Source organism: Diplotaxodon limnothrissa, linkage group LG10 (genome assembly GCF_057381915.1).
Source record: "Diplotaxodon limnothrissa isolate DT_005_m linkage group LG10, D_limnothrissa_male_GT1.1, whole genome shotgun sequence".
NCBI classification, from domain to species: Eukaryota; Metazoa; Chordata; class Actinopteri; order Cichliformes; family Cichlidae; genus Diplotaxodon; species Diplotaxodon limnothrissa.
This window is the reverse complement of record NC_140605.1, coordinates 15,034,287-15,166,809: the sequence shown is the minus strand read 5'-3', so window position 1 is coordinate 15,166,809 and position 132,523 is coordinate 15,034,287. Positions and strand designations below refer to the sequence as shown.

The following is a 132,523-nucleotide window of genomic DNA, read 5'->3' as shown; positions in this document are numbered from 1 at the left end:
TCTGGAGTCTGCATTTTGGGTCCAAATTCTTCACAACCATGAGATCCACGCCATGCATCTGAGGCCGTACTGCATCTTTCAGAAGGGATTCAATCTCACAAGTTTTTTATTTGTATACATGAACTATTTATTTGCTGTTTATTGCAGGGAAATTGCCTTGAAGTGGAAAAATGCCTGAAGGTAAAGACTTGACAGAAGACAAGGTATTGCGTTATTTCCCAACTTGGCAAGTGTAAAGAACTGCCTAAAAGCACCTCACCCATTTTCATTTATTGGTATCTGTCATGTTAGAACATTACCACAAATTCTACTCAACTTCAAAATAATTGGCATCACTGCTTGTGGCCAACTATTTTAACACAAATCATTTGACTTGATGTCCATATGCAGGTATATGAACATCGGGTGGGGGGGTGGTATTTGTTTTGTTTGTTTTATGGAGAGGGTGGTATTTTTCCCATAGGTGTGATGATAGAAACTCTAAAAGTGTCACGGTCTGGTGGAGGCAGACTGTATGGAGTGACGTAGAGGACCAAAAATGCAGACACAGAGAACGAGGAAGAAAACGTGAATATTCACAAAAAGCGAGCCATTTAATATGGCTGATTTAAAAAAAAAAAAAAAAACTAAAAGTACAAACATAAAACATAGAGGCACACAGGAAAGAACCTAAATAGAACTAAACTGGGAAAATTAACTACTGAACAAAGAACAAAACCTTGAACATGGAAAGGCCCTGGAAAGGTGGCATGGAACAACAGACGACCTGACAACGAATGAACAGAATACACACAAGGGTGATGAGGGGAAGTGGAAACACATGGGGAAACAGCTGACACTAACCTGACATAACAAGCTGACTATACTGACATAGGACATAGACCTTCAAAATAAAACAGGAAACATGAGACGCAGACATGACAACACAAACTTGACAACAAAAGACACTAGGCACGAAACACATGAAGGGAGAGGGAAACTTAAATACAGTGGTAGAAAACACAAAGGGGATCTAATAAACAAATAACCTTCGCCAACCTAATGAACTTAAACATACAATATAAACATTAAAATAAATTAAAACTCAAAACGCTGGGTCAAAAGACCCAGGCTCATGACAAAAAGGGAACATACCCTATTTAAAAACACTCATTTACCATAAATCATGATTTATATTTGAACATGTTGATCGCTTCAGAAATCCAGGACCTGAACTAAAAATGTGCAATATAGCCTATAGCTCAGACGTTAACACATCTGATAACAGAGCACTACTATTTATCCACATTTGAATCTCTTACATATCCCCAAGGATCTGGTGCCAATTTTATTTCCTTATACACGCTCTACATTAAAAGTATTATTCACAGTCATGGTGTCTTTTTCAATTTTAATGCTACCTTCTCTGGGTGTCATGTCATTTTCTACCACTGAACGTCCCTTGTGCAAATGGTAAAACAAACTCTGCTAATCAACAGCAAAGTTTGTGCAATCATTTTTTTATTATCTTAGCGAATTCTCAAAAAATACTAATAGTTTCTCTTTCAAAGACATAGAAATAGTTTTGAATCACCACACCTTGTTTACTCTAACAACATTTTCACCTACCTGAACCAAAAACAATTCAACACCGCTGCCAGGTTTTTGTCCAATGCCTGGAAGACAGTATAATCACATCAGTCCTGATTTAGCCTAGGATCCTTCAAGGGTTCTGTCCCAGCTTTCTTACCTCATAATACCCTATGCCCCAGTGTGTTTACGCTTACTTACTAGGCCAAAGGTCTTGGTCTTATCTAACGTTCTCATGCACATTCACGCTATGATGGATGCGTCAGGGGCAGCTCAGGGTTTAGTATATTGCCCAAGGATAATCTGACACATCCACCCACTGGGAGATCCATCTATCAACCTTCTGAGTGTTGGACAACCTTCAGTATGGCCCATAGGCCTTAAAGTATTGCATAATTACCAAAAGGTTGATTCTGTTCATCTGAACGTAGCATTTTCAGTGCAAGAAACATTTCGTCACTCATCCAAGTGACTTCTTCATTCTCAGCTGACTGAAGATTTCCCCTACCTTATAAAAACATTTGCACGATAACTGAAACTAGCACACTGAATGAACAATGAGCTGTGAGGTCAGTTTCTTGATAATTAATATGCAAATTGTCATGACCACTGATCAACAACCACTGATCAAGGGATTTTGATCAATGGCCATGAGTACCATTCGCAGAGAGTTGGGGAATAGCTGCAATCACAGCATTGTAAGATGGCAAAGGATGTGCCCTTAGGGCCCCTCCTAGATTCAGAGATGCTCTTTCCCTTTTCACGTAAATGGCCTCCTTGACTCCGCGCTCAAAACAGCGTTCCTCCCTGTCCAGGATGTGTACATCCTCATCATTGAAAGAGTGTCCACTGGCCTGTAGGTGTAAATAGACTGCAGGAGACATGGTGTTTAGAAAAAATGCATCTCAACTGTTCCGATACTCCTGACACTAAGGGTTTTCGCTTTGGCAGCAGTTGTCCTTCTCTTCTGGATCTGCTGGAGCTTTCTTTAGGCAACTTCCCAGCTTTGACAAATGTCCAGCTGGGATAATCACATTTACTCAGGGCCTTTTTGATGCGTGCCTCCCTGGCCGCTGTGTCTGTGGGGATGGTGTTCGCTCTGTGTTGTAGCGTCCTGATGACACCCAGTTTATGCTCCAGTGGATGATAAGAGTCAAACCTGCAGGCAGATGAGACTGAAGAAATGACGAAACGTTTCACTCGCTGAAAACACAACGTCCAGATGAACAGAATCAACCTTTTGGGATTTACTTACCTGGATGATTGAGCATGCATCAAGATATTGCATAATTACATTGATGGCTGTGGAAACACTGTTTATCCTTTTCTATAGAATATTCCAAAGTTTTGTTTGTTTGTTTTTTGTTTGTTTTTAATGGGCTTATATTATATCAAAAGGTGTCAGATGTCTGATGAAGACATGTGTTGTTACCTGGCTTGTGTACATATTGTCAGAGCCTTTCTTTATCCTTTGTTGTCTAGACCCTCATTGTTGTGTGTCCCCTTCATCTATGTTTCCTTGAAGATTCCATTTGGTTTCCTTGCTCCTTCCCACCTAATCTTTGGGGGATTTTTGTATTTTCTTTTTTTTTTGAGAGAGAGAGAGAGTCCTACATTAAAGCTTCATTTCGAGTTTATGTTTCAGTCTCCTGAGTCCTTCATTTAGGTCTCCATCCTGTTGTGCTATTTTCAAAGTCAAAGTCAATGTAAACTTTATTGTCATCTCTGCTATATCCAGTGCAGCATACAAACAGACAAGACGACAAAGCTCTGGTTACATCAGGGCAAAAAAGCTAATAAATAGTTATAAAAAGGAGTAAGAAAAATATCCACTTAAGTCATAGAGGATCAAGAGAAGTTGCGATTAGAATTTGCAATTTACAGTTTACAGTTTGGAGTGGTTTAAAGTGACCAATGTAGCAGCTTGTAAACCTGGAGTTAAAAAAATTGTCCATAGAGCAGTATTTTGTTTATTTTTATAAAATGTTACCAGATATTATAAAGTAACCACTCAAATGAAAGTGTTAAATATATTAAAGAGTTGCATGGTTTTGCTTGTATTTGTATTTAGCTTTCGATCACCTTTTGAGTCTGGAGCTGCCATTTTTCATCATGTGCCATTGAAAGCAAAAGAAATACTGAAAGGTAGGGCAACCAAGGAAGACCACCATGGTGGATTTCTTCGGTTTCCTCAGTTTCCTCAGTCCTTGGTCTTCCATGACATTAAAATTAAAGACCTGCTCTTCAGAAACAAGATGTGAAGACTCTATGAATAGCAATATAATACCATAAGTACCCTCACAGGTTTGGCCCTCAGAAAGCTGTCAGCATACCTCCTGCCTTTATTATCCCTGCATACTTAGTGGCTTCCACAATCAGCCCATACACGTTTACATGGTACTGACAATGCCCTTTAAGAGAGGTATGACATATGTAATTCATTTAAACAAGAAATGTGCAGAAAAAACAAAGTTTGAATCATTTCTTCAGTTATTTACCAAATTGCTGTTCAAATATATATAATTCAATATTAAACTTGATATTTTATCTATTATCTCTATTTTTTGGTGAAATTTATTCAATTTTCAAACATTTTGAGGTTCTGTAGTTGAGAGAAGATTTCCTGTAACAAATGTTCAACTATAAAAGAAAATGAAACGGCCAAAGAAAAACAAAATTAAGACTCAAAAGGGACTCTATACAGTGACAGGCTTATTGTTGAATACTGGGAGCTAGTGTATCGGGAATTCCTGCCAAATTCAACCCTGTTTTCCAGGGAAAAACACATGCAGTAACACATTAGTTTCTGCATGTATGTGCCTGTGTTTCAACTGTAAAAAAAATCGTACTAAATTCTAGATAAAAGGACCTAACGTTTCTTTGCAGTACAAAGTTCAAAAGTACAAATCTATGTCCCAAAGTGTCTGTGTTTGTGTGGAATTACATTTCCACGCATTATTTCCAATAAACAGCACAGCTTCAAAACTTAAAAACATCAGGATGCTGCAGAAAAATCTTACTTAAAGCAGAATGCAGTAATTTAAACCCCTGTTACACTGCAATGTGACTGTGGGCATAAATAATATTTAAGGCCATAAAATAATTTCTGGTTTATATTATCATTTAAAGACTAGCATATTGACTCAGAAACAGTCCTGGAACACTGTAACTGCATTTGATCCTCAAACGCAAGCCACTGTCATGCAAAGAAAGAAAAGGTCTAGCAACACTGGCGCCAATGCCAGGCTTGAGTTCATTTAAGAATCAGAATCAGAATCAGAATCAGAATGGGTTTATTGCCAGATGTTGAGGTTTACAACATTAGGAAATTGCTGCGGTGCTTCAGTGCAGACAATAAGAATTAAAGTGCTATGTAGAAAGAAAGATATGTGCATGAGATATACATGAGATATATACATGAGAATAAGAATTATGAGTGCTACGTAGAAAGATATATACATGAGTGCAGGTGGTGATCAGTGCCAAACATGAAATGATGCAGTGACACAGCGTAGGGTCATGTGTTAGTGGCGGGGACAAACATGTGGTTATTGTTCATGTGTCCAACAGCAGAGGGGAAGAAACTGTTCTTGTGGCGAGAGGTTCTGGTGCGAATGGACCGGAGCCTCCTGCCTGAGGGGAGCAGGTCAAACAGACTGTGTCCAGGGTGAGAAGGGTCAGCTGAGATCCGGGCTGCACGCCGCAGTGTCCTGGAGGTGTACAGGTCCTGCAGAGATGGGAGTCTGCAGCCAATCACCTTCTCAGCAGAGCGCACAACACGCTGCAGTCTCTGTTTGTCCCTGATAGTGGCTCCAGCGTACCACACGGTGATGGAGGAGGTGAGGATGGACTCGATGATTGCAGTGTAGAATTGCATCATCGTCCGTGTTGGCAGGTTGAATTTCTTCAGCTGCCTCAGGAAGTACATCCTCTGCTGGGCTTTCTTGATGACGGAGGTGATGGTGGGCTCCCACTTCAGGTCCTGGGTGATGGTGGTACCCAGGAAGCGGAATGAGTCCACAGAGGTGATGGGGGTGTCAGTCAGGATGATGGGGGGGAGTGGGGCTGTGTGCTTCCTGAAGTCCACAATAATCTCCACTGTCTTCTGGGCAGTCAGCACCAGGTTGTTGTGGCTGCACCAAGACACCAGACGTTCAACCTCCCTCCTGTAGGCAGACTCGTCCCCGTCCGAGATGAGCCCAATGACGGTGGTGTCATCTGCAAACTTGATTAGCTTGACAGACTGGTGGGTGGAGGTGCAGCAGTTGGTGTACAGGGAGAAGAGCAGAGGAGAAAGAACACAGCCCTGAGGGGAGCCGGTGCTGATGGTCCGGGACCGAGGCAAGAAGGAAACCATTGTGTGGTTTGACAAATAAAAAAAAATAAAAAAAAGTTAAAGTTAGCTTTCCAAGCTAAAGAAAAAAAGATATAATGTGACATATAAATGCATGGTTTAAAAGCTTCCATAAAGGTATGCAGGCACCATTAACATGAAATAAAGTATATACACATGTTGGAATGGGTAGTGCCACACAGACAACATTGTTTTTGAGGATTCTACAGCAACAGCAGCACGACTCTATAGTGAATGAAACCGGAGTGCTACTCAGAAACACGTAGTGCATTATGCACTGGAAAAATATAACAAAGTAAACCCACAGCTGCTGAGAAGTTGATAAGAAACAAGGAAGAATGGGAAACATTTTTGCTTTCACAACTACAGCAACTGACCTAATTTTCGTAATCACTTAAAATGTTGTTAAAGAACAGCAATTTGACATAAGTGCAAGTGTGTCTCTGACCGATTCTTATACATTTCTCCCAAACCAACATCTCTCAGATTGAACACTTGATATTTTGTCTTTTTAACATTGTTAATTAAATATGAGCGCATAAATGATTTGCAACCTGTTGTATACTGCCTTCATGTTAATTTTAAGCAAAGCCCAAACTATTTTTTTAGCAATTTTTCCCATTCCTACTATGGTAGTGTCTACTGTTCCTGTTTCACTTGCAGTTAAATAACTTTTGGTTATTTCCTGTTGTACTTTGAAAATGTCATTCTACAGTCAATCCTCTGTGTATATATAGTCCTTCCCAACCCTTTGTCCATATCCTGTCATCTGTTTTCCCTTTCGTGTGTAGTTTGGGGTTTTCCACCTTTTTGTTACGTAATATTGGATTTGGTTATCAGATTATTTGGTATTCCATTTAGCTTCAGTGTCTGCGTTTGGCTCCTATGTCAATTCAGTTTTATATATATATATATATATATATATATATATATATATATATATATATATATATATATATATATATACAGCCACTTGGGGGTGATGTTATGGGTACAGGACAAAGGAGAGACATATATGCTGCAACCAACAGTCAACTCAAGACGCTTTACACTGGAGATTAAAGACTTGGGAGAAATCCCAAATAATTAGTAGACACCCTTATGAACAAACAAGGATGAAAAATCCTTTTAAAAGGCATCTGGTGTGACTGATTGTGTGTGAGAGGAAAGAGAACAGAAGATGATATAAAAGATAGACTGATACAACGATAGCAGAGAGAGAGAAAACACAGGCTAAGGCAGGAAGAAGAAAATAATTTAATCACATGCTCCACTTGTAAACACGTGCAGAGTGATAAGAGCGTGTGGAGAAGAGTCACTCAGTTCATCACATCAAGTCCCACAGCAGCCAGAACTTATAGTGACACACCTGATCCAGCCCTAACAATAAGTGTACAAAAGGGTTAGGGTTGTGTATGGGATTTACTATGTCCCCTGAATGCACCATCGGGGTGCATGTCCGCAACTTTAGTTCAGAGACAAACGGCAGCCAAACAACGGACAGTGTGTGCGTTCATAAGACCGTAAGTTAATGTTTTACTTCACTCAGTTATGTTGGTGTTCAGCCATGAGTGTATTTGATGACTTACCAGCAGTTTCTGCTTCTGTTTAAGTGACGTTATGTACAAGTGGCAGTTCGCTAGCATAACAGATTTGTTTGCTAATTAGCTTCTAGCAGAGAGATTCGTTGTTATCGTGTTGTTGATTCTGTGCTCTGTGTAACAGATGATAAACCGATGTAAAGTTGCCTTCAGTGCATAGTTGTATGCGGTGTGTTAATGCATAATGTCTGACTTTAAGTTTATGTAACCAGGCTGAAGTATAATGTCAGCTTATTTAGCTATATACTGTACTTGAGTACACCTCAGTTGTATCTTTATGTTTATTATGTAATCTGATTCCTAATTGATTGTATTATTATGCTTTGTCTGCAGAAACCACACACACACACACACACACACACACACTCTCGCCCAGCTGCGGGCACATTCTCAATTGAAAATACAAAGAATGACAACTTTATTCCTGGACTCTGCCTGTTTGTTCCTCTCACATCTGAACATTTGCAAGTGTCCTGACCCGACACTCTGAAGTGATTGCTGCCAGCTCAGATTTCTTTAACCCTTCTGATCATTTGGTCCTTCGAGCCGGATGTGAGCAACTGCTTCAGCCTTATATGTTCAGAATGGAAGGCCGATACCCATACAGAGAGTCTGACCGTCCGCACAGACATAGCAAGCTGCCATCATACCTCCAGAACTATGAAGTGGATGACCTCACTAAGAACCGACTCTCACATGATGATCAGGGCAAGCATTCTACTCATCCTGAAATTCTCCAATATATTCATCATATGAAAGAGGAACACAATCAACTCCGACTAGATGTGCAACGCCTGACAGAATTTATCTCTAGCTCACTTGTACTAGCTCCACAGCATGCCACATCACGGTCTGAGGATGGGACGTCAACCACACCTGCCCACACTAGTAAGCTGGTGCCAATCAAAGGTCAGAAGAGCCCACATCAGCCTGAAAGTGCTCCACAGGTGCCATTTGGGGATGAGTCTCAACATCCAAAGGACAGCCAGCATGGCCTGATTGAGGAGCTCACCCACAGTCTAAATGACGCAGATCTTGACAGGGAGCGCAGCGCACAGTCACCATCACCTTCAGTCGACTCATGCCCTGAATCTCAAGATTTTCTTTCACCAATGACACCAGGTGAGAGGCCCTCTCCACTTCCAGCGTCAGCAGCAAGGGGACGATCACCGTATCATGCAGGCCAAAGAAGGGTTGACGAGGTGTATGCTCGTCGCCACAGGAACTGCAGTCAGCCTGCCACTCCTCCTAGATTGCCAAGGCTAGGGGCCTGCTATGAAGATGATCCATACTACAGACAAGATGACAGGCATCCTACCCCTGGTCACCCAAGCTGCCCTGACAGTCACTATCGTTCTCCTTATGGATATGGGTATCAGGATTCGAGTTATCCGTACAGGCGCTGTGGTAACTATCCAGATGACCGCCGACAGTGTCCAACCGATCGCCTGCAACCAGGTGGGTGCCCTCAGACACCACTCTCTCTCAGCAGAGCCCAACCGATAGAGACTTATCGTGGACCTCAACCAACGATCCCCGACCTTGTGCACGAGGACCCACGTGAGTTTGCAAGATTAAAGCTAGCTCTAGATAACATACTTCCACTTGATGCTCCTGAACACTTCAAGTTCCAAATCTTGACAGATCACCTTAAGTGTGAAGATGCACTACTTGTAGCTGACTCATACAGTAACAGTCCATTCCCATTTGCTGACACCATGAGAGCACTTACAGAAATGTATGGGCAACCTCAACATCTGGCCTTAAAAAGGATTACCAAACTGATGGATGGACCCAACATTAGGAGTGGTGACATCAGAGCCTTCAAGTCTTTTGCACTACAAGTCCGTGCGCTAGTCGGTATGTTACACCAGTTGGGAGAACAAGGTCGGACAGAGTTGAGGTGTGGCTCACACGTATCTCGCCTCTTAGCTAAGCTACCTTATGACCTAAGAGCAAATTTCCAGAGATTTGTCAATCCCATCAACACTCCTATACCAACACTGCTTCATCTTGCTGAATGGCTTGAGTATGAGGTGCGTGTCCAGGTAATTGGAGACCAATATTGCGGCCACTCTGACAGGGAGAGGCAAGTTTCACGAAAGGAAAGACGTCCTGAGCATAAGTTTCAGAAGGTTGCCACCATTCTCCATGGTAGTGAGCCCAGGAGAAAGATGGAAGGTGACATGTCAGCGGCACAAGAAAGGCCCAAGAAGTACTGTCCATTCTGTAATACAGTGCAGCATTACCTGAATCAGTGCAGTAACTTCAAACTCTTGTCGAAGGAGCAGAAGACAGAGTGGATCAAGGTGAATAAGAGGTGCTGGCGATGCGCCCGTGATCATCAAGCAGCTAAGTGTAACCTCAAAGCCAAGTGTAAACCATGTGGGCGCCGACATCTTGAAGTTCTTCATGATGTCAATACCAGCCCAGATGCTACAGCCTCTGATTCAACCAGTGCACCAGAGGAAAGCACATGCTTAGTAAGTTCCACCTCTGAGACACTGTACGTAGACCGGCAAACCAATAGCAGTCAGGTGTTACTCAAGCTAAGTCGTGTCATCATTAGGAGCAGTACAAAGATGGTTGAAACCTATGCTATACTGGATGATGGATCAGAGCGTACCATACTTCTGCACGAAGCGGCTGATTGCTTGGGGCTGCACGGGGAAGCTGAGGACCTAGCACTCCGCAGTGTCCGTCAAGATAGCTGTACCATCCATGGTGCTGCTGTGTCATTCTCCATTTCTCCTGCCTCACAGCCGAACAAGTCCTTCCAGATCCACCGAGCCTTCACAGCAAAGGAACTTGGCCTAGCACGCCATAGTTACCCGATAAAAGCATTACAGGAGCGGTACCGTCACCTTAAGCACCTGCCACTGCCAGACATAAAGGAGGTACAGCCCCTTCTGCTTATTGGGTCAGATAATCCACATCTTCTCACTCCTGTGGAGCCAGTACGTCTAGGTCCTCCAGGTGGACCTGCAGCTGTGCACACCCGACTTGGATGGACTTTACAGGGTCCATCGAGATTCCTACGTCAGCGGCTAACCCCACAGCAGTGTCTCTTCACCTCTGGGGCCTCACCAGAAGCTGAGCTCTTCAGCCATGTGGAGAGACTCTGGAAGATGGATACCTTGCCATACCGGAGTGAGCGGCTCATTACTAGGTCCCGACAAGACGCTGAGGCCATTCAGAGACTTGAGGAAAGGACAATGCGAGTAACAATTGATGGAGTAAATCGCTATGCCACCCCACTACTGTGGAAGAAGAATCTTCCCCCTCTTCGTGCTACACCAGAGGCAGTTTTGGCCCAGCTTCGTGGTACAGAGAAACGACTTGCCAGAGAACCACAGAAGGCAGCTGCCTACTCTCGGGAAATCCAAAAACTGCTGCAGGCTGGCTTCGTCACAGCTGTTGCACCGGAAGAGGCCGCAGTGAGTAACTGTTCGTGGTTTATCCCCCATCACATGGTGCACCACAACGGGAAGGACAGGATAGTGTTCAACTGTTCCTTCACCTACAAGGGTCAGAGCCTGAACGACTGCCTTCTTCCAGGGCCTACACTGGGAGCTAGCCTGTTGGGAGTCCTTCTCAGGTTCAGGGAACACCCAGTCGCCTTCAGCAGTGACATAAAGGGGATGTTCCATCAGGTCCGTCTGCTAGATGAGGACAAACCCTTTCTCTGTTTCCTGTGGCGAGACATGAAGGTAGACGAAAAACCCACCATCTACCAATGGCAGGTGCTTCCCTTTGGGACTACATGCAGTCCGTGCTGCGCCACCTTTGCACTTCAAGATCATGTCCAGAAACACACTGAGCCAGGAGAGGATGCTCGTCTGTCCATAGAACGTAATTTCTATGTTGACAACTGTTTGCAGAGCCTCCCATCAGAAGGCCAAGCCAAGGAGTTGGTGGATCGCCTGCAGTCTCTCCTCTTGGAGGGTGGATTTGAACTACGACAATGGGCTAGCAATGTCCACACGGTCATCAGCCACCTACCAGTTGAATCCCAGTCAGAGGGTAGCGTTCTCTGGCTCTCCCAGGAGTCAGCCGATCCGCAAGAGCGCACTCTAGGACTCGTATGGCACTGTAAGACTGATGCACTCCGGTACAAGCATCAGCAGAGTGTCAGTTCAGAGCCAACAATGCGCAACATTTATCGGCTGCTCGCCCAGCAGTATGATCCTCTCGGGTTTCTTATTCCATATACAACCAGAGCAAAGGTCATCGTGCAACACCTCTGGGACAAGAAAAGAGGATGGGATGATCCTCACTTACCTGAGAATCTGCTCCACGCCTGGCGTTTGTGGGAAAGTGAACTCAGCCAGCTCTCACAGATAACGCTGCCGAGATGCTACACTGACTCACGCTCGGATTGTAGTCACAGCCATCGAAGCCTTCATGTGTTCTGTGATGCCTCTGAGCGTGCCTATGGGTCTGTGGCATATCTACGGACCGACCAAGGAGAAGGAAAGGTCCAGGTGGCTTTCTTGGCTGCGAGGTCGAGAGTTGCACCCAAGAAGCAACTCTCAATTCCAAGGCTAGAGTTGTGTGGAGCCCTTACAGGAGCACAGCTGGCTTCTGTTCTGAAGAAAGAACTGACCCTTGACATCCAAGATGTGGTGTTCTGGACAGACTCGACCACAGTGCTTAACTGGCTCCATTCAGATTCATGCAGATATAAAGTCTTTGTGGGAACCAGAGTTGCAGAGGTACAAGAACTCTCTGCTGCAGCATCTTGGCGGTACGTGGACTCAGGAACCAATCCAGCAGACGATATCACAAGAGGGAAAACTGTGGCTCAGCTTGCTGGTGCGAATCGCTGGAGCCGGGGGCCACCATTTCTTCAGCTGCCACCCAGCCTTTGGCCACAAGCACCGGTGGGAGAAGCTAAGGAGGAAGTGGAGGAGCTGAAGAAGCCAGTGTTCTGTGGTCTGCTTACTGGATCCGCTAGTCCAGCGATACCTGACATCAAACAGTTCAGCACATATGAGGAACTCCTGAAAGCCACTGCTCGAGTGATGCACGGGGCGGCTAATGACACCAGTCACCCTGATGCTGATGACTTTAAAAGGGCAGAGCTGGCCCTGCTTAGACATTCTCAGATGGAGAGCTTCCCGAGAGAATTCACATTACTTAAATCAGAGAAGCTGATTCCATCCAGTAGCAGGCTAATTACCCTCACTCCTGAGTATGACAAGGCTTCTGACTTGATTAGAGTTGGAGGTCGACTCCGCAGATGCGAAGGCCTGAGCCCTGAGGTACTACACCCTGTACTTCTAGAGCCTGCTCACCCAGTTACGAAGCTTCTAATCCAGCGATGTGACAATAAGCTCAACCACCCGGGAGCTGAACGTGTTTTCGCTGAGTTGCGCCGGAAATACTGGATCTTAAGGGGGAGAGAAGCAGTCAGAAGACATCAGCATTACTGTCCCGAATGCAAGAAGTGGAGAGGTCAACCAGAGGTCCCGAAAATGGCAGATTTGCCGCCCTCAAGTTTGAGGCTCTTCCGACCTGCTTTCTATTCGACTGGAATGGACTGCTTCGGCCCTATGCTCATTAAAGTGGGTCGGCGCACAGAAAAGAGGTGGGGCATCCTTTTCAAGTGTCTTACTACTCGAGCAGTTCACCTGGATCTGCTGGTAAACATGGATGTTGACTCCTTCTTGATGTCACTCAGACGGTTCATAGCCCGTAGAGGGAAGCTGTTTGAACTCCGTTCGGACCAGGGTACTAACTTTCGAGGTGCAAGTAAGGAACTACAAGAAGCATTCATCGCCCTAACGCCAGATCTTAGACAGCAACTGGCAGCAGAACAGATCCGATTCTGTTTCAATCCCCCTAGTGCTCCACACTTTGGAGGGTCTTGGGAGAGAGAGGTGCGATCTGTGAAAACCGCTCTGCGCACCACGTTGGGAGCGCAGATAGTGTCAGAGGAAGTGCTGAGGACTGTCCTGCTTGAGGTGGAGAGTATACTCAACTCCAGGCCTTTGGGTTATGTTTCTTCAGACATCGCAGACCCAGATCCCATCACGCCCTACTCTTTGTTGATGGGGCGGCCAGATTGCTCTCTACCCCAAGTGTTCTATCCAGAATCCGAGCTGCTCAGTCGTAAGAGATGGAGACACACTCAAGTCCTGGCTGACCAATTCTGGAAGCACTTCATACGGCATTTTATGCCCACCTTGCAACCACGGCAGAAATGGCACAAGGACACAGACAACATTGCAGTTGGATCTGTGGTTCTCATTGTTGATCAGCAGACCCCACGAGCGCTCTGGCAAGTAGGAACTGTGAAAACTATCCTACCGGGGGCCGATGATCGTGTCAGAGCTGCAGTCGTTCGAGTAAAGGACCGAACTTACACTCGCCCGGTGGCCCGGCTCATCAGGTTGCCTGTTCTACCCCAGGATTCTGCTTAGGTGCAGAGGACATTCCATCAAGGTCAAATTTGTACACCAAATTTGGGGGCGGCTGTACAAAAGGGTTAGGGTTGTGTATGGGATTTACTATGTCCCCTGAATGCACCATCAGGGTGCATGTCCGCAACTTTAGTTCAGAGACAAACGGCAGCCAAACAACGGACAGTGTGTGCGTTCATAAGACCGTAAGTTAATGTTTTACTTCACTCAGTTATGTTGGTGTTCAGCCATGAGTGTATTTGATGACTTACCAGCAGTTTCTGCTTCTGTTTAAGTGACGTTATGTACAAGTGGCAGTTCGCTAGCATAACAGATTTGTTTGCTAATTAGCTTCTAGCAGAGAGATTCGTTGTTATCGTGTTGTTGATTCTGTGCTCTGTGTAACAGATGATAAACCGATGTAAAGTTGCCTTCAGTGCATAGTTGTATGCGGTGTGTTAATGCATAATGTCTGACTTTAAGTTTATGTAACCAGGCTGAAGTATAATGTCAGCTTATTTAGCTATATACTGTACTTGAGTACACCTCAGTTGTATCTTTATGTTTATTATGTAATCTGATTCCTAATTGATTGTATTATTATGCTTTGTCTGCAGAAACCACACACACACACACACACACACACACACACACACACACACACACACACACACACTCTCGCCCAGCTGCGGGCACATTCTCAATTGAAAATACAAAGAATGACAACTTTATTCCTGGACTCTGCCTGTTTGTTCCTCTCACATCTGAACATTTGCAAGTGTCCTGACCCGACACTCTGAAGTGATTGCTGCCAGCTCAGATTTCTTTAACCCTTCTGAACAATAAGCTTTATCAAGGTTTGGTTAAATCACGTCAAAGACTTGGGCAACAAATCTGAAGAAACCGGTTCCTATTAATTACTGCTGATGCAATCTGGCCCAGATAACATTACTTGAGAGTGTACATGTGCTCTACTGGTGAGTGAATGAAAGGAAAGCAATGAAGACAGCACAGACTGAGCTCCAAAGAATTTCACTTTATTTTTAGATTCAGCATGTTCGCTATAAGAAAACCTTGGAATTTACACAGATGATATGTACACAGGTTTAGCTTCAGTGATTTTGTAGTCTTGCATGCGTCAGACCAGTTTTAAATACAAAAAAACCAGATTATGTACATGAATTGTGAATTCTCTCGGCAGTGTAGCATTTAGACATAACTCACTATTTCACTGTTTTCTCCTAACGAGACGACACTTGTGAGACGTTAAATCATGGCGAGCGTAACCAATTAAACCAATAACAGATACTTAGGCACGGCAATGGATTTATCACATACAAAATTACAAAATAAAAATCAGCACCACTGTCTTTTCGTGTATGCATATGAATTCTACATATTGCAAGCTGTTCAGTAAGTATGCAGCAGACTTTCCCATTATTCCAAAACATCCTGTACATTGCTGTTCTATAGAAACACATAAACCTGCCCCCAGGCCTAATAAGAAACATTAAAAAAAAAAACAAAAAAAAAAACAGCGGATGGATCAGTTGCTGAGGTAACACAATGTTCACTAATGATGAGAGACATTCATCAAGCAATAGTTACAGAAAGAGACATTTTCACACTTCCAAACAGTGCAAAAAAGATCACGTTCACCTTTGTTAACACCTGCCTCTGAACACTATTCATATATGTCAAGATGCTTGCCCTGAAGAAATCCCTGCTAAAGTATTGGAGATTAGAGTCCTTAAGGTAGGGCCAAGCTAAAGGGCTAGAGGGATCGTGCGCTTCTTTCTCTAATCTTATGTTGCAGTGTCCTCTTTGTGTTCTTTACTCCTCTAACAAAAAGATACTGAACGATAAAGTGGAAATTTCACAAGAAAACTCGTATGTTGTTAGCCCACCGAAGCCTTATCTTTGGTTGAACTTGAGAAACTGTCAGAACAAGGATTACTTCATGGGCAGTACAAACAGGGGCGCAGATTACAACACACAGATTTACTTTCGAGACTTTTAAATAAAGATTTACTAACAACCGCTACACATACAATGTCACAGAACTGAATTCAGTCAAAATGAAAATCCATACACTGGGTACAGATGGGGGGGTTTAAGCTTCCGTCAAATGTCAGAAAATATCACATCTCTTTTGCAAATACCGAGGTGTAAATATGCTTTGCAGAAACACTTCGATGACAAGATGAATGAAAATGTAATGTGCCGTGTCTTTGCAGGGGCGCGAGCAGTGCGGTGATGACATAAGTATATTGCAGAAAGAGATAACAGAGGTCAAGCTGCTGCTCTCCCTTGCTTTCTACAACAACTTACAGAAGTTACACGCATCGTTAGAGTCCAACACCAGTTCAATTCAGCCTAAATCTGTACCACTTAAAACACCACTGAGGTTTTGTGTCCAATTGGATTTATTATAATTGCAGCCCTTAGGAAATGAGACACACCTGTTAATACAATATGTGTTACTATGGATATTAGAAATAGAAAAATACACAAGGGATAAGGCCTGCCTTGTGCTAATCTTGAGGACAAAGAACTCTGAGGGTGTGTGAGTGTTTTTTTCCAACTGGATTTATATGAAAGCGGTTTTTTCCACAAGGTGTGGTGAAAATTTAATTTGCTATTACTGAATATTTTATGACTTGTAGATGCACATATATTAGCAGAGGGTATTACTTGTATCACGTGGTTTAACCTCTTCTCCCCGCAGGAGAGAAAATTATCCTCTGTTTATATTCCTTCACCTGTATGAGTCACTATTATCTGAAGATCTCAGTCGAATTCCATGGAAACCACATCAGTAACCGGATAATAATGATTAAAGCCACAAAACATTGTCTATGCGGTGAGATATTCAACACACTATGTGTCCCAGTCCCAGGCAGTCTTCACGAGTGACAAAATCATGAAAATGTATTCTAGTTTGTTTACAAAATTCTATTTTTCCTTTCACTTTTCACACAAAGGACCTCAAATTTGAGAGCAACTGCATTATTTAAAACAACAGAATATGTGCAGCAATTTAAAAGACAGAGATGAGGCAACACATTCTTAGCTAAAGTTCTGCACCATTGTTAATATTTGTAACAGTATCTATAGGTAAGGTAAGTTCAGGTATCAAGTTATTCTTATTGTTTAAAGATAAGAAGTTAGAAAGCTACCATCAGATATACCCAAAAAGCTCCTGTCAGGCTACCACAGTGTAATATTATTATTTTACGTATTATTTTTTCAGTTGTTACATTTGATTGTGTTTCAGAATAAAGGATTCTGCACGGCAATACATTTGGTGAATGCATACAGTAGATACTTTAAAAGAGAGCTCACTGACTGCTGCTTGCTTTGCTTGTTAACTAGAGCCCTGCAGGAAAAAGAACAACTACCACATTCCAAATGACACACCAGGAAACATCACCCAGTGACCAACAGTACAGTCATTCATAAAGACTCAAAGTTATCTGCATAAGTAAAATGTTTGACCTGAGATTCTGTGATGGTTTATGCATATTTTACACTCAAGGTCTGATAAACTGGAAGCTTAATTTTTATCTGTGTGATATCTGTTCTCTGGAACATGACGCCATAGCATCAATAGGGGGGAAAATACAGGCTATTCAGAGGAAGCAGAGGTTCTCATGAACACCATTCAAATTCAGACACTGGGGTTATTAACGTGAGGTGAAAAGCAGTAACATGGAAACCAAGAATTTGGCACACACGCTCGTATCCTGGAATCAAACCAGAAGTGCAAGTCTCTATACTTCCTTTCATGAAGTTTGACCACTGCATCTGAGCAAATTCTCCACAAGTAAGATGGCCAATCGGAGATGCAGCTCATCGGCATAGAAGCAGTTTAAGTTAACAACAACATAAATTATCCTGTACAGAGAAGTTAACCTACAAGTGAACAAATAAATAAATAAAGCTATCCCTCCTCTGAGGCACAGTAGTTCTACATGTTCTGCTCCAGTCTCAAATGTTTTTTCACATTAGTTTTTAGCCTTTGGCTCGTTAAGCTAGTAAAGCTAAGACTCACCAAAAAAGGACAGGTTTGTGATCCGCCACATATTCACCAGACATCACTCTGCTCTAACCACCCTGTCAACTTGTTTCTGTGGTAAAAAGAGAGACCTTGTTAAAACACGAGACTGCCATAGCTGCGCTATCAAAGACTTCTCTGTCAGAAGTAATTTAACTGGTGTCATATCAGCATGCAAATTTAGAATCAATTAGCCTTCAGTGAAGTCTGTGGCTGTTGGCTGCATGAAAGCTATTGTGTGAGAATGGTGTGAACTAGGTCATCATACTTTGTTTCCAATGGCTGCGAGTGAAGAAACCCGAAGTTAGTGAAGTCAGTTACCGATCATTAACCAAGTTTTCTCTTTGTTTGTTCTGTCAGATTAGGGAACTGGGTATCCTGGCCCTATGAAGTGGTTAGGGATGTCGCGTTAGCCCATATTTAGTAGATCGTGTAGTCTTTTGCCAGTAATCTATTTAATGCAAATCCAATCATTAACCTCACTTTAGGTTTTAATTAAAACTGTGTTTTAAACACAGAGTGTATACACAGTCATTGTAAAATGACAGTACAACCCCTGTGTTGTACTAAGGTTTTGCACATTAGGACAAAATATATTAAATCTGTCCATCGCAGGTCTTAAAATGAGGTAAGCACATCTGGAGATGAACAATAACAGATAACATGATACACCATATCATTATTTATTTAACAAAAAGTAAGCCTTAATGTAGCAGAAGTAAGTCCTTGCTTATTATTCCTAAGCTCCTCTATAAAAGCAGATGCTTTGACAGTTTTCTGGTCTGGAGCACTCAGGTATGAACTGGTTCAATGCCAAGGAGACATCACCAAAGTGACAACAACTTTATGCCGCATATAAAGTTTGTTTAGAAGGCTTGCCAGAGGAAGCCCTCTGCTTTTAAAAGACCATGGCGGACAGCTTAGGTTTGCAAAGTTACATGTGTGCAACCCACAAGACTTCTTGAATGATGCCCTTTGAACAGATGAGACTAAAGTGGACCACATTTGGCAAAAAGAAAATACGATAAGATAAGATTAACTCAAATGTATCATACCTTAAACTGTTAAAAAGCACGGTGGAAGAGGAGTGATGACTTGGGCTTGTTTTGTTTGTATACCAAAGTACTCTAGAGTCAATTATGTGAGGTCACCTGTCCGACAGCTAAAGCTTGGCCAAAACCGGGTCATGCAACAGTAAGTGAATCTACAACAGAAATCCCAGACCTCAACCTGACTGAAATCCTGTGGCGTGTAAAGAAGAGTGGGCCAGAATTCCAAAGTGCCTCTGCACTCTGGCGTCCTTTTTGTTAAATAACATTGTATTATGTCATGTATTAATATGTCCTTAGGGTTATTTAACCCTGGAGAACCCATGGGGTCAAATTTGACCCCATGGGTTCCCTAGTAAACCCATGGGGTCGGATCTGACCCCATGGGTTCTCCAGGGTTAAGTTTTAGACCTGAAAAGAACTATACTTTTAAAATTACATCCTGGTATGATCCTGCTAACCATAGAAATGATAGATGATGAACTTCTTTTTAGCCATGGCTGCAAATCATGGTCTGAGAAATAAAGTTTAAAAATGTGTTTATATAAAAATAAAGAAAATTATTCTTCAGATCTCTTGATTAGTTTATGGTTTCAATTTCTGGTTTGTGTTTTGTCTGTTTTTGTCGTGTGTTTTCTCATGTGGCAGTGAACTGAACTCTCAGATCCACCATATGGAACAGATTAGTGCCAAAGTTAAAAGCTTTTAGTCATTTTCCATTTGCTGGAAAACATTAGATTAACATCTTCAGTTGCATGTGGGCAGATAGTGAGGACAGAGACACACAAATCAAAAATGTACACAGTTAAAACAAGTAAATAAATAGATAAATAATAGAATTTCCCTGAAATAAAGTGTATTAGAAACCACACTAAACAGGATGGCTTAGTGGGAAAATAAGACCATACCGTGCGTGGGAAGTTTGTAAGGGCACCCTGAACCATTTTCGGATCCAGGCACCCATCAGTCAGCCGTTCACAAACAATATTCACATAGAATATAAACAATACGGCAGATCTGTGCTGCTAATTTCACATAACTGGCAAGCATTAACTGGAAACAGCTGGAAGCAAAGTATCAAAAGCTTCAGAAAAGGTAAAATCGAGAATGGCCTAGAGTTTAAAAAAAAAAAACGCGGTGAAAAAATGCTACAGTACAAAACAAGATATCATGCTTTTGGCAAAAGCCAAGTTCGTATTATCACAGTGGTCAAATGTCAAGTCCCCTGGTGCATGCAGATGTGATTTATGGTCGAAAGGTGTTGAAACTGCACCAGAAAAACAGGCGGAAAGTCCTCTGTCTGCATGATAATAACATTAAATTCATTCCTAGATTACACCGGCTTTCAAAAAGCACTGTCTAAATGCATTACAAAAACAAAACAATTGATGAATCAGGCTTAGCTGCTCAAAACAGGATATCATCCTTGCATGCCTGATGAAGACTGTGTAAAACCATGAAAACAAAAATCAAGAAAAAATTCACTGAGAAAATAAATTTAACAAGTAAGAAGAGCAACTCAAGTGTAAGGACCCAATAAGGTCCCTCAGTACAGGCAGCCTAGTCCTTTCCAGTGAAAGAGTGAGTTATGTGTCTGTCATTTCCTCACTTCCACTTGGTCAGTGCTGACACTCGCAGACTCAGTGACTAGAAAGAAGGACGCACAAACCTTTAATGTCTTAGATTCATCGTCGTGTGTGCCTCTTCTGCAAGTTTTAGCTCAGCACCTTAGAAAACACACATCCAGGATGACCCCAGTAATAGGAACAGCATAAGAGTGAAAATGTGATGGAAGAGAGGTAAGTGGTAGCTGACATCATATGAAGAGACAGAAGCATTTAGACATCTTGTCTCCTGTTTCAGTCAGGCAAAAGTCAACTCCAAAAGACCCATGGGGCCACTGTGTCCTCGCCCCACTGGGATCTCTGGTCCCTGGTAATGAGGAAGAAGGTTTGGGCTTGGTAGAGAGGTGATCCTGCACGAGTGCAGGTCTGATGCAAAACTGAGGCTCGTGTCAAACAGTCGAGAGCTGCGTGGGCTTAGAAGTGGGGAGATCCAGCAGAGCCTGCACAGTCACACCCACTTTCACTAGGCCACGTTCTTCTAGGATGTGATGTGGCAGACACAGCTTGTCCTGAGTCAACAGAGAGATGTCTTTTTGTTAATTTTTCTCAGAGAAAAATAAAAAAAGAAAGGTGGGGTTTTCAGACAGTATTTAACTGTTATAAGCTTTTCTGACAGGCAGATTTGACCAGAGACAAATAGAATATATTTGTCTTTCATTATTTATGACAGCAATTCTTCATTTGGAGAAGGATCAAGGATAAAGGCAAAAACCAGACCAGTGAGTATGCATGATATAACTTGCAGAAACTGTATGGAACTTGTGCTTCAGAGCCCAACGGTGGATATCACCATGGAAGGTAATAAATCTTCACAGAATATATTGCAAAATAAATACAGGTTAAGTGGTGTTTGAAGTGAAGCGTGTATGAAATGCCTGAATGGTTAAATGGTTAATGTTAGTACCTGTGGGACACCCAGCTTCTTACAGGCATCCAAGAAGTTTTCCACATTTCTCCGGCATTTGGCCATGCTAAGCTTTGGCTGGAAGCCCAAATATCAATCATTTTAGTTAATTAAACTCACAGCGGAACAAAATCCACATAGCTAAGCAGACAAAAATTTTATAACCAATAAATTCATGAGAATTTCTAACTCTTGGCATTAACAATTTTTAAAAAAAAGACTCATTTTGAAGATGGGGTGTTCTCACCACTGCAGGAGATGGTACATGGATGCTGGCAACAGACCGAGGACAGATATGATTAGCTAAATGGCAAAGGACAACTCCGTCCATTAGAGCTGCTCCAACATCATCCGGAAGCAACACCTTGAGCCTGGACTCAATGTTCTGCAAACACACACACACAAAACGCACTAAGAGTAGAAAAGGTGTTTAATTTATTAACATTGAATCAATTACTCACAGCGGGTTCTCCATCCTCTCGCTTTCATTTCATTCTGTTAGTTTTAATTACTGTATTTAGCCAAACAGCTTCTTTGGACCAAAGGTTCACGAGAGTGTAATCAGTTAATGATCTGAGGTAAGTGCCTGAGAATTCTCAGGAGGAATAACATCACACAGAGACTGCTGGTGTCCTTCTACAGAGCCACCATTGAGAGTGTTCTAACTTACTGCATATGCATCTGGTACACTAGCTGCACAGGGGCTCAGAGGAAAGCACTCCAAGGGATCATTAACACCGCCCAAAAGATCACTGGCTGCCCTCTCCCCACACTGGAAGTTCTACACAACGCCCACTGTTTTAAAAAGGCCCAAAACATCATAAAAGACACCTCACATCCTGGCCACTCCCTGTTCGAACTGTTGCCCTCAGGCAGACGGTACAGGGCAATCAGAGCAAGGACTAATAGACTCAAACACAGCTGTTATCCAACTGCAATAACACATCTGAATACTACAAAAAAATGTCCATCACGCCACTCTTGTGTTAATCTATGCACGGTCTGAAGCATGTGTGTGGGAATGTATGTGAATGTTTTACTGTTATATCTTATTAGTATTTTAAGTATTCTATCTATTTTATTTATTGAACTTTATTGTTTTATTTATATTTTGATATTGCTAGGGATGATGCAATGATCGGGGACCATTCTTAATTTCGTTGTTCTCATGACAATGACAATAAAGTTTCTGATTCTGATTCTGATTCTGTAAGTGCCTGGGTGTGTACCACACGCAGCTTAATGAAAGTTAAGCAACTCTGAAAGATCATATTAAATCCTCCTTTTAATACTTGCTATCTACTAAGCTATATTATTTTTGCTTCCAGTACACCTGAGCATGTGCGTTCTGATAATCACTCCCTGTTAATCAGATGATCTGCAGAGTGTTATTTATGTCTTTATTAAATATCTCCCACATAACCAATTTGTTTGTTTTTGTATGAATGGGTGGGTTAGTACTGCTGCCAGAGAAGAGAGTTGGACAAAATCCAACAAATACTTCTTGGTATTCTTGGTTTATCTATTTGCTGTGAGTCAGGAGTGACAGAAGAATTAGATACTTGCCTCAGGTGGGAAATCAGAAGGAAAGTTACTGTTTATCATTGCAATATATCCAAAGCAGTTGAAGAAACTGGTAATGTTATTGAAGTCAATTGTCTACCATTGAATGTTTTTGTGCATGCTTTCGAACGTGTTTTTGATTTCCCATGAAGTTCATGAATAAGGCACTGTTCTGCTCCTGTGGTGTGATGCTTTGCTTTCTGTAACTTTTCTGAAGTCCATCTGTTTCCGTTTGACCTTTTGCTTGGACTGGAAAGCATTTCTAACCAGCGATGACAATGATTATGTTTTTAGAAATGAAAGTTCTCTTGGCTGCCCAAACAGTGAACTGCTCTGTCCACAGTCTAATTTAAGCTTTCACCCCAGCACGGACAAGCACACCCTGAAATGTCACTTCAGTCAGAGAAGAAGAAGCCACTTGTATGGGTTGAATCCAGCCGTGGAAACTGTTTCTTTCACTTATACAGGCGTCTCCATTAGGACAAATGACCACCTGGCTTAATTTTCAAATATTAGAATTTAAATACTTCCCTTATAACCAAACACGGAAGCTAATACCCAACACCAACATGTAAATCCAAGGGACATAATAAAATAAAGACAGGCTGTGTACTCTGTACTAGACTGTTAGGTAAGATCACAAACCCTTGCCAGAAAACAGGAATCTAACCGCATTACAAAGCAACTCTGGACAAGATTCAAGAACAAAACCTGAATTATTTATTGACCCATAACCTGGAGCTGATTGTCTCAGACTCCAAGACCGCCTACAAACACACGTTTCAACCACCCTGAAGGAGTAAACGGCACTTTGACAAAGACACTTCTGGTGAATCAAACACACTATTTGTTTATTGATACATTTCAGGTCAATCAGAAATTAATTAAAAGTACATTTCTGATTAGACTCTATGTGTTTATTATAATTTTCCCAGTAGTTTAGATCTATATGTGTAAATTGTGTATGAGCTCCTATCAATTAGGTGGAAGGTGTGACACTGCTCTATAAAATTATCCAAAGCTCTTCCATGTGTGGAAAAATGCCATCACTCCTGCTTAACAGACCACTGCCTGAGTTCAGAAGGCTCTTGCCTCAGATTAATCAGCCCTTCCTTACCATGGCTACATTGCTACAGCACGCAAAAACACTTCCAGTAACCTTCAGCTGTTATCAAAAAATTCCACCCACTGCAAAAATCCCAGTCAATTTTAAAATACCAACCAAGTTAGCAATTGCTGTCAGGTGGCTGTCTTCTTCTCTGCTTAATGTTCCCACTTATTCAAGTCATTTCATCTGCCTTCAATTTTTTATTCTCATCATCTGATCATTAACGAACAGATCAAATGTATCGTAGCTCGCGTCCTGAGACCACTTTGCTTCCGCAACTTTTCTTGGAAACGAGGCGAGAATCCTCTCGCTGACAACATCTTTAAAAAGAGGTTCACCTCAATGCTATGATGGCCTAACACCCAGTAGAGCCAGGCACGGGAACACTCCGAGTCTAAGGAGTGCTGTTTTTCTCAAAGTAATGTCTGTTCTTTTTCCATAACGGAAAGTGTCACCTACGCCTACTTTGTTTTCCTTTTGTTAAGGACTTTCATCTCAGTTTTGGAACACCCTTTTACTTTGTGCCCTTGTTTATTTTTTTTCTCCTTTTGTAAAGATGTTTTGGCAGGTTTGACAAAGAGTTCTTTTGTCTCGGGCAAACCTTATTTGGCAAAATGGTATGTAAGCGTCAGGTATTGTATAAAACATCTGTCGGTGTGTGATGCTATCACAAGTATGCTGTGCTGCGCTTCTTTTACCGGCCTGTATTTCTGTGACAAGTGATGACAGGTTGTTTTCTTCCCCCCTGTCATCTCATCACCTCATGAACCTGGCCTGATTAAGAAAATGAAAGCATTATTTTTCTTTAGCCTCTCCTGTAGAGACTTTGCATCTCTAATGCTTTTCATTAGAATTAGACTAGCCAGTCATTTTGATGTGTTTTGCTCTCTTCTAATGTTTATTATCATGCCAACGACACTGTGCATGCTTCGCATATTTTAGGTGTGTCTGACATTCTCCAACATGCTGACTGTTGGTTACACCTCTGGTTCTGTACAGATGGTTTGCAAGCAAATACGTTACTTCACTTTAGCACCATGGGACGCAGCAGGTTGCACGGGCATGTGTGCAACTACTAAACCACAATGTTAACCTGATCATTCGCTTTCCCCTGATACTTTCTTTGTCCCTTTCTTGCAGGGCTGCTTGAAAATGGCAAAAGTAAATAGGCAAACACATGCCACAGCTTGGCATTGAATGCCTCGTTAGCTGCAAGGATTCTCTGAGCTACATGTGAGTTGTACCTCTTGGGGTTTGTGCAGAATCTCTGATCATTGCTCAGTGTGACTTTGGGACCTTGTCCCATCATGTGTTAGAATGCCCGAATACTCCAGGCGAGAAGAATGCCAAAACGTTGACTTTCATTGAGGTGCTCAAATTTGGTGATGATGAATTAATCAAGTGCATTTGGTTAGCAGAACCCAGCTGCACACCTTCTTAATTCCTGTGGGAACAGTAAGAGTGTACTTACAAAGCCAGTTCGGAAAAATTGGAGACACTGTTTAAAACGTAAATCAAAAGATAATGCAATGATTTGCAGATCTCATAAACCTGTATTTTGTTCACAATGGAAGAAAAATATCAAACATTTAAATTGAGGCCCTTTACTATTTTATGAAAGATATTTTTTATTGAAGATTTAGAGCAGGGGTCCCCAACTCCAGGCCGGTGTCCTGCAGGTTTTAGATCTCACCCTGGGTTAACACACCTGAATCACATGATTAGTTCATTACCAGGCCTCTGGAAAACTGCAAGACATGTTGAGGAGGTAATTTAGCCATTTGAATCAGCTGTGTTGGATCACGGACACATTTGAAAACTGCAGGACATCAGCCCTCAAGGCCTGGAGTTGGGGACCCCTGATTTAGAGAATCTGGAGACATTTTTTTGCGCAGGCCAAAAGTCTGTACTGGATGTTGTTGATCTACATGCCCTCTGGTGGCACTCCATTTAAAACAGGCATGATTCTCTCATGGAAATCACTGAAGGGGCTCACGAATGCTTTCTAAAATTAACATCTGTGAACACAGTTTGCCATGCCACATCCACAAAAGCAGGTTAAAGCTCTATTATGCAAAGAACCGAAGCTCATTGGTTGAGGCAAAGTGGAGAAAATGTTCCGTGGTCGCACAAATCAACATTAGAAATTCTTTTCGGAAAACATGGATGCCACATTTTGTGGATGAAACAGGAGAGGGATGATGTGGGATTTTATTAGTGTTCAGTTAAGAAAACCTCCATCTCTGATGACAGCTTACACTTTTGGAAAGGCACCATCAGTGCTGAAAGATATACAGGCTTCAGAGCAACATACGCTCACTTCCAGATAACATATTTTTCTTTGTTTTTAACTTGCATATTTCAACAAGACAGTGCCAAATCACATACTGCATCTACTACAATCTGGGTGCTGAGTTGGCCTGCCTGGAGTCCAGCATTTGATGACCCAGGACTGTTGAGCAGCTTGAGTCCACTATTAGATAAGAACAGGAAAACATTCCCCTCCCAAAAGTCCTGCTGTTAAAAAAAGAAGAGCAGATGCTGCACAATGACAAACATGGCTCTGTCCCAACTTTGTTGACATGTGTTGCTCCCATTTAATTCAAAATGACAATTTTTTCTTCTTAAAATGATGTCGTGTCGCAGTTTAAACATTGTTTAACTGTCGTTTTCTGTGTTCTGTTGTGAATAAAATGTGGATTTATGAGTTTTGCAAATCACTGCATTCTGTTTTTATTTAAATTTCACACATCCTCCCAACTATGTTGGAATTAGTAGGTTGTAGGTCCAGCTAGGCATGCCCAGCCCACCCTGATTCCTAAATTATTTTTATAAGCAAAAACAAAAGTGTTTCAGCCCTCCACACCCATCCCTCCGTCGCTATAGCCCCAGCATAAATAGATGAGTCAATTTAGACTCAGCGTGTTTCTTAATTCCTTGGAAACCAAGTGAAGTCATGATGAATCTGTATTCCTAAGCAGGAAGGCTGGATAAGAAGCAATTGTCTAGCTCGAAGGCGTAAACACTGAAACAAAAGCAGGATCTATTGAGCTTTGGCCTCTGTATGACTCCATGACTCGTACAAACGCAAAGGCATAAATAAGCTGCAAGGCATCTGACCTGTCGTAACAGTCCTATCTGCTCCATTTCCTCTCTCAAGTGCTCCATCTTCCTTCTCATCGTGAAGCTCGGGTCTGTAGAGCTGATCTCCTGATGGCTTCCTCTGGTGAAGGCTAAAATTACAGATGGGGGTAACAATCCAAAGAACACACAAAGGAAATAAGAAGAACAGAAAAAAAAAGACCGGTACCGGTCCGTGAGTCGTTTGGTACCGTGCCGCGAGAGTTGAGGCTCAGGTGTGAAATGTGTAGTTTTCAGGGTTTTTATCGGTTTTCAGCGTTATTTTGTTATCGTTTTTATCGTTAACTCGGTTTTCCTGGGTCTTTTCACGTGTGTTATGAATAAATTTCCTTTTTTTCGGTACCGGTACTAGTTTTATTTTGTTGTATTTATCCGCGACACCTTAAAGGCCGGTCCGTGAAAATATTGTCGGGCATAAACCGGTCCGTGGCGCAAAAAAGGTTGGGGACCGCTGTTCTAAAACATTTAACTGTGACAAATATGTCAAAATACTTTTTCATGATACTCTGATCGGTGTTAAAGTTTGTATTTTGTTAGTAGTTAATTTGCAAACCATATATAGGCTAAAAAAAAGTATAACACTTTATGGATTAAACTACAGAAAATGCCTGCATATTTTAAATGAAATTATTTTAAATGAAACAGCCAACATGTGACTAAAGTGCAGACTTTCAGCTTTATCAAAAATGTTACATCAACTATTTAGGAAGTAGAGATATTTGATATTATGACATATTCCAGTTTTCAGAAGCTCAAAATGGACTGGACGATAGTCTGTTCATTGCCAAAAGAGGCCTCTTCCCTCGCTATACCATGACAAATTATGTAAATAAAACAATAGAAGAGTTTTGTCTTGGGGCTACTATTGCAAAAGCACTGTCTCCTTTCATTCCCAGCCTCACAGAAGCTGTGTTAATAATCCAGCAACAAATTCTAATAATCCAGACCTGATTAAAATCAAGGCATGAATAAGAACTTCCATTTCACAGCGTGACACAGTAGGACTCAACCTGGTAATAATTAAGTGATTTAGGGAAGAGCAAACATCAAAAGTTAACACTTAGCAAATGTGGCAAGCGACCAAGAGTTTCAATTATCTTAGGTAAAAATCTCTCAGGGTCACATACGAAAAGTCGTTTTCTCCTCTTCAATTTCAGAAGAACTGTCAGCCGACCAACCTTTAACAGAGTCTAAGCAACTATGCAAGATCTGTCGCTCAGAAACATCCTGGGGCTTAAAAGAGATAAATAACGTCTTTGAACGTTGTCAAAATGTGCTAAAGATGCAGGAGGTACAGCAACAGTAAAGCCTCCAAGACAGAACCTTGTAGTACACCATAATCAAGAAAAGTCGAAGACGACCTGAAGTTAAAAGCAGCCGAAAAGAAAGGAAAAGATCAGACAGATACGAGGCAGAAACCGCCCCAAGGCAGAACCTGAGACACACACTGAGTATCTCATTCAAGTAAAATGTGACGGTCAGAGGTCAAGCAACACCAGCAAAGCATTCTGCTTCAGCACTGTGCATCAAAGCTCATTGGAGACTTTTGTCCAAAACAGTTGTGAGCAGCTTAGCCATAACCTTTAAGCCTTTTAAATTTTTTAAAGACCTTTGCACAAGGCATTAGTACAACTTGGGCTTTCATGGTCACTTCTAACGTATTCCTTCGATGCACTTTATTTTGTAAAAATTTATGCTCCTTATTTTTTATTAGAATTCCAATAACTTTCTTAATTTTACTGATCAGTGTAAACCGCTGCGATTATTTTTGCTGTGCACTGGATAATAATAAAACTTCTTCTTCAATATGAGGCCCAAAGAGACACTGATGCAACTGAAGGAGACAAACAAAAGGTCGTTCTTAAAAAGAAAGACTTGTTAAGCCAGTTGAATTAAAGATGAAAGTCTGCACTTCAATCACATCTTGATCGTGTGACTTAAAATCGCCAGTGTACAGATGCAAGATTACAAAAATTGCGAACAGATTGTGGACATGCATTACAAAATGCTCAGCTGGCACTGCAGTCTACGCAAGGCAAGGATTAGCTCTTTGAGATTTATAGTCAGAGAGAACATGCAGTCAGGAGGTTGTCACATTAATCCTTATTGAAAACTGGCAGATGTGATTTTTCCCCCGACACTGTTTGTTTTTTTTGCTTTTGTTTTTTTTCAGTAGGTTAATTCACGATTTATTATCCTCCTGTCAACGTAAAACAAGTTTTATTTGTACATCCAGGAAGATTTCATGACTGTATCCAAAAGCTGGTTATGGGGATGCAGACCAGCAGTTCTTTAGAAAACCCTCCCTAATTCTTGTGAAAGAATGATGAGACTCCACCTTAAAAAAAAGTGACTCATTGTGAAAACAAGGCATTCTTAACATTGTCATTTCAACAAATATAGGCATCGACGATGTTTTCCGCGGTAACACATCCTTTAGACAGAGTTGCTTATTTTACCTATGATGTCTTTAGAAGGGTTTTTTTTAGTAAGTAAACACTATTGTTTTGTTTTTTGCTCAATGAAATTGGAACATATGAGAGAGATCTTTTTTCATATCCACACAACATGTAAAATGTAACGTACTTATATCACTTCAGCAGTTTGTTTTTTATTATCTTTTCAAATCGACGGGAAGGATGGGTTCTAACCGTCTGACTGACTTTATTTTTGTTACTATTTTTATGCCCAAGAAACCCCCGAGACAATCATTCCAGTGAAAAGGAAAAGCACTGAGCCAAACGATTCAGACAGTGTCATTTAAAGAACAAGGACATATGTGTTACCTGATCTTGGCTTAAGTCCAAACACTGTCAGGGTAGTGCTGAAATCAGTGTTGCGCAAACCCTCCTGAGGATAAAACATTCACATCCAATTCAGAATGGGACACAGCATTAACACTTACACGATCTTTTAAGATAACATTTTCATACCCACCTCAGAGTCAGCGTTGCCACTCGAGTTTTTGCGAGCACTTTGACATTTGTACTGTCAACAAAAGAGATAATTAGATCTTTGTTTCATGCTAATTGTTCATCTCCTGTTCTATTTATGGGAGCAAACCTGGTGCTACATGTTTGTTATTCATTTATCTAAACAGTGACACGCTTATTAAAAGAGTGATCGGCACATGTTTATACATTAAGTGGCTAGTGTGCCTCTAAATCGCACAAAAATAATGGAGCGAGTATCTTGCCCGTAGATACTGTGCTATGCAGACTGAAGGCTGGAAAAGCCAGGGATCAAACCGCCAACATGGCCATTAGTAGATGACCTGCACTACTATGCCGTTATTTTTGTCCCTCTATTCTAAATGCACGCAAAGTGCAAATGTTGCATTTTGGGGAGAAAATTATTTTAAGTGAAGAAAAGTTTAATTTGAGCCAACAAAATCCATTGCTGCATACAAGAAATGTATTTCAGTGTTTGCTATTATCCATATGCACACACAATAACAGCCCCTCTCGCTCAGTTGTTGGGATTTGTTCTTGCTCAGATCTCTACTCTGTCTGCTGACAGACACCTGCGGACCTGTTCTCAACATTTCTGCACCCTGCGCGCTCACCTCTTTCTGTACACCCTTATAAGTGTGCCACAAAACCAACCAATCACAGACTTTGATGCAAAAATACTGATTGGCTGTTAGGGTCTCCAATCAGCTCGCTAGCTACTGCATTCCGGAAACACGGTCCAGAATGTAGCTAAACCCATTTTCGGTTACTATGTTTAATTATTTTATTTTAAAATATATTATTTTTCAAGACCATTATGGTTTTAATCTAGTTTAAACCAAACCACTCCACTGGGTTTAGCTACATTCTGGACAGTGTTTCCGGAATGCAGTAGCTAGCGAGCTATTGGTGACCAAAACAGCCATGAGAATTTTTTGCATCCAAGTCTGTGATTGGTTGGTTTTGTGGCACACTTCTAAGCAGGGGTGCACATAAGTGGTCCGCAGGTGCGCATTCGCTGTCAAAATAAAAGACACGCACCAGATAAGAAGTTGCAACGCGGATTTGCGTACATATAAAAGGCAGTGTTTTTGTCCGCTAGAGTGGGATTTTCACGGCATATTCTGCACCACATCTCTGTGCGTTCATCATTTGTTTGAAGCCAGCTCACCTCCTGCAACCACTTTTCCGAGAATACGAGCTTCTTTTGTGGTTTGGACTCCTGACATTTCTTTGGAGGTGGAGGAACACCAAAGTAATTGCTTAAAGGAGCTTGCTTCTTCGACATCTTTAAGAGTTCTAAACAAATGCCTGTCCTCCTCCAGAAAATCTTATGTACGCAAACAATGCAACTTCTTATCTGGTGCGCCTCTTTTATTTTGACAGCGAATGCGCACCTGCAGACCACCTATGTGCACCCCTGCTTATAAGGGTGTACAGAAAGAGGTGAGCGCGCAGGGTGCAGAAATGTTGAGAGCAGGTCCGCAGATGTCTGTTAGCAGACAGAGTAGAGATCTGAGCAAGAACAAATCCCAACAACTGAGCGAGAGGGGCTGTTATTGTGTGTGCATATGGATAATAGCAAACACTGAAATACATTTCTTGCAGGCAGCAATGGATTTTGTTGGCTCAAATTAAACTTTTCTTCTCTTAAAATAATTTTCACTCAAAATAGAAGCCTTTGACTTCCGTGTTCACAATCAGTGCGACTCTAATCATTCTGATAAAGTCATGCATTATTGTACATTTGGAGATGGCTATCACAGAAAATCAGAGCATGCAATTCTGTCTGATAGCACAATGTATCCTGCAAGTTAGGGCTGTGCCATATGACCGATATAAGAATTCTATCGTCCGATAACGATATAAATGACAAAAATGTAACATTTTCTGTAAATTCTGTGAATCTCGGGCAGCTCGACTTGCGGGAAGTGTTTCCAACTGCGCGTCATGTAGCTGGAGTCGAGTGTTTTAACCGATGCATGAAACTATACATTTTTAGACAGCCGCCTTTTTCATTGTTTGTATTTATTACACAACGTGCTGCGGGGAAAAGCCTGTTCTAACGGTTGAGTCCAAGGTTTATTTTTTAGCACCTGGCGGCTCTTTTTAAATTCTCATCCGTAAATAATCTGCTCTTTCACGTGATTCAGTTTATTTTGAAAAGTCTCAACAGGATCTTGAGCTTTATTGTGAAAGGTTTATGTGGAACATAAACAAGCGGACACGCGATGCTGTTACCGTCGCTGTTGCTAACGACAATGCATAAAAACAAATGCTTGTCTGTCTGTAGTGTGGTTATATTAAATATAAGAGAAAGAGAGAACTTTAAGAAATTAATATAGCCACTACAGTGACCATCAAAACGATGAAAATTTTTTGCCGTAAACAGTTTATTTTGCGACACCACGAAACAAACGATAGCGTAAAAAGAAACATAGACGTTTTTAAATCGTCATCCGATATATATCGTTATATTGAACAGCCCTACTGCAAGTAGATGCAATCTAGAAAGTCCCTGGCCCATCTGCTCGCTCAGCATCTGGGAGCGACAGACATTGTTTTTTCTTTCCAGCAGTCTCCAGAAATCAGACCAAAAAGATTATGTTTTGGTCTGTTGGTAGTTGTTTATGAATACGTGTGTGAATGCATGCATTTTTTGTTTTGGTCATGTAGACACAACATTTTGTTCTTCACGGGGACTGTTTATCACCTGCATTCATCCAAAGCCTAAAGAAACGTGACGGATTTTGTACAAGTGCAAGCACAGAGTACAAGCAGACTACATGCAAGAGAACTTTTGGTGGCAGAAATTTCGTCTCTTGTCTGTAAATTCTACACATCCAAATCCAGAATGTGTTTCAAAGACATTACTAAATATGCAGTGAGAATCTGGGAATTTGCACAACCTTCAGATAATCTTTTCGTAGATACTTGTTCCGCCTGCGGTCTTCATTCTGATTGAGGACAGGTGGGATCTCAGGCCACTTTGGCTCTGAATCAGACTGATCTGTCTTCAGACAGCCATCAAAGGAGCAGGAGGAAGAGGGCTGTAAACACAAGCAGTTAAAATTAATCTAAAGAAAATCTCTATAAAACTCTGCACATCTTACAGAGAAGAATGGGAGGCACAATCAAGAAAAAAAACACAAGCCTGGAAAACCGGGCGTGAATGAAACACGGTATGTTTGCTTTAAAGAAAGTAAGTTGGTACCTGTCCACTCAGCACTGACGCTCCACTGCTTCCTTCATCTAAAGAGGCACTGATATAACAACACAATAACATCACAAGCTTTTGTTTGACATTCAAATACCATGAAGTTATGTTACATGCAACTAACAAAAGAGATTAGGGTCAACAAATATTTGGAGACAGGGAGACAAACTGTGCATGACTCACACCGCCAGTCACGTTTTGGAAAAGTTGATGCGTTCTAGAACAAATCTGGCTGCTCTGTGTTACTCACAAACAAATCTGTGTGCAAGACTCCTGTATATCTCACAGCTAAGTGTTACTGGAGAACACCACCGAGCTGCCCTGTGATTAACTTGAACAACACTTTGGAAGCTAGTAAATCACGTCTGCAGCAGTTTACTGGCCCCGGACATGTTGAGTTCAGCTTGAAAAATGTGAGAAGCAGCTGCCCATAAAGTGGCACGGTCTGACTTTGAGTACAGTTTGGGTGAAGACCCGTGAGGTGATCTTTGTGTGCAAGTTTCACTAAATCCTAAGCAACACTGTTGATTAGTGATTAGTGATTAGTGCTCCCCATTAGTGAGGAGTAGTGATTCTGGTGGACGCTGCCCAGACTGAGGACTCTATCGCTTAAGCTGCCAGATAAGACAAGAAGTCATAAAGATTTAAATGCAACAACACACAATTTTAAAATAAGCTAAATAATTAAAATTTTAAAAAAAATCAGTAGCGCAGGAGTAAAGCAGGTAACCCTGGGAGCAATCCAAAAATGGAATAAATAATGAATTTTTAAAAATACATTAAAAAAAAAATTAAAAGTAAGGTCACAATAAGTCTTTGAATGATAATGCCAGAAAAAGGAGGTGGGTTTAGATTGAAAGATTTTAGCGCTTTCAGATTCTCTCAGGGACACCAGCAGAAAATTCCATCAGCAGTCCATAAAAGCTAAAGGTTTCCTCCCCAAATGGCAGATTGGCACACAAGGAACGAGAGGGCACACTGCTTCGCACGCTTGTAAGCATGTGAAACGTACTGGAGTGACACCATGAAGTACTTTAAAAACAAGCAGAGAGGATTTAAGAATCAACACAAACTGACAGGTGCAGGGGTGGGTATTAATGTGCTTTCTTAGCAAACGTGAGTTATTTTATCTACAAAAGTTACATCTCTCTAGTTTTCTTTGGAAGCTGAAGACGCACTAGCACAGAACTCACCTGCGAGCGGTCTGAGGTGTGAGTCTCGGTTTGCTGCCGGAGCTTCCAGAGTGACTGAGGAATCTGCAGACGGACACATACGGCAAACAGACGAACACAAGAACTGTTCGAACAGGCTGAGATTACATTGCACATGCAGTGCATGAAATATTTTTTGACCATGTCACAAAAAAACCCCAAAACCTCAGTACACTGAGTCACCAAACACTGAGTCACAGGAAGTGAGTGCAAAGAATCAAAAATAGCTGCTACTTTATTCTCGTAAGACGCCTGTATGTATGAAATTAATTTGAAAAAGCAAACTGTAAACCATGACAAAAAAAAAATCGCTCTACCTGTGTGCCCGGCCGGTCACTCTCCTCCTGTGAATTAGACTTTCGGCTCTGCAAATTAAGGACCGTCGTCTAAGAAGCCACGCAAACAAGCAGTAGGCAAGTCGGGAGAACAGGAGAAGATCAGGAAATGGCAAAAGTGGAGAAGAAAAAGTCAGGTAAAGCTGATATGGGTCTGACTTGCAAAGACAAAAGCGGTAAAGTGCAGTAGGTAGAGATGTGGCGTAAAAGATTGGGCAGGAATGCTGACGCAGTGGATTTGTTCAATGAGTAAACCAAACTGTCCAGTTCACTGGAAATGTAGACTTCGATGCCTGTCTGTTTGCTCTGTCAAACCACTTACAGGACTATTACTTAAAATTTCTATACAGCGGGGCATGTATTAGTCACGGCACATTTTTTATGACTACTTTGCAAAACGCTGGCATCAAACTGATGAAGCTTAGGCAGTAATGCTGCTTTGTTTTAAAAGTCACGCTCAACGACTTTGGAAAGTTTTTAAAACAACTGTGTTTCTTTTAAAAGCTCATGATGTAAGCCTACTTTGTAACGCTTTCCTATACAGAAAATTGTTAGAAAGGAATAGATTAATGAGGACTTTAAGCGGATTTAGTAATGCTGTTGGTATTATAGGCTTGCAGGGAGAAATCGCTGTTAGGCTAACTGCAGAAAGATGTTACATGAACAACACGGATTTAAGCAGCTAAGCAAACGCTGATGTACCACACAGCTACTGTTATGTTACGAGAGTAGACGTGAGGGCCACACACCTGTTCTGCTGCTCCTGCTGCAGAAGCTGGACAGCAATCTTCCTCAGGTCAAGCACTTCCTTCAGCTCATCGTCCTCTTCCTCAGCTAGCTGCTCCTTATCAGAACTGGGAAAGGTGAGGAACAAAATTACTATCAAGTGATTAATTAGAGATATATCTAGGTGTGGGCACACATCCATTTATTATTTTCTTCATATCCAATTCAGCTTATCCCAGCTGCCACAGGGCAAAGTTTGCCCACCCCCTCCCAAGCCTGGTCATCAGTGTGTCGCAGGGCCAGCACATTTACAGACACGTGTGGAATCCCCAGTTAACCTATTATGTTTGTCTTTGGTTTCAGGCTGAGACATGCAGATGATTAAAGGGGGAAACCTGCTGGCACCACTCATCATCGAAGTCACTGATTGATGTGAATGTCAATGCAATTTGGTAGAAAACCATCAAACTGTGTCATCACCTAACGCGTCATTTCCAAAGAGATCTCCTTGGTAGTACATGCACAAAAAAAATAAATAATACAAAATGTCTTTTTGTGTGTGCTAAAAGCTCTGCCAAACCAAACACCAGTCTGGCCGCCACTTGCGATAAGAAACAAAGTGAAAGTTTTTTTTCTGTTCTCTCACGCCCCCTCGCTCTTTCTGCGCATGGTTTCCTCTGGTTCCTGTAAATTGCTGGAGTGGCACACCTGGTCTGTATTAACCACTCCTTGGCTCCAGTATAAATACCTAGGTCTTCCCACTCACTTCTCATTAGAGCGGGTGAGCAGTGTGGCAGTCACGCTAAGGCTAACCACTCCTGGTGTTTTCATGTCTTTTATTGGATATTTCTGATTCAGGTTTTTCTTTCAACCCGCTAGCCTTGGGGCACACTGAGCCCAACATCTTGGCTGTCCACTCTCCATATGCCTAACCTCATCTCCGGGCTTGCTTCCCGAAAACAAGTTTTGCTCTGTTGGTCTGTCTGGATCTGATTTGGGTAGCAATTAGCACAACCTGTGCCAGCTCACCTTCCAGCGAGCGGTTACGTTACCCTAAAAAGTCCAGGGGATGGTGGAAAGTAACAGCATTGCACACACAAAAAAAAACTCACCCTGACTCCTCTTTCCAGCTGTCTTTATCTTTGCTTTGGTGAGACATGTTAAGAACTTTCTCCAGTTCCTGGAACGCACACAGGGACATCACGTCACGTCACGGGACCAAGCACACAGAGATAGATATTCTCTCCCAACGTGTCTTCAAAAGATTTCCCACATTCTTCTCGGTTTTCTAGACTGATTGATGAATTCATACCTTTATACAAGACACATGACTGCTTTGCTGCCCATTGCACTCTGACAGAGCAGGATCCTCGTCCGGGTTGGGCTCTATAAAGTCATAGAGATCCTGATCTGATAGAGGGAGGAAGCATCCGCGTTCATCACATGAACTGTCACATTTTTAGGCACTTTATTCAACAACCCCGTGTCTCTGTTATTGCTTTCAAAGGGAATATGTGATACTTATTTTCGGTAACCTTTGCAAGAGTCCATTTTGGAGAGGAGTGACAGGGCGTCGGCACGGGCTGTCTCTGAAACTTGAGAGTGCAGGCTGACAGTGTCATCGTCTGAAGGCTGAAGGAGAGGAAAACAGAGGAATGGGAAGTCAAGTTTCAAATGCAATCAATTCACCTGAATTATTACTGTTGCTATTTTGGGTATTTAAATGGAAAAGGATTAAAAGGAAAAAAAACCACACCTGCAACACGTGACTGTAGCATTTGCCAAGTCACGTTTACAGCCTTACTAAGCAACTTTAATGAGCAGATATATTATGTATATATTCAGTTCCTCCATTAATGATCTTTTGAGTTGCATTTGTAGTTCTTTGCATGTATCCAGACATCCTTCTGAAAGTATCATTGTCTCTTATACTGGTTTGGGTCTCGTCGGTTATTCTCCTGTCACAACAATGAGCTCACACAGTGTTTTGCAATGCTATAGCTTACAGGCATAAGGGAGGCTACTCAAGTTTTGGAGGGAAGTCCTTTAAATATGTTATTCAGAGCTGCACATTTCCACCTTCTACTGTCACATCAGTATTTTTCCATTTGGATTTCTGCCACCTTCACAAAGCTTCACGTGTTGCTGCTGACAACCAACCTCCCTGCACATTTGCTTTCCATTATCCAACAGTGCCCTGCAGGTCACATCTTGCCACTTGGTCTAGTCAGATATTTATGTTGTTTTACCAAGTGTGCTAACATTTACTTCTGTCTGTATTTTTTTTTTAAACAACAGCCACCTATAAAAACAGCTCATATTATATCAAGAAAATGATACGGGTTACCCTTTCATAGTTATATATCTCAATATGTGCTCTTTCTTAAGTAGTAAAATGTATTTATTTTCTCACACAAGAGAAAATAAAATTGTATTCTACTTTCTGGGGCGTGGCTCACCTAGGAGTGACAACTCCCTAATATATAAGTCTGTTTAAGCTTTCAAATCCACCCATCACTGATGAGATCTGGTTTCAGAAAAATATAGCTCAGCTCGAGGCTCCAAAACAGGAAGGCACAAGTCAGTGAGTGATGTCACATGTGTGACACTTGTTTGGACTCTCACCTCTGTTGTAGACAGCCTCTTGTCACCATTGTCACTACCAATTCCAGAGTCAGGACCGTGGTTCTTACTTGGGTAAAAATCTTCCATGCTGAAATTGTGCAAAATGACATAAATTAGACAGCATTAAATGATTAGATAGCAGAAATGCAATGCATGGTGTTTTTAACAGAATAGAAGTGATAAATAGATGCATTATGATATAATGATATACTTGATGATGGTTGCAAGTAAGTTAGTAAATCTGTCAGCACCTATCTGTTAGTGGTTGCGGTAGGCAACGCTTGCCAAGAGAGGGGAGGTCCAGGGTGTCTGGTTTCTTATCCATCCTACAAGCCTGCATGTTCAGGTACTTAAATATGTGCACTTTGCCTTTAAGACAAATCTGAAATAGATAAACACAAAATGTGTTCTTGAAGTCACTCCAACCACTACAGAGGGAACTACAAGGAAATCCACGCGGGTGGATGGGTTAGATGTACAAAAACAACCACTATTTTTTTTTGAAAAAAATCCATAAACCTCCAATTGTTCTGTACATCTGTTCCCACATATGGGCAAAAGCACCACCATAAAGCAAATCCTCATACCTGTGCCGGTGGAGACTGCATAGGGTTGTTGTCTAGGATGATGTGCTGCAGTTGCCTCAGCTTCCTGTAGGCTGGAGGAATCTCTGTGATCTTATTGCAGGAGAAGTCAAGTCGGATGAGAGGCAGGTCAGCCAACTCTGAAAATACAAATAACAAGAAACTGATGTGCACTGCTTCGACTGCACAATCATCAGAAATTTGTATGTGCTGTTAGGGTAGATCTTATAAAAATAGTTTAACAACATCATTAAAACAGAGTCAAGTTCTTGTTTTTGGGCTCTTATCTTAACCCTGAAGCAACCACAATAATTCAGCAAATAAAAAAAGATCATATCTGGTCATATCTGTATCTATAAATATGTTATTACACATTTTTTTTCAATTGCTCTGTTTGTCATAATGTACTCTTTCCATCCATCTATGGCAGAGGTTCTAATGTTAAGCTTTTCAAAGGTACTTTAATGTAAAAAGGGGTTAACTTGACTTGTGATTAAAATGCATTTCATCCTTCAAAATTAATGGCAATATTTTGCTATGGTTCTTACTTTAAGGGCATGTAGAAATATGGGTAAAAGTATCTCTAACTGCTTTTAAGGGGATTTTTTTTAGTTCATTGTGTTGAACACGTGATTTTTTATACAGAATTTTATAAATATTATTAATCTGTTAGACCGGTTTATGTATATATTTTCACGGACCGGCCTTTAAGGTGTCGTGGATATATACAACAAAATAAAACCAGTACCGGTACAGATTTATTCATAACACACGGGAAAAGACCCACGGAAACCAAGTCAACAATAAAAACGATTAAAAAATAACGATAAAAAAATAATAAAAACCCTCAAAACCATAAATTTCACACCCAATCTTTAACTCTCCTGGCATGGTACTAAAAAAGCCACGGACCAGTACCGGTCCACGGCCCAGGGGTTGGGGACCGCTGTGTTAGACAACAGCACAGACTGCATGGATTCATGTGCTACACGTAGGAATTGCTCGAGTTGGGCTTGTCAATTCAGGTATCCTTAGTTATTCAGACATATATTACTATAATTTATTAAGTTGCCTTCTGCTATGTTTATCTGTGCCAACAGTAACAAGACAGGCAACACAAAACATAAAAAGCACAGTTGTATCTCTTGGCTCTGAAAGTCTGGCATAGATGCCAAAATGTCTCAGTGATGCGCAATCAATGCGTCTCAAGTGAAAGAAACACACAGAGAGCTTCATGAGTGATGGATTTACCATCAGGCAGCATGTGAAGACTATTCTTCCTGATGTTGAGTTCTCTCAAGGCTTGAAGCTTTCCAACTTGAGCAGGCAGCGCCTGGATCTCGTTTGAGCTCACGTCCTGAAATCCAACCCAGCAGGGGGAGGCAAAGAGTGAGAAACGGAATTATTAGCGTTCACTCTCTCACCTCTCACACACACATACATATAGAAAAATGGGAAATGGGTGCAGCAACTTACTGAGACATGCAAAGAACATAGAAATATAGCATAAAAGGCAAAGGCAGAGTTTGTACAAATCTATTGAGCTTGGAAGTCCATATTTAGTATGACCACCTTTATTCTTCACCACAGCCTGAACTCTCTTAAGGCAGCTTTTTTCTCATTTCTTTAAGCAGTCCTAAGGCATAGTTCTCCAGGCTTCTTGAAGGACAATAAAAGCTCTTCTTTAGGTTGGATCTTTTGTTCTCTTCTCTTTCATGATCATCTCGCACTGCTGCAGGTAGTCTTTCAGGCCTGTCACATTTTCTTTTGTCATCACTTTGTCCAGTTTTTAAGAACATACTGCACACCATGCTGAGATATGTCAAGTTCTTGGCTAATAGCTTATTGGGAATCACCTTGTTGGTGTAAAAATACAATTTTATGTCTATTGAACTGTGTTATCTGGCATTTTCTTATAGATTCAACTAAATGAATTGGAACAAACGGTTGTGTTTTTGTGACAGGCTGCTAGTTAAAAAGTGCCTAAAGACACAATTTAAAATTGATTCTTTGCTAAGTTTTCTGTTATGTGTAGACAGAACACTGGTGTATGTGCCTCAAGCTCTGTACTGTATACAAAGGCTGATGTATACAGGCTGCTCACCAGTTCCATTAAGTCTTTGGCCTTGCCAATCTCTTCAGGGATGGACACAAGCTTGTTGTTGCTCACAAGCAAAACCTTCAGGGGAAGGTTGAAAAGGTATTTCGGCAACACTGTCAGAAGATTTCGGCTGCAGAGAAAGACAAAACAATGACCTGCATTTAAAATAGCATACAGAAGCGTGTAACACTGAGACGATGGTGACTGGGAATTGAGTTGTAGCAAAAGAGGAAACATCTCTTTCGCATGAGCATTTTCACCCTGTAAGTAAGGTGAAAGGGGAACAGGCACTTTTTTGGCATATAACTGAATACCAACATTCACTCCTTTTGTATTCAATTAGAGTCTGAAACAATAATAAAAGTATAGTGTTAGCAATGGCTCACCTGATGTCCAGATAAGTCAGCATCTGCAGATTGATAATAGCTTCTGGGATGCACTTAATGCAGTTGTGGTAGAGGTTGAGTGACTCCAGGGGGGCAAACAGACACACTTCTGGGGGGATTTCTGTGAGACGATTCTTAGACAGATCTGCAAGGAGAAGAAACAGAATACTTGTGTGCATAAGCACACTGGTGACAAACTCATTATAACCCTTTAACATCAGTTATGTGTGCTTTTTGCACAAGAAGCCATTTCCAAAGCCTCGAAACACTGATCAATACATATCTGTGACAGAGCAGTAGGAAACGTAGCTCTTCATCGAACGTTGGTCTAATATTACACCAGAGTCTTGGGCTTTATAGGTTTGAGTGCTGCCGGCGGGGTCATACGTCAGTATTTCCAGCATCGATCTCACTGGGAGTGGCACGTTAATGGCTTTAGATTTGTATGAATGAGTGGAGAGTGTTGGAACTCATCCTACATCTGTCGTTTTTTTTTTTTGAAAGACAAGTTAACAACAAAATAAAATAACCATAATTTTTTTTCTGGGTTACTTTTTGAAGAGAAGAATCAGGTTTGCTGAGGCACAGAATAATTTATTTAGGATCCTTTATAGGATTTATCTCTTTTTATTAAAAGAACGGTCAAAAGTGAATGAGTTCTATGATTGCATTTAACTGAAATAAGTCTTTTTATACAAATTCAACATATTTGCAATCATTTTATGATATATAATAGAACAATACCAGAGTAAACAACCATACTATCAACTGTTAAGGCTATAATAGCATGGCAGCATATCACAATGGCTAAATTGTTTTTCACGTTTAAGAGCTTAGTTCACCTTCACTCATATTAAAACCCACGCCAACAGTTAAATGTTAAGAGTTTTGCATGCATTTCTTAGTTAAGATATCAACAAAGTTACAAGGAATTCGTCTTAGGAGTCACTATTGTCCCTTGCCAAGTTCAATGCCAACCCATCTCAATCCTGTCACGACGTGTCACCTACAGTAAAACACCCGGTGCCAACTTCAAGGTGTGGCTAGAAAGGAAAATGAGTATGAGTCACCTTCTGGTAACCACAAATGGCAATAACAACTGTTGACAGTACAGCTAATGTGACAAGTTCTCCTAAACTTGTCGAGCTGTCTGTTGTGTCGCCTGATAACACTGAAGTTAGCTTCTAAATTGGCAGAAGATGAATGTTTAGCACACAGATTTGATAAGTAGGACACTTTCGTGTTTGCCAAACATATCTGTACAAACAAATGAGGTCAATTTTACCATTTTTATGTCGACCGAATCAGACGAGGCCTTTCGTTCAAGATATTTTGTGTAAACGACAAAGCGACAGCAGAAGTAGCGGTTAAACACGCTCTGTTTAACCGCTGAAGGCAGTTTGCTAAAAAAAAAAATCATAGCCATGCATTAATGAGCTACATGCATGTGCTTTTGTTCTGCAACAGGAACATGAATGTAATCTCTGCTTCCACCCCCCATTTTTATCTGCCTGCTGTAATAAAATATTTAGAATTCATCCCAACAACGTCAAATAAAGGAAGCATACAGATACAGATGCTTAAGCTCATTATGCAGATATCTGTCCTCAGCCAGCATTCAGAATTTCCACATGTATTCCAAATACTTACTTTGGAAAGTCATATTAAATAATGTTTATCCTATATACTGCTGATGGTCTTTGAGGCTCAGTCTTCAACCTATGTTGCAAGAGGAAAACAGGAAGGTTCATCCACTGAAACATGACGATTAAATTTCACTGCTACCTGCCAACAAAATGTAAATATGCCCTGTGATCAATTGAAGCATAGCTTAACTCTTTATTTTCTTTTAAAGGTCTTTAGATCGTGCCCACATTTCCGCTTAAATAATCACTGACCCCGTGCACTTTAACCAGAAACACAAGGATACTTGTAAGGTTACCTTGCACTGCACTGAATTCCCCGTCAAACACTTATTGATTCAGTGTCTATAAATTATGTGTGTACGTGTCTGCGTGTGTGCTGTTGGTATTCTACTCGTGTTTCACTAACCTAAATCTGTTAACACAGTTACATTATGAGGATGTCTGCTACAAAGTAACATAAATCACTACCTACTAAGATTAATGCCTTTTTAAAGGTTGGGCAAATAGTAGTTTAGATCAGAGGAAATTGACAGTAAGTCAAGTTAATGTCCTTTAAATTCTTTGAGAATGTGGACACATTGGCACATCACTTTTCTAAAAGCACCTTACACCGCAACCTGAGTCTTACAACTCTGTTTTTCTACTGTACACATGCTCACATACGGATAATACACCAGGGTTCGGTGTAAGGGTTCAGTATCGTGGCAAGGACATTTCAACATGAGGAGAGTAGCAGGGGGTTAGTGAACAACCCGCTCTCCCTCCTGAGCCGTGCGTGTCTGTGTCCGTGTGCGTGTGTGTGCACGCGTGAACAATCTTGTCTTGTGAATTATCTCTGGGTGACAAGATAATTAGAGTGAGGAGCTGCTGCTGCAGAGCTCCAGATAAACAGAAGGCTTTCAATTATTCTGTCCCACATAACCAAAGTGCGCTATCCTTTGCTTGGGAAAACCAAACACTGCTGCGCCTCCATCCCCTCATATAGGCACCACTATTTATTAAACAACTGAGCTACAGTATAAAGGTTTTAATGAAACTAAATTCACTTACCTGCTATTAAATGTTACTGTTTAGTATGAAGGATATCGTATCTAGTATTTAAATATGGGAAGTAAGGCCTTTATTCATTCATCCCCAGTGCAATGTAACACCTTCTCTACTTTTACTGAAGGTTGTTATCAGCTATGAAAAGAAACTGACCCGAATTGTATTGAAATGGCCTGATTTACCTGCATTTTAACATTACATACTATATGTTGAACCTTTCGCCCCATTCGGTCAGATTACAAGATAGTTTGAGGAGAACAAAACCGCCTGAAGAATGAGACAAACTGAAGAATCAATAATAAACTAGATATTTGTTCCATATCCTTTATATCAGATGTCAGTGTCCTCCGTGATCTTAGTCATTATCACTACTTGTCGGACATTTGATTGCAGCAGTTATTGTCTGGAGGGATAATTCTTGTTTTTGTTGTTTGTTAATTAATACCAGGGAAAAGAGAAAGTTGCATTTATTACATACATGCCACTAATACATGAAAGCAGATTAGCTTTCTGGTGCTACTAGTCTGATTCCTAATATGGCTTCTCACAATAGCATTTAAACAAAAGTGCCACTAGTTGCAGCAAAACTAGTGACTAGTCAAACTAAAACTAGTCAGTTAAAATGACCAAACGTCCAGACAGTGGTTATAGAAAACTAAGGTCAGATAATATGGATTTAAAGCTCAAGCAGGTTTCCACAGATAGGCTCTGACTGTGTAGTTGTCTATGGGCTCTGACAGCAGTCAGTAAGCAGAAGTGAGAAGCAGACTATGACACAGTCAGCAGCACAAAGGGAAAAGAAGCCAAAGGGTTAAGGGAAGCAGAAATTACCACATGGGGAAAGACTAATGCTGAGGTCACAAGGTATGCACGCTTTCCATTAAGACTAAACTCTGCCTCTCCCTCAGGCTTGGACCTTGATGCTGTAACCCAGCTGCATATAGTCAATTCCCCCATCTCCCTCCACACCCTAATCTGGTCCCACAACTGGGTATTCTGTGTTAGTAGCTGAATCATCTGGGTGATGGGGGAGCTGGGGGGTAGGTGGAGACAGGCTTTATATGCCTGTCTATCTTTTCCCACTTTTCCCTCCTCCAACCTAGGCCACGCACCATCTGCAGCGCACAGTGGGTCTTTAATCCACCTGCTTGCAGCCTCAAGCTCCCACAGAACAAGGCCCACCAGGCAGAGAAGCACTCCACCAAGGCTCCACGGCACCATCAATCTATTCATTTGTGTTCGTAGTGCAGATGCTGCTTGGATATGTCCTTCCATGACACAGCAAAATGAATACTAATTGCTTTCTTCTGGAGCAAACAGTGAGTCTCTGATCAGCAAGAGACTGATTTTGAAGAGAGGATAAAAATAGCTTTAAGTTGCTATTTAGAAATTCAGCTTGTTATCACTAAGTTATTTGTCTCTAAGCTGCAGGAAAATGAGCCCATCATACTCTATTTACTGTATTCTGTCAATAATGCCGCAGGATTCAGTTTAATGAAAACATGGAAGGTGCATGTCAAGGTGTCAAGGAGATGATTAATTGGGGTTAATTAATTTTCACCCTGCAGCAGATGTGCCACAGCCACTATGGCTGTCAGGATTTGGGTGTGGTCCGGTGCTGCGGGTTGGACCGTGCAGAGTGCTCTTTGTGAGATTTGGCCTTAGAGATCGGGTAGTCTCTTGATCAGCTGCGTTTGTTCAGCTACTGTGCAGGGGTTGTCCGTGAGAGCTTGTAATCACCGTCAGGCACTAACGCAGTCCAATTGATCCATGAACCGCATCCTTTGATCTCTGCCCAATCCAGATGCTTCAGGATTGGGCAGAGACATGCTTCAGCAGCACCCGGTGTTGACAGACACACAGACACATTAATATGCGAAAACATTAATATAGATATAGATGCTATAGATGTGCAGAAACGGCTTCTTTCCCTGGACCATTTGGTCTGTAAACAAACACTATCCACCTACACCGCATCCCTGTCCACCCACCTACCAATCTGAGCCATGGTCTTAGTAACCCTCATCACTCAGGCCACTCACAAGGACTCTACTCAGACCAAGTCCTTTGCAACCTGATCTGTAATGTGTGCCTTTCCCTTGTTTTGTATATATTTCTCCTGTTTGTTAGTTATTCCTGCTGCCTTACTATTTTTATTTACAGTAAAGGGCTATTCTATTCTATGATAATAGGCTTTTCAGACGTATTTGATTTTTGTTCAAACTATTTATTATACATTTAGCGCCTAAGATATTAACCCCAACATTAATTTTTCACTGAGTCTATTACACCAGAAATTAATTGAATGAAATTAAATCACATGTCAAGCATTTGATTCATGTTCCTATTTTTAAATGAAGAAGCAGACACTCTGGTTGTGTCACACTACACAAATTTGGACACTACAAATGTCTGATTGGAAAATTCAGACATGCCACATTGTTCCTGTTAAATTCTAACACATCCTACTTTGAGACGACACTAAAATAGTCACACTCTGTTATATGACACACACATTTCTAATTTACTGTGGTTATACCTTCATTTGTTGAGCTTTTTGTCACGCACGTACGCCACGCAGATAAAGCCTAGCTGCGAACTAAAAGAAAAATTCTGTGAACATGTCCTTGGTGCCTTTTTAAAATGTGAATGTTACTTCTGTTGAACGTGTTTGTAACTCCAGTGCTTTTTAAGCTGTTGCTTCACAGAAAAGAATCAATTAGAGACCACCGTTTCATTTTCTGATCATTTTACATTCAAGTCTAAATGTTTAACAGTGGCATCATTAATATACAGGCCTGCGTCTATAACCCAGTCTAGGCGTGGGTGAGTAAAGGCCTTTATCTCTGATATTTTTCAAAGACTACCTTCAACTAAAGGAAACTAACAATTTTCTCAAAAAGGGATTTAAAGGAAAATTTTATGTTGTGTCTCATATATAAGACATAATTATGGGACGACTCTGTTGCCCGAAGCGCTTGCTGTTCTGCACAGGCTTTCAGGAGAGACAGAGGATGTTTGATTTAACAGAGCACAGAGAATGAGCAGCACTTTTAAAGCCTTTGGGGGGCGTCAGCCTGCTTGAACTTTAATGAGCTGTGGCGCTTTCAGTATTTACACTGGTTGATTATTAAGGCAGAGAATGTTTGCTTGATACTTGTGTCCTTGTGGAGGCCGTCCTTGAAGAGTTTAACTTATAAGGAATGCAGCAGCACCTTGTGAGATTTACTGTGCACACAAAGTCCCACAAAATCGAATAAAGAATGCCCAAGTTGCATTTTGGCCCCCTGTTTCAAGGACTTCCAGTATCTTAGTGGGCTTTTTGGTTTGTTCTTGGCTGTCAAATTATCTCTTTTTGTGACAAAAACTGCATTACACGCCTTTTTTCACTTACCTCTTCATTTTGGCCATTAAATATTAGATCAAACTATTAGTGGATGACGGAGTAATTAGCCAGACAGTGACGTGTTTATAGTGTGATGACAGATTAGGTGCGATCTTCAATTCTGGCACAGCCATTAAAAATGGAAGATAAAACCACACACTAAATCTAATGCAAGTATTGTTGATTAAACCATAAATGAGTCATCATGGTCTCCAAGAAATCCCAATTTGAAATGTCTTTATTAGCATTTTTCCTGAGAAGTCACAGAAACAGCTGGTGTAAACTTGGCTGAATATCTGACAATAACGCACACCTGTGAAGGTACGGTGAAGGCACCTCGCGGCGGTGGGGTAATGGCAGGTAGAGGCATGCTGGGGTTATGAACCAGATAGATGCACTAACCCGCATGCACTTCTACACAAGTTCGGGGCAGCATTCTCAGCGCTTTCCCTGTGGGAAAACAACCCGACTGGAGACAAACTAGCAGCAGCACACTGCAAACGGACACCCTCGTGTGATGTCCACTCCCTTTTTGGTTGCTGCTTAGCCGTCAGATGAATCCGTTCGCTTTCTAAGAGCAGCAACGCAATGTTATCGAAATAGCTTATCACGAGACATATCAAGAGCCACTTCTTTTTTTAAACGCCTTTCAGTTTTCAGGTGTAACAAATAATGTAGCTTAACAAGCTGGGTCTTAGTTTACAGAGCTGGCACTGTTCAGTGAGGACTGAAAGCTGCAGCAAAGACTTATAAGAAAAGATGCATTAAAATTAACTTTAAATTGCATCTGATTTTGACTGAGCCAGCAAAAATGACACCGTTTCTATTTGCAGCAGAGATTGCAATTGATGTAAAGGGTAGCGCCGTGAGGTGTTGATCTCTCTTCGCACATCTGAAAGTGACACTTCCCTTCTGGCACACCTTTAATTTGACAGAGTGAAATGAAGGCGTGAGATACAAGCGCGAGGCGTGCAGCATTTACAGCACCTGAATTGCACTGGCACAGAAATATAAACCTTCCCACCTCTTCGAGTTATCATCGCTGTTATAATGAGCACTCCAGATAATAGAAGCTGTTTCTAAATTTAAAACGCAAATAAATAAATAAATAAAACTCTTGGCAGATGTTTTGACTGAAGTTCAATGGAGCAAAGCTGACTAGTAGAAGAGCAGATCATTACAAAGACGGCCTAACAGTCTGTAAATAGTTCACCCCAAACTTCCTGTTTTGCGGTTTGTCACGAAACATGACTGGCAATCTGTGTAAAACAAAAAGGCCCTGAGCTCCTCTGGGTTATTAATGGTGTGTATTGTTATAAGTCCTGTTTATTCTGGAGAATTAGCACATATGACTATCAAATGAGCAAATTTCCATAGATCTGGGTGGACAAGCCCACTCACAAAACGATTACTAACGACTAAGAACAGCAGAGCAGCATGTAAGAAAATAGTTGGATTATAGCTTAGTACTGGAAGACATGTCTGCTTGTTCAGCAAACCTTTCACCTCCTACCAAGCCCACAACTGATTTTCAGTGGCTGGAGCCCTGTGCATATCGTGCTTTTTGCTTTATTTTTGATTCAGTAATTAAACAAGTCACTTTCAGGTGTGCTCAAAGAAGACTGTCTAGATGTGAAGAGGTTCTGAAATCTTGGAGTAGAAAATTTTAACACCCTGGGGGTACGGGTAAGGGTAAGAGCTGCACATGATGACAGATTAACACCAGATGGTCTATGGACACATCAGAGGAGGAGACTATCATTTCTGAGATTTGGCATCTTCCACATGCTCATGTTAATGCTTGGAAATGATAAATAGCAAGCCAGTATTACCAAAATTACCAAATGTGTGCAAAAAGATGAATATATGTATGTCTACCCTAATTAAACGCACAGCCACTGAAGTCAGGCCATTCCCAATAAAACTTATGTATGTATGACCTCACACTGATAACACAGACTGCTGAAAAACGTGACACTAATACTGACCCACTAACTACGGTTAAGGGTGACCCAGAAAAAGATCGCCCAATAAAGACATGGGTTAAAACAGGAATCAGCCTACACGTGAAACCAAAAGTAAACCCGTGTCTTCCTCCTGTCTGGTACATTACAAGCTACACTATATGGGCATATACAGCCAAGCAACCAAAGGGGCGTGAGGCTGCCAGCAAGTACCCTGCATCTTTTGTCTGATTGTGCCGAATATGAAAAAAGCCGCGCGCGTGTGTGTGCCACATGTTCATCACAAATGATATTCATTGAGCAAGAATCACACTCTTCGTTGCCGCAGTCTTCATTCGTGTAGTGCTCCAGCTGCCCCGTGCCGAATCAGCTGCAGCTTGGTGTGCAAACCACTGCACAGCACCTACTTGGGTGCGCCTGCCGTCTCATTCATGTGTCTCGGGGGGGGGGGACTGAAAGCTACTGGCGTCGACCAACACAACAGCGCACTAAACTACAGATATACGAGCCCCGGTGGACAGTAATTACAAGCAGGATGTAGCAAATGTGCATTTACAGAAGTCCGCGGAGTACACGGTATACTCCTATAAATAATGTCACGTTATCATAATCCTACACGTTATTGCGCCTTTATCCACAAAATCGAGATAAAATCCATGCACAATGCGGACATGCTGCATTCATCCACGAGTACGTGTTTTCTGTTGGTTTACGTTTTGTTTCCTGTAGTCCTCACGCGTGCACACCAACCCACCTGCTTGTGTTGTATCGGTGAGATCGTAGCTCATCCCCGGGTACTCCCTCAGCTTCCTGCCGCTCAGGTTCAGTATCCCCGAGCACACGGCATCCTCCAGAGCCCGGTCCAGGCTTCGGGCCGTGTGGTGCTGCTGCTGGAACGGTGTGATGCCCGGGCTCCAGTGAGGTCCGGTGGGATAGTGATGGCTTTGTAGAGCGGTGACAGCTCCCACGCCTCCCTGACTGGACGCCATTTTTTAAAAGAAAAAGAAAAAAAGAAAAGAAAAAGAAAAAAAAGAAATTACTCTTACAATAATAACAGCGCACAGCGGCAGCTTCTCCGCCCATGCGCATACACGGTACATTCCCAGCACGGACGCTAGGGGATGGGCTTCTGAGGTATTGGTGCTGCTGCTGCTACTACTGCTGCTGCTGGTGATGATGATGATGATGAGGGGATATGGTGGCCATTTTGGGCTTTTAACCCTTTTTTCTCTCCATCTGGTAATAAACACCTTTTAACAGGAGACCCAGAATGACACAGGGGGCACAAGCATAGCACATTAATTGGTGCACTGTAGATAGTTATTTAAAAAATGTTTAGCGTATAAAGGTTTATTATAACATTGAAATAAAACATATATAATCTAAAATGTTTCTATAGTACAGCTCTCATCACATTCACTGGATATCACTAATCATTTACTGCTTTACTGCTCCTGGTTGTCTGAACAGTGAGTCAAATAATTATCCTCTTCAGTCATTGTGAAAACTTCTCCACCATCATACCCGGGTCCTAATGGGGCATTCCACTATCCCAGTAATGTCACAGAATGGTGCTAAAGTAAACTGAAGGTTATCCAAAACAACCCTCATGTGCCATCTATCTATCTATCTATCTATCTATCTATCTATCTATCTATCTATCTATCTATCTATCTATCTATGGCAAAATGTGTCTCACCATACGTTGTTGTTGTTGCACTGTTTGCAGTTTGAGCATGGCACATTGTACCATACGTTTTTCTTTTAAACTTTGGATCTTGAAACTGTATATTATCAATATATTTATATATGTATTTATCATAGCAACAAGATATCATAGGTTGAATGTAGTTCTTTTAATCTGCCCTGTTCTAATGAGGCTAGTAGTCTCTCTAAAACCTAATTAGCTATTGCAGACATAATACTTTTAAAATGACCAAAACAAGCAGAAGTGGTGTTAGCTAATGACAACAGGAAAACAGAAAGATGTGTATTTTAATAAAAGTTTCCACTTTTTGTATGTTGACATGCAGCTCATGAAGGCAGCGGATTATGACCTGAAACTTTTTAATCTAAGGTAGAGATAGGAAATAGACGACAGCAGGTGTGTGTGGACATTTACTATACTGCTTCATTTTCCATTTAATATCACATAAGGTTTCAGTTAAACTGTGTATTGTGATGTTCATTAATCAAAACTATTCTCTATACATGTACCACGTGTGTAAAACTAGTGGCCTTACAGCTGCAGCCTTTTTTTCAAATACAATATTTTTGAGGTGTTTCAGTCAAGTTTTTAAAGTACTTTTGAATTTTTTTTAAATTATTATTATTTCTTCAAACCACTGGCTTTGGGGACTCTGTTATACTTGTGCTTTTAGATCTCACAGTAGCCTTTGACACTTTAGATCATAACATTTAACATCATGTTGGCAGAGGTCCTGCCTTTACTGGTTCAAGTCATACCTACCTGACAGATATTTTTCTGTCTCACTTGGTAAGTTTTGTTCATCTCCCTCCCATGTGGTGTACCTCAAGGATCCATCCTTGGACCCCTTTCTTTTATTTATTTGATGTGCTCTCATTTAACAAACACAATGTCTCATTTCATTTTTATGTAGATGACTGTCAGATTCACGAACCAGTTTTTACCGACCTTGGGGTAAAAATATGCATAAATCTTAAAATTGACAAAATAAATACAGTTTTCATCTCAGGCAATTCTCTAAACTTGTGTCTTTTATCACTTTTGTGAGTTAGAGAGTTTTACACGTATTTGTGACCACTCACCTTGATTACCGTAATGCACTTTTTGTTGGTATTGATCAGGCCTCATTATTGTGCCTACTAATAGTCCAAAAACCCAGCTTGTCTGCTGACAGGGACACCTAAACATGAACATATTTCCTTGGGTCTTGCCTCTTTACGTTGATTGTCTGTCCATTTAAGAATTAATTAAAAAAATATTTAGCTGCCTAGCTCCTTCCTACCTGGCAGACCTTCAACACATATACACTCCTCAAAGTGGACAACAAGGACCAGTCACTCCTTGTCTGAAAAAACACCAGGGGGACAAGCTTTTGCTGGTGTGGCTCCCAAATTGCCACGACAGCAACGTTGCCCCTCCATATTAGGCTGGACCTAACACTTTAAAAACACACACTTTCTTCAAGGCATTTTAGGAGTAGTATCAGAGTTGGCTTCTAATCAGTTTTAGTCAGTTATTTGATTAGTTTTAATTTTTTTTAATGTATTTTTAATTTTAATTTATTGTACATCTTTTCTTTGTAGTTTGTAGTATGTTTTATTTATTTTTCCTTTTTGTTTAATATGTGGTTATTGTTTTTTATGGCTATCCTTTGGTAACTATGTTTTAAAGTCTATAAATAAAGTTGGATTGGACTGGATAATAATGGGTACAAATGATCATGAAAACAAGTAAGCCAAGGTCCACCAATTGCTTTGCAGCTTGATGATCGGGGCACGTTTTGAATTTATTATAATTATTTTATATACCTTAATATTTTCCATCACACGTGTCACATATAATCAGTAATTGATTCGGACTGTCTTTTGTCCACTGGTGTTCAAAAGTGCTTTAAATCAGCCTCTTGCACTTTAATAAATAAAGGGGTCTCTCTCTCTCTCTCTTTGTTTAAACCCCAAACTGACATTTATGAGATTTATGAAAACCCCACAGCCGGTGACCACCACAAACCTGGACGTGAGGAGGCAAAACTGTAGCAGCAGGTAGATGAAAGAAAGAGAAGTCTCCGTAATGAGTGGAGTATGAGCGCACAGAGATACGGACTCCTTTAATTAAGCTGCGGACCGAGCAGAGAAGAGCAGGCGTCCTCTCACAGGAGCTCCACTCGTTTCGTGCTAGCACGATGTGATAAAAAACCACTTGTCAGTCGCAAACAAATGGTGAAGCAATAGCTTAACACACGTTGTAAGTTGCGGTTATATCGGGTTGTGTGCATGCACTGTGGTTTAAACGCTGTCCTGCGCGGTCAGTCGGCGCTTTTGCGGCGTTTCAGAACAACATAAAGAGACAGTTATGTTAGCTAGCTAAGAGTGTCTGAGCTCTGTGTGAGTGTTAGCACTGAGGGAGGTGTTTGCGATTATGAAAGATGCAAATGTGTCCGAGTTACTGAATTGTTGGGGTCATAGGTTGACAGAGGAAATATAAGCTCTAGCATTATTCATGTGAAGGTTAAGGGTGGGCTAGCTCTTTATTCGTTAGCTAACATTAGCAAAGTGGAATGGTAGCCTGTGTGTTGTCCAGGCCTTTTAAACACGTTTATTTGCTCCAGATGGACCTGACCAGCTTCTCTGTTTAAGTAGTGCATGTTTATTGTTCAAAAAGCCTCTTAGTTTAATGCACTTCATCTTCTTGGCTTTAACTATCAAACTTAAGGGTTGTAAACACTCCAGTGTCCACCCCCCTGGTACCATAGGTTAGCACTGTGTGTGGTTATTGATGAGTAGCACTAGTTTTTTCTAAGCCTGTGTGTTGTTTATTTTATTTGGCGATTAATACTCTGTGTTTTTCTCCTTTAATAGTCTGTATCCAATATCTTACCAAAGAAAGGATGCCATAAGTGACACTAAATCGGTAAGATGACTCAACAGAAGACAGAGATTTCTATTGCTTTGCCCTTCAGTGCATGTCTGCTGCTGTGGGCTCTTCCTCCCACTGGATCAGGGAGCTCTCTTTAAGATTTACTGTTATTATCAAAGCATGAAAATGCTACAAGAAAGTGCTAGCTCTACAATTGCTTCTGTGCTACCAATTGAAAGGCATTTTAACATGAACTTTTCCACCCTTGTGTATTATTATGTACTGCTTGCAGCTTGAGCATGGCAGATAGAAAGGGGAAACCAGCAGCTCCACTGAAAACACTCACAAAGAAGGAACAAGAGGAGCTCAAAAAAAAGGTGCAGGGGGTTTGCGATGTAACATTTAGATACGATGGAGAGTGTTTTTTGAATGTTTGGCGGAAATAAAACCTTATTAAGATCATATGGTAATGAATTAATACAAATAGTGTTTCCTTGTATGTCTAGGAGGAAGAAAAAGCAGCAGAGGTGTTTGAAGAATTTCTGGCTTCATTTGAGACCAGCGAGAAAAGCAGAGTGAAAACTTTTGTCCGTGGAGGTATTGTGAATGCGACTAAAGGTGAGCAGCGAGGGTTTTCACAAGCATCATGATGTGATTTAGCGACATTGCAGTTATGTTCCTTTTGTTCAGCAGTGGGATGTCAGGACCAAGCCTGATTTCAAGTTGCATGTTTAAAATACTAATAATAATAATAATGAACTGAGTGCCTGACTCAGCAGTGAAATAGTTCACCATCTTCATTTTTAAGGGCCACATGTTTGTGATGGTTTAATAAAATTCAGAGACTCTGTGAACTCTGGGAGAACTGGACTATAGGATTACTTATAGTTGAACATAGTTGCTCAACGTATTGTTATATGAACAGACATCTCATTTAGTTCACTTGTGAGTGAGTTTATATGAATTGTTTTTGGAACCAGTGCCACTTTCTGTCCGAATGGTGTTCAGGGTCAAGTCATAACAATGAAAGCGTTTACATAAATAAGCCGGATCAGTATTCGAGGGTTGTCTTAATCTTTGCAGAGGAGGAAGCAGCAGAGGTCAAGAAAAGTAAGCTCTACCAACCTGCTACCAAGTTTGTCCACGTGTCCCAGCATGTCTCACCGTCAGCTGAAAGCAAAAAGTCTGTAAGTTTATTCATTTTTTTTATTTTGGATCAAATGCATAATATCTGATTAAGTATTAATGTAAAAATACGGTCCTATTAGCCTTAGCTTTCAGTGTTTGAACGTTTTTAATAACCAGCTGTTTGTTTGTTTGATAGACCTTTAAAAAAAAGGCAGAAGAGAAAAAGAAGAGTAATCTCGAACTATTCAAGGAAGAACTTAAGCTGTAAGTTGATTTTGTTTTTTAATTTATTTTTCAAAAATGTGCTAGAAATCATGTTTCTGTGAAATATGTTTATCTTCTTGGGACATGTAAATCTGTTTTCATGTGTGGGGATACAGAATACAAGAAGAGCGTGAGGAGAGACATAAAAGGAAGAAAACTGACTCCGGTGGAGGACATTATGGAGATCTGGACACGCCTTTATCAGGACGATCAAGTAAAACCCCTCCTTTGATATTACTGTTGTTGTTAGTTGAATCAATTTGGTAACCTTTAAATTGACCTAACATCAAGCCCTTTTTCACCCTACAGCGTTATATGATGACCTGACAGTGCCAACCACCACTAATCTCTACATTAACTGCATAAGTCCAAAGGTAAAGGTCCACACAGACTTGCATAGGTTCAACATATTGCTCACGTACGACCCTCGCTTTAAATTTCTACTACTTTTCAGATGAATGAAGAAATGCTCTGTAAAGAGTTTTGCAAGTATGGTCCCCTGGCCAGTGTGAAGATTATGTGGCCCCGAACAGACGAGGAGCGCTGCAGAACCTCTAACAGAGCATTCGTGGCCTTCATGACACGGAAAGATGCGGAGAGAGCCTTGGCTGCACTAGATGGTACAGGTGACTCTTAAAAATACCCCTGTTACATATCACAGCTGTTTTTCTCACAGCACAATGAAATATGGTTTGCTTTGTAGGTAAAGTGATTATGGGGTTTGAGATGAAGCTGGGATGGGGCAAACCAGCTCGCATCCCACCTCAGCCACTCTACACGCCGGTGGGAGTGAGAGTCACACCGCCGCCGCCGTCCGGCCTGCCTTTCAATGCTCAGCCCAGGGATCGCTTCCGCAATGACTTCACCAAGCCGCTGGGCATGTCTAAAAAAGAGCTTGACAAGGTAAAATCTCATCCACAAGTAATTGGTGTTAACTGCATTTGTATGGTGATGTAATGAATTAGGAATAAGAGTGTGACAATTAAAGGAAAACTGTTTCTTTAAAGACCTGCAGATTTATCAGTATTACTATTATTATTATTATTTTATTATTATTATTATTATTTACTTATTTATTGTGGAAAGGCCTGCTGTTGATCTAAGTTTGGAAACTATAGCTAGTGACCAAGTCAGGGTAAATGTGTGCTTTGAAAAGTTATTTGTCACAGTTATTTACTCGAATCAGCTCAGCTTGTATAGATTGTGTAGTATTTTACAATAGTTCATTGGAGTCCTACAGCTGTGTCACCCTCTCTTTTCACTGACCGTTAATACTGTCACCGTTTTCTATGCTGTATGTATCCTGCAGTGTTTCATCTGTACAAGTGCTCACGTTTTAACGTTTTCACTATTTGGTTTGACTTCACAAACAGACTCTGTCCGAAGCCGTAGTCAAAGTGGTTATCCCAACCGAAAGGTATACACACTCTTCTTACTATGACTGCCCAGCTGTTGTAACACAAGTGTTATAAGCGAGAGGCTGTGGTGCACTGTTCTTTTATCCAGATGTGTTGTTTGTGGCAGGAAGTCTCAGGTCTTAGGGCTGTTAGAAATACACTTGGCATCCCACAGTTGTTTTACAGTTGCTGTAAGTGGGTGGATACTTTGACATCTGCAACTTGTTGGAGGTGTGATTCTGCCCGTGATGATAAAAATCTAAATTTGGTCACCTTCCCCTCTCCTTGGGAAGCAGTAAACCATTTCCAGCAGAGCTGCTGTTTTTAGAAGGCTACATGCTCAGGCGTGCTCTGACCATTTGCAGTTAGTGAAGACTGTTGTTGTGGCCAAAAAACACAGTTGCCTCATCAGTGCGCTGCACAGTTCCCCCCCCGGCCCCCCCGCCTTCTGTAGATTGAGCGACACTGGAAGCAGTCCAGAGCTACAGAGCAACCTCGAAAGGGGTAGATGGGCCAATTTTACATTAAGCCTGGTGTTTGCTTTTTAAGGGCAGAGTTGCAGAACTTTTGGATAATTCCTCACACATGTCAAATGTCATGGCTTGAGGTTTACATGCAATTCTTGTTTCAGTTTATTAAAAATCCATCAAAACTCATCTTGTTCCCACCATGTCATTCAGTTGTCAGCTATTTTTCTGTTAAATACTTAATTGCAATTGTTGTAAATATCCGTTGGTATCTGTATTTTAAACCCTGGATTTCCCATGGGTAGGCTGAGACACTGCAGACGATACAGCTAGAAGGCATGTTGATTTTTCTCAAGTCAGATGTCAGTAGAGTAGTACTTTTGTCATAAATCAAGCCAGCAGCTCCTTCAGGTCATAGTAGAGTAATATGTGAGTGTAACTATAGTGGCAGACATAACTGCATGAACACAGTCTACACTGATCAAGTTCAAACAGGTTTCAGGTCTGCAGCCCCAATCCAAAGTAACCACTGGATACATCTTTTTCAGACATTTTAGACAGCAAGATTTTTACAGGATGTCATAAATTTGGCAACCCTGACAACTAAAACACAGTAATAAATTACTGTTTTTTTCTTCTCAAAGCCTTGCATGAGTCAAATATAGCAAGACCTCAGGATTCTTGCATATTTGGCATCTTGAAGCTTCATGATTAATGTTAAACTTTGGATTGGGGCTTTGCAACGTGAGCCATGAAAAGTTATTGTGATTGTGTCATTTCTTCTCCATTCTTACATTCAGTTATCGGGAAAAAAGACAGGCCCACACGTGTGGTTTTCCTATTATATTTGGGCATGCATAAGCACAGTATATCTTGATTATTTAGTCTGCCAATAATATTCATGGGCCTTTTACTGTTAGAGATGCTTGAGTGTGCATTATGAGTTTTAATCTTAAACCTGGCTCTGATGCGCCTCTCTGTCCCCACAGGAATCTGTTATTCCTTATTCACAGGATGATAGAGTTTGTGGTGCGTGAAGGTCCAGTGTTTGAAGCCATAATCATGAATAAAGAGAAAAACAACCCACATTACAGGTATGTTTGCAGCACTTGGGCCCGTGTTGGTGTTAAGTTGAGAGAAAATTGCATCGTGTTTGATTTATCTGTTATTGTCTCAGATTCCTTTTTGACAACAAAAGCCAAGATCATGTGTACTATCGCTGGAAGCTTTTCTCCATTCTTCAGGTATTCTGTTTCTGCAAAACCTTGTTTCTGAACAGTTACCGGAAGTAACGGGGTCATGTGGATTTAAATCATCTTTTCTTTTTTTTTAAAATTTGTCTGGTTTTCATCCGTACCTCAGGGAGAGTCCCCAACAGAGTGGAGGACGACAGATTTTCGCATGTTCCGCGGAGGCTCTTTGTGGAGACCACCTTCTTTAAACAGCTACTCTCAGAGAAGTGAAGAAAGGCAAGAGGAAGAAGATGATGTTTCCCATGAGGAGGAGGTGAAGAAAGGGCAACTCCGAGCCGAGTAAGTCATCTAGCGGTCACGGCGACATTTATTTACGCTTGTAACTTCAGTTAAACTGAACGAACATGACTCTTCTGTAAACATCTTTCAGGCACAGACAGAGGCTGGAGATGTTGCTTAAGGAGCTCGCTGCTGGGAGAGAAGACATTGCCAATGCCATGATGTTCTGTCTTGACCGAGCGGACGCAGCAGAGGAAGTAGTGGGACATGTCTCCGATTCCTTCTCCTCGCTCCAGACGTCCCTTCAGAAGAAGGCAGTTTGCTTCCATATATCTTTATATAAAACACGTGTTACACAGAAGCTCTGTAAAGCTACAATAACCAGGTCATATTGAACTTTTCTGTCCACTTCAATCTCACAGATCGCCAGATTGTACCTTGTGTCAGACATCTTGCACAATTCATGTGCCAAAGTAGCCGGTGCCTCGTATTACCGGAAATAGTAAGAGACTTTCCCTAAGTTTGGCCTGAGCACTCTGATCGCATTTTATTTCAGCTTTGTCTGACCATCTTAAAGTTTTCCCCTCATCTTTCCAGTTTTGAAGCAAAGCTGCCACAGATCTTTGGAGATCTTAACGCAGCGCACAAAAACATACAAGCCAGGCTGCAGGCTGAGCTGTTTAAGGTAATCATGGAATCCGCTTGCTTTTCGCACAAGGACATTTACTAAAAATAGGACAACAAAACATTTTCATGTGCATATTATCTCTTTCTCTCCACAGCAAAAGGTCATGAGTTGTTTTCGAGCTTGGGAGGACTGGGCCATTTACCCACAGCCTTATCTAATCCACCTTCAGAATATCTTTCTCGGCTTTGCCAAAGCAGGGGAGGAGCTAGCAGAGATGGCAGAGGTTAGCTGAATTACTCCCCTTATTACTGCCTGTTGGTGATGCCATTTCAACAATATAGGCTCCCCTTCTTGTTGAAAAGTAAATGAACCTCGACATAAATGCATTTCCATGTCTCTTCGTAGGAAGTATCCTGTGATATTGACGGTGCACCAATGGACAGCACACCTATAGATGGCATACCTTTGGACAGAGCTCCTGTGGATGACTTGGATGGCTGCCCTATGGGCTGGGACCCTCTGGATGGAGTCCCTGTTGATGACATAGACGGTGTTCCCTTAGGGGTCACCGCTGATGACATTGATGGGATGCCTTGTGAGTCCACAGCATATTAATAGTGTTCTTTTTTTTTTTTTTTAAACCAAAAAAGTCAATAATCCACCCAGCTCATACATCAAAACACTGACGTCCTGAGTAACGAGTGTGCATCTCGATCTCAGCAGGAACAGATTTGTGCTGTATTTCTCAGTCATTAAAGAGCAAAGTCACTGTTATCACGATCTAACTGGAAGCCTTTCAAGGATGACCTGTCCTCGTCCTAACCTTGTGGCTGTTTTATCTCCCCAGTGGATGAAGGCAGTGTTCCTGTCTCAAGTGTGCCTTTATCTAAGTGGGAGAAGACTACTGATACTGGGGTGTTTTCTCAAGGTAAGACTTGTCAGGATGTTACTGTATCATCAATCTGCCCAGATCATCGTGCTTATTGTTCTCTTATCTCTCATAGCAAAGACTGAATCTAAGTGGGACACTGTGGTGGAGCGAGACAGCGGCGATGAAGCAAACGTGAGGTAAGGCCCGAGTGTCTCGCCTCCTGTGTACATTTATTTAAAAAAAAGAGACTGCAGTCAAATGGATCTCATGCCTGTCAACAGTGGCAACTCGCAAGAGGAAGACTCGGAGAGTGACAGCAGTGCCGATTCCTCCAGTCTATCAAACTATGACAGTGCGGTTTTTCAAAGCTCGCTCAGAAGTTTTCAGATGTCTGAGAGCAAAAGGAAAAGGCTGAGAGAGCTAGAGGCAAGTGAAAAGTTGTTCAAAAGCATCTTTGTATGAGTTAGATTTGCTGAAAACTGTGTACCTTTAGTTCTTATTTAAAAAAAAAAACAAAAAAACATGCCTGATGGTGGTACTCACCATCAGGCATGTTGGACAATAAGTCAGATTGTAGTTGGTAAATGTTCAGAACTGATTTGCTTTCTCACTATAACACAGGTAAAGGTTATGAAGATCCAAGATGAGCTGGAGTCTGGCAAAAGGCAGAGGAAGTCTGGAATGAGCTTACAGCAACAAGTGGAGCACTACAGAAACAAACTGCTACAAAAGGTGGGTTGATGAGCCACTTGAATTAGTATAGCTTTAAAATTACATTGCACTGTGTTTTACCTGTGGAGGAATAAAAGGTGCTCAGATTTTCTCCCCAAGAGCCCCACTTTAAGCAAAATACAAGTCACTCATGTATAATAGAAGCACATCCTCTAATAATGAACAGTGTAGTGGGAAAAAAAAGAAACAAAATTAGTTCAAATTGGTCAGTACAGTTAAAATAATGATTTAGTGGCAGAGTTGTAAATGTTTGTCAATATTGCACCATCTACTGGTAAGGAACTGTAGCTGCAGTTTATTTTAACCTAGGTGCTGTTGGTTCTTGTTTGTGCACAATTTGCTTTGTGTGGCACGGTTCATATTCACTACTAGAAATGTTGCTCTGTTGGGTATGTTATGTGTGGAGATCTCAAGAGGGGGGGAAAAAAAAACTAGCAGAATTTGCTGGACTTGTGTTCTAATGTAGCAGCTTCATTGCATTTAAATAATTCTGCATTTTATTGCTTTTGCCCATGGACCAAAAAAGATGACAAAGAGGTTTAAAAAAAAAAAAAAAAAAATTACTTTCCTTGTTATAGAACCTGCTAGAAAGAAACTCCCATTAAACCTGACTGAGCTGATTAGGGAATTGGATAACTACAAATTAACAGGGATGTTTTTACTGTCCTGTAGGAGTTTGAAAAAGATGAAGAGAAGAATGAGAGATCAACATCAAAATCCAAGGAGAGGTCCAAGGACGACAGGAGGAGCAAAGAAAGGAGCAGAAAAAATGACGATGGGGATAGAAGACGTAGTAATGACCCTGGACACCAGGCCCGAAAATCAAGGAGCATCTCTCCTTTAAAGTAAGTCAACTGATGCTTTTGCAGTAGCATCCATCCTGAGTGTTATCTTTAAAGTCAGTATTTTATCTTCTGTTTTGTTCAGGTCTCCCAAACGGTCCAAACGTTCCCGATCACCATCTCCGGACCACAAGGCAGGCAAATCCAGGTCACGGTCACCCCGTGGCTCACACAAGAAAGCAAAGAAGAGCAAACATTGACTCAGCTCTGCAGTGCGTGCTCCTGTCCACAAAGTAACACAGTGCACTTCTGCAGCGCTCTTTCAAACAGACCAACCCGTCTGCTCTGTCATAACTAAAACACTCCATGCAAGATTCAGTACACTTTTATATGATGAAGAATGAACACTGTAATTATATTTATTTTTGTTTTAATGTTTGGTTTAAAACAAACAAAAGTCGCTGTAAAGTTCGGACACTAAATAAATCACCTTTGGTGATGGAAGCGTGCGTGTGTGTGTGTAAGATGATTCGTGAGAAAAAGCATCAAAATGTTAAGTTAATGACTTGTCGACAAGCACTCTTTTAGTTTGTGTGGATTTTTATTGAGGAAAGTAATAGAGCATTTGTTTACAAAAGCATTAAGTATGCAATGTTACACAGTAAATTTACACAACTGTTTTATAGAATGAAATGTGCTTTCATTGAACAAAGAAATGTATCAAAAGTACTTGACCCAATACTGGTTCTGAAACACAGATTTAAGATGCCCAGCCCCGATCATTAGTAGCCACACATCTCCTGCACTGAAATGTTTGTTATCTGCTGAAATATTTGATAAAGTGAGAGGAAAGCTTTAGAAGTGTAATTTAGAAAGCAATCTAGACTCTGTAGGCACGAATATTTTGTAAATGACATTACAGTCCAGCTTTAGACACCTTGAGACAAATGCGTCTTAACACAAGACATGAAAATCTGCCCAACATCAGGGCCTTGCTTCTCTAAATTTCTTCTGAAATGTGGTAGCCAAAGAAAGCATAAGGTGCCCCATACTGTTACAGGTAGTCTTCTAGCTATATTCAGCCCTGACCATACCGCCTGAAATGTACACGTGCGTATCTGAACATATTTAGTTTCTGTTCACGCTTGACATGTCCAGATCTTTCGTTCAGACCAAACTGTTCACAGTTGTCTGGTATCAAAGATTTAAAAACAAAAAGTGGTAAGGAACCTCACTTTGTCCATTTACAGTCTATTTATTCCACCTAGTCCCTGTTTACCAAAAACCGCTACTACAGACAACTTTGTCTCAGTACCATTAGGTACTTAGTGACCTTACAAGGCTCTGAGACAAGTTGTCCTCAACCTTTAGGACTGATCACTGATAGACGGGCCTGAACCTGAAGAGCCAAGAGCCTCTAAAATGCTCAGTATTTTTTTACATTGATAAAAACCTTGATGGCTCCAGTGAAGTCAGCGGAGAGAAGAACTTCTGTGTGATCTGTCTTTAATGCTCCTGCAAAGAGAGAAAATGGCATTGCAAGTTTACGACACTGAACTGTGATGTTTTAAGAAATCTTGAGTCATATGCAAATTAAAGGGGGCATACCTGAGGGTATCGTTTCAGAGTCTGTGGAGTCCAGGCTCTTACACTCTGCTTCTGGCTTCTCTGCACCACTCTCCTGTGGGACAATAAGGCCTGGGTGGGGTGCGAAAATGGCTGACGTAACCACAGCGTTGTGTGCTGAAAGAGAAAAACTCTTTAGTGGCAGCCCCATGGCTGCTTACATTAAACGGTGTTTGCCACTTAGCATAACCACAGTTACCTTTAATCCCTTCCCAGAAGTCATTGCGGTCCCGCCGTACAGATGTGAATTTACTCAAGTCATGGTAAGTGCTCCAGATGTATATGTACTTGTCCTCTGAGCCGCTTACAATGAAGGAGTAGTCGTGACTACAGAAAAAAGGCCAAACAGGTTTACTGCAACATACTGTGTCAATACAACAACAACAACAGAAAGAGCTTTTGTCCATGCTTAAGGTTAGAAACTGACAAAAAACAAACAAACTAGAAGCAATGTACACCCTTACCTGAAGCTGGCCTTAATCTGGCTGCTACTGTTGACATAACCCTTGTACTTCATTGATAGAGACAAGTCCCTCAGGTCATAAAGGCGAATGCGGGAATCATTTGATGTCACCAAAATCTATGGGCAAAGGGTACAGTTCAACATTTGGCATTTCACAAGTCTTACAGACACGACTTGTTACACTGACGACTAGGGCTGCAGCTGTCGATTATTTTAGTAATCAAGTATTCCATCGATTAGTTCAATGAACCAGCGCCTATCAGCATTCTGAAGTTTGCCCTGGACTTCGACTCAAAATTTTGTGCTGTTAAAAACAAGACTTTAATTATTAACATCTACACCATCATAATGTTAACAGCAATTCAGCAAAACCCAACAGCTCCAGGTCAGTCCCTCAAAGTTTTACTGACCAATATCTTTAAATATTAAGATTATATTTTATTTCTCTTTATATATTTTTTTTATTCTCTTTAAATCTGAAAAATTAAGCTATGAAAGCCTTGAAATAAAGATGGTCTAGTAAACCGCAGTTTACCAAGCCCTATTGACGACCCACCGCAGACGTATTTGTAGGGATGGCCAGCTGTTACCTTATTTTCTCCAGGCAGAGGTTCAATGCCAGTGATCTTGCGTCCCACTTTGTTCCTTCCTCTGGTGGACCGCACATGAATTTGCGTGTGGTATTTCAGACGCTAAAAACAAGGTGCAAACAGAAAAATGCATTTGCTTCATATTTGAATGGATGTGTTCATGAAAAAAAGTACTATAAAGAAATAATTAAACCATGTATTGGCTGGATGAAGCAATGTATGTGTATACCTCTGTGTCATAGAAGATACATCGACCATCATAGGTGCCAATCACTGCATATTTCCCATTTTGGCAGAAGTTGGCAGCGGTGATGAGCCGGGTTTGGCCATCCACCTCATTCCACAAAGCCACCTTCTTATCTGGAATGTTCCAGAGCCGTAGTTTTCCATCTAGAGAGCCGCTTAAAAAGTACCTGTCATCCTGGGTAAGAAGAAAAAAAAAAGTACTATGAATGGAGTCTGTGAGACAAAATAATAGATGTATGATTTGCGCTGAGAGCAGTAATGCAAGGTGACTTAACGTACCCTGGGATGGAAAGCAATGGCTGTGACAAAATCAATGTGCTGAAAGCAGCAGAGACACTCTCGCCTGGATATGTGCCATAACCTGACTGTTTTATCCATGGAAGAGGAGAGCAGGAAAAAGTTCTAGACAAAAAATTTTTTGGAAAAGATGAGACAAGAGAGAAGAAAATGTGTGGGGGTAGAAAAACTTAACAGGGTGCTTTAATCACCTTTGACCAGGATAAGTCCAACAGATCAGCCGTGTGACCCTTGTACTTGCAGAAAGGGACTTGACGGAAAGGGGCATTTCTATCTTCCGTGTCTGGGTCCTCTGGAATACAACTCGCCTACAATAAAAATGTCACTTAGGTACACATCTGGAACAAAAATGGCTTAAAAATGTCTGATTTTTGTGTTAGTGTCATCACTCACCCCAGTCTCAGTGTCAGATTTAGAAGAACATAAACTTTCCTGAGAAGGAGAAGGTGACACTCGACCTGGAGAAGAAAAAACAAAGGAAGGTTTCTCTAACAAGAACTTGAACATCTTCTGGAACAGTCTTGAGTCTTAATTTCTTTATATTTGGCTAGGAAAATGTTAAATAGGTGTAACAAACTATTTACTAAAGCATGTGTAAACATACATCAGATGCAGTATATAGGGCAAAACAGAGTTGGCAGCTTGAGAAGCTTTCTGCTCATTTCTTTAAGTAGTCTTCAGGAATGGTTCTGCAGGCCTCTTGAAGGACATTCAAAGCTGACTGATAGTGTTTCACTCCGTTCTTCTATCCAGGTATGCCTTGTTACACTGACTGCCACATGTTCAGAAATATATGTCAAAATCTGATTTTTCTGCATTCAAAATTTCTTCATTTTTGATCTCCAGTAGCACTGGAGATCCTCGTTGTGCAACCCCTTTCCTGATCCCTTCCATATATGCACTGACAACTTAAACCAGAAATGCCAAATTTGGATCCATCACTCCATGAGACCTGCTGTCACTGATTTTCAGCCCAGTTTCTGTGTAACTTGGCTTACCTCAGGCTTTTCTCCCTATTCTCCTTCCTTAAGAATGGCTTCTTGAAAGCCAACCTTTCATTGAGACCATTTCTGATGAGGCTTCAGTGATCAGGTGATGGACCAGCACAAGGTCCTGCATCTTTCAGGTCCTTTGCTTGACCTTTTCCTATGTCTTACTGGGGATTTATGCTTCAGTGGGAAATCTATGCCATAGCTACATTGTAACCACAAACCCCTCTGAAAGCCTAAGGTGTAACCTGACGTGCACCTCCCTAGAAATGTAGCTACATATCAGGTAAACACAGTCTGTTTAGAGTCCCTGTATGCATTTCCAGCTACCTTTTTGCCAGGGCTTTTGAATTTATCACTGAGAATACCAATCACCATGTCAGTATAATAAAAAAATAATCATAGCATCAATATACAGGGAGTGCAGAATTATTAGGCAAATGAGTATTTTGTCCACATCATCCTCTTCATGCATGTTGTCTTACTCCAAGCTGTATAGGCTCGAAAGCCTACTACCAATTAAGCATATTAGGTGATGTGCATCTCTGTAATGAGAAGGGGTGTGGTCTAATGACATCAACACCCTATATCAGGTGTGCATAATTATTAGGCAACGTCGTTTCCTTTGGCAAAATGGGTCAAAAGAAGGACTTGACGGGCTCAGAAAAGTCAAAAATAGTGAGATATCTTGCAGAGGGATGCAGCAGTCTCAAAATTGCAAAGCTTCTGAAGCGTGATCATCGAACAATCAAGCGTTTCATTCAAAATAGTCAACAGGGTCGCAAGAAGCGTGTGGAAAAGCCAAGGCGCCAAATAACTGCCCATGAACTGAGAAAAGTCAAGCGTGCAGCTGCCAAGATGCCACTTGCCACCAGTTTGGCCATATTTCAGAGCTGCAACATCACTGGAGTGCCCAAAAGCACAAGGTGTGCAATACTCAGAGACATGGCCAAGGTAAGAAAGGCTGAAAGACGACCACCACTGAACAAGACACACAAGCTGAAACGTCAAGACTGGGCCAAGAAATATCTCAAGACTGGTTTTTCTAAGGTTTTATGGACTGATGAAATGAGAGTGAGTCTTGATGGGCCAGATGGATGGGCCCGTGGCTGGATTGGTAAAGGGCAGAGAGCTCCAGTCCGACTCAGACGCCAGCAAGGTGGAGGTGGAGTACTGGTTTGGGCTGGTATCATCAAAGATGAGCTTGTGGGGCCTTTTCGGGTTGAGGATGGAGTCAAGCTCAACTCCCAGTCCTACTGCCAGTTTCTGGAAGACACCTTCTTCAAGCAGCGGTACAGGAAGAAGTCTGCATCCTTCAAGAAAAACATGATTTTCATGCAGGACAATGCTCCATCACACGCGTCCAAGTACTCCACAGCGTGGCTGGCAAGAAAGGGTATAAAAGAAGAAAAACTAATGACATGGCCACCTTGTTCACCTGATCTGAACCCCATTGAGAACCTGTGGTCTAGGGCTGCACGATTTTGCATAAAATGAGAATCACGATTTTTTTGGCTTAGAATTGAGATCACGATTCTCTCACGATTTTCTTTTCCAGTATAAATATTTATTGCACTTATTAACTGCACATCAACTTCGTTGAAACTGAACATAAAAACAATAAACAAACATAAAAACAACAATTGTCTCATGTTTTGTTGTTGCCGCAAAATGTTGTACTGCTTGAAATTCCGTCTCCACTGTTGCTCGACACTGCGTGTATAGAGCAGGTAGTGCAACAATAGAAAAATAACACAGCACTGTGTAGCGTTTGTCTAGGGTGTTGATCATTTTCCTAAATCCCTCGTTTTGCACAGTGTTGATGGGAGCCATATCTTTGGTCAGGTGATAAGTAATAACCTCCGTAATTTCTTTGTGCCTGCGGGAGTTTGACGGGTATAGGGAAGCGCTGTATAAGATTCCCGTTATTGATGTTTGGGTGGTTGACCGGGACAGATTTTCTCCTGTCACTGACGTGCTCACCGTTGTTTTTTCCCCTGCTAATACCCTCACGTGGTATAAGGCTCCGCCCTTGTCATTTGTTGAGCAGGAAGAGTGAGCGCTTGTTTTCATGCAGATTACGTCCCGGATCAGATTGCGGTACAATCGTCGTCGTCTTTTTTTTTTTTTTTTTCTTTTAAATCGTTGTCATTTGGAAATGAGATCGCACATAAGTATGAATCGAGATCGCGATTTTCTAACGATTAATCGTGCAGCCCTACTGTGGTCCATCATCAAATGTGAGATTTACAAGGAGGGAAAACAGTACACCTCTCTGAACAGTGTCTGGGAGGCTGTGGTTGCTGCTGCACGCAATGTTGATGGTGAACAGATCAAAACACTGACAGAATCCATGGATGGCAGGCTTTTGAGTGTCCTTGCAAAGAAAGGTGGCTATATTGGTCGCTGATTTGTTTTTGTTTTGTTTTTGTCAGAAATGTCAGAAATGTATATTTGTGAATTTGGAAATGTTATATTGGTTTCACTGGTAAAAATAAATAATTGAAATGGGTATATATTTGTTTTTTGTTAAATTGCCTAATAATTATGCACAGTAATAGTCACCTGCACACACAGATATCCCCCTAAAATAGCTAAAACTAAAAACAAACTAAAAACTACTTCCAAAAACATTCAGCTTTGATATTAATGAGTTTTTTGGGTTCATTGAGAACATGGTTGTTGTTCAATAATAACATTATTCCTCAAAAATACAACTTGCCTAATAATTCTGCACTCCCTATAATAAACACTCACAAATGTCAGCAGATTCCTGGAGGGAGATTGCTGAAACTATCGGTTCCATACTATAAATTTAAAATCGTTTCTTTGTTATGTTGTCTGTAATAGTTCAGAGAGACTCAAGACGACTTAAAAAAAAAAAAAAAGGCTCCTTCAAAGCAAAATGACAGGCAGCTGAATTCTTTTTCCCCCCAAATAATCAATTATCATACAAATAAAAAAGAAATCAAATATGTTGCTAATGCGCTTACCTTCAGTATTGTACTTTAATCTCATATTATTGAAGTAATCAAACGCTGTTTTCAGGACCCAAATGCGAACCACGTTATCTTGGCCCGCAGTTGCCAGCAGCCTCCCGCAGTGAGAAAACTTCATTGTCCAAACGGCCCCCTTAAAAAAAAAAAAACACAAGCAAACAAAGATCTCTTAATACAAGCATGTAGTAGCACACAGTGTGTCAGTGCATAAAATAACATGGTACAATAATCCCACCATGTGCTCTCCACTGAGGTCCTGCACAACCTTAATCTGGTCAAAGTCAAAGGGACCCTTGAAGCTATGCGCTGCCTTGAACTTGGCCTGCCTGGTGTAAGGCATACCCTCATCGTCGCTCGATGATGGATCATCCTGATCTGTATGGAAGACTGAGCGTAGGATAAACAAAAAGAAGAAGTGTATCAGGGTTATTTCACAAGCCTGTGTTGGCATTTGGGATATTCTTAAAGTCAGACCCATTATGCTCATTACCAGGTCCATATTTCTGCACTCTTGGACTCATAAGGGTTCTGTGATAATAGTCAGAGCTCTAATAGTGAACACGTACAACTGAGACAGAGTCAAAGACTATTTATTTTCTTGTGTTCAAGAAAACTGTATTTTTAATGCATTTTTTTTCTTTATGGTGCTTAAAAAAAGCACACACTAAAAACGGTGTGTGCACACAACTTGTTATACCGACAACTAGGGTTGTAGTTGGACAGGACACTTTCTTGTAATGTTTAGTAAGTTATCCACAGGAACATGAATATAGGCTGTATGGTTTTTAAAAAAAAATACAACTGCCTCTGCACAACATCCTTTCACTTCCTTCTCTTTTTTTTTTTTACCTTCATCACGAACACTTTTCACTTTGTTGACTGCCTTCTCTCCATACTCCTCAGCCAGATGCTTGGCCTTCTTCACCGACTTGCCGAGGAATTTTTTAAACTGGGTCCTGGTCAGAAATACCAACAAACCATTAATATACTTTAAATTAGATGATGTTGTGAAAGAGGGAAATACACTAAGTTTCAGCAAAAGGCAACCAAAAACCACTAGTCCTTACGTTCTCTGTTTTAGTTTTCCACCGTCTGTGTCTGTCATTGGAGTCTGAGTCTTCTCATCATCATCTGACTGTGCTGCATCATTCCTGCAAAGCCAAAAATATATCAGCGTCGTCTCGAAACTTTACCAGGTTCTTGTTTTAGATGATAAAGCTTAACCATGTTTTCCATGGGAAACTTATGTGAGCAATATCAGTGCAACCCATTGTAATCAACTTATTCCCTCAACAGGGAAAACCTTTTCTGAGAATCTGATCTGAAGGTCAAGTGTTTGGCTTCACCCTAATCTTTCCCTCATTGACTTGTTTAATAAGCTGTGATTTGAACAGTTTTAAATTGAATTTGACAACAGCAACACGAGCTAACCCACGTAAATAATGTTCTGCTTACGTGATGTACTCCTTGGTCCTCCTCATAATGTGCAGAGTGAGAGGGTTGATCCCAGCAGGAAGTTTCTCCTCCGCCTGAATTAGAGGAATTTCTTCCCCAGTGTCTAAATTCTTGATCATCACACTGGCCAAGATTTCCTGTTTTAAGATGCCCACAAGCATATTTTTGTTGCAATGACGACCGGTGCCAGGAATGTGTCGATTTTAGGTTGTGGCTTGGACTCAAGCACACACAAAAACTGACTCTTACTTCATCTGTCAGTTCTCTGCCAGAATTTGACCGAGGACGTTGAGGGCCTGGGGTCTGTCCTCCGCTCTGAGATGAGGTCTGTTCATCTTCATTTTCCTAAAAATAAATAATAAAAATAATAAATAAATAAAATAGAAATTACTGCACAATATTTAAATTCCTTTTTTAGCACCAAAAAGAGGTCTGAGCCTCACTCACCTGTGCCGTCACCACCTTGTCTCCACTGGTAGCACTGGCCAGATCCAAGGAATGCTGCAGCTCTTTGGTTAGACTCCTCACAGTGCTGCCAGGAGACAGGAGGCCTGATGGCTCCAGAGAATCACTGCAGACCACACTGACAGCAGACACTGGAAAAAAATCACGCAACACAACAAAAAAAACTTTATAAGAAAAACCGTCTTCTTTTTCTGTCTGCTTTATGTTAGTGTGATTCATATGATGTGGCAGATAAGTACATAGACATACATAAAAGATAAAGACATTTTAACACTTGTTTAGTAAAAGGTAACAGTTTAAAATCCCACACTGGATTGATGCAACACATTTGACATTGAGACCCATTAAAATCGCACTGTATTGCCTACCTTCCAGCCCACTTGGCCTAACACACTCCTGTGACTTCTTGGTAGGTAATTTCGGCCGAGATGGTGGCGGAGGTCTTGCAGGAGGACCCCCGCTTGGAGGGGGTGGGCGTGAGGGAGGAGGCTTCTTTGTGCTAGCTACAATGTCTGGCTCCACTGTGAACTGCTGAGGTTTTAAAGACCCAGAGGAGTCCGAGTCAGCTGGCCTGTCAGTCAAGGGAACCTGGTCTAAGATGTCAGCCGGTCTTGGCTCCTGACCACCTTCTGCAACCGCAACAGACAGGCTGGGCTGACTCTGTCCTATGGTGCTGGTGATGTCTGGAGGCTGAACATGTTCTTGTGAGCCAGCTGATGGCCCTGGGAGACCTGTGGGCTCGAGAGCAGGTATAGAGCACTCGCCGTTTGATACTATGCTATTCCGTTGTTCCTCTGGCCTCTCGACAAGCTGGGGTTCAACAGCTGGCACAGCCAGCTCCCCAGGGAGCCTGTCACCATTATTCTGCTCATTTGGCTCGGCTGCTACATCAACATGCAGCTGATCTAACAGCTGAGCCACCTCACCTACGTCTCCCTTTTGACTCTCTTCGATGATACTATCAATGATCTAAAAGAAGAGAAAACACAGTCGATTTAGCAATACAACATCTATTTTTTTACGTTATAGCTCATCTCTAAGAAAATGTGTTTCTCTTTGCACAGAACTTAAAACAAAACTCTAAACAAGGATGAGACTAGAGAAACATACCTGTAACGAATCATCTTGCTGAGTCTCAGAAGTGGCACAGCTCAAATCTTGCGCAACGTTTACTGAATTGTGCAAAAGCTGTTTCGAAAAAACAAACAAACATATAGACCATTTACCAACATGTACTTACAATACACACACACACAGGAGAAATATCAACAGTAACATGACAGCTAAATTACAGTTATTCAGGCGTATCCACACAAATGGAAACCTAGAGATGAATTGTTTATCTATCTTATGATATTCATCAACACAGTCTTGGAGGTTATGTTATGTAATAATTCTTTGTTGACCTTTATATTAATTCCTTGTGTAACTGCCAGCTTATGATATAACAAATGGCTTTTCTAGATTGAAAGTAATGTCTACATCTTGTTACCACTCAAAATGTGTATACCGCTCTCCTATTTTGGTCCCATTTCCTGCATGGAGTGAGGTCAGGCGATTGTTGTCTTTAACGTTTGCATCACCTTGCAATAGCATATATATTATTTTTGTTTTTCCTTGCAATTATTTGTGCATTTCATTGCAGTAACTTGTTTTCTCTGACAGCCTGCTTTGCATTCCTGATGATCCATTTGAAAAGTTCGGTTGTTTGTTGGCCCAGATCAGGTCTTCAGTGACAAATGTGTCATACTACCAACATACAGTAGCATTAAACTCTTATCCTGGACAGCTATCAGCATCATCTAACATGTAACTAACATCATAACAATGTTGGTTCAGAATCAAAATTGCAAATGACACACACACACAAAACCACTGTGAATAATCAATGTTGCACCACTAAAACTTGTCACAGCCATAACTGTAAAAAACAAGTCTTGACAGCAACGATCTCTAACCCAACTCTGCAGTCATAAGTACATATACAGCTGAGGGTGTCCTGACTCTCACTGCTGTCACAACCAGCAGCAGTCTAGAATACCACATGACACCACATCATAAAACAGTAAAGCCTTTTACGATGAGTCAGATGAAATGCAAACTTTTTTTGCGAGGTCATGCAAAAAAAACAAACAACAAAAAAAAAAAACATGCAAAGTAATGCAAATTTCACTGAGAGTTAACATAAAGGTAGTTGTCAAAAAAACATTACATCGCCATGAGCTTGGAGGGGACCTTGTACAATTAGTACACAAAGGTGTTTAGGAACGGTATTGCTCATAGCCGTTTACACACGATCACCAAGGTACAGGTAAAAATCTGCACCTTTCATAGGGATAAACATGGATAAAGCAAGATTAATAAACATAACTGGAAAATGCATAGATCTCTATGTTTTTTGTTTTTTTTTACTGTAGTCACCCCTTCCCAAAGGTCATTCAGAGACAGGAAAACTATAGACAAGCTACAAACTAATAGTGTTTTATGTGTGTGTCCGTGCGCATATATATATGAATTTGAAAAATCAAAAAGTCACTATTTTGTTGCCATATTACTTTGAACTATAGAGTAATCATTCCAAGAGCAACTCAGCACAACCCGTGACACCTTGTTTCAACAGTGCCTAGATTTAAATAAACATACCTGAGGTGAAGGAATGACGAACTTTGCGGGAGACCTAAGAAACACAAAACACGTGGTTTAAAACTGATATAGGCTAAACTTATAAAGCAGAGAAAAAAACCCAAATACAACACAAAAATCTAACTTTTTATAATTTTACCTGTCACCTAAGCAGTTGAGACAATGAATTAAATAACTTTTACCCCATATATAACTTTTGATCAGAAGAAATAATAGAAGCAACAGAGCACACACTTTAAACATTTACAGAGTGGTTCAGTAACCGCTTGCTTTTAAGCAGACACAAAATGCACCTTTAAAAGTTACATTACATTATTAATCTCTAATCGAGCTGTCATACAGCGGATCATACAAAAATACTGTTTTGTAAGCTACTGCTACCTTCAGTCGGGTTTTTTTTTTATTCCAACAAGCTATGTTTTGGATGAAAACTGTAAATTTGCATTGTGGTTTCAGCTTTGATAAGAAACCTGTTCCTTCAGTCCAAATCCTACTGTCATCATGTGACTTGTGAGTGTTTTGAGGGTTAGACTCTCCTGTACCTGCACTGAATAGCTGGTGAACATAAGCACTGTATGACAGCATATAATTAATATTCGGCATCTAAATACAAAACAGACTGGGTCGTATTTTGCACACGGCACATGACCTGGCTTTGAAGCAGCTTGAGTTCATGCTTTTCATGAAAGAATGGCCATTTTGCAAATCTAACGTTAGCTGTCAATACTACGCTAGCTAGATATATATGAGACAAGAAAAAAACAAGCAATTTAACACCGTTTTCAAAAGTAATATTGGCAAAACGTCTTTTCTTACACTTGTGGAGACGGAGTAAAATTGGGGTCCTCTGGAGCATCATAGAATTCCTCCGTGTCACTTGTATCTGACGCCATGCTAACGTCAATGTAGTTCGCTAGCTAGCCTAGTTTCCAGGCAGCTGTGTATAAGCCTAACCTGCCAATGACTGAAAGGTATTACATATGCGCTTGTAACGTCCTCTATGTTAACACTGATATTCCATTGCCCGAGCCCGGGAGTCGTCAAATAACAACTTTCCGGTCCAACATTACGCTGCAGCTAACAAATGTAATCCTGTCGAACGACTAAGCAGCACTTAATGCTAACTAACCCTGACCCTCTTTTAGATCTATCTTGCACAAAGCACAGTATCGACCGAAAAAAACGCCACAAGCGAGTTTTTTGTTATGCTTTTTCACAACATTACACACTTGATAAGCTGTCAAGCTAACAGAACCAGAGAACCGCGTCATAAACAAACCAGCTACACAAAAAAATACATCCTAACGAAGCAAGGGAGGGGCACAGGCGCCCTCTTGTTTCTTCTTCTTTTTCAATGGCGGTTGGAGAACAGCTTTTACGGCTAATACTGCCACCTTCTGGACTGGAATCTGAATGGAACAACTTGGTTGCTAAATCCTTTTTTTCAATCTTTTAACTCTCACTCATTTTACTTCACTAATATGAGTGCCGTTTTATAAAATTACTGTATACATTACAATACTCACTGAACAACCAAGAGAATAACAGCCACTGATCAGGTGGAGTAGAGTGTATTAGTTGGTCTAGCAGCAAGGTGTAGTTTTTGGTTCCTAAATAATCCACTCAGGATGATATGATCATGATTAGAGCAACAGTTTGTTTAACCCATATTTGAGAAATTATTATTATTATTAGTGTATCTGGCAGATGACTCTCTGACAGACATTTTTGAATTATAGAGGCAGGTAGCATTTGGTCTGAGAGATTTCTTATATCTGTCCTTGTGGCAGTGGAGCCGAAACAGTCTGTTGGAAAAGGTGATCCGCTGCCTGTCAGTGGTGCAGAGGGGGACAGGATTATCCATGGAGTTTAAAGTTTGCTCACTGACACCACATCTTCACCACAGTTTCAAAAGTGACCAGTTTGCTGGCATTTGCAGAGTTAGCCTTTTCAGTGATTCTGTTCATGTCACCAGCTCCCAAAGCAGACCACAGGTAAGTACACTGGGCTTGCAACGCCTAATTGACAGAAAATCTCATCATTTTGCCGTTTCTTCACAGAACACGCCACACAATCATCCACTGGTGCTCTGTACTCTTCCTGCCTATCACTAATAAATTCACTGCCACTGCAGAACTGTCAGAGTATTTCTGTAGGTCGCATGCATTGAAAGTCTGTGGAGCTTCTGTGCTGCACATCACCAAATCAGACATAGCACTGACTAATCTCTGTCAGTAACCCATGAGATGGTATACATGTTTACTGACATTTCTTATCGCTTTTCTCTCAGCAGAGAGAAGAGCTGGATCATTTTAATTTGAGAAATCAAAGGAAGTGATCCTCTGCATGCAGCCATTTTTTTTTAGATGGGAGTTAGCTCTCTGCAGCATGTATAGTTGCATCATGGCAGATTTGGTTTGTATGCAAACTGCATGTGACTTTTCCACTAATGAGCAGTTTAGAGCCTTGCTGACATTTGGTTGTTTTAAGCAGACACACAGACATAATAATTATATCTTAATTATTAGTTAGAATAACATTATTATATGTAAGGTCACCAGAAAAACGGCTAAATAAATGTGACCAGGATACAGTGATGGAAATAATTATTTTGATCTTCACTTACAAAGAAATTAACAGTCTCCAAATTTGATGGCAGTTTTATTTTAACCGAGAGAGAAAGGATAGAGGAGGATTTTAATAAAGAACCCAGAAAGAAAACATTACATAAAAATTATAAGATGATTTGCATATCATTCAGTGAAGTAAGTATTTGAGCCCCAATCAAAACATGATTTAGTACTTGCTGGAGAAACCCTTGTTAGCAAGCATGGTGGTAAGAAGTTTTTTTGTAGTTGGTCACCAGGTTTGTGCACATCTGAGGAGGGATTTCGGCCCGCTCCTCTTTACAGAAACTTTTTTAGGTTTCTTGGCTGCAACTTGGAAACTCAAAGGTTCAGCTCCCTCCACCAATTTTCTATAGGACTGAGAGAGTTTGGAGAGTGGCTAAGCTACTCCATAATCTTAATGTGCTTCTTTGTTGCCTTGGTTTTGGCTACTGCCATGCTGGAAAAGTCATCCTTGACCCATCTTTAGTGTTCTGGGTGAGCAAACAAGGGTATTGTCCAAGATTTTATTGTACATGGTCCTGCTCATTGGTCCCTCAATGTGGTGAAGTCGTCCTGTACCTTTAGCAGAAAAATAACCAAAAGCATAATGTTTTCACCTCTGTGCTTGAATGTAGGAATGGTGCTCTTTTGATCATACTCAGCATTTCTCAAACAATCATTTCCCCCACTCTATACACGGTTACTGATCAGTAATTAGTGCAGGGGTATTGTTAAGTATACTAGAAAGTGTAATTAAATTGTAGTGCTTAATAAATCCATTGAAAAACTCATTTAAGTTACACGCTCATATGTTAGCCGCTCTATGCCCCGCTCATTCTTTCTCACATGCTGCGACAGGCACAGTGAATGAGGTACGGAAAAATCACCACAGACTGAAGTGTTTTCATTTGCAATCAAAGCGCTCTTTGTTCCAGATCAATGCATCAGCTGATTGATAATAAGACTACAATCTAATGGATTATTCAAGAGTATGAAAAGGTGGAGGTTGCAGAAAGGTGATTATTGGAGAATCTGAGTGCATTTTAATGAATGCATACATTATTTTTACACATTTTGTCATTGTAGACTGTAGCTGTTAACTCAAATAACCACCCATTACAACCAAGGCATGCAGAAGAGGATCTCTGAGTCACAAGACAAAGTCACAAGACTCATCAAAGACTCAAAGTTTTTTTGTACTTTAAAAAAAGTACAAAAAAACCAAACATATTTTACAGGTAGCCTGTCATTCAAAAATGCATTTATGTCTTTTAAAATGATTTACATACTGTGAACAAATGTGGCTATTGTTTGTCTATTTGGTCATTTTCATTGCAGAATTGATCCATCTTTTACTTTTTTCAATAGTAAAAACTAATTAAAAATATTTTTTATGTATTGTTGTTATATTTTATTTAATTTTATTTAACATATTTATTTGTTTTTTTCTAGTTAACTTTACATGGTGTAAAAAAAGAAATTCCTGACCTTTGGGATAAATGAGGTATGTGTTGTCTTATTTATTTGTCAGAGTCCTTTTAATTTTTGCTGTTTGAGCTGGAATGTCATTGGGCAGCAGGAACACCGATCTCTGCTGTACCTGTGAAAAAACAAATCACTTCCATATTTCAACAACATTAGCCTCTCACATTAGCTCATCTTGAAATTTCCACTTGATTTACCACAATATTCAAACTCCAAATTCAGACTTCTGCTTTTGTAAACTAAATAAATAAATAAATAACCAACCTAATTATCATACTTTATGTGCGTCCCTGTCTCACTAATTTCCAACATGTGATACTTTTCATTATGAATATAGCTCACGAATGTTTTTAAATGGAAGGCTATGGTTCACCTCACAAAGTATTATCCAGGCATTTCAGTGTCCAGGTGCTTCAAATAAAAAAAGCTGTCTTAAAACCATTATTTAGTAACGGAAGTTTTAAGCCAATGAGAGAAGATTGCCATACTCTTCCGCCAATGGAAAGTGTGGATACTCCGGCTTTCCTAGTAAGCTACAACTGCATTGGATAAAACTAGGAAGGAGGATTCAGGGGTATAAGTGGATTTGAGGGCTTGGAAGGAAAACAAGGACGCAAGGTAACGCTATATCGTTGTGGAAGGTATGGAATATGCTTTATAAAACTTTGCAGAGTATAGTTAAACTGCCTACATTAATGAATATGTTATACGTAGTATATTAAGCTCAACACATACCGGGTTGTCAGTTAGCCATAGGCATCTGTTGGTGGTGGTAGATCAACCAACCAACCAGACCAACTAATAACTAAACCAACTAACTTATATTAGGACCACAGTCCTTTGCGCCGTCACTGGTTAAGCTAATGTCGCTATGGGAAGATTGCTTAAGAGAAACTTACGCGACAACCACAAAGTCGACTGTCGTGATTTGATGTTATTTTAAGCTAGCAAATGTTAACGATAGGGTTAGCCTAGCTAGTTAGCATTAGCCTGTTCCCACCGGAGGTGTACCGACAGTATGGAGTCAAACATGGCCAGAAAATGAGCAAAGCTCCCATTTGGTTGCCTTGTCTGTTAAGTCTGAACAGCTGTCGCAGTCCGGCTAATGGAGACAGACGTGTTTAAAGATAGGAGCCTGAAGCCTTTGCTAGGAACAAAGTCAGTTTTAGTTTCTCTCCCATACATCACGATATCAAACCTTGAGCTTTAAAAGGACTAACCTCACCTTCTCCACACGTCTCTCCGACAGCTCGGCACTTTGTGGTGACAAACGTTCGTCCCAAATTAAACCCTGTCACTAAATTAATTCTTAAACAGAGGGAATCAAAGTTTTAGGAAAACTTCTCAAATATCAAAAACTTTTGAGCTAAGCTTTTGAAACAATCGCGATGACAGTTTGCTCATCTTTTCTTATTTTAAAGGTGATGCTGCTGTATTTTAAACGAGCACGAAGATTGTTCTCTCAAGTAACATAGACAGGAGCTATATTTAGCATTAATTAGCCTAGTTCAGTGTAAAGCAACAAGTTGTGATGTAACTGTAACATTTTAGCAGCGGATGGGGTCAAAGAAACACCCATTCACCCTTCTGTCAATCTATTTCAGCTTTCAGCTACAAAGTAACATGCATGCACACGCACTTTGTTACTACCAATTATTTAAGATGTTAATGTAAGTTTAATATCGTCTAAGGTGAAACTATATGAGGGATTTGTGTGTGTGTGGTACATCTCAGTTGAGGAGAATAAGCGTTCAGATGGTGCATTGCCATGTAACTGAATGTTTGTGTCAGCTGACATGGGGTAAAGTGGATTAAGAAAAGATCAATGCCTTGCTGGAGAAGCTTTCTTAAACTGGCTCGTTAAAGTGTGCAAACTTTAAAACATGATAACGTAAGTTCAGTTTAAAAATGCTGTTAATACTGTCAAAACTTTCCTAAAAGTGCTGAATTAAAAATCACCTAATTAAAAAAAGTATTATGGAGTTCAGAAAATGCCATAATGTGTGTGCTTCTTGGAGAAGGGTTTTAACACAAATATTTTGCTTTTGAGGTGTGGTTTTTGGCGAGGGTATGGAGCACCCTATACACAGAGGGGAGACGATGCCCGTCGGACTGCACGATAGGTATGGTAATGCGGCCTCATCTTGCATTTTTGTTTTTATTAATATGCCTATGAATTTTATATTTTGCTCACAAAACTTACCAAAAATTAAGGAATGTTTAACATACGGTGTAAGCAATGTTTAAGATTTTCTTTTCCTTCTCTTAGAATAATATTAAATGTAACCAGCCAAAATTAGTCGTTTTTAAAAAAAGCATCTTCCAATAGAGAATTGATGGTGGGCCATTTTTAAACTGTAGGTAATGCTTGGTTTAAATTCTGGATAGGAATGGCTTCTACCTGGTGTTAATTAAGTAGTATTTATTACATGTTAAGGAATTAAAGTATTAATGCATTAGTATACATAGGCCAGGACTGAAAAATACTGCTAAAACCCCTGAGCCTCTCCAGTGACTCTAATATATTATTTTGTTCTCCAGTACTTTACCTTTTACATCTTGCCTGAGTAGCCTGTGTGTAATAGTGGCTTATTTCTCACTAAACAAGCAGTATTTTCACATACTCATAGTTATTTCATACTTTTCTATATATACTCAAATTGGATTTTAATGGTATTTATAACTGGACTTGGTAATAATTGAAAACAAGCAGTTTCTTTGTTTTGTTTTGTCTTTGTTTTTTGTTTTTGTTTTTTACCCCCATCAAGTTGAGTCAAATGACTCATCAAGCTGAGTCATTTGACTCAACTTGATGTGACCTAATATGGACCAACACTGGGTATAACTGTGGTGGATGGTGCCCTCTGTTTTCGGTTCCTGGCGGGACTTAAAGTTAGAGACGGGCATAACTATTTTTAAAATCAATAGTGACACTCATGCATGCAGAGATGACAGAATTAGTCTTTTGTCCTCATTTTAGCTTCTTCCACTGTTGTTGGATTAAGACGGCACAATACCTACTGATTTGAATGGATAGGTGTTAAAGAGATTTATATAAGAAGTCGGAGCTTTTTGTAGATTTACTGTTCATCTTTTGCCTTTGTAGCTTATAACTTTCATTTTAAGCAAAAGCGATAGATGAAGAGATAAGGAAGTCAAACTGTGCACCAAAACTGTTGGTATTTGTGTTGCGGTTTCACTCTCGGTTTCATAACTGCTACAGCTCTTTGATGTGGTACTAATAGAATTAAGATGTGCACGTTTCTGTTGAGATCACTGATAGAAGACAACAATTTCATAGCAGGTATAGAAGAAGAAGGTACTTTCAGCTGGTCCCTTATTTCCCGAGGGTTCACCACACCACATGTTTGATTTGGCACACATTTTAGGCTGGATGCTCTGCCTGATCTGATTCAATTCAACTCAATTTCAGTTAAAGTCAATGAAATTTTTTTTTATATAGCGCCAAATCATAACATCAGGCGCTTTATATTGCAAGTTAAAGACCCTACAATAATACAACCTAAGTATTATTAAGGTAGTGACCACTTTTATTGAACTTGAAAATTGATCATCTTTGGTGTCTTAGCACCAGCATTTCACTATCGATAAAAGTAACTTATCCAGGCAAAATAGGGAGTAATTTTAACTTCCTGAATAATGCATGCTACAAAAACAAAGTTTAAGTGAGCCAACTGAGTCATGGTAATTTCAGTTCTATCTCTAAAAAGCTTCAGAGCTGCTTATTTTCCAGGTAACAGATGTTTGCATTTAAAGGCCTGATTAACTGGTCAACCACTTTTACCAAAAAATATTTTGATGTGTAGATAGAGAGCATCTAGTCTTTTTAATAGAGCATCTAAACCCTTTGTCTTTCCAAAACATCAATGACAATATTGATTCTCTGGAGAGGGAACATTTTCCTTTGCCTCGTTGTTTTTTATTCTAGCCTGTAGCAAACAATTTCAGATGTATTTTATTGTTCCTAAGGCCTTCGTTTAGCACTGAAGAAGCTTTGAATACTTGTTGAGATTGTGAAAGATTTGTAAGCATGCTTATATTTGATCTTTAATTGCTTTCAAGACTGTTTAACATTGGCAGGGTCGCACCTGAAAGAAAAGGGTGAAGTAGTCGTACATGCCATAAGATTGCATCTAAGCAACACAAAATTTAAATGGAACACATAATTATAGTTCTAATCAGATATGCTTTGCTTTAATAATGGGGCGGTGATGCTGATGCCTATTAATTTACACAGCAGACATTTTTCCCCAGCCTTCCTCCTTGGCTTTGGCTGCAGCCTTGGTGTTACTTTTAGCTGGAATTAGATTAATTTAATTCCTCATATTTATTTGAGGTTGTTTATTTTTTTAATCCTGCCAGTTCAGACAGCCAGTTTCTCAACCGTGACTTCTTTGATTAAAATTTAGTTAAATTTGAGTAGGTTAAACTCCCTTTGGACAGCTATGGTCTGTAAAAGGCGCTCGAGAACAGAACTGAGACTGTGTGGAGGTGGATGAGACACACCACCAAATGGATGGGCAGTTGGAGAACACAGTTGTGAGTGTAAAGTTAAGGCGGACTGCTGACTGTCTCTCCACAGCATAAGCTATCAGTAACACATTTAGAAAAGCCTGTTTAATAAATGAAAGAAGCTTAAAAACACCATGACTTCACTTCTCCTATGGTTAATTGCTTTTGGATAATAATCAAATTGTATTTAGCATAGAAACCTTGCTGTTCACAGTTCATTCATGTAAAATAAAATCTTTACACTGGTGTGGAATTATTGTATTGCTGCCATTTGACATGGACAGCTCTATTATGTGGGGGTTTGCAGTTGTTGGAGGAGAGTGATAGAATAGGACTGTGAATAATGGGTGTAGCACTGAGCCTTCAGGCTTTGACAGAAGCGGCACGATGACTGCTGCCCTTGGTTAAGACGCAAGGTCATTCTGCCAGTTACAGCGTAAGGTGTGGTGATGGGGGTTGTAATACAGATGGCACCGCCAGTTGAGGAGAAGAAGAGAGGGGGAAAAGGGTCATGACCGTTATATGTATTTCAGAATGCAAGAGGAGAGAAGACTATTTAAAGATGTTATTGTTTGGCTAGTGCTGGGTTTGTATGTCATATGCAGGAATATCCACTACAGAGGGGGTGCTTGCACACACATGCAGCGTAGCTGAAATTTGACACAAGAACAGATTAAGTGGACAAATATTCATCTTTTCTGAGAGGGACTTTGTCACAAAATCAGCCACCAGAAAGAATTTATGCTTGAACACTTCACATGAAGCCTTTCCTGTAATAGCGGGACAGTGCACTCTTGGCCACTTGAAACTGCAGCAGTCTGATGGTGAGTTGAGGTTAGACAAAAATAACACAGAGAAGAAAGATTTATTTTGAAATGCTGCTACTGTTGTATTTTTAAAGAAGTAGATATTACATACATAGACATATTACGTTTTAATATTTTTTTTTTTGCAATGATCCAAGAAGTCTATCTGATATAACCGATTTGCAGTTTAATTAACACACAAAAACACTGTTTTGGAATTGGCCTCTGGTTGGCTCTCGGTGCTTTTCGCAGTCTCTGGCAAATAAAAAGTTAGAAGAATCACAAAATGTAATGCTAAGTGTTTTGAATTCTCCATATTCATATATGGCAAAGGTAGCATCTTAGGTGGACGTCTCACTCAGACCTCAGATACGCAGAGAGTGGTGAAGGATTTAAGACTAATTATGACTTGTGCGAGTCGAATCTGTGGAGAGCCTATTTTGTAGTCCACGCACAGGGCTGGTGACGTTGCCAAAATTTATGCTTGTGCTGTTGTGTCTCTGTTGTACTGCAGCTTTGCCTCCAAAACACTGGTTTGCAATCAAGTTTCTGTTTAAGTTGATCTAGTCCATTCAAAAAAAAAAAAAAATAAGGGCAGAAACAGGAGTTGGAAGAAATAAGAAGAAAGGATTATACTGATGAGGTCAATCACAGTCATGTAGTTACATTTCCAGGGGGAGACAAGGGTGTGCGGTTACCCAGTAACTATGGTGTAGATGAAAATACAGGTGTACATTTTCACTGTTAGTTTGCCACAAGCAGGGAACATAAGTGGCCAAGTAAATGTGGCTCCATGGTGGAGTGGTTTACAAATTCACCTACCAAGTAAAACATATCCAGTTAAATCCCAGGGGCAGATGTGTATCCCTTTGGGGTTGTGTCAGAAAGCTACCTTCTGTGGTGACCCTTTTGAATTAGGGAGCAGGTGAATGTAGCTGAAGTGGACAAAAATATCAGCTGAACAGCTGAGGGTGAGCAGGTGTTAAGTCATTTTATGTCTTTTTTTCAACTTTTTAAAACTACTTTCCCCCCCCAAAAATCTTTTAGTTTGTTATTATGTGTACCATTTAAAAAACCAAAAAAAACCAAAAACTAAGACAGGCAATAACAGTACGATAAAAAAAATACATGAAAAAACTTGAGGGCTGGTTTTTTTTTTTGTTTTTTTTTTTGTTTTTTTTTTTTTTTTTGTCTGAACCACAGCTGTTAAATACAAAATTTTCAGATTGCTCCGGCTCCGTAGGGGATAAGCTTACGCCTGGAATAATTTCTAAAACAGTCGTATGATAATAATGGTAGAAAGATGAAACCCCATCTTGGCTCCAGATAATGATTTACATTCTGACTCCTGTTTGGTAAAATAGATTTTTGTCAGCAGACATCAAATCGTGGAGCCTTAACTGGCTAGATACTGAATAGAGAACAGGATGATGATCAAAGCTTCGTGGACCTAAGCCCCCTGCTGGTTTGATTATTTCCCATTTGCATGTTGAGCAAACGATTAATCTTCCATGTTTTGCCACAGCAGACCTCGCAAAGGGTGTCGAATGTCCATTCTTTTTAATAGAAGCAAATTATTATTTATTTATATATATATATTTTTTGTAATATGTGGTAATGTAGGGCTTGTAAATGGCATGTTTATGTTGAAGTACATGTACCTGTTCAGGTTAGTTCTATTGTTTGACCACTTGTGGACATAATGTGCACATATAATGTGTGCAGCTATTTAAAATATTTGTGTGTGTTTTTCAAATAAGAGTGACTTTTGGTCAGTTTTCCTAGTTTTCACAGCCCTTGTTGTCAGGTAGATAAATAATTGATTTGAGTTGGGGAATGTTAATCAAATTAGATATGTTCATTAAATGCTTCATTAAATGAAGTGTTAACTTTCAAGGGCAGCCCTGTTGCATATGTATAACTGTGCATAGCCTTTAGATGGATCTGCCCTTTCTGACTGTGGAAGCGGACATTGCATAAACTGTGGTTGCATTTATCAGCCAATCTGTGGCGCTAAGGATATGTCTCGCTGTGCTGTAACTACTCTGCACTGTTTCTATGACCTCCCAGCCAAGAAAGCGTAGGTAAGACAAATGACTTACCCACGCAGCACAAGAGTTCAGAACCTGCAGTATGCACAGCCATTTCAGTTCGCAGCAGAAACCAATGTGTCAAAGCCTTTTAATCATGCCCGTGTCCAAAGCACAGCCATGGCCACAGCCACAATCACAGTGACAACTCTGTCGTCCCGTGACCACAGTCTGACTCGTACAGCCTGAGCAGCAGTTTTTAGGCTCCTCTAGTTAATTGCAGAGGTAGAAAATTATGCTATAGCTAAAAAGCTGGCTGTAGTCCGTAACGTAATATTCTATAACATCAGTGTAAATCTCAGCTGTCGATGTGTTCGATCATCTGATCTATTAATCAGATGGATTGTAAAAGGTGTTGCATTGTATCTCAAAGGTATTGTGACCTAAAGCAAAGCCTACTGGGACTCCTTACAGCAAATCCTTTGCAGTTAATGACTGTCTGAAGTCTTGAGTCAGAGCATCTTACCAAATGATGTTTCTTCCTGTGGAATGCATTGCCCTGCCTTCACTGCATCTAGCACCAGTACCTGCTTGTTTGTGGGTCTTGTTTGTGCCTTCCGTTTTATTTCTTTCAGTAAGGGAAAGGTGGGCTTAGTTGGTTTGAAGTTAGATGATTGGCTTGTCCATTTAAGAGCATTCCACTCCTTTGCCTTAATAAGCTCTTGGGTTGCTTCCATGGTTTTAGGTCATTATCCAACTGCACCACCAATCGCCTTCCAATCAGTTTTGTGTGGGGGATAATTTAAGAGGAAGAGAACATCAACTTGCAGTTGACTCCAAATCCCTACATGCTTAGGTTTGGTAAAGTGGAACAGTTCAGGTAGTGTAGTTAAAATTTTGATCAATTTGCGCTCTTTCTGTACTGTTAATTTAAAAGGCAATGGGAATATGAATATAGTGGCCCATGTCCAGTACTTAGTATATAGAACTATATAGTTTAATCAGTGACATGCCCATCTCTTGAGACTGGATCCTTTGGTTGTTTTTTTGTTTGTTTGTTTTTTAATTGACTTGTATATAGGGCTGGGCCATATTATACCGTTCACGGTAATACCGGTATAATGTTAGGCAACGATAGGAAAATGAAATATCGCGATAGAATGGGAGTAAAACGCGCATGCGCAGTGCCTTTGTTTTCATACGCACATGGCCGATTGTTGAGTGAAACAGATGAACCAGAATTGGTTTGTAAAAATGGTGCAACTTCCGTGATGTGGAACTGGTTTGGTGTTTGTCCGTCAGATACACAACAAAGCACATTTTTTTTGCAGAACATGCAAGCGGCCGTTGTTATTGTCGTATTTGTCGGACTAAGATGCTCTTAAATCTGGGAGTAATCTGGGTCCTAAACTCCGTATGCTTCAGGTCAAACAACACTGCAGCATCACTTAGAGTTAAAAACTGTCTAAATTCTTTCATCTTTAATAAAACGATCAGCATTGCTGCTTTACCAGGTGTAACTATAAAGTTTAACTTCCAGGCATCCATGAAAACAAAAGTTATTACATTTAACGGAGTTAGAAGTTAGCAGGAAGCTAGCGGAAGTTAGCTCGCTAGTTTCGCTAGTTACCTAAGCATGATATTGCATGTTCTGACTGAGAGATTTCTGAAAAAAATCAAACGTACAGCTCTGCTATCACTTCCAACATAAATGAAGACAGGAAACTAAACAGCAGTGACGTTTGTAGGGTTACTGAAGTTGGGCTAGCTGGTATATAATGATGTGCTACGTGATCGCTAGCGACACAGCTATGTTAGCATAACATAAACAGTGAAGCTGGAGGACGAACACTAACACTTTTCCACTTATAAAAGTTAACGTGAAGGTTCTTCATGGTTAGAGACAAATGCAATCGCATGGCAGGATGCTGTAAACGGACCAAACTTCAGTCAGGAGAACAACTGAGATAATCCATCCACAATACGAGGTTAGTCATTAATATACTGCAACAACATGGGAATAGAGCAGCTGCCAGAGAATTCAACATTAATGAATCAATGGTACAGAAGTGGAGGAAGCAAGAAGAATGAGTTTAATAAAGTTTGATTTATCTGACTGCTTTGTTTCGCTTAATGTGCCTTATAATCCCGTGCACCTTATGGTCCGAAAAATGCGTACTGCACACTGCAGTTTAATGTTGCAAAGCACCTCTTTTTAACTTCAGTGGATATTATACATGGTTATGCTCAGGATATGTCAGCCCATTTCTACTGGAAATGCCTTTTGGTTAAACTTTCAGCAAGGAATTTGCATTTGCACTGTTACATTTTTATAAAGCTTTAATGTACATAAAAACCAGCTTCTTGTTTAAGTGAAAATAAATGGAAGGTTGTCTTTTTGCGCTAGTAATGTTGTGGAGTTGTATTTTGTCTCGCATCAATTATATCGTCGGTTATATCGTTATCGCAAATTTTCAAATATATATCGTGATAAATATTTTTGGCCATATCGCCCTGCTCTACTTGTATATATATTTTTCTTAATCTACCATCCTTGTATTTGCACCGAAAGCCAAGAGCTGTAATCACAGCTCATCTAACAAGGTGGCACTGTTGCTTAGCTACTGGGCTATTCACTACCCTGAAAGGGTGATGAGAAGGCAGGGCTTCTTCCCCCTCCTACCACGAGACAACTGTGAATGCAGCAGGGCAAGTAGTCGTGGTGGATGCAATCTATTGGCTTCTCAGTGCTGCCGCTAAAGTCACAACCCCGACTGTAGCCCGCACTGCCTTTACCAGTGTATTTCTGTAGCTGCTGGTGCCGCTGCTGCTCTCCCTCCCCCTTAAATGGTGTGGGCAGAGTGGGATGGAAGACTGCATTGGAAACCTTTTCATGGAAATGGTCTTTGCTGTTGGTATTGCTGTAGCACCATTCTGGTGACAACAACATGCCGTTGAAATGGAAAAGCGGTTCTCCTGTCAGCTGGAAATTCCCAGTGCCAGTTCTTAAGACATCCAGGTCCTCACCCCTTTCGCCTGCTTACATGTGAGTAAGAGCTGAATAGCATTCAAGATATACAATTGCAGCAGCGCATATGGAGATGCAGTTATTTGCTTCTCAGTTTCTAATATTTTATTTTATGTTATTTTTTTTAAATGAGTGTGACACCGTTGTTTTTGTTGCAGCCCTAATTATGCGATTAAGCCTTGTAGTGTGTCAAGAGATTTCCCTTGTCCAAGATGAATTTTATGGTTTGCTGGGAGAGTGCCTTGCTCTCGGGCAAAAGGACTCATTTTGCTGCTTGTCTGGACACAGCATGCTCCACATCCCCGACTCTTGCCCTCTCCCTGTGGCTGTGTTTATTTGGGAACCGGGGACTCAGCAGCTTGGGAGGAGCCTGCCTTTGTCAGGATGTCTGGCGTGCCCTGGTTTAGAAGCTATTGTCATCTGCTACTGTTCAGGAAGGAGGAAGGGGGAAGGGTAGATCTGGAGTGGTTCACACAGTCCCTGCCATCATCTCTCTTTACATTTTTTTTTTCTACCTGTAAGTGTCTTGTTTGACTTTCTGAACGGTAACGGGGTTGGTTTACAGATGGTAAGAACAATTTTGGAAGTGACAGTTTTCAAGACAACCTTGGCTAACTGAAAAGCCTAAAGGGAATTTCAGAGGCTAACTGGGCTTACTTAGAGGGATTTCTGCAAAATTGGATTCATGCAGTTCCCAGTAATCATGTATCTTTATAAGCTTAGGAGATTATTTTTGATGGTTTTACTCAAATATTTATTTTTGTATTAGTGCAGCACAGTAAGAGAAAGCCATGCTTTTACTTCTCTTATGTCAGGCTCCCCTTTAAATATCCTCAGTAGAACTGTTCATACTCAAAACACAGCTATGAACAAGCAAATGTACGAAATACATTTTTATTGTGTAGCATAAACCTAAACTGGATAGTATGTCCTGAATCCTGGAGAGGACTAAATTGTGAGATCTTGTATGTATAAAAGTTCACTAATGACACTATTGACTTGTTAATTATAGATTTAATCTAGATTTCATCAGGCTAGTTTAGGTTACATCCTGCCCGGCAGTCACAGTTATTGGCAATTGAGCATCTCCAGCAGAGCAGTTGGGTGTTAAAGGCCTTGTTCAAGGGCATCTCAGTGATGGTAGCAACCGAGAGGAAAAGGCGCTTCCTCATTTCCTGACAGCCTGTAGCTCAAACTACTGACCTTCTTGTTAATTTAATTTCTTTGAAACGGCGACACAGACCCCATAAAAGCAGTTGTCGTAAATTGGCTGTAAATGGTTAATTGTAAATAAGAAGTTAAAGTTAATTAAGTGGAAAAAGTTATTAACAGAGAAAAGTGAATGAGCATTTAAAAAAAAAAAAAAAATTCAGTCTGTAGATATGCTGAATTTGTGCGTCACTGTTGGAAAAAGGAAAACCTGCTGTGTCAGTGCGTTAAAAGTGACTTTTCTGCATTCTGGTTGAATGCCGGTAACGCCTTTTTGCCATAGCATTAATCAAGACCTTGTCAGAGATTGTAAGCATTGAAGCTTAACTATTCACATTATTTTCAAGGCTTGACATTGTGCAAATTCGAGAGGAGGATCTTCTCACCAGCACGTCAGCATGCCGTTTGGAGGAAAAGCACATCAAGTGTACTTAAGTGGCTGCAGACATCGTTTGGGTTCTGTTCATGGGAGATAATGTGGACACGCTGACAAGTGAAGCATATTCAGGCCTTGAGAATCCACCTCATCCTGCCAAGTGTGGCCCTGCCCCACCACAACACGTCTATTTTAAAAAAGTGTAAATAGTAAGCTGTGTTTTTAGGCGCGCTGATATTGGGCCCCCAATTATAGGTTACACTATGGGCAGGGAGAAGTCACTCTTTATAGGCCCTCCCTCTGTTTGACTCCAGACACATTTCTAATTCCATCTGCTGCAAGAGTCATCTCTGTATATGTATCCCGAGCAGGGTGGATACAGGAGAGTGAGCTTTTAGAGTATACAGTGCTCATCATGTATAAAGAAACGAGATGTATTTGCACAATGTGCTCACCTCTTTTGAAACCTCCCTAATCTATATATGGACTAGTGAACTGCCTGTGGTGCAGATTTCATGCCAGAAAAGAATAGTTAAGGTTCACTGGCAGCATGGTGTGTGGACTAATCTCGAGCTCAGTGAAGAAAAAGCACTGGGTTTATCTTTCCTCCACAAAAAGTCCTTGAAATGAATGTCATCCCTCATCTTACGGTGATTCAGTAGTAAGCACTTAATATATGTGACTGCTGTCTTTTGTAATCTCCTCTCAGAGGCATCACGGTGAGCCAGCAGCCTTAACTGCACCAACACCTGTTTGATTCCTGCCAGGGACCTTTAACACGTCATTACCCTTTCTCCCTGTCCCCACATTCCCGTCACTCTTTGTCAGTATAATGCAATTAAGGGAAAATGCTGGAAAGTCTGGAAAACAAATTGCTTCTTAATATTTACCCTCAAAGAGTCTGTAAGTGATCGCTGTTGCTTTTTTCCATGACAGAAATGGACCATAAAATCCAGCACTCACAGAACGCGATGTCTGTTCATTAAAAGGTTTATTTTTATAGACAAGATGATTTTTCTATGTATATTTTTTTAAATTGTATTGCGGCTGTAGCAGTGTAAGTGGTGTGACCGCATTAGATTCCATACAGATTGAACAGCTTTACATAAAATGAAAGCCCCGAGAATCTGTTTAACAGATTTTTGCAAATCAAGATGCTTCACATGTCTCGTGTGGCTCTAAAAGCCTTCTGCTGCTGCTGAAATCCCCAGTGCCACTGCTATGAAATGAATTTTGCTGTCTCTGAGGTAAATAGCCCTTTAGTTATCACCATTTTTGTGAATTTTGTCCAACCTTGAGGGGTTTTTTTCCTGTCAGTCTTTGTTTTGTTTAGTTCTGGGGTTTTTTTAATCAAAATTTTATCTATATTCAAATATTCTGAAAATAATCACATGTTTGATTTGACAGCTGACAAACTAAATAAGAGATGTAGATTTTCATTTGCTTTGACTTTGAATTTCAGCTCCCTCTGATCGCAGGCATTTTTTATGGTTAAAAATACATAAATCAAGAGTGGCGGTATTCTCAAGAGTTTCACCAGATATATCACACTGTGATTTATGTGTTAATTGGACTCAGTCAGGTCTGACTGAGTTTAACTTCTGTGACAGCAGAAAAGTTGAAAGTGCTGTTTTTAGCTAATGCTGAAAACCTCTTTAAAAGTGCAACTAAATTTGGAGATCAGTGAGAAATCATTAATATACTGGCTTGGCTCATGTTCTGTCTACCCCCTCTAAACCGTGTCTTCTGCGATAATCTTTGCAGCAGGAAATTCCCTTGCTCTTATTTTGAAAGTTTAGTCATTGCTAACCAGAGCTTTTGTATTTTTTGCCTTTTTTCCCTACCAGCAGGCTGGCAGGTCACAGTTTGGCAGTTCTTGATATCATTCAGCTGCTGCTTGAGAGTTTGTTGTCCTGCAGTTTAAACAATTTTGGTCTGCTGCTGGTGACGGCTTTTTAAAAAAAATAAAATTAAAAAAAAGTACTGCAACTTAAAGCTTGGCAAGGCTGCAGAACAGAACAAAGACTTCCTTAGCTAACTGCTGTCCAAGACATTGGCAATGGGAATCTGAACAAGACAAGAGACTCGCTCAAGAGGCGGTTAATTATTGCTCTGTTTATTTGTCACAAAGTGGGCCAAGTTATTTTTGCCGAGGAGCACATTTAATATTTTAGAAGTTGATAATTCTTTTAAAAAAGCACTGGTGTGCCTCCCTTCATGTCAAGCAATGCTACGGCGCACTCCCAGCTTCCTGCACAAATTGAATGGCTTGCTAATAGTTTGCTTGAAAAAGCTTATAGTATTGAACCCCGTCATCACGGCATCAACATCTGCCGCTACTTTTAAACAAGGCCAGCCTTGGATCACGGCTTTGATATTCATCTGTATGCATCTACCTGCACACACAAAGAAGCTTAACGTCTGCTGTGCTGGTGGATAAATTAAGAACTTTAGAAAATTGTCTCTGAGCTTTTAATTTCCCTTCCCTTTGGAGCGGACATTAAGTTCCCGCTGACTTGTGGCCATTTTGTAGAAAAAGAAACAGCCACCCAGGGATCATTTATTTTCATTGAAAGGCCAGAGGAGAGGCACAGGCAGTCTGGCTGGCAGAGCATCAACTGAGTTCAGTCAGGTGAAACTGTCATATCTGCGCTCATCTAACACACACACACACACACACACACATGCACACACGCATACATGCACACACCTACTCAAAGATAAGATGAAGTTGGGTGTACTTTCACCAAACAGTTCACCTCTAAGTAGGTATCTAATCTGGCAAGAATAAAAAAAAAAAATGCATTGCAGTAACCAAATTGAACTCCCTTATTAGGTGGATAACATCAGACTCACAGTGCTACTGTCTGTCAGAACACAGTGCAGCGAGAGAGGAAAATCTTTTTATAATCCCAAAACTAAAACAGTGACTTGTAAAATGAAGAATAGTACAGTTGCCTTAAAGACTGGGGAGGACGACTAGAAAAATCAGAACAGCTGTCGAGCCCAGAGAGAACATTTGGGCAAAAAAGAAAGTGTTATTTCAGGTTTAAGGACTGGATTGGAAAGCAAATCCAGCAGAGCCAACAATAGATTCCCGAAAGAAAAATCTGATTCTTGACTCTTGTCAGAGGGTCAGTCAGAGCTACCTTACTCTTTGTCACTATATTTGCACCTTTGTTTCTTTTCTTTTTCCATAAGAGCTGCAAGTTTTCTCCATTCACTCCCAGAAAAAACTCCCTCCCAAGTACATTCTGTTCTACTTGGATAGTTTTCACATTGAAAGAATATAATTGGTTTAATGGAAGAGAGACGATACCACATTGGGACAGTCAGGGGAATTAAAAATAGAAATAAACATTGCTGACCTATACAATTGTGGCAGGATCTACAATTAATCATGCGTCCCTTTCTGGATATTGAAAGATTAAACCCCTTTGTATGCAAAGTTATGCCTCTGCTTAATTACTGCTCTACCCAGGGCAAGTTAGTGCCCCGGGTAGAGCACTGTAGTTGTTCTTTTGACTTACATACAGCAGGCCTTGCTGGGTCATGTTACCTCTAACAACGTCCTTCGGGTTGATTTAACATTTGTTACATGCTGACAGATTGTTCCACCTATGAGCAAACACCGTGGGAAGCTTTCTTGACTTAGCGATTTGCGGTGTAGGCTGAAACTTTTTTTCTTCTTTTTCTTTTTTTCCTGAAATTCAGTTAAAGTTCAGTTTCAGTTGTATTCATGGAACTTTGACCTCAAAGTGCTCTTTGATTTTAAGGTGTAATTGCAGGCTCATTAAAGCATATGGAGACTGATTATTAGCTGCGATTCGGGCAATTATCTGGAGATCATGGATAGTTTGTCCTAGACAGAGAGAGCCCCAACCATGCACTTAAAATATCAGCGGGCCCAAAGCCTAATATTTTCCTTTGCATTCATTAGTTTTTCTGTTTTTAATTAAAACCAACAGGTTAATTACATACTATTTTAAATAAGGCTTCCATTTGTGATTGCCAGCAATTAAAAGGATAACTGTGTGACCAGTGCATTGTGAATATTGATTCAGAAGGCTTCGTTTTAATTAGGGAAGTGCCAATTTTCATCTGAATCAACAGAGCAAATGCAATTTGTCTGACACATCTAGACACAGGTATCTGAAAAGAACTGAGTGATCTCTTCCTTTTTTAGGGTAACTCTTGACCAAAAAGGGGTGGAAAATTGTCTGCACAATAACTTCATTAAAATCTCTGTTTTCACTGTGAACACATTTTCTTATTGCAGTCTATCCAACAGACCCGCTGTCACACTTTGGATGCACCGAGGTCTGTTTGATGGAAAGAGATGGTATGAGAGGAGAATTTTAAAGACTGTAACACTTCCTCCTTTTCTCTTCCCCACTGTTTCTTGTTTTGCGGGTCTGTGTGTGTGTGGTGCAGGAAGCGAAACAAAAGCTGCACCTAGAGTTTTCAGGTTAGTTGAAGAAGAAAGCGTGTTTTTGCTGAGGGAAACATAGAGATGCTGAGAAATGTGCAGCAGCTAAATTGAAGCACGCGTGTGTGCGGGGATTAAGACATTCATATGTCTAGGCTGATGCTGTAGGTTGGGTTGCATTTTCCCAGCTACAGGGCTTTTTTTTTTTTAGCTGCGGCAGCACGGTGGCTTGGTGGTTAGCACTGTTGCCTCACACCAAGAAGGTTCTGAGTTGGAATTCAGTTGTCTGTCTCTCTGTGTTAGCCCTGCATCAGATTGCCGACCTGTCCGGAGTGTAATTCATGTCTCGCCCTAAGGTAGCTAGGATAGCCCCCCCCCCCATATGACCTTGATAAGGATGAGTGGGAGAGAATGGATGGATAAAGGCCAAATCTGTTGAGTCTGTAAACTTGTGGTGTTTTCTCTTGATGATGATTGATGTGATGTAGTGTTTGATCGTTGTACTGTACTCTTTATTTTTTTTCATGAATAGGAGCTGCTCAGGACATAGCATTATTGCATTGCTATTCTCAGTGATTGAGAGTGACGCTTCACTATAGGTGTCTGTTTACTAAAGACAAATGGATTTTCCTCCTGACTCCACTCACTTAGCTTCAGAGGTGCTCACCCAGTCGTCCCTGTTTTGTTTCTCTCCGTGCACTTTGTCACCTTGTCTTGTGCCTTTCTATTTTCACAAGCGCTTTGGATTCAGCTGCTAGAGAGTGTATTGTGAGGGCACCAGCCAGACTGTAGGAGTCTTGTGATCTTTTTGTTGAGTACACACACACACACACACACACACACACACACACACACACACACACACTCAAAGCACAGTGGATTCAGAAGGTATGTGAGCTCCTTCACTTTGACACATTTTTATCTTGTAGATTTAATCTTGAATGGATGAAATTGCAATTTTCTGCCCATCGGGCACGGCTTTAAAAATGGAAAAACTGAAGTCTTTCATTTTCATAATTATTTAGGCCTTTTTAATTTGGTACTTTTGGAAGTCCCTTTGGCAGCATTTAAAGCTTTGGGCTCTTGGGTAAGTCTCTACAAGCTTTGCAAACATGAACAATTTATCCCCTTCTTCCTTATAGATCCTCTCAAGCTCTGTCAGATTGGAAGGGCAGCATCTCTCAACTGCCATCGTCAAGTCTTTCCACAGATGATGCATGAGCCGTGTTTGCCACGGATGTGTCCTTGGAGGGAAGGAGGGGGGATATCTTTTCGGTTTCTCTTTCTCTCTCGCACTTAATAGTAATTATTTTCTCTTGTCTTAAAATAAGAGAGCTTCATTGTTAATTACAACATTACAGATGGATCAAAGCCCCTCCTCGTACTTGTCAGGACATTTCAAGCAGAGCTTCTTGCAATCTCATCCATAGGTGCCAGGATCAGCATTTCTGTACACTCTGGAGCAGGTTTTGTGTATCTATTTGACAGTTTTCACGCAGCTCCTCGGTCACTACACTCCTGCAGTAGGATGCAGCCACCCCAAGCTTTAGTAGCTTGTGATGGAAGACTTCAGTTTTTCCATGAAACCCGAAGCTTTTCTCTCATGTTCTTGGAGTCCTTGAAAATGCCGTTTGACAAATTCCAATTGGGCTGTCAGATGTCTTTTTTTCCTCGAGTGGCTTCTGTCTAGCCACTTTACCTTAAAAGCCTGATTGATGAAGTGCCATCGGCATGGCCATCCTTCCAGCAGGTATCTCTTCAGAGGACCTATGAATCTCACTCTGACTGACCACTGAGTTAGACTGCCAACTTTATGACGAGCCGAGGTGCTCCCAAACTTCTTCAATTTCATAATTATTGAGGCTGGTGTGCTCCAAGTTTTAGAAATGGCTTTTCTAAAACTCTCTGACTGAGAGTTACTTGGACTTCATGGTGTCTTCTTTTTCACTGACAGTAAGTTTGGATTTTGAGACCTGTGTTTCAGAAGAGATGTTTGTAGTAAACTGTCACGTTTCAGTAGGTCTACATTATTTACAAATCATTACATTATCCTTTATTTCACATAGTTGTTCTAAACTATTTACAGCCACTTTAGTTTGTCAGAGGTGGACTCACACAGGCCTGGAGACTAAACACTAACCCCCAGGTAATCTCCAGGGAAAAATGTGTGTATTCCTTGACAGGTTGGTGAGTGGTTGCTGGCTGTTGCTAGGTGAAATTTTTTTGCAAAAAGGGTGCTACACTCAAAACCTCTTTGTGATTGCTTTGATCTTTTGGACAATGTTCTTGTCGTTTGTGATTTGCATAGATTGTACTATTTACTTTCTGAGTTGTAATGAAACTTGAAAATGTGTGATGCAAACCAGAAATCGAGAGTGCTCACCTTCAGGGTAAAAGTTTTTTTGATCTGTGTTGTACTTGTACAATTTCAGTACTGCTGGGTGAGTAGCTTGCAAGTGTTTGCAGTAAGGTTGTTGCCTTCCACACAAACTACATCTACATGTAACTGTGGCAACCTGCTAGCTAACAAAGCAATCACAAAGAGGTTTTTGGTGCAGTATCCTCTTTGCAACCACTTTCACGCTAACGTTTTCCTTCGACCACTCACAAACAGGTCTGAGAATGAACTTCTTTCTTCTTTCTTTTCTTTCCCTTGTAACCTCTGTTTGCCAGATGATCACTGACCAGTCATCAGGTATGTGTGACTGAGACCTAAAGTAAACAGGATGCAGTTAAGTACAGTTTAAGGTGGCACAGAAAAACTTCCACTTACTTTTAAGAGGTTTCAGCTTTTACCACTGTTGTCAGTAATTAATGCATTTTAGGCGTCAGACTGACGGACTTGTTATTATTATTTACATATCGGTATCAGATATTAACGTTTTTGTATCTCTTTGTACAAGAGATAGGCTCACCCCAAAGCATGATCATTTAGATTATGATGCTGTTTTTTTTTCTCACCAATTTTATCTATGATTCTTTCTTTTTGCTTCTCCAACCTAAGAATAGAGATCTCTCCTTTTTTTTTCTCTCTTCTTTTTTTGTGAGTCTGCAAAGTGTGGGCAGGTATCACAGACACATCCCAATAAATCAAGTGCCTGCGGAATCGAAAAATCCCAAGTTCAGACTTTTCAAAAGACTTTTGATCCCCTCCCTGCTAGACGATATAGATGTTTCACAACTTCAAAACTGAACCTGCACTGGTAATTCCAGTCTCCAGTGTGAAAGCAGGGAATGAGTTCAGCATTCAATAAAAAATGAAATCAGACATGAAAAGCCGTCTGTCGGAGGCAAAGACGTGAAACAGAATGCCTTTGATTATGCTTGAACGCACCAGCCTGTTTAGCTCTTTTATTTTTTCCTGTTTAGACACAATGGCTGCGCTATTTTAGTGCCCTCCACTGCCATTATGATTGGTGTCTCCGTTTTTTCTCTCCATGTCCTCATAAAGACACACTCTATTCTGTGTATTAGTTATTGATGTAATCAAGTTGTGTGGCCTCCATGATTACATTTATACAGTAGGATTCAAAATAATGTCAACAGCCAAACAAATGGGGAAATAAATGCATCTGACAATAAATCTGACACGAGCACCGAGGACTGCAATGCTAACTTAGCCTTTACCCTGGTTACTTTGCACCGGGGTCCAGAAACTGACACAGGAAAGCCTTTTCTGATGGCACGTGTAGACACCAAGTTTTTTTGTTAACATTTATATATATAACATGCAATGCTGAATAAAAAGAAAAAGTGATCTGTTTTTGTTTTTATTACGTGTGAAAAGAATTTCTGGTGCATTACAAATTTAAAAGCATCTGTCTCCAGAAAATGTGATGTTGGTCCCACAAATGTCAAAGAACCTAAAACAGATGAGATTAATAAAGTTCCTATCGATGCAAGGCTAAACATGACGAGGCAGTAAAGCCATACTCATTAATCTTTTAAGACCCTTCTGCTGTCATTCCAGGAGAAAGCCAAGTTGACTTTAGCTTCCTGAACTGTCAGTGGTGTAAGGATGTGTTTAAGCTTTCCACTGACATGAAGGGACTGGATAGGCTGCCACCCTTTCCCTTATTACTTCTTTTCAACCCTTCAGCTTCCTCCTCCGGCTCGCTGAAAATTAAGGCAACATTCCTGTTCATGCAAATCTCACTGATATTAAAATGGATTGTATAGCATCACATATTTTGCACTTGTCGTTGTAGTTAGAAGTACATTTTCTAGTGGTTGAGGAAAGACCTGAACAAAGGCTTTCATCTGTACCACCATTATACAGATTCTTTAACTGAATTGTTATCAATGTGCCAATGTAGTTGCTAAGGTAACTGCATTTCAAGGTACTACCTGATAGTAATTTTAACAACTTTGTCTATGCATAAAATCTAGGATAGATCTCTTTATTGACTTTAAAAGAGGGATTTATATCATCTGTAATCTATTACTTCACACTCAGCTTGTGAAGTGGTCAGTATTATGCATGTATTAAAATGTTTTAAAGTCAAATGAAATAAAATGGTTTTCTTAGAATATATTAAGGCTTCTGATATAATACCAACTTCTAGGGAATAGGGGGGTTATTCTATACATGATCAAGTAACTTGTGATTTTGTTTAAGCGTATTTATTGGAGAAAATGTAAAAATTTTACCTTCATGCTATATTATGAATAGTATATTTTTCATTACAGGCCCTCAAAGTACACATGTTAGTTATGCCTTTCTGTGAGCTCAAATTTCAGCATTTTAAAGAACTAAGGAACATCAGTTTTGTTTCTCCATTTCATGGCTGTTAGCTACATTTGCAACCGTTTACAATATGACTAAATTATAAAATTATTTTGACACGGTATGAATCACAGCCAGAAGATAAGCAAGGCATCAAAATGCAGGTTAAAAAAAAGAGAGAGACGGTAGATATGCTATAATTTGTTTTGACAGCCACCTATCCCACATGGTAACATTACCCCTTGAAGTTTAGCCAAAGTGCACTTTTTAAATTTCTTTCACATCCACGACACCAATGTTTGGTTTTCTTACTCTTTATGCAAAACCTTAAACTGATGACGTTTTGTTTTTCAAGTTGATGTATCCTGTGATTTTTGTTCTTAAAGTTGGTTATATGAAAAAACTTTCTTCAGTGGCTTAAAATGTGAAAAGTTTGCCCTCAATCCTGTGTACTTCAAGATTTTCATAGCAAAGGCAAGATTTTGCACGGCTTTATGTAGTACATACAAGTTATTGTACAAAAAAATAATTAAATAAATAAAAAATCAGATGGGAGGCACTGACTTTTAATGAAATTACCCCGGCAGTATGTGTGACAGTGTATGATACTGAGTGTTTGATAAGCAGTTTTGTATTCATCCACCCTCAGTGTTCAAAGGCTGAATGTGCTTCATGACCTGCTGAGTATTAAACTGTGAAATGAGTTTAGCGTTGAACTTGTGACAGCTTTTATTGAGCATAATCTTTCATACAAACACAACGCCACAATTAATACAGTGTTATATATTGCTATGTTTTAAAAAGTTCGTATGTGATTGTGCAAATGTTATATACGCATATAATATAGAAGCTTAGTAGAATTTATTTGAATGTAATAGTACTTTTATTCAAGATCAGAGAAAAAAATCCAACATAATATACATATTATTTTTGCGTTGGTCAGTGCTGCGTGCACTAAAGCTTTGTATCTTCAGACTGCTCAGGGATGCAGCTAGAGATTCAAGACTCCGTTCTCTGGTCTGTGAGGAAGAGCAGAACTTTTATGTGGGATGCTGTAGCTGTTGTCTTCTTTGTTTCGTTCCGGCAGCCACCAACACTCCTTTGTGGTTTGGACAACCCACTCTCTCCTCGCTGCCTGTCCGACTTACCACCTGACGGGGTAAATGTACCAGTACATCGCCTGTGCTCTGTGTCAGTGTGATTGTGACTATTGTTAAAGCCATCAGTATTTCGTGGTAATGGTGTTCCTGCTAGACATGGTCCATTATCATCCTTGTAAAATGTACCTTATTACCAATTCCATTCTCTCATTGTCATCTAAAAGATGGTGCTGTATTTAATTCTTAATCATTCATATGTAACAGACCTGTAGTAATATAGCTAGATCTCATATTTCTAGTTTTCCTTACCTCCTGTGGTGGTAGAGGTCTCCGTGTTTTTGTGCTTATTTTGTCTGTTTATGTATCCTCATTGGTCCTCCTACCAGCTCCTCAGTTCAGCATGTGAAAGGAATAACAATTAGATTCACCCTGAACTTCTCTTAATGTTTATCCATCATATATCCCAAATGTCTTTGGCCTAATCGTTTGAGTCTTCACAAAAAAGTCTACACAGGAATGTTAGTTTGCTGAAGTCTTTGTGGTGTGTTAAAGTGCAAAGATGTGAAGCGAAGTGAGGTGACAGAAAAGCCTGCCTGATGAAGCTTTTTGTGAGTTTGAGGTCAGCTCGGCTTATCAGAGCCTAAAGTTTCTCTGTGAAGAAAAGAGGAGAAAGTTTTCCGCCCACAACTCCTAAGCTAACTTTTTTAATTTTTTATTAGCACGAATAATGAGTCTAAAGATGAACAATAATGACTTTTAAACCAGATTAGGCAGCAAAAGCATTCAGTGACATTTTTATAGTATAGCAAGTTGAAACCCTTTTTTTTCCCACGTCCAACTGATCCAAAGTAACTGTGCCTCACATCGTTAATAATTCTGCATTTCCAGCCCTGTGTGCAGTTTTCCTTCACGGCAAAAAGATTCAGCATCTATAATTGTTGGTAAAGTTAATTACTGTGCAACAGTTACTATAAAAATAATTACTGAAAGATGGCTATTTACATTTCACACTAATGTACATCAAAAACATTACAATACCCAAGCAGACATTTAATTTCCATTCTGTGTTTGCAGACTAATGAATCTCTGCTCGCTTACATACTTTATTTGCTCACAGAGTAAAGCATAACAATAGCAGCAATCAGGCCAGTAATGAGCATTTTATTTTACTTAGTTAATGGTGTAGATCTTTTTTAAGTGACCATTTGATTTGTTGGGTCTTTAGTTGTGGAGTTCAGTAATTATTATGCATTTCTGAGTTTCTTTAATATGTGCAAGGTTAACGATCTAATGATTCACCATTTACTTATTCTGAAACCTAAAGGCAAAAATGCTGTATGTGTTTAAATGGCATTTTATTTCAAATGGCGAATCCTTTTTCTTTTTTTTTAATTGTAACTCAGGAGAGTGATCTTCCCTTTTTTATTATCATTTCAATCTTGATCTTTGTCAAAACCATCAAAACTACTGTCTTAATACAGTCTTTAACGTTGACAAAATGGTTTGCGGCCAGTGAAAGTAGACCAGTTCTGTCACATTGCTTGAGGTCAGTTATTCAGGTCAAATGAGCGGTATTGCAGGTGATTCGCCAGCCTGCAGCCTGTGATGTTTTTAAAAATAAAGACACTGTTTTAAAAAACAATGCATGTTGCACTTGTGGACTCATTCATGTGCAGTCCTGTGAAAAACCATGCTATATGAGTCTTTGCACAGTTCTGTAAATGCTGCATAGGGTTTGAAGTGAGACTCTGCAAGCTGATCCCTTATAGTTATGGTTCTCTCTGTTCTTGACTAATAATGGTAAGAATATAATTTTTATAGTGAAGTCCTTGCTGCAGCATCCAGTTTTTAATGCAAATCTTACCTTTGCTGAGAGGTGTGTTTTGTTTTTTTTGTTTTGTTTTTTCAATTTTGGGTTAACTATTGTGAAAAAGGAGACCTATTTGAGTTACACATCACAAGAAAATAGTCTCTAAAAAGTAAAACAACAACAACCAAACAAAAAAAACAAAAAAACAAGTAGTCCCCCCATAGGGACTGCTTAAGAGGGTAAGTAGCAACAAGATACTGTTAATCAAACGTACTCAATTAACGGATAATGAGCCTCTGTGAGTATCTGTATAATAACAGAAAATTTGGCAGTTTTCTGTACAAAAGCTCAAATCCAGCAAATTTACCCCAAAGTCAGACTTTGCGGTGCTCAGATTTTTGCAGAAACCCCAAGAGCTGCTTGTCTGACTCAATTAGTATGTTTAGTGTTAAAGTTTGTGATGTTACAGTTAGAAAAAGAATGGCAAATGGACTGGAACTAGTTTGGTTTTTCTGCTACAACTCTCATTCACCCAATCACCTATACATTGTTACAGTGCCTTTATCTATACCTAATCACTATTGTATCAATTTACACATGTACACTGTGATGAATGGATCAGGGGCAATTTGAGCTTCAATATCTTTCCCAAGGATACTTTGACATATAGACTGTAGGAGCAACTCTACTACCTAAACCACAAGCGCTCTGGAGCCCTTTGTACACGGACCATTCAGCAGAAACTGGCTTCCACATAAGAAAAATAGGAGAACACTAGTATTGTTTAAACATGCATGCATGTATAATCTGTACCAATATCAAAGCAAACTTTGATAGAAGCAGGTGTGAATAATTATTTCGGCCTTTTAGCATTCATTACATCCTTTCTGTGAATTGCATCTGTTTTCCCCTTAGCCCACCCATCCATTTTCTTCTGCTTATCCAATTCAGGGTGATGGGGGTGGTTGGAGCCTATTATAGCTGCCATATGGTGAGCAGAGAGAGCAGGGTACAGCCTGGACAGGTCACCAGGGCTAACACAGACAGCCACACACACACACCTGTGGGCAATTTAGAATCACCAGTTAACCTAACCCTACTAATTGCTAGAGATGGCACGATACCACTTTTTTATGTCCGATACCGATACCGATATCATAAATTTGGATATCTGCCGATACCGATATGAATCCGATATAGTGTTTTTTAATCAACAAAACTGTTTTTTAAAATATCTTGCTGCATTTTGCAAGTCTGCAAGTTCATACTCAAGTTTAAAACAACAACTACACTAAAGCTATTCTGTTATACCTGTATACAAAAAAAACATTTCATAGTTCAGCAATACTGATCAATCTAATAAACTTAAACCTACACCATCCTCCCTATTCTGGTATTTTAAAGAGTACTTAGCGTAAATATTAAGCAACCTAACTAATAGGGTTCCAACTCCCAGCAACAACAAAAATAAATAAATAAAAAATAGGGAACCACCCCTCACGCGCCACCTCATGATGCTTAATCGACGTAATCAACCTTAATTTGATGCAGTGTGAAAAAAAATGCACAGAAATCAATTATTTTTCAAGAAATATTAAATAGATTCAACATCTTTCTTCAACAAAATTGCAGACTGCACAGATGGTACCTTCCCAAAGGAAAAAGTACTATAGCTTACTAGGGTATATATATTAGACTTAATAGTCACTATATACAGTAATTGACTTCTATTCATTTTACATCAAATTAAAACTTTGTGTGTCAGATAATTATTTATTAAAAGCTAGACATTTTAAATGAGAATAAGAAAGAAAAGTATGTCTTTGTGCCCCCTTTTCCCAGTTAATGCCCTATCGGCCCCCCTGGTTAAACTTTGCTAGATCCGCCCCTGCACAGTTACCAGCGTCAGCTACGTAGAAAAAGATCCTCGAGTAGAAAGTAATATTAAATAAATTCTAACAACAGCTTATCAAGCTTAAACGTGCTGCTGTTGTTCAGCCGCTGGTTTCCTCTTTCTGGTGCAAAGTGGGCCAAAAACAAAGAAGAGAGACGGAGTCGCGACAGAAAAGCCGATCAGCTGATCATTTAAGCAGTTTCACGATTGAAGTAGCAGCCGGAGAGCGAGAGGCAGTCGCTCGTTAAGCTTAACGCAGGAATGCTTTACAAACATTCAGAGATGGACTTACACACTTGCTTTACTTCTCTCGGGGATAACTTTGTCGGAGATGAAATGCCAGGTTGCTAGCGAAGCTCCAAATGCTATCCAGACCACCGACAGGTCCCGCATGCCACAGCCGCTCTATCACGTGATGCATACTGCTCTGACATGCTAACGTTCTGAGGTGAGTTACGGCGTGTTGCAAGTTTTGTGAGGTGCTTTCGTGATATTTAATGGATCGGATTACATTTTTTATTTTTCTCCGATATCCGATCCAGTCATTTAGGTCAGTATCGGACCGATACCGATACGTAATATCGGATCGGTCCATCTCTACTAATTGCATGTCTGTGGACTGTGGGAGGAAGCCAGAGAGAATCCATGCAGACACGGGGAGATGATACAAATAGATGGCAGATTTAAAAACCCGAGTTCTCCCCTGTTCTTTTTCTTTCCCCCCACAAAAGAGATGTCATCAAAGTGTTTTTCTTTTTCATGACATGTTCAGTGTCCTGAAGAATTAGAATCACAGCAAAATACCTAGCTTTAACTATCTCGTTTCTTCTAATCAGATGTACCATGTTGTGCTACCAAATCTTTATGTAACAGATGAACACACCATCACACTTGATTACTCCTATAATAGACCTGCATCAAAAGCTTTAATGGATGTACAATTTACATAAGCAATGTTCTGCCTACTTATTACTGATGTACATAACGTTATATGAGATCAGTCTTAAAATAGATATGCATGTAATGCAGACGGAGGCAAGTGTTATATTCCCAACTTACTTTACCAGCTGGGACTATGTTTTCTTTATTTATGATTAAGTAAAAACCAGACATGTTAGAGATGCTGAGGAAATCTGAAGACTAGATGATTGGTTATTAGACTGAGCAGCTCACTTTTTGCTGTGATCAGAGTTGCTATACGAATATTGCTGCTAAGTAGAAAACAGACATATTTAGGAGACTCTCAATATCAAGAGCGTTCTTTAATTATTCATTGTGGGTGTGTAGTTTTCCGTATACTTAAAAAGAATAACTGTACACCCTCCTGTGTGTATGTTTATCTATCTGTTATTGGGACAGACATAAACTGTTTTTCAGTTTAAATGTGAAGCAATTTTAAAATATTACCTCCACCTAAATATGCCCCATTAATTTAATTTCATACATATGAAAGAAGAGCGTGACACTCAGCGGCTCACCCAGCCTTTTTATTAACATGTAAAAGCTATGTTTTATTCAGTGATGTTGAATAACAGCCCATCAAAGCACAGGGAACATTTACTCACAAATGGGAAAACCACTCCACTACCCACAAAAAATAAATAAATAAATTTTTAAAAAATCAAGCGCTCAGCCAGACAAGAACTTCAAATTACTTCCATTAGTCTCGTATATCTGACAAGCGCTGCCTGCTTATGGGGTCTGTTTGAAGACGCAAATTCACTTCTATGCTGAGCCAGACATTTTTGTGGGGTGAAAAAAAAAAAAGGATTTCTAACCAGGCCAGTATTCGTCTGAAAATTAACACTGTTTGAGGCCCCAATTGCACATTAATTGCTGTTTATGTCGTCTCAATATAGTGCATGGAGAATAGAAATAATATTTTAAGCCTAGTTTTCATTCTGTGTTAGAAATACAGATTTTTAATTGGCTACTGTGGACGCAGACTTGGCAAAGAAAGTTTTGTTTCTTTCCCATTAAAACAACTGCCCTTATTCAATCACATCATTGTTTTTATTGTCGGATTGTCATCATGTTCTTGCTTTTCTAGAAATGCAAGACAGGTGTTTCCGATTCTTTTGCGAACTGTTAACGCCAAAGTCAGCTGTTTTTTGTTTTGTTTTTGTGTTTGTTTTGTTTTTGGTACTTGGAGTAGAAAAGCAATCCAAATGATTTGCTTATGATATACACTATAGAGCTGTGTTGCTTGATAGCAAATGTTAGTATTGTTCTTCTTTTGATCCACAGCTCTTGTACCCAAATGAGCTTCATTCTCTAATGTCAGTTTTGTCTGAACAAAATGTACTCGTATCCCGAGAGTATCTGCCTTGGGGATCTGAGTCACACTTGCCGTCTTTCCATGTTCACCCTCTATGGAGCAGTTAGGGACTTTACACCCTATTACATCACATGTCGAGGTCGTAGTTGTATCTGAATTTTCATCCTTTTACACATTCATAGATTATAACAAAATGCTAAATTATCGTGCTCCCACGGCGCTGACTTTTTTCTCACAGACGGCTGCTGCAAGATTTCCCAGAGGACTCTTACTGTGTAGGATCCACGAAAGGATAAATGGCTCAGACATTATGCAAAACAACAACAAAAAAGCCCCAAAACTTTCATTTGCTTCAATCATCATTAGCAGTATTTTGTATCCTATCTTTTTTCCCCTCCCTAAGCTCTGAAACCTGAGAAATAATCACTGGACATGTAATATGCTTTCACCATTAGTCACATTATTTCTATTTAATGATCTTTTTCAGTGCTGCGCAGCTCATTTAAATTCATTAGAAGCTTTCTTCTTTTCATTTCCTCATTACATTTCAAGAGATGATGCATTACATAGCTGTGATACCCATCAGCATCCAGCTTGAGTCAAAAAACAGCTTAAGTGTCACTAAGTCTACATCGGGCGGTATTCTTGTTTGTTTATCACTTAGCCATTGCAGTTAGCTCATTTTTTTTTTGTGCACTGCAGAAAAATCCTTCAATGTCAACTTGAAGCCAGGCGCTTCACTTTCACCTTCACACTTACTTTTTCAAATATTTTGGTGTAATAATGTGTTTTGTGACACTCCGTGGCCTCCAGAGGTTTCAGTGTTTGTAAGAAATGTGCAATACTAAAAAACCTTGCACGAAGAAAAGAAGAGGGGAGTGGAAGGAAGGTGAGCTGCTGCTGAATGTATTGGAAGACAGGATGCAGTTGTCAGTGGCGAATCCATTTGCAAACTTTATGTCCATGTGTATTTCACTGAGATGTATATTCTTGCCATTTTAACATGATGGAGGCTCTAGATTGAAGGTGCTAGAGGTTGTCCAGAATGAAATCTATTCATCATCCAGGGACAATTCAGGGAGCTTCTCTTCATAATTTAAATATTGACTGTGTACTGTGGGAAATGGTGTATGTCTCCATTTATATAGTGATATTATCCTGTCTGTGTCTTGTTCACAAGCACACACTGGTGGCAGGAATCTACCAGGCACGGTGCTTTCCTGACCACTGGGACCAATTAGGAGTTTAGCCTCTTGTCCAAGGTCACTTTGACAGGTGGACAGAAGGAGCTTGGGATTGAACCGTTATACCACATCCACCTAAGTGGAAATCTTCAGTTCTGGCAAAAGGGCTCGTATACTGTGGCTACAGCAAATATCCACATCACATTTCATGTAAATTAGGGCAGAGGTCATTTTGGCACCGTGTTGAATATTCATGCCAGATCCTGCTGATGTTAGTGCTGGTGGTGTGACACAGACATATGTGCCTATAACTTGTTCATCTATACAACTAAAGAGGATAATGAAGGCTGTGAATATGACATTGGGATTTCAAAGCTTGTTTTTTTTCCACAGAATGTTTAGTGCATATCATTGCATGTTCATTTAAGTGCTAATTAACAAAAGTTAGAACGGATGCAATGTCAGCCTTGGGTATTTCACAATGTTTTACTGATATTATGGAGAAACATTTCTTGCATATTAGTATATTCTCATGGAATTCATGGGCAGCTTTTTAAGACTCGGGAGTGGCCTAGAGCTGGAGTCTGGTTGGTTAGAGCTTCGGGAAGATCATTGTACCTCATTCACTTCCTTTGCCACAATTTCCCTCGCTGATTCAGTCTTGCAGTTCTACAACTTTTAGGTGACAGTCTAACAATTAAGCTACCGCCGCCCAAAATGTCCTTAAGCAGTGTCACTTTGAAAATGCATCTGTCCTACTTTCCAGAAGCTAAAATTAGAGGGAAATGTGCATTTGCTACCCGTTTGAAGTTAAAAAAAGAAAAAAAAAAGAAAAACTTATTTCCTTTTTCCTATTAGATCCCTCGTGGAGGACGACGACGCTCACATGAAAGTTGCTCTGGGCTATGGTGATATGGGCATCTCTGCTCACCTTCAGGCATCAAAGACTGGAAACACTCGATTTTTCACAAGCAACACGCACAGCTCAGTGGTTCTTCAGGTGAGAGTGCAGAAACATAGAGAAAACAAAGTGTAGAGTCAAATATCACCTTCGTCTGATAATAACATTAATGTTTGGCCTTACCATTTCTTTGGCGATCTCGTGAGTAGTTTCTATAGCTCTGCTCACAGGTGTTTGCAGATTGCAGGCCAGCAAGATGTTGAATATTTGTTTTAATTGGATTTCTTTGAAGATTAAAAACTGTTAACATTGCGGTATCACACAACATAAGGGAATTGATACCATGGATTCCTGGGCACAGTTTAATATCTCGTCTCGTGTTTCAGTAATAATCCAAAACAGTTGGGATTTGGTGTCTATGTAATTTGATGTAAGGGGTGAGCGCAACCTGATTTACTGTTGATGAAAAATATAACAAAAGCTCACTCATCTTGTACATACACAACCGCCCCCCCCCCCCCCCAAAAAAAAAAAAAAAAAGTCAGGAAGCTGCATAAATGTTACAGTTGGTGGCAGCTTTGGCATGTCACCGCTGATTGGTGCAAAGTGAAGATCAGCCTAAAGTTGTGCAAGTGAGTGCTGGCATCATGCTGTTTGCTGCAACAGCAATAACTGTCCTTCGTCATCGGCTCTCACTGAAAATGAATGGCCGTTGGCTGCTTTTGCAGCTCATTAATCTTTTGCTGCCACAGCACAGTAAGGGAATGCTAATGATTTTTCTAGCCTGATGTGATCGTACACCCTGATTATAGAATCTGTTAGTCTCAATTAGGTGGTGCATTTGGAAGCATCCACCAAAAAACCCGCCCACTGATTATTGCAGGGGTTGTGAGTCGGTATGTGTTATACAGGTTTTTGTTTTTTTTTGTTTAATTCAATTTCGTTTTATTAAATAGCGCCAAATCACAGTAACTGTCGCCTCAAGGCGGTTTTTGGCTTGCACATTCTTAGTGCAACCCGCCATAACCATAATCAGAAGTGGTAGTCAGCTGGTAGGTTGTGAAATCAGGCGTTGGGTGAATAAGTGCAATATCCACTTATGAATTAAAGTGTGTTCGCCCATGTTTAGTGTAGGTAGTGCCTTTTAGCTGTAACTTTGCATCAGGTTTCTATGCCAACAAGAGAAAAAAATCCCTGTAATTCTAAACATGTCACTTTGAACCAGTTGTGCGTAAGAAAGCCAAGAAAATATGAAGGCAACAATCAAGTCGGTCAGCTCCAGCTCAAGACTAGAGTGCTGTCACGTATCATTTCAGGTCCATGAGCTCATGTCTGACAGGCCGTTGCTGACGGCATTTTGTTTTTATCCTCACTGAACCATACAAGTTCATTGTGTTGAGCCCTAAAGCAGTGACTGCTTTTTCCTTTTTTGGCAGCAGCCGTATTTGAAAGTTTTAGTATTGATGTTTTTCATCAGGCTTTGTCTAAGCCGAGATCTTCTTCTTGGGAGTAAAATCAGAGCTGTTCAGGTGCTCTAAGCTCAGGGTCAGCAACAAACCTCTCTCTCTTTCATGTTTTTTTTTTTTTTTCCTCTTTAAGGGATTTGACCAGCTGAGGATAGAGGGATTGCTCTGTGATGTCACATTGGTGGCTGGCGACTGTGATGAAGCTTTTCCTGTGCACCGTGCAATGATGGCCTCCTCCTCCGACTATTTCAAAGCCATGTTCACAGGTTGGTCTACAAGCCCTTACTCCAGCCAAACCACGATGTAGAATTTTGTGATATTTGTGACAGTGGCACAGGCATTTAAGTACTCTATATCTCTGTATTTTCCACTAAATTGCTTTCTTTTCATGAGGATTTCTGTTTCTACACAGTGGCAGTCATGTTGCTAGAATTTTGCATTGTGAATAAATTACTCAAATTGACCTTGTGCCCTCATCCCTCCAGTACTGAGCATATATTCATATTATAAAACCAGCTTGTTTGAGCCATTGTTATGCATTCATGTTCATGGTCATTTGTGCTGGCAATGAATATAAATGACCTACTTGCCTGTTTCATCTCCTTTGTGCACTGTATGCAGAGGCAGAAGAACCTTGAGCTCTTTTTAAGTACATAGAGAGTGTTTGTGTGGTATTTTCAGGAATAACAGACTGCAAAAAATTTTCTTCGTTCACTTTCGGATAACAAAGATATCTGGGCAATTAAACTGAAAGCTTTTAATCTGACGCAGGGAAAACGAGTAGCACAGATGTTGTCAGAGAACGCAACCTTACTGCACTGAATTTATCTTGTATTAACCCGTAGGTGTTTACTTTCATGACTCAAGCTTTGATGGGCAACTTGTCATCAAGTAACATTACGTTCTATATGATGAGCAGTGCACATGAATTTCTTTTTCTTTGTTTGGTCCAGATTAGCTTGCGAAATATAACGGAACAGAGGAAAGCTTTTTGTTTTGTCTTATTTTACTAATGAGTTAGCTTAGGGCTGTGCGATATGACCAAAATCTCATATCCCGATATAAGAATTCTATTGTCTGATAACGATATAAATCACAAAAATGTAACATTTTCTGTAAATTCTGTGAATCTCGGGCAGCTCGACTTGCAGAAAGTGTTTCCAGCTGCGGGTCATGTAGCTGGAGTCTATACAAACTATACATTTTTAGACATAAGTTGTAAAGGCCGCCGTTTTTTTTTTTTTGTGAGTATTTATTACACGGTGTGCTGCGGGGGAAAACCTGTTCTAACGGTTGAGTCCAAGGTTTATTTTTTAGCACCTGGCGGCTCTTTTTTTAAATTCTCATCCGTAAATAATCTGCTCTTTCACGTGATTCAGTTTATTTTGAAAAGTCTCAACAGGATCTTGAGCTTTATTGTGAAAGATTTATGTGGAACATAAACAAGCAGACACGTGAAGGTGTTACCGTCGCTGTTGCTAAAATAAATGCATAAAAACAGGCGCTTGTCCATCTGTAGTGTGGTTGTGTGGTTATATAAAATATAAGAGAAAGAGAGAACTTTTAAGAAATTAATATAGCCACTACAGTGACCATCAAAACGATGAAAAAATATTGCCGTAAACAGTTTATTTTGCGACACCACGAAACAAACGATAGCGTAAAATGAAACGATAGACGTTTTTAAATCGTCATCCGATATATATCGTTATATCGAACAGCCTTAAGTTAGCTTATTAGTGAAAAGGGAATGCTCTGAGTGTAAATGTTGAACAAAAGTGCTCCCTTATGCTTACTATTCTTGGTGACATAAGTCATTTGACTGTAAAAACATTGGTATTGACATTTGCATCTACGTGACGTGTGCATATATTAGCTTTTATTCTTTTGAATAAAAAAAACTATCTGAGTTGAACCATATAAAGATACTATATGTTCAGTTAGTTTCTTCTTTCCCTTACTCTCCTCTGGTGCAGGTGGAATGAAAGAACAGGATTTAATGTGTATCAAGCTGCATGGAGTAAACCGAATAGGCCTCAAGAAGATTATTGACTTTATCTACACGGCAAAGTTGTCACTCAACATGGAGAATCTGCAAGACACACTTGAGGCAGCCAGCTTCTTACAAATCCTTCCAGTGCTGGACTTTTGCAAGGTCTTTCTCATCTCTGGGGTAAGGAAATTCTCACAAAAGTTGTGTTTTTACAGCTATCCTGCAGCTTTTAAGTTAGCTTATTGTCTGAATTAACTGGATATAAAATTTGAAACTTTTTTTCATAAACATTGTGTCATTTTAAACAAATTCCATCTAATCCACAAGTACAAGCTGCAATAGTTGCACACTCTTACTATTTGCACATCCTCTACAGAGAAAATAGCAAAGTAGAGTATGACAAGAGGGCCACCTCAATGCCAACCACATATATTCAATTTGTGTAATGTACTTGGATATTTATGATTTCAAAATATTGTATCTATTAGAGCTGTTTTGTTATATTTTCTAACTTTGTAATTTAATTTAATTTAATATATTTTAGTTTAGTTACTATTCTTGGTGTCTTTGACTGTGACCACATCATTTCATCAGGGATTAAAAAAGTATCTTGATTCTGAATATTTTGGATTTGAACTGGTGGGAAAGTTGTGAGAGCATGCCTGTGAGGCAGGGTAAGAGCAAAAAACCAAAGACTTATTTTAAATGAAGAAAAAGTACGTTTGAAGAACAATTTTGTTTACGGGTTGTGCTTGTTGTACAGAGTCAAGAGAAATCAGCTTTTAATTATAATTTCAACTGTTAATATGTCTGCCTGCTTTCATTAGCTAAAGTTATCATGCAGTGACTATTAATGCTGACAGCAAAGTGTTTAAAAATGTATGTACTTGTTTTTTCTTTAATGCAGTGCAGCAATCTGTTTTTACTGATAAATTTATCAAGGTGTATTAAAGCTGGTTTTCTTGCCAACTGTCTGAAAACCCACGTTTTTTAAATTTAAAGTGATATAAAATGGACAAAAGCAGCAGAGTCAGTTGACATCTGCTGTGTGTTAAATTGCTAAAGCACTGATTCTTTGTAATGAGACTTCTTTCCCTTGAGCTGAGAATTAGTCAATATCATAGCATATTCTTTCATTTATGTTTCATTCACTGGGACTTGAAACTAGCAAAAGGCCCGTAAATTCACAGAGCAAGGGACTGAGGACATTTTTCCATAGATTCCTATACAACTAAAGGAATGACCAATTGTAGGCCAACAGTTTGTTTTACTTTCCAAGGGCTGTAAGCTACATCCATCCTTTTCTTTTCACGCTTACTTGCAGCTTTCCAAGATTTTTTACTTGTTTTTTTTTTCTGTCAAGGTTTCTCTGGACAACTGTGTAGAAGTGGGACGCATTGCCAACACATACAACCTCACAGAGGTGGATAAATACGTCAACAATTTCATCCTGAAGAACTTTCCCTCATTGCTGGGCACGGGGGAGTTTGTCAAGCTACCATTTGAACGCTTGGCTTTTGTACTGTCCAGTAACAGCTTAAAACACTGCACTGAGTTGGACCTGTTCAAGGCGGCTTGCCGCTGGCTACGCTTTGAAGACAGCCGTATGGACTATGCCCCAAAGCTCATGAAGAACATCCGCTTTCCTCTCATGAACCCGCAGGATCTCATCAATCACGTGCAGACTGTGGACTTTATGCGTACGGACAACACCTGTGTCAACCTTCTCCTGGAAGCTAGCAACTACCAAATGATGCCCTACATGCAGCCAGTTATGCAGTCAGAACGGACAGCCATCCGCTCAGACAGTGCCCACCTGGTCACTCTGGGTGGTGTTCTGCGCCAGCAGCTTGTTGTGAGCAAGGAGCTGCGTCTCTTTGATGAGAGGGCTCACGAATGGAAGGCGCTGGCGCCCATGGACGCACCTCGTTACCAACACGGCATTGCGGTCATCGGCAACTTTCTCTATGTTGTGGGTGGCCAAAGCAACTACGACACCAAAGGCAAAACAGCAGTGGACACGGTGTTCCGATATGACCCTCGCTACAACAAATGGATCCAGGTGGCATGCCTTAATGAGAAACGTACCTTCTTCCACCTCAGTGCACTCAAGGGACACCTCTACGCTGTCGGTGGAAGGAATGCTGCAGGGGAGCTTGGTGAGTTTATTTCCCCCACTTGTTTGCTTTTGTTTCCTTTTAAGCAACAACAGGGGCCTTTAATTAATATTGTATGAGATTTTACACTTTTAATATGAGAGAGCAGTGTGAGAAAGAATGAGCGCTTTAATAAGGCTGCAAGCATACCGACGCCAAGTAATCAAGAGCCGTGCATACACATCATTTGCTGTTTCAACATGTCGCACACATAATGTGTGTGTAATTTAATAAAATTTAGAGGATGGGCACATTATCACAAACACCCTCCCAATCGAATGTAATCCATTACAAAAGCATTTCAGCACATGCAGAATCAATTTCAGTCATTGCAGCCTCAGAGAAGTGTCATGGTTTTTGATGAGGTGTTGTTTAGGGTGTCATAATATATCATGAATAAAATAAGTTTAGATTTTTTTCTCTCTCCGTGTAATAAATTGCAGTGCAATACAACAAAGCCACAGCCTACGCTGATGCAGTCTTAACAAAGTCACAGTGTTTCTATTTGTTCAGAGCTGTGGTAGGTACATAACATTGAACTGTAGGTGATGAGATACAGCTGAAGTTGGCACACAAACTGTGCCTGCAGGGAGGATTAAATAAAGAGGTGGATACATGTTGCCAGTGGCGTTTTCAGTGATTAAAAAGGGAAGAAAAAAAAAAAAAAGCAGGTCATATCAGATCAACTTGTATCAGTAATCTGATGCTTTTACAAGCTTTTTGGTTCACATTTCATCCCTCTGGTGGAAAGACGAAAGCCAACAGATGTATTTATACATTTATATCTAGTCTTTGTAATTTGGTTGTTGATGCTGAGTAACCAATCTGCAATCTCTGCACCAACTGTAGACCACAGAGAGGTACCACCCAGTACTTAAATTCAGCTCTGTAGCTGCAGTGGACAGAGAGAGGCTACTGTGGAAGCAGTCTGGGTTATAATTAGACCAAAAAACACAGCACCAGTTCACTGTCAGTCTACACAGCTGCCTCTTCCTTCTTTACGTTTCACTGCCCTTTAACTGCATGCGGTTAGGCCTCCATGTTTTTCTGGATGTGCCCCTTTTATTATATTTGTTTGCTCTGGGTAGATCACGAGGGTGTGGTTTTTCTGTTACGTCAGAAATGCCTAGATTTTAAAAGAAAATCTTCACGACATAGAAACGAATATTTAGAATATACTTGCAGACCTGAGTGTTGCATGGATTTTAGTTTTGTGCTGCTTTTATATTTTCAAAAGGATGTAACAAAGATGCACGTACTTACTAATTCTAGTTCACCATGTTGTAAACCCTTTTATAGCTCTTGCACAATAACAGCTCAGTCTTTTAATATAAATATAAGACTGCATCAGGCACCTATATATGCTTTAATTGAAAAAGAAGCAAAATGTACAGGTCTCGCTGTATGTCACCACAAGCTGCCAGTTTTTAAAATTATTATTCTATTTTCTATTTTCTATTTCTATTGTTGTGGTGAAGAACTTGTAGAAAGAAAAAAAATCCATGCTAATTACAAATGTGACCTTTCCAGCTTACAGAAGAAAATCATACATTGAATACATTTCAAGGTTTAAATGCAATTTATAATTTCTTTATTGAGAAGTTGCTTGTGATGAATTCCATTTTCAGCAACTTTGCAGTTTAGATACAGTCAGCACAACTGTGCTATTTCCATCAAGTTGGTGTGAGAGTTTGTATACTGCTGAAGGTCACTTTGATAATAGTCGTTGAGCAAGCAGACCTAGGTATCCACTGATTTCCTTGGTGAGACTTATCCAGCTGGTCCAGAGGTGACTCACAATCCTTGTGAGGGAACATTGGATTACCAGGATTTCTAAACTTATTGATGATACATTTAAATTTGTTCTGACTCATTTATGAAGAAACACAATGTGAGTGAACTAATAACACAATGGTTTAATCATTTACAGTGCAGGCTGGAAAAGACCGGCTCCTGAGCTGAGTAACTAACAGGAGCTCCTCTATAACCCCATATACTTCAGTGGCTTATGAGTCTTGTAAAATGAGGAGGAATTTTGAAGGACTGCACTAAACAAAAATCTTTATCTATTTCTATAATGATATGATTGAACAAAACTCACAAGCTTATACTATTCAGACTATAAAAGCTGTTGTGACGCTGATTTTCTTGTGAGCTTGGGTTTATTGTTTTCTCTCATCACCGAGCGTTCTCAAAGCTTCAGGGAATGCACTGCTGCCCTGGAAATTTCTTCATTGAAATTTAGCAGTGCGACAGACTGGCGACCTGTCCAGGGTGTACCCTGCCTCTCACCCTAAGACAGCTGGGATAGGCTCCAGCCCTCCAGCCCTCCAGCCCCTCCCCCCCCCCCCGCCACCCTGGAAAAGGATAAGCAGAAGCGATTGGATGGATGGATGGAAATTATGAATTCATTCTTCCCTACACTATTGTAAGGCACCCAGGCCTCAGGTAGCAAAGCATCCCTGAATAATGATACCACCTCCACTATGCCTTACAGCTTTGGTGTTTGTTTCAGGAATGAAAAGAGTTTAAGCAGGTTGTAGAGATTCGTTTTGCAGGTAACGTTGGGCTCATTTCCACCGTTTCTATTGGGATGTACTCTGTATTTAAGTCTGTTTGTGCTTAACTGTCTCAGTTGTAATTTTTGCAGGTAGCTGCTTCTGGAAAGTGGAGCAACAGTCCTGATTGTTCAGAATTTTTCCTCACTCATGTCTTTAGAAATACCTGTGTAGCCTTTCCCAGCTCAGTGTACTCCTGTAGCACTCTTCTGAGGTTCTGTGAAAGTTCATTGAAGCATGTTTATGGGGATTGGCTCATCTACAACCTACATTTCCAGACTCCGTAATTGGAGCACCTCACTTCAAATACTTTCTTCAGCAAGTTCAATCCAGAAATGTCGAAAACTGGATCCCAGATATAGTGAACGCAGAAATGATGAAACAGATCAGCCACTGGTGAAACCCATTTTATTTGCCAGGAAGCCTGGAGCAAGTCAACAGGGGAATTATGGGACTGTAACCCATAATAAATGGAGAAATTCTGGTAATTCTTAGTAGTTCACAAATCTTTGTCATAAATGTTAACAAGCTCTAGTGAAATGGAAACGTGTGATTCTGCATTGTTAAACTGTGGTGTTTGATGTGAAGGTAAATCATTACCCTTCTCCATCAATGCAGTGATCATACATGTTGATGGACCCTGGCTGGCTGGCTGGTTTTGGGGTTCCCAGCCAGCAATTATCAGCCTGTGAGCATCTGATATGAACCCTAAGGTCCCCTTTCTGATTTCTCTGATATTTTATAGAACCATCAGACACCTTAAGATGAAAGCTCGAACAATCTCACTATTTCCTGCACAGTCAGTGCATTCAGAGCTGGTGGGGATGTGTACTCTCTATTTAAATCCTTGTTTTAGCTCCCACGCTGAGACCCTCCAAGGCCTCATTTGCTGCTGTTTGTCCTCCTTAGTTGTGTCTTGACCTACTTTCTACTAATACAGTCTTTTTTTTCTCTTTTTTTCATCTGTTTCTTCAAGCTACTGTGGAGTGCTACAACCCAAGGACAAATGAATGGACATACGTTGCCAAAATGAATGAGCCACATTATGGCCACGCTGGGACGGTGTACGGTGGTTATATGTATATTTCAGGTAAGTGGCTCCAGGGAGTTTTGAGTTTATTATCGGCTTAAATAAATAGAGATGTAATGTTGCATGACTGGGTAAGAGTTGTTTTTTTTAATTGCATGTTTTAAAGTTACAATAGCAATAAATTTTATTCTCTGAATGTGTTATAGAACTGCAAGGTGGGGTCACAATAGTATCTCATTTTAGACAAACCGTACATAGAGTTCTGGAGTTATATGTGAGTCAGGATTTTTCTGACAGCCTGTTAATGCTAGGTATTTTTATCTTTCAAACTTCATATAAAGAAAGTGTCTTTCACACTTCCAGACTTTTGCAAATCTTTCCTCACACTTTATTCATCTATGCTGAGCATGCTTTTGGAGCCTGCGAGGGTTCAACACTTAGGGCAGATGGCGGACACTGAGAATTGGGCCTTCAGCCAGCCAGTACTTTCTCTTTAGGTGACACCTGGGCACTTGTTCACTTAATACGACGGAAAACAAATCCTGCAGTATGGAGATGAGCCCTAGTTTCTTAGTGTGACTAATCCAGAGAGGTGCTACAAAAGATGGGGAACGGTGGTGGTGGTGGAGGGGGATTGGGAAGGATGGAGCAAAGTAGAGGACTAGAGCCTGTGTAGGAGGTGTAACACAGAAGAGACTGTAATAATCCCTCCTGGCCATGGGTACTATGATCCATCTGCAACACATGAGCAAAAAAATTGTTTTATGCAAAAATATTTTAAAAAATAGATAATGGTTTTCAGCATTGTTTTTTTTTTTTTTTAATATATATATATATATATATAGAAGGGGAGATAGAAGTAACAATCAGAATGGAAATGGTGTTGGTATTTTGATCCTTTAATCCTCCTGAATATGAATACATTATGAACACCAACACTTACATAGTTGCATTAAACGCATATTGTACTTACAGTGCCACCTGGGAAACTTTAGCTAATGAAAATTAAAATATTGAAATGCTCTCTAGCAGCAATATACTAGCAGCAGTATTAAACCAATTTACAGTCTGAGGTGTTGACCAGCTTGCATGCAGTTTTATTAGATCCAGCAGTGTGATCACTGTGCACACAAGCCGTGAATTCAATCCACAGACCTGCAAATGTTTGCCGGTGTTAGATGGTCCTACAGAAGGCACCTCACATTCTCTATCACATTGGTTCCAGTTATCTTTCATGTTTAGCTGGAAAAAATTGCCACATTAAAAGTACATGCAGCCCCTTTGATTTGATTTTTATATCACCGAACTCTGACGTGCTGGAAAGAGGCCAAAAGCTAAGGACTACCTCCACACATGAGTACTATCAGGGTTTATATAAACAATTTTTAATTAGTTAATATTTCACATTATCAGGGAGAAGAACTGGGGCATGTTTGGGATCACACAGATCACAAGATTTGGCAGACCTAATATTAGAGTGGAGCCGAGATGAAAGCCACACATTTTACTTTTTAATATAACTAAAGTGAAATGATGAATAACAAAACGGTCACGGCCTGAGCTAATCTGCTGGTAGCCAGCTGTATGAATCGCTTCGCCCCTGGCAGTACTTTCCACTTCGTAGCGTTTATTTCCACTTTTTGATAGTCTAATGGCTTATCCTTTGTGTGTGTGTGTGTGTACGTTTGTGTGTTGGTCTCATGTTTCAGAGATACAATCAATCACAGTTCAGCAGTCTTGTAAATTCTGCTATTGTAACAGCTGGCTGTGCACCTGTGACAGCTGAAAATATGTGTCAGGGAAAATGAACGCTTGCGTTACACGATCAAGCTGGTCAGGCAGTTTTCTGAGTACAGCTGTGGGTTATAACACAACAGCGTGTTTTCAAGTGCCTTTAATGCCCACGGCACAGGTAAACAAGCATTACCCATTAGTGCAGTTTTGTTCCGGCGAGTCCCTGCTGTAGCGTCCGCGGTCTCAGAGGTTACAGTCGCGCTGTGCAAGGTGACCCGAGCTAGAGTGCACTTCTGTGTCTAGCTGTCACAGTACATCAGGTCACATTCTCCGGCTGTGCTGCTGCGCTGTCTGAAGGTATTCTGTCAGCTGGATGAGCCTGACGAATGCACTCAGCCCACAGACCATCACGGCTCAAGTGGTGTGACAGAGTTCAGACACAAGCACTGAAAACGGCACAGAGCAACGCTGCTGCTGGTCCACATTCCTGTCGAGAGATTAAGACCCTTTGGTTTTACTATTACACTTTTTCCGAGTGTTCTGATGATTTGTGTGTGATTGTTGCTTCACTGACTGGGGATTTTTGAGGTTTTCACAACTCGCTAGTTGTCTGCTAATGGTGTTTTTATGTAAAGAAAAAAATGTTGATGTAAATCTCATGGTTGAGATTTTTATTTTTATTTTTTTTCCTCCATTAAAGATGATTATATTTGATCATTTTATATTTTAAAAATCTAAAGTACTCTCCGCTTTAATTCATCTATGCTGAACATGCATTTAATGTCAGTGAGAGCTGACAGTAATCTCAAATGGATATGGTTCTGTACTGCAAACCTTCTTTCTTCAGGTTACTTTGAAAAGTGAGAAGAGGGTAAAAATTGGAGCTCAAGATTTTTCATTTTCTTTCATCATCCCTTTCTAGCCTCTTTATTTTAATGTCAGTGTCTATTTATTTTAAACCGTCTCGCAGTAAAACTGATCAATATATGGACGTGCTTCCTTCAGATCAGGATATTTTCTAGTGTAAAAATCTGCTGGGCTGAATGTGCTTTTTGATTCTTAGCTTACATGTGTGTTTATATTTAATTTCTTTGCATTAATAGTGACATTTCTGCACTAAGCTTGTACTGGCCTGCAAAGTTGTTTGGATAAATTGAAATAGTTGAAAGTGGTCATTTGAAAGATGGTTAAGAAAGATTCCTTTTCATATTTTTTCTTATTTCTGACAGTCTGCTAGGTATTTGTATGTTTGAACTCGCTACATCATTTAAAAACACTGTCTTTCACACTTACAGATTTATGCTAATCATTCCTCACACCTTTGATTCATCTGTGCTGAACATGCATTTGAAGTCTGTTTGGGCTCAGTGCAGAGAACTGACGGTGCTCACGAATATTAGGTTTCCAAATGGTGATGTCCTGTGATGGCTCCACATTGAATCATATGAAATGTTGGTCGTATTGACATAGTTGCTGCTCTCGTGATATAATGGAGGTGTTGGTTAAGACGGTTACAGCGTAGCTCCTCTGCCTTTTTTGTGTGGAGTTATGAAGTGAATTTAAAAAATAAGGGGCTTCTGCTTAAAACCTTAAGAGAAAGTGTGTTGAATTTCATTGTATGACTTAAAACCCAGAAGTGATGACCCATAATGGCTCATAACTGTCTGAAATTTCAATTTGCTGCTCACCTCAAGAGTAAATAACTGTCTATTTTATCAGGAATAGTGAATAGAGGGAACAGGGGAGCCATTTAGAGCTCATATTCCTGCAGGGACTAATAGTCAGAGTGAGATGTCATACGGCTGTAAAATGAACTTGACAGTACGACTTCAAGAGGGTGATTATGCTCAATGGAGAAACGCAAGTGACTGAAAGTATTTTGCATGACACAGAGGCCATAAATGCAAACCTCTCCATTCTTCAAGCCACTCTGAAAAGTGAGAAGAAAGTAAAAACTGGTTTCATCAAGCCTGCGCTGCCTTTTGTATGTTAATGTCAGTCTACATATATTTTAAACCACTCTGCAGTAACGCTAATCAATACATGGATACATAGATCGTTACATATGGGCTCTCTAACTCATTATGGGGTATTTTTGGAATCTGCTAAGCCCCCTCCCCACCTCCCCGTCTATTTCACATCATTTCTGTGAGTCCCACATATGTTGGCACTGATTCAACCAGGTTGCTGGTTTTACAAGGGGACTCTGCAGTTGTTTTATATCTGCATGGCTGAGCAGGGAAATGTTTTGGCGTGGTAAAACAAGGGCATATGTAGCAGACATTATGAACAATATCGCAGTCTGCCCTAAGGTGCCTATGGAAGGGCAAAAGCTCCTCGGCAAGTTTGTCAGAGCTGGGATCAATTTGGCAAAATCTTGTCTGCTCTTAGTGTCTCTCTAATGGCGCTGATTAGACAAAGATACTGGAAAACTGATCAGACATTATTGTATTAGGGAAAGGCCAAAGCTATTGAACTGAATCAAAATAGCAGCACACTCCCTTGAGAGGTATTACAAGGAGGCTATTTTGACTCCAGCACTGTTCTCTTGTCAGGGTTTTAATAGCTGATTTGCTCCGTGGACTACTTGGATAAGGAAAACGGATGGTGAGGCCATCTTTGAACCTGATCAGCTAAGGGGTTGCTCCATCAGAGATCTGAGTCATGGCAGCTGAATAGACGGCTTAGGCCTGAACAATAAACCGAGCGCACGATCACTGGGCAGCAAGAAAAGAGGGTTACTGCCTGTATTCGGCGTGCTCTGCAAATCTTCACTGGATTTGCTCCTAGTCAATCTGCCTGGGGGGGAGGGGTAGGCTGGCTTCTACCCAAATGCATGCTGGGATTGTGTTCCTCTTTATTTTAAGCCTTCCCTGTAGACATGTCCTGTTTTTTTGTTTTTTTTTGGTTGTGTTTTTTTCCCTCCTTCCCCACTTTCCCTCAGCATTGTGTGTTGCGGTGTCTACAGACTGTTTGCGTGAATGCGCGTGCATGCGTGGACGCTTTGTAATGGTGTTCCACTTTGTACTGAGCGCTCCTCATCAGCATTATTTCATGTTGTGGAAAAGAGGCTGAAAAGCTATTGATGTCACCTCGGTTTGTGAAATCAGTGTTTAGCCTGCAAATTGGCGGGTGGGTTCGAGTGAAGGTGTGGAAAAAGGGGATCAAAGAGAAGTCAGAGGTCTTTTTTTTTTTGTTTTTGTTTTTTTTTTTGTTTTTTTTTTAATGTGCGGCCTTCCAGCGTCAGAGCTGGCTGATGCTCCACATTGCCCAGATGAATAAAAAGGTTGGCTGACTTGAGCGAACGAGTCATTAATCTGTCTGAGTGACAGCTTCTCCCAACTAATGAGCCTTGAGCCCTAATTTCCATGCTCTTGTTTCATTTTATATTTTTTTTCTTGCTGCAGGTGGAATCACTCACGACACTTTTCAGAAGGAGCTGATGTGCTTTGACCCGGATGCCGATAAATGGACTCAGAAAGCGCCCATGACGACAGTTCGCGGCCTCCACTGCATGTGCACGGTGGGCGACCGTCTTTACGTGATCGGAGGCAATCATTTCAGGGGCACCAGCGACTACGACGACGTCCTCAGCTGCGAATACTACTCCCCCGCCCTCGACTTGTGGACACCTATCGCCGCCATGTTGCGAGGTCAGAGCGACGTGGGCGTGGCCGTGTTTGAGAATAAGATTTACGTGGTGGGCGGCTACTCGTGGAACAATAGGTGCATGGTGGAAATAGTACAGAAGTACGACCCCGAGAAAGACGAATGGCACAAAGTTTTCGACTTGCCCGAGTCACTGGGGGGGATCCGAGCCTGCACACTCACAGTTTTCCCCCCTGATGATATGTCGGGCTCACCCTCCAGAGAGTCACCGCTTTCAGCACCTTGATGAGCAAAGGGGGTGAGCCCTACTCCGCTCATACCCCCGTAACCCTTCCCCACCCCCCGACAGCCCCCCTCAACAAACACACCTTATAGACTTTGTTTGCACTTCCTTTATGGACAACATCTGTACTGCATCCCAAATTACCCCCCCAAGTCCACATCCCCTAAAGCTGTGCAGAACCCCGCCTCCCACATCTGCGTGATGAAACCTACATACCAACATGGTTTGGCAACCTAATTACATGTTAATTTTGCATACTTGGTATATTTTGGCAGGAAAAAAAACAACAACAAAAAAAACAACCTCCACTTGAAAAGTGACTTTGCAAATCAACTTTTCTACCTGATGTCCAGACTTTTCTTATGTCTCGTTTCTTTTGGTGTTCTACCTTGAGATGTTGACTACCACACTGACTCTCTCTTCTAGTCTATGCCAGGTTAGATGCAGGTGACGCCCTCCTCAGACAGCAAACGCATAGGGACCGATGAGCTTTTGAAAGACAAGTGGTTTTTAACTCAGGGGTTGGCCCAGGCCCCATCTTCGTCTCTCTTGCAGTTTCACTTCTTTCCTGCTGTTGGTATGAAACTGTTAACAAAAATGGTGTTTTCTAAATTTAATAAACATAATTTTGAAAGTAATCAAATATTGTCCTCTTCACTGGCTACAGCTTGAAGTTGCACGTATCCAGGTCGTATTTTGATGTCTGAGTGAATCTAAAATCTCTTATACAGGATTCATGATCATTAATCAGCTGAGAGAGAGTTGGCTTCCTTTGTTGCTTTGTAAACTTGTCTGTAATGAATGAGCTGTGAATGACGTGAAGGAAAAGATCAATCAGTCTGTTTGTGGGGAACGATGACTTCGCTTTTATACTGCGGAGCTGGACTGTATGCAGTAAAGGATAACCGCAGACATAGAGTGTGATTTTTCTTTTTAGAGCCACGCTGTTGAAGCACTGTCCACCCAGTGATGCAAACTACACTGCTGACAAGTGTTAACTGGAATTTGGCAATTCCACCGCTGTCACCTCTTCTCCTGCCATCATGACAGACGGTAATGTCGCCCACAATCTGCCCACCTGCTCCCGGATCATTAAAGCCTTAATAGCAGCATATGGTGTCCGAGACGTCGGCTTCAAGCTGTTACTAGGAACAAAAGGTTTGTGTAATCATCAGGTGAGTTGGCTCCAGAGCTTTAAATCCTCATTATAGTCCCATTATGTCCCTTTAATGAGATGCTGCAATGGTGCTTGAGATTTGAGATTTTAATGCCTGTTTCTGTGTTTTCCAGAGCAATAATCTACTATAGGTCTGTCTTTTAATTAGATTGTTTTAACATGTTATGAATTGATATGCGTTTGTGCCTTTTTTTAATGTTTCATTTTGAGGCTCTTATGTGCTAAACGGGTCAGTCTTGTTTCATTAGCTACATTTTAACTTGGTCGTGTTTTTTTGAGGGTTATGTTAATGTCACACGTCAAAAAGCTTTTTTTTTTTTTTTTTTTCTAAAGAGTCTTATTATGAAGTCCTTTTTAAATGTAACAGTCTGCATCATTCATCTAGTTTTAAAAATAGGCACTTTGTAATCATTTTAATGGAAAGCCACTGAATACACAGAGGAGCAAAACATGTGATGCGCACAGCTGCTAGATGAGGTTGCAGGAGTAGGACTTCAGTGCCGTTGTTGCCTGGACATTTAACTGAAAATAACCCTTACACTGGTTACCATTTACCCTGTGGATCCGCTGAATATGAGAGAAGTAATGAGAGCAAAGAGAAGAGGATGGAGTGATGCTGCAGGTAGAAAGTAGTAAGATAAGATGATAACCGCTTCAGTTAGCATGCTGGGAAAAAGGGTGATTATTTAGACTGAGAGACTCTTTAAGGCTAATAACCTAATCCACCTCCTATCGTGTAAAGTTTGATTGCTAAGAAACATTTTCTGCTAATTGAATATGTCCCTGATATAACGAGTTTATGTAAGTTTGTCAGCTAAAGAATCTTTCTTTTAGTTGTTATGCTGTGGTACTTTTCTTTTTATTATGCTTGCAGTCTTAGCCAGTCGGAGCAAATAACTGAAAGTATAAAGGCAAAGAATTTTCAAGCCATGCTGATGCTGGACTTTATTATCTGTATATTCTAGCAACTGGTAATTCACTCGGTGTAAATGGTAAAATAATTTCTTCTGGATCAGAATTATTATAGTTTTATTTTTTTTATTTCCTAATTAGTTTTGGTTTTTAATTAATTGTAGTTTCTTGAGTGGATCTTCCTATTTCAGTTTTGTTTGTATTGTTTGAAATGGTTTAGTTTTAGTTTCTAGTTTTTAAGCACGTTAGCAAGCTAATGTTAGCAAGCTAATGTTAGCAAGCTATTTAGCTCATAATCCCTCAGGGCTCAAGAAAACCTCAAAGATTTTTATAGTATAGATGTTTAACCTTATTATGATGACCGTTTTATCCCAAAAAAATTTCTTTCACATAGCAGCTACACACTGAAAATATATTACTGCAAAAAATAAGGCACCACTTAAATTACACATAGGATCTCTATGAACAAAACATTCAAGTTGAAAATCTTTACAGCCTTTAAATTTGTGTAATTTATTGAGAACAAAATGACTTAATGGTCATAATGGAAAACCAAAATCATCAACGCTTTCATGGTTGGATTCAAAATTACACCAAAAATCAAGATCATTGATTTGTTATTGAAATCACAGCCTGAACCAATCATAATGCCTGTATGCACTCTGACAATGTCTGGGATGAGGTTATGGATGGCATCCTGGAGGATATCCTGGACAGCTTTTTGGTGCAATTTAGCAGTGTCTCATGTATTACTACATAATGAAGTCTGGAGAACATGAGGACTAGCTGGTGGGCTCCAGGATCTGCCAAACATTCGCCTACCTAAAAGCAGCCAGGATAGTGTTGGCCGGTGTGTGAACCCAATTAGCCACCAATAATGTTTACATCCTGCTCTCACTGTGGAAAGACGTATGCTTCATTCTGCTATTATGACCAGGTGTAGTTTAGTGAAGGAGAAAGTAGTTCCTTCCTGAAAGTGCTCTTAGTAAGGTTTGTGTTGAAAACCAGGTCCTGATGTATTATTAGCTCTTAGAGCACAACAATGCAAGCACCATTTAGTTCCACTGTATTCAGGAGAAGGCAGGATTTTCTCCAGCCAATATCACCGCTCCATGGCCTGTGCAGTGATGCAATGAGCGATGATCCACATTAAACGTGTAATTCCTCTCGAATGGGTCGCGCTATTGTGTTTTTGCAAGCCGCAGTCAATATTGCATGATGCAGAGCTTTGTGTATTCTGAAGACTGAACATTTAGGTATTATTGGACAATGTGTCCTCGGTGCTAAACCAAAGAGAACTGGAGCAAAAAATTACAAGCGTTCACCCATCCTCCTCCTCCTCCTCCCCTCCGCTTCACTACCTGTGTTTCTCGGTGGATTTCTTCGCCACTGGAGGCATGTTCTCTTGATTCATGAAGCAGATAAAAGAAGAGCGAGTGGATTACGACCTGACTCTTGACACATGAACGCGGCACACATTTGTGGCTCCGTGTGTCTCCAGACGACGACTCCTCCTCCTCATCTCATCCCAGTTAGAAAATGACCTAGATTCTCCAGGCTGCTGGATGTGTTTACATACACTGAGCGCTGATGACATTGTCAGTCAGAAAGCATCGCTCTCAGCTGCGAGGAGTGGGGCGCTTTTTACTGTAACCAAAGCGCCTATCCACCTCCCGTCATGATGAAATAGTGTGCAGAGCCACAGATCCCTGCTGTCCTCTGACTGCATGCATGATGGTGTTAATGGCTATTGATCCTTCTGACTGGCAGACAGCCAAGATATCTGGATGTTACGCCTGCTAGATATATTTATTTTTGCAGTGAACTGCAAGCTGCCTTCTGTTATTAGACTCCACAAAGGTTTTTTCTCTCCAAAAAAAAGAGATTTACATCTCTCTTCTCTCCCTCATCATGAATATTCACAAAAGGTCAAGTCCTTGTGCTCCTCCTGAGCTCTCTATCCCCCCTGACTGTGTCCTGAATAACATGTCCCTGATTCATCTCTTGTTCCAGAGCTTGTTCCTGCCCTGGCTGTATTTTTAATATAGCAGAGATGGGAGGGGTAGGCCTAATTGGGATTTGTTTTGTTCAACATCTGGCCATGTATCAGTCCTAGATTTCGCCTCAGTTGTATCTCACATGTAAAACATTGTATGTAGGGATCTGACTTGCATCTTTAAAAAAGCACATCGTTTCTCCCTCAGTTTGATCTTCTGTCCTTCGTCTAAAGGACAGGGCATGATGTGCCTCTCTGAACCACCTCACTGCATTTGTATTTAAAAGTCATATTTCTGTGCTGACATTTGTGAAGGTGCACTAGTGCTCGGGTTTCAGACTCGTCTGTGAAGACTGAGCTGTGGGAGAACATGCAAAAAGTCGACTGGAGACTTGATTGACAGGAAGCCTCTCCGAGGTGCCTCCCTGCTTTCAATCCATGCATGCTGGGGATATGCTCCAGTGCCCCCCTGACAACGGGCAGGAGAAAGTAGAGAATATGAAACTGGGAATTTTGTAGAGAACAGTGGAGTTTGCACACTTAGAGCTTTAAAGTGTAAAATTTGGCTACAAAAAAACTGTAATTAACCCTCTTTGGCATTTATCACACATTTGCCTCAGGTAAACTGCTTTAAAAGTCTCTTCCCTTTGACCAGCTGAAGAGAGCGTGGATCTAGAACAGTTCAACCGCTCTGGGAAAACTACTTGACCTCGCATGGGTTAAATACAGCTCCCGGTTAGCTTCCCTACAGGTTTTCTGCACCTGAGCTCCAAATGAAGCTTTTTACAAACTCAATTAAAACAAATTACTGGTCAAACATTCAAAGCATACCCGGCAATACAAAGCAATGTATCCTGACTGTAGCCAGAAACTGCGACAAGATAAGATTATTTAGGAAAGCAAGCCTTGGAAAAAAAAATCAGCTTGACTCATTCTAGTAATTTATTTTGACATTTGTAAAACACATGCTGTGGCATTTTGAAACATAGACACGGCAGATTTGAAGCTTGTAAAATATTTGAATTCTATAATTGTCATTTATCATGTATGCATTGTCATATTGGGGACCTGCAGTTAGGGTTAGGGGTTTTTGCAACATATTTTTCATAATAAAGGTCCAATGCATGAAGATTTTTTTTTTTTTTAAACAGGATGAAAGTTCACTAGTGGAGGAAGAAGCACTCAGATCTTAAGAACGCGTAAAGGGAAATGTCGAGTCAAGTCACCTTTTTATAGAGCACATTTAAAAACAAGGGTTGGACAATATGTACTTTGTTGAAGCAGTGCCTGCACAAGAATTCACAGAATAGAAAGTGCAAATTTGTCTAGAGCAAAGAGGGAAATGCAAAATATAAGCCTGATGAAAAATGAGAAACACTAGCAAGTATTACAGTCAAAGTGTATTCTGTAGTAAAATGCTTCCACCAGGTGACTGGAGGTATTTGAGTAGAGACAGCTCGCTGAAATGTTCAAGAAAGCAGTTTGTGGTGCTTTGAGCTTTGTGGCGTGGGGTTTTATCCTGCTGGAAGCAGCCATCAGGAGATGGGTGGTCATAAAGGGACGGACATGGTCTGCAACACTACTCGGGTAGGCTGTGGTGCTTAAATGGTCCTCCACACTATTACACTCCCAGCAGTGTAAACTGTTGATACAAGCAGGATGCATCCATGCTTTCATGTTTTTTACACCAAATTCTGACCCTACCATGTGGCTGTAGCAGCATTCAGCAACAGCAAATCGAGGCTCATCACGGTTTTTGGACGACTCTCTGTAAACCCTGGAGATGTTTGCGTGGGAAAACTCCAGCAGAGCAGACGAGGACTTTCTGAAATACTCAGGCCTGCATGTCTGGCACCAACAATCATGCCACATTCAAAGTCACTTAAATCTCTCTTCTCCTCATTCCCATGCTCGGTTTGATCTTCAGACGTGAGTGTATACAGTTGTATGCTTTTTATCGAAGTTTGGTCCAATTAAATGGTGTTCTGTGAAAAGCACAGCAATACCTTTTGAAATGTGATGTATGTCAAAACTGTGCCCTTGTACATTACTTGACTAAATATACTTCATTTGGCAAACCGGACATGGTTATGAAGAAATGGTTATGATGAAAAGCCTGCGAGGTCACATGAAGGGTGGAGGAGCAGAGCAGGGGAGCATGTGTGACAGTGCCGATGCCAAAGTGATTGATAACCCTCCTCGCGAAGCTGAGCTCAGACTCAACCTCGTCAGCTCCTCCTGTATAATGCCAGGTTGCCATGGTTACCCTAGCTCTTCATACAAGAAAATAAGGGGAGTGGGGCGGGGATGTGTTGGGGGGGGCATTTTCTCCTCCTCCTCCACATCTTTTGACATGCTGTGGCGGAGCTTTCCTGGGGGGTTGAGAGTGGGGAGTGCTGACCTGCCTGTCAAACACTGAATATACGAGAAAAAAATAAATAAAAAAATAAAAATGGTAGGAAAGCAGCAGTGATGGAAAGCTTCCTCTTCAAACACAAACTCTTCTCCTCGAACTCCCCCTGCGATGCACAAATGTGTCTGAGCTGATTACCACTGCAAACTCATTTTCATCCCTGTAAGAACAACTAATTTCCATTTCCAGCACATTATCACTGAGTGCATGCCAGAGGTGGCTTTAATGTCTGCAGTGCTCTTTGCAATAATGACCTCTAGTGGTTTCCAGTGAAGGCAAACGAGACTCGGGCTGAACCTGTTTGGAGAGATGTCTGGATGATGCAAAGGAAGTCCCACTCGTGCTCTTGCTCTTTGTTTTTTTTCCATTTGCAAAAAAGGGAAATATCATCATCTATGCATTTACCCCCCCCCCCCCCCCCCCCCCCCCCCCCCGTCATCATCCTGCCAGTGACATCAGGCTTACACTTGGAGACAAAAGGTAATCTTTTTATTTACAGGGTTGCAGTTGTAGCCAAGACAGACAGACACGGAAGTAAACAGGATGGGACGCCTGCAGGGGGAGATCAGTTGTCACAACCACCCACTTAGACCCGCTGATTCCTCTGATGAAGCCCCCCCCCATTTAAAAAGCTGCTTATACACTCGACTAAACTAAACCAGCTCATTTGGAAGAGGTTTTTGATTGACACCCTTTCATTTTCCCTTTTCATTTTCTTCATTGTACTCTCGTCAAAGTGCCTAAAAGACTAAAAGGGGAGGAGGACCAGTTCTGCATTTAAATCAAACCAGTATGTGTTCTGGCACCATTTCCAATAATGGGCACTGATGGATGTCTGACCTACTTTGAACATTTTATGCCCTGTAAAACCTGACCCCAGCGGACAGAGAAAGCAACCATTAGTGCCCCTGCTGGTGGATTACAACTACTGATATTAATAATAACATTTATACATACGTAGTGCTTTTTTTTTTCTTTTTTTTCCCCCCAGTGCCAAATGCAAATTAATTTTTCACAAATGTTAACTGCCTGGAAGTGAATGACAGTTTTGAATGGGAACCTGTATAATGTTATGGGATGAATATAGTATTACAGCTTCCAATTATTTTCATTGCAGAAAAGCCTCTTAAAGCCTCACCTACGTGCTGCAGCACAATCAGCAGAAAGATCAAATCATGAATTGATCAGTCCTTATTCTCTGTGGTGCCGTCGCAATGCGAGAAGCAGAGAAATTACTGAAAGAAGAATCTGTTTTTTGCCAAAGCAGCTGCCAAATAAAAGGTCAAATCCGACTGGCAGTTATCATGTTCGGCCTCCTTTGTCCTGTTTTCTGCTACATTACTGAAGGTTAAGCTCAACTGCAGCAGCTCCTGTATCTGTCGTTTTCACGTCGTCGGTTTATTTGACGTGATATTCACCCTGACAGTTTTTGCGCAGTGGTGCGCGTCCCGTACGGTGATGAAAACAGCTGCTTGATGGATCGGGAAACGACATAGATGAGAGTGAAACTTGAGAAAACAGCACAAGTGATTATTCAGCTTTCATTTGACCTTTAAGGATCCTTCCTCCTCTAGTTTTGCAGGTGTTGTTTTGACTTGTGTGCTCACAGTGTTTGAGTGGAGGTGACTCGACCTCGAGGAATCTGTTTTATCTCATGTTGTTTCCAATCAGCACTGGGCCTAATGCAATGCCACTTGGTAGGCATGTTTCTAATTACAGGTATGCAACTTTGAGTCTTTGCCCATTCAAGCAGACAGGCCTCTTCTTTCTGACCATTTCTAGGCGATACATTTACTTCTCCAAGCCTAACGTCGGTTAAAAGTTAAATGAATGATGGATCCATGCTTCCACGTTATTTATGACAAATTCTGACTACCATCTGAATGACGCAGCAGAAATATAGACTCATCAGAGCAGACAAGCTTTTTCCAGTCTTGATGAGCCCCTGTTTTTTACAGGCGTGTCACCTGGTGTGGTCTTCTGCTTACTGTAAACCGTATCAGCTTTAATGTTGTGTCATGTCTTCAGAGATGCTCTCCTGCATGTCTCGGTTGTAATGACTCACTCTTCCCTTCCTATCAGCTCAGAGCAGTCTGGCCATTCTTCTCTGACCTCTGGCATCGACAACATGTTTCCCCCCAAAGAACTGCCAGTCAAGGAATGTTGTCTCTCTTTGGGATCATTCTCTGTAAACCCCAGAGATGGTTTTATGGGAAAATCCAATAGATGAGGAGTAGAAATATTCAGACCAGTCTGTTTGGCCATTACCCTCTCAGGCTCAAATTAAACTTTTTGTTGCTAATGCACAACCAAGTCCTGCAGTGGTACTTCTGAGTAAAGAAAAATCATAAAATATGTATGTGGGGTAATCAGGTTGTTAGTTTTTAACTGTTGCAAATCGGCAACGCCTGCCTTGAGAGGGTTAATCATGAGACATTCAAAGTTAAATCACCTTTCTTCCCCATTCTGAAGCTCAGTTTGAACTTCAGCAGGATGTCTTGACCATGACTTCATTCTTAAACGCATTAAGCTGCTGTCACATTTTTGTCTGATTAGATATTTGTGTTAACAAACAGTGAAGTGGCCGGTGAGTGTAAATTTTGTGTCATATCAGCACAAATCAAATGACTAAATCAAATCTGTCCCTGATGCAGAAATGGTCGTGGATACTGAATGACACTAATGGCAGTCCTGGATTACGACATTGTGTCTGCTCCACTGTGAGAAGCAACGGCTTGATTTGTGAGCTATTTCGCAACTCTGCGCTTCTAAACATTGCAATATCATTAGCAACATAACATAACATCAGACTTTTGGGTAAAATCCCAAACTTCATAAACCCCGACGTAAACGTGTTAAGCATCAGTTCACAGACCAAACAAACACTCGTTCTGTCTGCTGGTTACTAATGTGGTTACTAATGTGGTTACAGTAACAGAGGTGTCAGGTAGAGACGAAGCTTCTTGTTGACACAGTCAGTGAAGCTGATTCACTTCTTTATATCTTACCTCTTTACCAGAAAATGACTCACCGGATCACTGAATGAGATTTCTATGATTCAGCATGACTCTTCTAAAGTGAGTAGCATCTGTCAGCACATTCCAGTGCTCCTAACCTCACTCCAACATTTCCCTCCTGTTGCCAACAAAAAACAAAACAAAATACCA

The 132,523-nt window shown here is 40.5% G+C and overlaps 4 protein-coding genes across 8 annotated transcripts; 2 read left to right on the top strand and 2 right to left on the bottom strand.

The window, feature by feature from the left end:
* Nucleotides 1-20,935: 20,935 nt before the first annotated feature.
* On the bottom strand, nucleotides 20,936-50,642 carry lrch2 (leucine-rich repeats and calponin homology (CH) domain containing 2). Of its 3 annotated transcripts, XM_085363667.1 has the most exons (22): nucleotides 50,578-50,642; nucleotides 50,308-50,546; nucleotides 41,512-41,656; nucleotides 41,129-41,255; nucleotides 40,276-40,381; nucleotides 39,028-39,164; nucleotides 38,692-38,822; nucleotides 38,441-38,528; nucleotides 37,351-37,447; nucleotides 37,128-37,225; nucleotides 36,928-36,995; nucleotides 35,839-35,943; nucleotides 35,072-35,140; nucleotides 34,737-34,799; nucleotides 33,541-33,589; nucleotides 33,236-33,376; nucleotides 30,313-30,363; nucleotides 30,162-30,225; nucleotides 27,355-27,467; nucleotides 21,811-21,948; nucleotides 21,564-21,641; nucleotides 20,936-21,168 (listed from the first exon to the last, which is right to left on the bottom strand). In XM_085363667.1, exons 1-22 carry the CDS (start codon nucleotides 50,640-50,642, stop codon nucleotides 21,049-21,051), a joined length of 2,292 nt encoding a protein of 763 aa, XP_085219793.1. In that variant the 3' UTR covers nucleotides 20,936-21,048. The 3 variants fall into 3 exon arrangements, with proteins under 3 accessions (XP_085219793.1, XP_085219792.1, XP_085219794.1); XM_085363666.1 differs by lacking the exon at nucleotides 50,578-50,642 and having other exon boundaries at nucleotides 50,308-50,557; XM_085363668.1 differs by lacking the exon at nucleotides 50,578-50,642 and having other exon boundaries at nucleotides 33,233-33,376; nucleotides 50,308-50,542.
* Nucleotides 50,643-53,388: 2,746 nt separating this feature from the next.
* LOC146624081 (U2 snRNP-associated SURP motif-containing protein) lies at nucleotides 53,389-62,328 on the top strand. Its single transcript, XM_085364464.1, has 25 exons — nucleotides 53,389-53,505; nucleotides 54,120-54,171; nucleotides 54,410-54,494; nucleotides 54,624-54,735; nucleotides 55,201-55,304; nucleotides 55,442-55,509; nucleotides 55,626-55,723; nucleotides 55,819-55,883; nucleotides 55,964-56,129; nucleotides 56,213-56,412; nucleotides 56,883-56,926; nucleotides 58,363-58,467; nucleotides 58,551-58,617; nucleotides 58,736-58,905; nucleotides 58,997-59,159; nucleotides 59,268-59,347; nucleotides 59,443-59,530; nucleotides 59,628-59,756; nucleotides 59,879-60,068; nucleotides 60,321-60,401; nucleotides 60,478-60,541; nucleotides 60,626-60,770; nucleotides 60,966-61,076; nucleotides 61,749-61,921; nucleotides 62,004-62,328. The coding sequence occupies exons 3-25, from the start codon at nucleotides 54,417-54,419 to the stop codon at nucleotides 62,116-62,118; spliced, it is 2,616 nt and encodes an 871-aa protein (XP_085220590.1). The 5' UTR covers nucleotides 53,389-53,505; nucleotides 54,120-54,171; nucleotides 54,410-54,416; the 3' UTR covers nucleotides 62,119-62,328.
* Nucleotides 62,329-62,457: 129 nt separating this feature from the next.
* Nucleotides 62,458-74,965, bottom strand: wdr44 (WD repeat domain 44). Its single transcript, XM_085364462.1, has 20 exons — nucleotides 74,448-74,965; nucleotides 73,632-73,665; nucleotides 72,099-72,176; nucleotides 71,357-71,957; nucleotides 70,971-71,119; nucleotides 70,773-70,868; nucleotides 70,524-70,660; nucleotides 70,136-70,219; nucleotides 69,918-70,024; nucleotides 69,304-69,455; nucleotides 69,063-69,201; nucleotides 65,474-65,538; nucleotides 65,272-65,388; nucleotides 65,063-65,185; nucleotides 64,767-64,958; nucleotides 64,538-64,639; nucleotides 63,949-64,064; nucleotides 63,684-63,811; nucleotides 63,467-63,601; nucleotides 62,458-63,373 (listed from the first exon to the last, which is right to left on the bottom strand). The coding sequence occupies exons 1-20, from the start codon at nucleotides 74,522-74,524 to the stop codon at nucleotides 63,285-63,287; spliced, it is 2,721 nt and encodes a 906-aa protein (XP_085220588.1). The 5' UTR covers nucleotides 74,525-74,965; the 3' UTR covers nucleotides 62,458-63,284.
* A 3,322-nt stretch (nucleotides 74,966-78,287) lies between these two features.
* Nucleotides 78,288-123,451, top strand: klhl13 (kelch-like family member 13). 3 transcript variants are annotated; one of them, XM_085364461.1, is made up of 8 exons: nucleotides 78,288-78,343; nucleotides 79,776-79,848; nucleotides 107,987-108,128; nucleotides 109,629-109,761; nucleotides 111,472-111,668; nucleotides 112,852-113,647; nucleotides 117,179-117,292; nucleotides 122,374-123,451. In XM_085364461.1, exons 2-8 carry the CDS (start codon nucleotides 79,796-79,798, stop codon nucleotides 122,859-122,861), a joined length of 1,923 nt encoding a protein of 640 aa, XP_085220587.1. In that variant the 5' UTR covers nucleotides 78,288-78,343; nucleotides 79,776-79,795; the 3' UTR covers nucleotides 122,862-123,451. The 3 variants fall into 3 exon arrangements, with proteins under 3 accessions (XP_085220587.1, XP_085220586.1, XP_085220585.1); XM_085364460.1 differs by having other exon boundaries at nucleotides 78,303-78,366; XM_085364459.1 differs by lacking the exons at nucleotides 78,288-78,343; nucleotides 79,776-79,848 and adding an exon at nucleotides 87,544-88,140.
* Nucleotides 123,452-132,523: the final 9,072 nt, after the last annotated feature.

Bases quoted from the DNA above. Each gene is read 5' to 3' on its own strand.
- lrch2 (XM_085363667.1), bottom strand. From the start codon at position 50,642: ATGCGCATGGGCGGAGAAGCTGCCGCTGTGCGCTGTTATTATTGTAAG. The intron at 35,944-36,927 runs GTGAGTTTTTTT...CACCTTTCCCAG, and splicing joins AGCTGGAAAGAGGAGTCAGG to TTCTGATAAGGAGCAGCTAG. The intron at 33,377-33,540 runs GTACCAACTTAC...TTGTGTTTACAG, and splicing joins CGTCAGTGCTGAGTGGACAG to CCCTCTTCCTCCTGCTCCTT.
- klhl13 (XM_085364459.1), top strand. From the start codon at position 88,043: ATGCCGTTGAAATGGAAAAGCGGTTCTCCTGTCAGCTGGAAATTCCCA. The intron at 111,669-112,851 runs GTAAGGAAATTC...TTTTCTGTCAAG, and splicing joins AGGTCTTTCTCATCTCTGGG to GTTTCTCTGGACAACTGTGT. The intron at 117,293-122,373 runs GTAAGTGGCTCC...TTCTTGCTGCAG, and splicing joins TGGTTATATGTATATTTCAG to GTGGAATCACTCACGACACT.
- LOC146624081 (XM_085364464.1), top strand. From the start codon at position 54,417: ATGGCAGATAGAAAGGGGAAACCAGCAGCTCCACTGAAAACACTCACA. The intron at 54,736-55,200 runs GTGAGCAGCGAG...TAATCTTTGCAG, and splicing joins TATTGTGAATGCGACTAAAG to AGGAGGAAGCAGCAGAGGTC. The intron at 55,305-55,441 runs GTAAGTTTATTC...TTTGTTTGATAG, and splicing joins CAGCTGAAAGCAAAAAGTCT to ACCTTTAAAAAAAAGGCAGA.
- wdr44 (XM_085364462.1), bottom strand. From the start codon at position 74,524: ATGGCGTCAGATACAAGTGACACGGAGGAATTCTATGATGCTCCAGAG. The intron at 73,666-74,447 runs GTAAGAAAAGAC...TGTGTTTCTTAG, and splicing joins TTTACTCCGTCTCCACAAGT to GTCTCCCGCAAAGTTCGTCA. The intron at 64,065-64,537 runs GTAACAGCTGGC...CTTTGCCCATAG, and splicing joins CTCTGCCTGGAGAAAATAAG to ATTTTGGTGACATCAAATGA.